Source organism: Penicillium samsonianum (genome assembly GCF_028829775.1).
Source record: "Penicillium samsonianum strain IBT 33392 chromosome Unknown utg000009l_segment0_segment0, whole genome shotgun sequence".
NCBI lineage: Eukaryota > Fungi > Ascomycota > Eurotiomycetes > Eurotiales > Aspergillaceae > Penicillium > Penicillium samsonianum.
In genome coordinates, this window is record NW_026643267.1 from 1,519,138 (window position 1) to 1,658,570 (window position 139,433).

The 139,433-nt window shown below is 46.9% G+C and overlaps 35 protein-coding genes across 35 annotated transcripts in view; 19 read left to right on the plus strand and 16 right to left on the minus strand.

Moving 5' to 3' along the window:
- Positions 1-5,386: 5,386 nt before the first annotated feature.
- N7471_013534 (uncharacterized protein) lies at positions 5,387-5,605 on the minus strand (the record flags this gene model as incomplete). The annotated part of the gene is made up of 1 exon (XM_057286253.1): positions 5,387-5,605. The coding sequence occupies one exon, from the start codon at positions 5,603-5,605 to the stop codon at positions 5,387-5,389; it is 219 nt and encodes a 72-aa protein (XP_057129578.1).
- A 6,580-nt stretch (positions 5,606-12,185) lies between these two features.
- N7471_013535 (cytochrome P450) lies at positions 12,186-14,028 on the minus strand (the record flags this gene model as incomplete). Its single annotated transcript, XM_057286254.1, has 5 exons — positions 12,186-12,374; positions 12,430-12,679; positions 12,732-12,899; positions 12,958-13,103; positions 13,162-14,028. 5 exons carry the CDS (start codon positions 14,026-14,028, stop codon positions 12,186-12,188), a joined length of 1,620 nt encoding a protein of 539 aa, XP_057129579.1.
- A 256-nt stretch (positions 14,029-14,284) lies between these two features.
- On the minus strand, positions 14,285-14,488 carry N7471_013536 (uncharacterized protein; the record flags this gene model as incomplete). Its single annotated transcript, XM_057286255.1, has 1 exon — positions 14,285-14,488. One exon carries the CDS (start codon positions 14,486-14,488, stop codon positions 14,285-14,287), a length of 204 nt encoding a protein of 67 aa, XP_057129580.1.
- A 2,358-nt stretch (positions 14,489-16,846) lies between these two features.
- Positions 16,847-19,019, plus strand: N7471_013537 (monooxygenase; the record flags this gene model as incomplete). Its single annotated transcript, XM_057286256.1, is given in 6 exon segments — positions 16,847-17,075; positions 17,136-17,553; positions 17,617-17,928; positions 17,986-18,128; positions 18,179-18,353; positions 18,368-19,019. 6 exon segments carry the CDS (start codon positions 16,847-16,849, stop codon positions 19,017-19,019), a joined length of 1,929 nt encoding a protein of 642 aa, XP_057129581.1.
- A 1,157-nt stretch (positions 19,020-20,176) lies between these two features.
- On the plus strand, positions 20,177-21,535 carry N7471_013538 (P450; the record flags this gene model as incomplete). The annotated part of the gene is made up of 3 exons (XM_057286257.1): positions 20,177-20,485; positions 20,550-21,071; positions 21,137-21,535. 3 exons carry the CDS (start codon positions 20,177-20,179, stop codon positions 21,533-21,535), a joined length of 1,230 nt encoding a protein of 409 aa, XP_057129582.1.
- Positions 21,536-21,589: 54 nt separating this feature from the next.
- On the plus strand, positions 21,590-22,204 carry N7471_013539 (uncharacterized protein; the record flags this gene model as incomplete). The annotated part of the gene is made up of 1 exon (XM_057286258.1): positions 21,590-22,204. One exon carries the CDS (start codon positions 21,590-21,592, stop codon positions 22,202-22,204), a length of 615 nt encoding a protein of 204 aa, XP_057129583.1.
- Positions 22,205-35,993: 13,789 nt separating this feature from the next.
- Positions 35,994-36,437, minus strand: N7471_013540 (uncharacterized protein; the record flags this gene model as incomplete). Its single annotated transcript, XM_057286259.1, has 2 exons — positions 35,994-36,274; positions 36,305-36,437. The coding sequence occupies 2 exons, from the start codon at positions 36,435-36,437 to the stop codon at positions 35,994-35,996; spliced, it is 414 nt and encodes a 137-aa protein (XP_057129584.1).
- A 36-nt stretch (positions 36,438-36,473) lies between these two features.
- N7471_013541 (uncharacterized protein) lies at positions 36,474-37,132 on the minus strand (the record flags this gene model as incomplete). Its single annotated transcript, XM_057286260.1, has 4 exons — positions 36,474-36,620; positions 36,746-36,805; positions 36,868-36,960; positions 37,025-37,132. 4 exons carry the CDS (start codon positions 37,130-37,132, stop codon positions 36,474-36,476), a joined length of 408 nt encoding a protein of 135 aa, XP_057129585.1.
- Positions 37,133-43,291: 6,159 nt separating this feature from the next.
- N7471_013542 (acetyl-CoA synthetase-like protein) lies at positions 43,292-43,634 on the minus strand (the record flags this gene model as incomplete). Its single annotated transcript, XM_057286261.1, has 2 exons — positions 43,292-43,393; positions 43,500-43,634. The coding sequence occupies 2 exons, from the start codon at positions 43,632-43,634 to the stop codon at positions 43,292-43,294; spliced, it is 237 nt and encodes a 78-aa protein (XP_057129586.1).
- A 262-nt stretch (positions 43,635-43,896) lies between these two features.
- N7471_013543 (acetyl-CoA synthetase-like protein) lies at positions 43,897-44,310 on the minus strand (the record flags this gene model as incomplete). Its single annotated transcript, XM_057286262.1, is given in 2 exon segments — positions 43,897-44,250; positions 44,269-44,310. The coding sequence occupies 2 exon segments, from the start codon at positions 44,308-44,310 to the stop codon at positions 43,897-43,899; spliced, it is 396 nt and encodes a 131-aa protein (XP_057129587.1).
- A 15-nt stretch (positions 44,311-44,325) lies between these two features.
- On the minus strand, positions 44,326-44,597 carry N7471_013544 (uncharacterized protein; the record flags this gene model as incomplete). The annotated part of the gene is made up of 2 exons (XM_057286263.1): positions 44,326-44,426; positions 44,498-44,597. The coding sequence occupies 2 exons, from the start codon at positions 44,595-44,597 to the stop codon at positions 44,326-44,328; spliced, it is 201 nt and encodes a 66-aa protein (XP_057129588.1).
- A 1,795-nt stretch (positions 44,598-46,392) lies between these two features.
- Positions 46,393-47,122, minus strand: N7471_013545 (uncharacterized protein; the record flags this gene model as incomplete). The annotated part of the gene is given in 5 exon segments (XM_057286264.1): positions 46,393-46,615; positions 46,633-46,671; positions 46,702-46,895; positions 47,001-47,029; positions 47,068-47,122. Coding segments are annotated over 5 exon segments (540 nt in total), but the record flags the coding sequence as incomplete, so codon positions are not given.
- Positions 47,123-52,092: 4,970 nt separating this feature from the next.
- Positions 52,093-53,568, minus strand: N7471_013546 (Zn(II)2Cys6 transcription factor domain-containing protein; the record flags this gene model as incomplete). The annotated part of the gene is made up of 3 exons (XM_057286265.1): positions 52,093-52,626; positions 52,682-53,162; positions 53,213-53,568. Coding segments are annotated over 3 exons (1,371 nt in total), but the record flags the coding sequence as incomplete, so codon positions are not given.
- A 3,164-nt stretch (positions 53,569-56,732) lies between these two features.
- N7471_013547 (uncharacterized protein) lies at positions 56,733-57,263 on the plus strand (the record flags this gene model as incomplete). Its single annotated transcript, XM_057286266.1, has 2 exons — positions 56,733-56,827; positions 56,915-57,263. 2 exons carry the CDS (start codon positions 56,733-56,735, stop codon positions 57,261-57,263), a joined length of 444 nt encoding a protein of 147 aa, XP_057129591.1.
- Positions 57,264-61,223: 3,960 nt separating this feature from the next.
- On the minus strand, positions 61,224-64,059 carry N7471_013548 (uncharacterized protein; the record flags this gene model as incomplete). The annotated part of the gene is made up of 6 exons (XM_057286267.1): positions 61,224-61,232; positions 61,288-61,870; positions 61,917-62,141; positions 62,188-62,726; positions 62,795-63,004; positions 63,061-64,059. The coding sequence occupies 6 exons, from the start codon at positions 64,057-64,059 to the stop codon at positions 61,224-61,226; spliced, it is 2,565 nt and encodes an 854-aa protein (XP_057129592.1).
- A 5,171-nt stretch (positions 64,060-69,230) lies between these two features.
- On the plus strand, positions 69,231-69,599 carry N7471_013549 (uncharacterized protein; the record flags this gene model as incomplete). The annotated part of the gene is made up of 2 exons (XM_057286268.1): positions 69,231-69,326; positions 69,381-69,599. 2 exons carry the CDS (start codon positions 69,231-69,233, stop codon positions 69,597-69,599), a joined length of 315 nt encoding a protein of 104 aa, XP_057129593.1.
- Positions 69,600-73,778: 4,179 nt separating this feature from the next.
- N7471_013550 (uncharacterized protein) lies at positions 73,779-74,848 on the plus strand (the record flags this gene model as incomplete). Its single annotated transcript, XM_057286269.1, has 7 exons — positions 73,779-73,808; positions 73,860-73,918; positions 73,976-74,014; positions 74,085-74,114; positions 74,164-74,205; positions 74,469-74,494; positions 74,547-74,848. 7 exons carry the CDS (start codon positions 73,779-73,781, stop codon positions 74,846-74,848), a joined length of 528 nt encoding a protein of 175 aa, XP_057129594.1.
- Positions 74,849-75,967: 1,119 nt separating this feature from the next.
- N7471_013551 (uncharacterized protein) lies at positions 75,968-76,526 on the plus strand (the record flags this gene model as incomplete). The annotated part of the gene is made up of 2 exons (XM_057286270.1): positions 75,968-76,445; positions 76,489-76,526. The coding sequence occupies 2 exons, from the start codon at positions 75,968-75,970 to the stop codon at positions 76,524-76,526; spliced, it is 516 nt and encodes a 171-aa protein (XP_057129595.1).
- Positions 76,527-80,012: 3,486 nt separating this feature from the next.
- On the minus strand, positions 80,013-80,879 carry N7471_013552 (uncharacterized protein; the record flags this gene model as incomplete). Its single annotated transcript, XM_057286271.1, has 1 exon — positions 80,013-80,879. One exon carries the CDS (start codon positions 80,877-80,879, stop codon positions 80,013-80,015), a length of 867 nt encoding a protein of 288 aa, XP_057129596.1.
- A 5,278-nt stretch (positions 80,880-86,157) lies between these two features.
- N7471_013553 (uncharacterized protein) lies at positions 86,158-86,517 on the plus strand (the record flags this gene model as incomplete). Its single annotated transcript, XM_057286272.1, has 1 exon — positions 86,158-86,517. The coding sequence occupies one exon, from the start codon at positions 86,158-86,160 to the stop codon at positions 86,515-86,517; it is 360 nt and encodes a 119-aa protein (XP_057129597.1).
- A 1,039-nt stretch (positions 86,518-87,556) lies between these two features.
- N7471_013554 (cytochrome P450) lies at positions 87,557-89,590 on the plus strand (the record flags this gene model as incomplete). Its single annotated transcript, XM_057286273.1, has 5 exons — positions 87,557-87,723; positions 87,776-88,076; positions 88,146-88,380; positions 88,480-89,089; positions 89,170-89,590. 5 exons carry the CDS (start codon positions 87,557-87,559, stop codon positions 89,588-89,590), a joined length of 1,734 nt encoding a protein of 577 aa, XP_057129598.1.
- Positions 89,591-90,601: 1,011 nt separating this feature from the next.
- N7471_013555 (cytochrome P450) lies at positions 90,602-92,543 on the plus strand (the record flags this gene model as incomplete). The annotated part of the gene is made up of 9 exons (XM_057286274.1): positions 90,602-90,686; positions 90,744-90,772; positions 90,837-91,089; positions 91,254-91,453; positions 91,570-91,860; positions 91,934-92,044; positions 92,098-92,258; positions 92,317-92,391; positions 92,456-92,543. The coding sequence occupies 9 exons, from the start codon at positions 90,602-90,604 to the stop codon at positions 92,541-92,543; spliced, it is 1,293 nt and encodes a 430-aa protein (XP_057129599.1).
- Positions 92,544-93,617: 1,074 nt separating this feature from the next.
- Positions 93,618-94,941, plus strand: N7471_013556 (O-methyltransferase-domain-containing protein; the record flags this gene model as incomplete). The annotated part of the gene is made up of 2 exons (XM_057286275.1): positions 93,618-94,373; positions 94,435-94,941. 2 exons carry the CDS (start codon positions 93,618-93,620, stop codon positions 94,939-94,941), a joined length of 1,263 nt encoding a protein of 420 aa, XP_057129600.1.
- A 1,589-nt stretch (positions 94,942-96,530) lies between these two features.
- On the plus strand, positions 96,531-97,928 carry fgaAT (fumigaclavine B O-acetyltransferase easN; the record flags this gene model as incomplete). Its single annotated transcript, XM_057286276.1, has 1 exon — positions 96,531-97,928. The coding sequence occupies one exon, from the start codon at positions 96,531-96,533 to the stop codon at positions 97,926-97,928; it is 1,398 nt and encodes a 465-aa protein (XP_057129601.1).
- Positions 97,929-102,833: 4,905 nt separating this feature from the next.
- N7471_013558 (terpene cyclase/mutase family protein) lies at positions 102,834-104,945 on the minus strand (the record flags this gene model as incomplete). Its single annotated transcript, XM_057286277.1, has 1 exon — positions 102,834-104,945. The coding sequence occupies one exon, from the start codon at positions 104,943-104,945 to the stop codon at positions 102,834-102,836; it is 2,112 nt and encodes a 703-aa protein (XP_057129602.1).
- A 1,531-nt stretch (positions 104,946-106,476) lies between these two features.
- N7471_013559 (uncharacterized protein) lies at positions 106,477-107,270 on the plus strand (the record flags this gene model as incomplete). Its single annotated transcript, XM_057286278.1, has 2 exons — positions 106,477-106,994; positions 107,057-107,270. 2 exons carry the CDS (start codon positions 106,477-106,479, stop codon positions 107,268-107,270), a joined length of 732 nt encoding a protein of 243 aa, XP_057129603.1.
- Positions 107,271-108,046: 776 nt separating this feature from the next.
- N7471_013560 (FAD-dependent oxidoreductase) lies at positions 108,047-109,662 on the plus strand (the record flags this gene model as incomplete). Its single annotated transcript, XM_057286279.1, has 4 exons — positions 108,047-108,339; positions 108,404-108,678; positions 108,779-109,149; positions 109,201-109,662. The coding sequence occupies 4 exons, from the start codon at positions 108,047-108,049 to the stop codon at positions 109,660-109,662; spliced, it is 1,401 nt and encodes a 466-aa protein (XP_057129604.1).
- A 4,320-nt stretch (positions 109,663-113,982) lies between these two features.
- Positions 113,983-115,856, plus strand: N7471_013561 (glycosyltransferase family 2 protein; the record flags this gene model as incomplete). Its single annotated transcript, XM_057286280.1, has 4 exons — positions 113,983-114,338; positions 114,421-115,321; positions 115,388-115,579; positions 115,641-115,856. Coding segments are annotated over 4 exons (1,665 nt in total), but the record flags the coding sequence as incomplete, so codon positions are not given.
- Positions 115,857-116,698: 842 nt separating this feature from the next.
- On the minus strand, positions 116,699-116,905 carry N7471_013562 (uncharacterized protein; the record flags this gene model as incomplete). Its single annotated transcript, XM_057286281.1, has 1 exon — positions 116,699-116,905. One exon carries the CDS (start codon positions 116,903-116,905, stop codon positions 116,699-116,701), a length of 207 nt encoding a protein of 68 aa, XP_057129606.1.
- A 1,715-nt stretch (positions 116,906-118,620) lies between these two features.
- Positions 118,621-119,280, plus strand: N7471_013563 (uncharacterized protein). The gene is made up of 3 exons (XM_057286282.1): positions 118,621-118,795; positions 118,871-119,065; positions 119,130-119,280. Exons 1-2 carry the CDS (start codon positions 118,678-118,680, stop codon positions 119,062-119,064), a joined length of 312 nt encoding a protein of 103 aa, XP_057129607.1. The 5' UTR covers positions 118,621-118,677; the 3' UTR covers position 119,065; positions 119,130-119,280.
- Positions 119,281-124,123: 4,843 nt separating this feature from the next.
- Positions 124,124-124,639, plus strand: N7471_013564 (uncharacterized protein; the record flags this gene model as incomplete). Its single annotated transcript, XM_057286283.1, has 1 exon — positions 124,124-124,639. The coding sequence occupies one exon, from the start codon at positions 124,124-124,126 to the stop codon at positions 124,637-124,639; it is 516 nt and encodes a 171-aa protein (XP_057129608.1).
- Positions 124,640-125,351: 712 nt separating this feature from the next.
- On the plus strand, positions 125,352-126,029 carry N7471_013565 (cyclin family protein; the record flags this gene model as incomplete). Its single annotated transcript, XM_057286284.1, has 1 exon — positions 125,352-126,029. The coding sequence occupies one exon, from the start codon at positions 125,352-125,354 to the stop codon at positions 126,027-126,029; it is 678 nt and encodes a 225-aa protein (XP_057129609.1).
- A 3,540-nt stretch (positions 126,030-129,569) lies between these two features.
- On the plus strand, positions 129,570-130,852 carry N7471_013566 (putative glycerol dehydrogenase (GCY1); the record flags this gene model as incomplete). Its single annotated transcript, XM_057286285.1, has 7 exons — positions 129,570-129,630; positions 129,689-129,773; positions 129,827-129,834; positions 129,890-130,047; positions 130,119-130,148; positions 130,209-130,506; positions 130,575-130,852. 7 exons carry the CDS (start codon positions 129,570-129,572, stop codon positions 130,850-130,852), a joined length of 918 nt encoding a protein of 305 aa, XP_057129610.1.
- Positions 130,853-135,323: 4,471 nt separating this feature from the next.
- On the minus strand, positions 135,324-137,355 carry N7471_013567 (flavin-containing monooxygenase; the record flags this gene model as incomplete). The annotated part of the gene is made up of 3 exons (XM_057286286.1): positions 135,324-136,545; positions 136,600-137,008; positions 137,070-137,355. 3 exons carry the CDS (start codon positions 137,353-137,355, stop codon positions 135,324-135,326), a joined length of 1,917 nt encoding a protein of 638 aa, XP_057129611.1.
- A 1,539-nt stretch (positions 137,356-138,894) lies between these two features.
- Positions 138,895-139,433, minus strand: part of N7471_013568 (putative NAD binding Rossmann fold oxidoreductase) — a gene marked incomplete at both ends in the record, with an annotated part of 1,248 nt that continues 709 nt past the window's right edge. The window contains one exon of the mRNA XM_057286287.1: positions 138,895-139,404. Coding sequence (XP_057129612.1) covers positions 138,895-139,404 — 510 coding nt within the window. The remainder of the gene's footprint in view (positions 139,405-139,433) is intronic.

Consider the following 139,433-nt stretch of genomic DNA (forward strand, 5'->3'; position numbering starts at 1 on the left):
GCCCTATTTCTCCACAACCACTGCACTTTGGTGGCGCCCGTGTACGTGGTTGTAAAGCCGGCGAAGGGCTTCTTCGTGGAGGGGAGGGAGGTGCTTTATCTGCTTCCACCGGCTCAGTAATCAATTGAGAAGCTTCTTGAACTGTGAGCCCTGCTTCAGCTGGTATCTGCTGTCGGGATCGAGTACGCTTTTGCTTCTGCTTCTCGTTGGCGGCGCGTAATTCCTTGTTTTCTTTCGCGAGTAAGATAGCACCTTGCATTGTAAGACGGAAGCCTTTTACAAGCTGGTTTAATGCACGATCTGACGGGGCTAGGTGGGCTTCGAGATCTTGTACGAAGTAAAGCTTTGATTGATGAAGCCTGCCGACGTAGTTCTTTCTCTGTAGCTGGCGTTTTTGGTGTAAAATTTCGACTTGATTCACTACCCCGGCTGGGAGGGGGGGGTAGGCGTTCGAAGCCGGATATTGAGCCTTGAAATCACTTGATCTGGTGCAAATGGCACTAAACCGGTAGCTCGGAAGCTGCTTTTAACTGTCTTTGCTTTAAAAGCTTCAATTCGTGCCTTTAGGTATGCTTCAAGAAAGTCAAGTTTCTCAATATGGTTGATCCCGTTCCGCATCTTCGTTTCAACCGCCCGACTATAAGACTGTTTTAAGACCGCAAAACAGCCGATATCGAGAGGTTGTAAAAGATGGGATAAATGAGCAGGCATACAAATTGGTATCACCTTATTTTGCTCGCAAATTTTATCAAATTTCGGCGTTAAATGACTTCTATATCCGTCAAGTATCAAAAGCCGATACCCCCCTTCGTACGTGAAGAAGTAGTAGGAATAAAGAGCTTTTAAGCTAGCGAAGTCCAATTTCATCCGAAGTCCAACCATTAGGACTCACTTTAAAACGCCAATCGTTAGGAAGGCCGGTAAACTAGGATTTAAGGAAGACCTTTCCTTTAAAAATCACACACGGAGGAAGCACCCAGCCAGAAGCATTCGTACATTCAATCACCGTCACCCACTCTCGATTTCTAGGTTGTTTAAGTGCTCTCCGCCCGGAGTATTCACTCCTCGTAATAACCCTCGTAGGTGTCGTTAATCCCAAAGCAAAACCAGTCTCGTCAAAGTTATAAACGTCATCGGGGTCGATTCCAAATTGAAGGATCGTTTTTTGAACCAAATCAAACCACTCCCTAATGATTTTCGGGTCTTCACATTTCGCGCGCTCGTAGTTATACCGTTTCGAGAATCGGGAGGAGAGAAGAGGGTGCCTTTTAACAAAATTCGTAACCCAATTTTCGCCGACCGAAGTAACCGGGGTGGTTCCACGTTGTTGAAGAAGAAGATTGGCCATCTCTCGAACCATAGAAGGCCGGGGCGCTGATCCACGAGAATCAATAGAGAGTATCCATTTTTGAAGTGATTCCTCTTCAGTTGCAGTCAATTTATGTGAATTGGCGCGAGAAATCGCGCGGTGTTGCATTCCATTAATTCGGTTGCGGAGAGTTGTACGCGGGACGTTAAAGGTACGCGCAGCAAGAGAAATAGAGCTGATATCTCCATTGTTAAAAGCCTGGATAGCTAACAAAAGCCTACCCTCTTGCTCTATTGAATTTCTAGAGGATTGAGAGCGAATTGGTGGCATGGTGGGTGGTTGAAGAAGCAGGGTTTAAATTAACTGACGCGTTTTGGTTGGGGTGGCCACTCGCTTGTGAAATACGTTACAAGCTATTTGCTAGAGATATCAATCTAGCGGTCGAATTGGGTAGATGGAGAGGATGTGTCGGGCTTAAAGAGAGTATACTTTCTACGGGAAGGTTTATGCAGGACAGAAGACATAGCTTCTAGAACGTTCTAAAGACCAGATAGAGAAAGCAGCAGCTTCCCAGTCGAATGAGGACCAATGAATCTCTTGCGAGGGCAACTAAACCGCGGATCGGATCTCGCTGCAAAAAGTCTGGGTGATATTCCAAATACCTCGTCTGCCACAACCGACCTCCCAAGCAACAAGGACCTGTTCCATCCGTACTCTGACGGCCCGTCAAGACTAGGATTGTGGATCGTGTCTGGACCCTTGCAAATCCTTCGAATCTCTTCTCCAGGCCACAAATAGAACCTCCTTGATCTACTGTCCCGTGGGTCGTCGCTGGGATCTGCATCGCAGAACCGTACCTGCGTCTGTCTAAATTCACGCGCGGTGTTTGATTGGTCCGTTGGGTGCTATTTGTATCTAGGGTCTCATCAGTGTGATAGTAGCGTTGCAATCTGGCGAGGGGGTGGCGATCACGAGTACCTAGCTCGTGAGCCATGGTAGGTGAAATGACTGACTTAGTTGTCCTGGAAACTGGGCTCGGGTTCCTATTCTGGGCTTTCCAACAAGGTCTAGACTTTTTGATTCTCCGTCAAAGAATACAACCAATACCCTGGATTTGGGAGTATGTTCATAGTGTCTGTACCGACAGGTAGGAGAAGTATTAGTAGAGGCAAGATCAGTTGGTTGCGAGCAACACAGAAAAGTAACGTTAGCGCGAGGCTAGGCAAAGAGGATTGTAGAGGCATCATTGGGAGGCACGTCTTATGGCCAACCACGGGTACAATCGAATGTGACTTGTCTGCCACAAAATCTCCAACCCATTATTGCGGCATCTGTTGAAGCACTTCAACCCTCATGAAAGAGACGGTGGCCGTGGCTAGTGACCATGGTCAAAACGGGCAGAGTAGTCTGCCACCGCGTTGAGCGATTTAATTGCAAATTCAATGATATGTAGGAAACATATTTTTGCGGCGTTACTTTCTTCTCAACAGGTGATGAAGTGGTTCACCATACTCAACGCACGATTTTGAGAGAATTAAGCCCACAACGAGACTTGAGTGTGTAGGCCATAAAGTCTCCAAACACGAATTCAACGTATTTTAAATCGCTTCAACGCCTACCAACGAGACAGTGATTCTCGCTACCGACTGCGCAAGTGGTTCCTTGGTCGAGACGTAGCCGAAAAAATATAAAAGGAGCCGGATTCCCAACCCAAAAAAATCAGGACTTCGGTCCTCACACTCCGATGTGTCATGGTGTCCCTCTTTTGCCTGCTTAGAGCCGCAGCAGACATGCCCCTTATCCCCTCCGAAAGCAATCATATGAATGCTGATTAGGGGTAGAAATTTTAGCATATGTTGTCATAATCAAAGAATTCGCATAGCAGGATGGCTCTGAGTAAAGTTGTGCAGACATCCAACCCACCTTCACAAAGGATCTGCTTGAACAGTGATGCCAAATGTCGTCAAAGCGCAGTGTCTGACAAATAATTGATGCTCAAGAACAGTCGACGTAGGGGACGCGGAAAATTCGGCCATTTCTTTGAGAAAACCGCTTGCACGCGATATGTCAGAAGACGATTTCAGTGAGAGATACATGCGCTCGGCTTGACTAACCTGCAGATGCAGTGACATCCAGGGTAAATGGTCTTTGCACACGTTGCTCTGGCTTGGATAGAAAAAAGCGTGCTTAGGCATCAGATCCAGCCAGCGTATATCCAAAGACACCACAACATTTCAGACAGTGCCCTTGATGCAGCGTCGTACATGTCCGGTTGATTCATTTTCGCTCGTTCGTTTCCGTTTGTTAGTTCCACCCGCTGGAATACGTCGACCGGCTCAGCAACGCGGAGTCGGATCAGGTGAGACTATCGGACGGTATTTCTTTGCTCGTGGCTCTATAGTTGACTGGGCTATGACTCGGGACCCTACCGTCTCCTTTTATCGGTTCATACCTGATATAGCCAATGTTAATCTATAGGCTCGAAATAATGGGGCCCCCGCCTCACCTTCTCCTTGCACGCAGACTTAGACTCACAGCCTGCTCGTCTGCGAAAGTAAGACTCGTCCGCCATGAGCCAGACTGAAACATGAGCTCATCCCGGTGTCTGTCGAGCTGCCAGGCTTGAAACGACGCGAGATACGAACCGAGGACAACGAAGACCACCCATTGGACACCAGGAATTTGATCCATATGGAGGCTATTCCTTCACGGTGTTTCAATGCCGAGACACATAGCACACGACCTGGTGCACAAAGTCGACTGAGAGAGAAGGGCCGAGGTAGACGATCCGAACCTTACATTGACTCATCATCGATGACACCAGCAGTCAAATGGGACGGATAGACAGCATGCAATCGCATCGGTATAGGGAAGCTCGAGCAGACATGGCTTTTGCTCGCTTCGCATTCGACTCGAACGACGGAAATATGAGTGGACCTTCTGTTGTATGATCCGAGTCAGCAAGGCTTGAACCAGTTGGAGGAGGTGTTATAGCTTACTCGTTCATAGAGTTTGCAGAGGGCACGCTGTGTACGCTTGAGACGAGACGATCAGTGAACTTTGTGGTCATATGAACTTGCCAAATAGATCACTTACAATCCTCTTCGGCAAGGCAATGCAGCACCATTCATGCCATGTTGTATTTTGGTTCGTCGCACTCTCCGGCAGTTGCTCCAAAAAGGCCGGGCTGTGGCGCAACGCGCATTCTCTCGGGCGGCATAGGCCGTGACAACCTCACCAGGCACAAGCAATCATATATTCGTAATGGATGAATGTTTCGCAATGCGGACGGCCAGAGACTCCGCCATTCATGGAGTGAAGGCGGTGAGGGCGAAGACGCGATGGAGCACGCGTCGTACTGCTGCCCCTGGTCTTATCTCCGATCCGGCGATAGGACTCCCAACGGGGTTGTTTCACGGTGGCGATGGGCTGCCCTCATGTACAGCGGCACGAAAATCAGCAATTGTGTTGATTGTGTTGATGTTCTGGAGCACAAGAAATTGCACAAATAACTGATGTAGCGCAGCGGAGGATGCGGTAAGTCACTCACATTATAAGGAAGAATGGACGTCTCAAGCTTCCATGCAGCGAAGCTCGCATTCGGATGTTCGCACCCGCTATTGGCCCGCTCCTCTGGTTTATATTCTTCATCTAGGGTATGTTGCGTGGTTTGCAGCGTCGGGGCCAAGAATAGTGTGTAGGCCATGGCTTTGTATTTGGCACTAACGGGGTGCTGTATCCGCGGGCCCTCTGGTGCGATGTCAATCGTTCACTGTCAATCATTAGCTTGCAGATCGGGGAGACAATCCATGACTCACATTTTCTGGTAGCCAAGTCTTGGGACAAAGAGACGGCAAAGAGCTGTTGTCCTTGCGCTCGTGCATTTGTTCGAATGTACTCGGTTCTATTGAAATCGCATCATCTTCAGGATCAGTGAGACAGGCCAGGCTAAGATTCACATACCTGCGACGCTTTGCGGTTGAGGTTTTGCGGGGCCACATGGGCCATGATTTCGTTCTGAGAGAGGTCATTGGGCCCGTCTCCTGCACCGGACTTTTGCATGGCAAAGCCCTCTTGTCAGGAACTTTCGGCCGGGTTGGCTGGTGAAGGGGGAGCGACGGTGTGATCGGCAGCTGCCCAAGGTGACTTGAATTGAAAGGTGTCCTGAGGTCCAGGGGTGGCGGGAACTAGGGCATCTTTTGTGTCGAACGGGTTGAAAGGACCGCGAGAAGGAAGAGGCAAAATCTGGGGAAGAGGAGGCAGTCGGCGCTCTTCGCCCACATCGGAGGCTCCCATGCTGGTGGTTGATTTGAAAGAACTTGAACTATGTTAGGACCATTTGATATTCAAAGCATCATAGCAAGGTGACTCACGGAAGAGAGCAGCGGCGAGAGTTCTCGTTATTCAAGCTGGCCATCTCTTCATACATTGCTGTTGACATACCTGCGACGCGGATATTCGCCTATCTCTTGGGAGCACACACAGTGGCTGTACAGTAGATCAGCTAGTCGACTGCTGTGGCGGAGGCATCTGCGCATAGACACCTTGACCAGCTAATCCAAAGCTCGTATCTTTAACCGGCTGATGTGAATGGCAGTGCATCTGGTGGGAATCACACCTATATCTCTCACAGGCACTGTCTGGCTTGTAATCCCCGATGTATCCTATCAATGTCAGTACAGTGGAAATTCGGTTCTGGGTCAAAGGGGAGAACTTATCAGGTGACTCAGACACAAGCCTGCTCGACTTTGCAGAGTCAGGTGAATGAATTGTAGAACGAATTGCCGGGGGTAGAGGACGTATTTATAGACTTTTCGGCTCCTTCTGTTGCGTAAGTGCTCTGCTTGGTAGAACGCGTTGAGGACACCTCTCTTGTTTGAGACCTGTTGAAACCCGTGGCTTCTCTTTACAGCGACTATTTGCACCGACAGTTTGATGCCCCCAGATGCTCAGCGAGAGAGACGACCAATAGTGGTCTTGAGAAAAAGGGATGCTGAGTCGGTCAAGAAACGTTGGCTGACTGTTGAACCCTTCGCGGCTCTCTAAAATTGAGGCACTGGATGCTATTCAATCCGCAATGACAGGCTCATGTTTCTTGTTCATGTTCTAATCACCTCGTCTGCGAGCGACTCAACGTTGAATCACCGGAAAGCGCCTACAATTTCATCCCTAGAAATCATGGACTTTTTTTCCTAGCCTCACTTTAGTGTTGTGTTGGTTGTGTTGAGCTGTGGGTCTGTCCGTCTAGACTGCGGAAAGCGAGGTCACAGTAGGATGTGCGGGGGCTCGACCCGTCAACCCGTTGAAGCTTGGCCCAACGTTGTCAACACTCAATTTTCGAACTTGTGACCATGAAGTAAGTTTTTTTTCGCTTTCTTTTTTGACCTTCTTTTTTAGGTTACTGTAAGTTTTATAATGTTCCGTTTGTCGACTTTCTAAGTCTTTCAACGAAAGTGGAAAGAGGTGTCCGATTGAAGTATATATCTCCTCGATGAGCGCTCATATCTGACCCTCAACATCGTGAGGCTTGATCAGATTTCCCTGACCGACTCGTTGATCACTATCCTTTAATCGAGTTGACTGTCAACAGCCCGCTGAAAAGTAAAACAACTCCAGTCAGAATTTGACTGCTTCGGTTGACCGTTGTGGTGATTGTAAAACCCAGCCCATAAACACCGGCGTCTGCATATTCTATAAGAGACACCAAGGATCGATGGAAATGGTATTGTCCAGAGCCGTGACTTTCTCCTGCGGATAGGATGGATGCACAAATCAGCTCGAAAGACCAGGAAATTGGAGGAGATCAGCCGCCCAGTGAATTGCCAACCCTTAGCGAGAAAGACAAATCACAGGAAAGTTCCGACCATGTCCCATTGGTATGTATGACGATTCGGCTTCAAATGCTTTTGCTGACCATTGCAGCCCTCCCCTTCGCAGCAGGAAGCAGAAACAAGACACACCCTGGCGACCGAGCCATTTCAACCGATCTTGCAGGTTCTATCAGACCTCGAGCGCGACGATCCCAAGTTCGCTTTTCCAGCAGCTCGACTTGTTGGACTCTATCGACGCCTATGGGAGTCGTGCGTGTCCAAGCACATCGATGGCCAGAAGCTGGAGCAGGACAACCTTACTTTGAAGGAGGCTGGTACGCACCTGAGAAAAGAGAGAGATGGTCTTCAGGTTCGCCATAACAAACAGCTATCCCGGCTGCGCTTTTTCGAATAGGGACTAGAATCATCTCGGGAACGACTGACCAGCGTACTCGATGACTAGAACCACCCTTCGAGACTCAATCTGACAGGGTTACCGGACAGCGCAAAAGGAGGGTGAGGGATTGTTTATTCGGGGTATCCTTCCTATTGTGTAGAAGCAGAAATATTACAATGACGTTGTAATTGAAGGAGAACTATAGCATGAACAGCAGCTTATATTCCATCTGTCTGCGAACAACCCCCCATGTTCTAGACCGGTCTCACTTGTAACCACCCAATATATTATGCACAAAAACTGCGGATTCAGGGACAGTGTCCTCGGTAGCGTACCTAGCGGAGAAAGTGTCGATTGACTCGAGTATTGTAGACGTTCCATACGAGGCCACAGGGGCAGTCGGAAGCTAGTGCCTATTGAACCAAAACCATGCCGGGAGATGGTGTCTAGCAACTAGCCACGTATCCGACAGAGATTCCCTAGGGCCGTTTCAAACCGGGGAAAGAAGAACAGATGCTCTCCTATACTCTCGCCAAATTTCCGGTCAAATTAGACTAGTCGAAACTCTATCCATTACATTTCTTTAGGGGAAGCGAATGCTGGCATGTAGAGGAACATGTCGCTGGCCTAAGTATACATGGACAGAGGATCTAGACCCGTCCACTTGAAGGCCGACAGCTTGTCAAAAGTGGGGTGGAAAAGGCATTTGATTAAGACCTTGAAGACTCATATCCTGCAGGCTCACCCTCATTCGAGAGAATCTGCCGAGGATAATAGGAGTCGGTGGCGAGACAGGGAGGTGGTGTCGGTATGCCAGAGCACTCTTGCCAGATGGCGTGAAGGTCAAGATCCAAATCACAGTCTACCAATTTTAGCACAAAACAACCATTGAAACAACGGGTACAGACCATTCTTGTTCGATTCGTGCATTTTTGTTCAAGACTCGCCGTCGGAGGCTGGTGGTAAAATATAGAAGTGTAAAAAATAGCAATTTGACGAGGGTTGGGAGGGAGAGAATGCCGCAGGCTGAGCAGGAATTTTATTTATCTTGATAACGCAAGTTCGTGGCAAATTAGGAGGACTTGATGACCAGATGCTAACTTCTCGAAAATCAAGCGTCGAATGTATCAACAGCCGTGAAATGTTTACACCCCGTCACCAAACCCAACGGAACTTCACCGGCTGTTGTATGCGCCTCTAAAAAGAGGGGTGATATCTAGGACAGAAGGCAAATAGATAGCATAACTATCCAAATGTCGTTCTTGCCCACAAGCGCTCGACAACGCCGAGACCTCATCACGGCCCATCAGCATGATAGGCTTGAGGATCGCTCGCTTGCAAGGCTGAAACGACGCCGTTACAAAGTGCTTGAACTGCTCGCTTTTGATCCCGCAACATCAATGCTTGCCCATCGCAAATCTGCAAAAGGATATTGCTGTCACTTGCTAGCCACTCATTTGACTCTTGAAGCTGTCGCTGCTCTTCCTTGAGTCGTATCTTCTCGGCAGATTTGACGATGTAGCATTCCCACAGGCAAAAGTACCAGTCGAGCAATTCGAGGGCCAGTTTAGCGAGCGTGTCATTGTAGTGTAGAAGCTTCATGAACTCCGCTGTAAGGGAACCGGGTGTGCGCACTGGAATCTATGCAGTATTAGTGATCTCCTTCGTTTGCTATTGAAGAGGGCCTGACCAACCTCAGCTTCGATGGCTGCACTATCTGAAGATTGCTGTGGGTGGCTTTGCAACTTGTTCTCATCTTCTGGGCCGTGGGAAACCCGGCACTGTCTCTTAGCTGGCCGGTCACATGGGCAAGGCGAAGTGGGATGGTCCATCGTGGCCTTCGGGGAATGAAATGCAAGAGACATGGTACAGAAGAGTCTTTTATAGCCCGGCAGTCACACTGAGGCTGCTGTCATTGCCACCCATGACCGTCCCGACCTGAGTTCGACCACCTTCAAAAGAGTCAGTGAACGGGTACCTCAACTATTGACGCTCGATCTCACCTGCTGCTCACCCCAAGTTACTCAATTTAATGTGAGAATGGGCAACAGACGAAGCCTTGAGATAAGACTTGTAGAAAATACCTTTTAATGGTAGTTTGCAAGTGTATCTTTGATGCATTGAATGCTATACAATAAGTAGAAATCGTTGGGGTTTTACTGTAAAATTTCGGAGCGTGGAGATGCAGATAATCGATTCCGAGTGTTGATATCAGCTGACACTGAAAATAGCCATTCTCGCATTGCATCATAAGAGGTGTAGATGACGCTAGCTTTACAAACTACCAAACTTCCTCGGAGACCGCTTCAACAACGTTTGAGGAGTGTTGTCGTCTTCCATTCTGCTTCGAATGGCCCTCTTGATGCAACCGTCCCTTGCTATATCCAGGGATCTCTTTAAATTGAAGTATTTGAGTCCGGGATTTGCCACAAGTGCATCAACAATCGAGAAATGTCCACCCTTGACCGCCAACATCAATGGATCCTCAAACCATCGATTTCTAATGTTGACGTCAATTCGATCATGGCGTAGTAGTGCCTGGACCATCTCCAAGTCACCGCCACGGGCAGCAATGCAGAGAGCAGTGTCGTGGGCCGCGATCGTGCTCTCATTGATGTGCAGACGTGCGCCATGCTGCACTAATAGTCTTACTACATCGAGATGGCCATATGCAACCGCTCGACAAATCGGCGGATCTACTAAAACCCTTCCATTAATCTCCACGCCCTCCATGCCCAACAGACAAGCAACCGTGTTCATGCGTCCGTGATATGCGGCAACGGAAATTGGAGAGTGGCCTGCAACGCAGAGATTCGGGTCGATCCTTGGCACTGCAAGCAGCTGTCGTAGTATCACGGTATCCAGTCTGGTCGCGGCGTGGTGTAGAGATGTGGACGGCGTCTCAAATCTCCCACGGCCTCCAACAAAATTAACGTTAATGTCTTTCTCGGCCAACAGCCTTTCGGTTATCTCGTCGCATGACGAGTAAGTAGACATCCAAAGTGGCGTATTTCCATCTTTGTCTGTGCAGTTCACGTTGACACGGGAGTGACTTAGGAGCAAATTGACCATTTCCAGTCGTTTGCTTTGAATGGCGAGATGGAGCGGCGTATAGCCTTTCCGGTTCTGAATGTCTAAATCCAGACCCCTTTGTCCGAGAAGCCGTTTGACAGCATCTACCGACCCATGCTGAAGCCCTCACGCATGAAAACGTATCGGCTGCAGGATATCACTGTGGGGTGCGATTGTATACACAGGCACAATCCAGCCACGCTCACGCAGCTGGTGTGTCACGGCAAATCCATCATACACACGTTCGGTTTTCGGGAGAAGACGGAAGGCAACCAGCGGCGGACCACGGCCATTGGTCCGACTCTGGATGATCATGCCCATCTTCTGGAGATCTGATGCCATTAGTCACTGACGTGGGTGAGGTTGTTCATAATCTAGCGGTAGTCGTGCTTACTCGGGCGGATCAGCACTGACAGTTATGGCCAATAAAATGAGTAGCACCCTTGGAAAATCTCTCAAAAGGTGATGCGTTGTGTATCTTGATCTGGATTTTGTTCTAGATTGTTATATCCGTAACATGCGTATGAGAATATGCGTCGATCGAGTCGATGGATTCCGCTTGTCTCTATGGCTTTTTCTTGGGTTACTACTCTCAGCTACGGACTGGTGGATCCGTGCTTTTCCATAGGAGAAATTCAGAGTAACGCTGGCCTGCTCAGCCTTTAGGTAGTTGATGTTGAACACCAATTTATAGGGCAGATACTCCGGAGCGCGCCAGATGGCCTATCTAACACCAGGGTAGACATGACTGTACTTCGGAGACATATATTAAAATCACCCTTGTCCAAACAGAAATCCCACCCCAGGTCGTGCTAGATGAATGGGGCGACAAAGCTACCACGGGCCGCTTCGACGTGGATAGGGCAGCCAAGTGTACGTTCGACCAGCTGGTCGTTGATCGCCTTGACAGCGCTGGTCGGCAATCAAAGTACACATCAAACATTCGAAGAAGCACGAGGTTGGGCCGACCCCACCAGGTCAGAAATACAAGGAGCGACGCCGAGCACCACCGAAGGTACCCCTCGCGTGCAAGGAAGCATTGCAGTGATTCAACTGCATTGATGCCGGATTCTATTGATCGCCGACTCCGTAACCTCGGTAATGCCTAAATCCGCCCCACTGTATTATTTCCTAGTGGCAAGACGGACATGATCCTTGGGTGGCAATTTTTCTGCTGCGACTGCGAATGGCGGTCAGTACTACAATGTTGTTAGGGCGGGAGGTTGTATATCTCTGCGAAGGTCTTTATGTAGATACCGAACCTATATTCAGCGAGCTGAGGATCGGTGGCGTCGATTACATGATATGCTCTTTTGGTGAAATAGAAGCCCGTGCAAAGACCTGCTAGAGCTTACGTAGAAATTTGGGATTTCTCTTCAATGAGTATACTAGTTTCGGTCACTATTGAACTAAAAGTATCCCTGGCTTCATTTAAGCCATCGTAACTGATGGCTAATATCCTACCAAACTGACCACATCATCTTTGTTCACAAAGAAAAACATAGCATCGAGGAATTTTTCCGAGGCTCGCTCAGGTAGCCCCATTGAAAGCCGGGCCGCTTTTTCCCGGTGCATAGTATACATTTTATCGACCACTTCACTTCGCCCGCGACCGAAGACGGCACTTCAAGCCATGCTGCTTGGCAAACCAGAATGTCTCTACGCGCCACCCGGGGGTATCAGAAGCCCATTCAAGCTCAAAGTGTCGGATGATCTGCGGAACCAATTTGCCCATCTCCATAATCGAGATATTCTTTCCAATGCATGTTCGAGACCCATACCCGAACTATAGTTATTGTTAGTCTATGGGAAAACCGGAGGCACACGAAACAAAAACTCACTGTCATTAAATGACGATCCATCAGTTTAGTATGCTCATCGTCAGATTCTGTCCATCGCTCCGGTCGGAAAGCACCCGCGTCCCCTCCAAATATGTTGGTGTCGTGGTGCATCACTGTCGCGTTCATTCCGACGATGGTCCCTGCATCGAGATGTACACCACAAAGGGTGGTTCCGCCCTTTGGAACTACTCTCTCCAAAGGGAATTGCACTCCGGGGTGACAGCGCATCGCTTCTTTTACCACGGCTTGTCTGGAAATCGTCAGAATGGGAGTGGGAAATCGGAAACAAAATCACAGCTTACAAATAAGGGAGCTCAAGGCATTCGGCATAAGTAATGTAATCAGACAGCTTGCCTGCCTGATCCGCATCGTCAATTTCTCTCTGGAGCTTTCGATATACTGGTACGTTTTTGATTAGGAAGTAGATAATCGCTCGAAGCGACACCCCAGTCGTGTCACTCCCTGCAAGTCTGACAAGGCAGTATTGTAAGCAATACTGCATGACACGAAAGAGATAAAGAGTCTTACAGATTGTTGCTCAGGTGATTGATCATATCTCGATTTGGCATAGGCTTGCCTTTCGCTTCTTCTCCTCGCAGCCAAGCAAGAAAGTCCGGACGATCACCGTGATCCACCGGCTTGCGATCATAGTCATCGATACATTGCTGGGTAAACTGCGAGATTGTCAGAACAACCAATTCAACAAAGGTTTAGAAGTAACAATAAACTCACCCGCACAATCAACCGTAGAGGATCACGAACTTCTACAAACGGCTGCGCAGACAGGAACTTCGCAACCCATCGGTTCCCCATGAGCCAGTGATGCAGAGCAGGTACCTGGCTGACAATGCCAGCATACTTAAGCCCGTTGTCTAGAGCCCCAATCATACCTTCAATATCTTTTCGCTTTTCCATAAAACCAAACCGGCGCTGGAACGTGATTGCCCCGATGACATCAAAGGCATACCACTGCAGCCATACACCCAGATCCACACATTGACCTTCCAAGTCTCGCATCGCATCGATAAATATCCTCGTGCACTCATCCGCAAATGGCTCAAAGGATTTGATTGATGACATGGAAAACTTCTGCGCAACCGGTCGGCGCAATGCCTGGTGCTCAACCGGGTCACGAACAGAGAACATGCTAGGCATTGTCTCACCTTTGTAAGACGGGCTGAATGTATCGTAGAATGGGGACTGGAAAGAAAAGTTAGATCGGACGTTGATTGGTTGAGTGGTCTTTACCTTTAGGAATTTGCTGCTAATGCCGTATATAATAGGTAGAGCCCTTGGATCCGCGAGATTCACAGTCCTTGGACCCGTCCGAACGATTTGGCCATATTTTCTGTGAAGTCTCAAATAAAAATCCGGCGCATCCCCTTTGGCGATCTTCCATGGGCGATAGAAAGGCGAGAACCGTGCGATGATGGGACCGGGGATGGACCTCAGGCCTGGTCTAAGAGAGGTGACGACGGATGAAATAACTGTGTATAATAGAAGAAATACAACAACAAGCAATGTCCAGCTTTGGAAACGGCTGGAGAACGGTAAAGAATCTCCCATAATGTCTGAAGCTTGACTATGAAGAGAGGCCATGTTGTTTGCGCGTGTTGCACCGTTTCACGCAATTGGCATGGTCATGTACAAGCTTCTTTTATCCCAAGCGCGATATCTCTCTACTGTGGACTCCAAAAGTCTAACCCCGCACTCCAAGGTGGCGTCTTAGGAAGGTCCCGCTGGCTTACACAAGGAGCTGTCATATTTGCGGGACCTATGTTGAGTGGGGATCATACCTAAACACCAGAAACGTAGGAAGAACGACTGTTTACTAAAGACCCGCACCGAGGTTGCATCAATTTACACCTCTCCCACCGCTCAGCTCTGCAGGTGCGGAGACAGGGCTGCCGGTGAGATCTCCACCTTCATGGTCGCACTTTGGAGGCTCCCCCGACTCATCCGCCTCCAGTCGCTTCACCACCAATCCAAACAAAAAATCAAATGATTGGGCGTCCTCATTCCCATGTTTGATCCCATGCTCTTTGAATAGGTAGTCCATCATGGGTCCCATTCGCCGATTGACCTCATAAAGAAGCTCGGTCAGCCGGACTATTTCCTCCAACTCGTTCCTAGATTTGCTGAGCGATTCGCGTATGGCGACTAGCTCCTGTTCGGCTCTCGCTTGGCGCCGTTCTGCTTGGAGGGTGTGTATTGAGTGCGCCAATTATCCGAAGATCTTCCTGAATATTAGTCAGCGGCATCCCGGTGAAGTGTGTGGACGGAATGGGTCTCGGCATCCGACGGCGGGATTCGTAAAGGGCGAATGAAGGCGTCTAGGGCTCCTTCGTTTCGACTGTGGTCATCAGTATCTTAGTCGTCGCAGAAATAAGGTCATCCACACTTACCACACACAGCATGATGTGCTAAAACCTGTATCTCGCCTTTCCAACCACTCTTCTGCGCAGGATAGATGACAGAGCGATGTGCACTGACGGCAGCGCAAGATCACGCGCTCATTCGCATGCTCTTCATCGTCGGTCAGGCAGAACACACAGTGGATGCTGTCGACCTCTTCGCTCGGGGTGAAAATCTCGAGCGTCAAGTCTTGGACACCCGCCCAGATATTAGCGACCGATGTCAGGATAGCTGGTCGAGCCGGAGAAACGTGCCCTGGGACACTGTTGGTCCGCAGCATTGCCGCAGTGACAAAGGAATTGATTGATTGCACTGGCTCGGAGCTGATTGACAGGGGCACCGGCGGGTCTTGTCTGATTCCGCAGGGCGTCGCCTGGAGGCTGATGATGTCTGACGCTGGCCCGGATGCACAATGGATGGAGAGGCAATTCTAGAGTCATATGGTACTCGCGCCTGGTTGCGGACGGCTGTTTCATACCACTGCTGGCCAACTTGGTCGGCCTGTCGTTATCGATGCCATCTCTCGCAGAGGAATTTTGGAGCAAGCTTAGCAAGAAATGAAATCCTGATCGTTCAAAAGTACAACGCGGCCGTTTCATCCTTGCAAGTGCTGGACACCATTAGACCTTAGCCAAAAACTACTGGCTGGTTCGCTGGATTTCGAAAATGAATTAGCGCTAAACATGCTGGTTAAGATTCTTCTGACCGTTGCGACAATCTGCTTGATGATTTCAAGGTTGCCATCCAGACTTTAGAGTCCATGGACTAGGCCATGATGACCAGTATAAGTGGAATGTTTTTTGAAGTTCCAGTTGCTTTATCCCGTTGCTGACAACTTCGCGGAACATGTAGAGTCACAGCGAGCACCTTCGCCACCATTCGCTTGCTCACTCGCATTACGGGAACGAGAACGACTCGCTGCAAGGTAAGACTGGCAAGTCACATATCTTGTGTGGATTGCCCCGCGTTTGTCAACACGCCCAGTGCTTATTGACAGAAAAATGTAACCAGTATTGTAATGGTTCCAGAATGGTAATATCAAACTCTCTAACTAAAAACCTAAAGAATTGACAAATTTGTAGGGCACGCTGACAAAGAGTGATATGCACTTTTATGTTCCGCAAGTTCCACGTTACGTGGTCGGATATAGAAAGGCAATATCACCGATTCAATCCCATTGGCGATGAGGGGACGCCAATCGATCTCGTTTCACTCAGTAACCCACAATTGCCCTATGGCGACATTGAGCGACTGGTGGACTTTATCGAAAGATACAAGGAGAACGACTCAACCCCGTTGATAGTGAAATGTAGTCGTGAGATCTACTCTCCAACCTACAAGTCCGTATTCACCACTCCTCTGGAAGTCTTTGAGCGACAGAATCCAATGCTTTTTTGGTGTATGATCCAATATCCCATCATCTCTCCGCGCGCGCGAACAATCATGACTAACTTGGCTAAGTGTACTCACTACGGGAGGGGGCTGACTAGCCGGCAAATACGGGTTGGGGAGCTGCGGCAATGTGTGGAGGCTGCTTTCTTGGGAGATGTAAGGAATGGCCCCCCCACATAGCTCAAAAGGCGAGATAGTTGTTCACAGATAACATTGGTTCTAGAACTTACAATCAAAGCTTCGTAAGTCTATGACTGGCATATCCGAATGACGGATATATGGAATGCCGTACATCCGTATTCTAGTTATTGCCACTAGAGCTGTCGAACATTGATGAACGGGTATTCCGTATTATACGACTAGTCTGATCCTAAGATAACACCGGAAGGCAAACAATGCATCCACGGCGTGAGAGAGGGGCCTAACTGTACCTACTGAACACATTGTTCCCACATCTTGGCTTCCCCGCCGAATAAGAGAAACCTAGAACATCTTTTGCAGCTAGCTATTTTTAGGGACCAAACTTTTACCTTGGTAATCCATTTCTCTATTTTTCTATTTCAATACGCAGTTCCTCCAGTATTACTACTGAGTACAGAGATTTGGCAAAATGAATTGTCAAGATGAGTGGGAGACCATAGACGTTTTAATTTGTGGTTGCGGCCCCACGGGAGCCATGCTGTCGGCGTATCTGGGGAGACTGGGTGTTCCTAACATCGCGCTTGAGAAAGAATCGACTATCACCACTGATCCTCGTGGGGTCGTTGTCGACGACGATGGAATTCGACTGATGCAAGGTCTTGGACTGTATGAACACCTCTTCACGGAGATTGGATCCAGTGAGTAAAAAGAGAGGCATCCTCCACGGCCCAAACATGGATCTAATATTTATTATCCAGATATGTCCAAGATTCAATTTGTCAGCGGCACGCACCACAACCTCCAAGCCAAGCCATTCCTTCAATTCGACACAGCTTCCGTGAGTGCAACTCTATCCCTATATCAACTAGAAACCACTGACATCTCTCAGAGCGAAGGAAATACTGGCCATGTCGGCGTGCTTGCTCACAAGCAGCCAGTTCTGGAGAAGTATCTTCGAGTAGCCGTGGAGCAAACCAAGATCTCTCAGCTGAGGGGTAGCTGCACGTTGACTTCCATCACCGAGGATGTGGACTGGGTATACGCAACATACACTGATGAATCAGGCGCATATAAAAAGATCCGATCAAAATTCCTGGCTGCGGCAGATGGCAAGACGGGTTTTACTCGCAAGATGTACCTGGAGCCCAAGGGGGTTAAGTTAGAATGGGCCGAGCAGTAAGGAATTTATGCAATAGAACTTTACGGTAACGTGATCTAATGGCTGTGATCCAGATACAGATATGAAGAGACCTGGGTAGCACTCAACTGGCATATGCACCTCCCGACAAAAGAAACACACCCTTCTTTTCCACTGTGGGATCTTGGATATACACCCGAAGAGGTATACGACCTGTTCTTCCCGGCTGATTTCCGCTTCCTCTGTAATCCCAGCCGTTCGGCGGTATGTGGCCGATTTGGGCGCCCGGAAGACCGGCTCTGGCGCTTTGAGTTTGTCATTGCTCCTGGCGAGAATGGTATAGAAATGGCTGGGTGGGAAAAGGTCCGAGAATGTGTTTATCCTTACCTGACACATTGTGGTAGCCGGTATGGGTAAGTCCTGAGACAAGGTAAAATCTGTACATGAGGTGATTGTACTGACATGACTAGACTTTCCCAGGACGTTGAGTATCCAGAGGATTGTATTGAGGTTTTGCGATCAAGACCCTTCAAGTTTTCCGCCAGAAGCTGTAACAAATGGGCTCTCGGACGGGTTATTATCTGTGGCGATGCAGCCCACGTATTTCCGCCATGTAAGTGTGATTCATTCTTGATATTTCATGGGACTAAACATATTTTTCAGTCGGAGGACAAGGCATCACATCTGGATTTCGAGACGCCATTTCTCTCGTCTGGCGCCTTGCTATAGCATGCTCATCCTCCGAGGTTGACCATGAGCAGTTGCTTTCCGGCGGGATCTGGAACGCAAACAACAACTTGATAAATCGCTCGCCTCTACTGTCCGAAATGGAGATATGGTCAACGGAAAGAGTCTCGTGCACATCTTGATTCGCAACTGGGGCCTGTGGTTCCTGCAACTCATTCCCAGCTGGAAGCATTGGCTTGAGAAAGGCCCGCGAGGTAGTGGTCCTACTCGGTACATTCACTCGGAGGGGATGCCATTCATGCCAGAGCTCGACGGTGGACTGTGTTTTCCGCAGACATACTGCATCTCATTACGACCACATGGAAACGTACGGTTTACGGACGATGTGATTTTTTCGAGCCGGAAAATGTTCCAACTTGTCGTCTTACTGGATCGTCTTCATGAGATGGACGCCGCCCTGGAAGACATTGAAGAGATCAATGACACGGGCCTGCTGTCTACGGATGATGCTACTTTCTTCGTGCCTCGTACAACATACATCACTTTGCCCGTCGACAAGTCATCGGATACATTGCGGTACCGGGTATATCGCACCGCCACGGGCGAGGAGTTCGCTCAGTCCGCACTATGTGCTGGTCGTCCGATACCCCGGGGTTATGATGAGACGCTCATGTGGAAGAGTGTGGATGGGAAGCGATATGTCATTGTGAGAATGGACCGGTTCGTATTTGCAGCGTGCGATTCTAAACTCGACTTGGCCAAGGCTACTAAGAGACTGGCTGGACTATTTGGGAACAATCAGTCCACTCTGTCTTAAGTTCGAGGCATAACCATGACTTATTTTACACATTATCGAACACATATTTAGTACAAATCCACTCAAATTATCCCAGTAGAACATAACTCAGCTCAACTGGAAAATAAGTATAAGTAGATCCCACTCCCCTAACCACGCGGGGCTTATCTCCCCATTGGGTTGCAGCTGGGCCTCTTGGCAGTCCGCTTATACCGCGTCATGGTTCGGGCCTTGGTAAGATTCAGTCCGATAAAGAGGGTCTCCCTTTCAGTAGCTTTGAAATTCCTGATAATCACATGCATATCTATGATCACAACACAAGTTGAGGCAGTACCCTGACCGGGAATCTGTCAAAAAGTGCCAATTCCGACGGGGTCTGTAGAATTCCAATAGATGGAGATTCGACGTGAGTAACCTTGACTTAAAAATATAGGTAGCTATTTGAGTCTAAACCAGTGCTTACATGATACGTACCTCAATTCAATAGGAATACTTCCAGCTTATTTCTGAACATATTCATCAATTGGAACCGTAAAATATTCTTAGCTTGGAGTCCCACATAGTCCCGTTAAAGTTCTTACGCGCAGGCTGTCAGAGGGACTACAACTTCTAAAGTCCCCGCAGGCCCAACAGATAGTAGCCGCGGGACTAATCATGCTCGGTCCCATGAGAAACGTCAATGCCTACAGCCATAATTTCGGAGTTTTTTGACCGAAGTCGTTGACTAGTCTGGTTTTTAAAGTTGTGGGCGCAGCAGATCGGCCGGAAGATAAGCCAAGGGCCCGCTTTCTTCCGCTTAGTCAGATTGTCGGCCCAATCCAATGGATGGTTCAGGCTTGTTACGCTGTTCAGACAATAGAGACCAACGCGCTAGTACCGTGAGAAATCAGTCGATCTGCGTTGCATAAGTCGTAAACGGTTATTTACTCGGCTGAGGTGCATTTGGGGCGGGACAAATGGATCTCCGTCTAAAGTCCTTTCCCACCAAGATGCAAGGCCGAGGAAAAAATGTGTAAGAAAATAGACATATAAGAGTCTATCCCAATGGTGGTAGGGAAATGAAGATATCAAGGGCACATCAGGTTGAAGTATTCATCCCTCTTTGAAACTTGGTCGAACAACCTCTCCGTGGCCCCCATCTCCTCTGCTTCCCCGGCGTGCACTCAATTTTGCTCACCATGTCTCGCCCTAGCAGCAATGTCAATTTTGACCCTTCCAAGCTAGAAGATATACCCTGGCCTGATCAGCGTTTCTTCGGGCTTTTCGGGCATATACCAGAAATGGATGCAAGCTTTCCTTCCCAGTCGATTTGGAAAATGGCCGATCTGTACGGACCAATTTTCAAACTGAAGCTGGCGGAGGACATTGTGGTAGTTTCTTCGCAGCAATACGTGAATGAGATTTGCGACCAAGATCGATTCGAGAAACTACCGAGCGGGCCCCTTACCGAGCTTCGACCCTTGGTTGGTGATGGACTGTTCACTGCTGTAAGCTCATGAATTCTCGCTTTTGAATAGCTTGGTCGTACTAATATACTATGATACTGACTAGTACCCTTCCGAGACAAATTGGGGGAAAGCCCATCGCCTGTTAGTTCCAGCTTTCGGACCACTCGGTACCCGCAAGATGTTCGACGATATGCTTGATATTTCCTCACAAATGGTCCAGAAGTGGGATAGACTTGGTGCCCAGAATGAAATTGACATGGCCGACGATCTGACCAGGTTGGCATTTGACACAATCGGTCTGTGTGCTTTCAGTTTCAGATTCAACGAGTTCTATGGTGAGCAGCCGCATCCATTCGCAGAACAGATGGCCCGGGTTTTGCTGGCGTCTGGCAAGCGAGCTTTTAGACCCGGGTTTGTCAACCAAATGTTGGCTTGGAGCGAGCATCAGCGCCAGGAAGACATCTGCAAAATGCATGCTGTGGCGGACGACATCGTTAAAGATCGGAAAGCACACCCGCAGCCAAATAACAAGGATCTACTGAACACAATGTTGTTGACGGCCGACCGAGAAACTGGTGAAAGACTTTCGGATGAAAACATTCGTTTCAATCTAGTGACATTCCTTGTGAGTCAGACAATTCAACTGAAGATACCACTTTCAGTTTGAGCCGCAGTGGCTAACATGAGTAGGTTGCCGGTCACGAGACAACCAGTGCTAAACTATGCTTCCTCTATTATAACTTGCTCAAGTACCCCGAGACATTTATCAAGGCGCAGCAAGAGGTTGACAAAGTCGTTGGAGACTCGGTCCTGACCGTTGATCACCTACCAAGTTTGATCTACCTTGATGCATGCATCAAAGAAACGTTGCGTCTGTCCAGTCCTATCCCCACATTCATAGTCAAGCCAAAGCACGACACGTCCCTAGGCGGGCGATACAAAGTTTCATCCAACACGTGGATTCAGTGCAACATGCGCGGGTTGCATACAGACCCCACCATCTCTGCATCCGCGGCATGGTCAACCGAGACCCTCTGGATAAAGAATGCCCCAACTGGAAACTCCACGGTGGACGGAGACACTCCATAGGGCCGCAGGAGTTCACATTCCGGCTTCACCGTCAACTTGCCGGGAACCGAAACCATGGGTTTGAACAAGTCCACGTCTGTGGTCGGACGGGTTACCTCGTCAAAGCTACCCTTCTATCACATGGATACACTGCATGGATACACTGTGGTCATTAAAGCTACCACAGTGGAGAAGCAGCATCGCCTTCAAAGGGAGGCGAACAATTATCGTCACCTCAGGAGCTTGCAAGGAAATCAGATCCCCGTCTGTCTTGGATCCTTTCAGCCACGGGTCCCGTATTGGTACCATGGTGAATTAATGGTTCAGATGATGGTCTTGAGCTGGTCAGGAACGCGACTTCAGCATATGATTAATGACGAGAATTCCAGTTTCTTCAATCAGGAGCGCAAGAAAGCTCTGACCGTGCTCCGGTCGCACGGAATTGCGCACAACGACAGTGAGTGGCGCAATATGTTGTGGGATGACCTCGGTGGCCAGTTAATTGTCATTGACTTGGAGGATGTGAAATGGTTGAAGCGCCGTCGGGTTCTTGAATTAACTTCTGGCAATACCTGGCGTGGTCGTCACGTCGGCGGGGGGAAAGCAAGCAAAAGCTCTTGTCTAGCTCGACAGTTGCCTGCATATGACGACCGTCAGACCACAGACCACAGCGTTAGTCGGCTCGGTTGACGTCCGTACCGTCAGATCACGGGACAGGAGGATTCGGGCTGCAGACTGGCGGGCAAGAATAGGATGGGAAACCTTCATAATATTCAAGGTTTCGCAAAAAAGGCAGTCACAAGGTGGTTGTGACTTCCATGGGAGGCAATCGGACGCTCCATGAATGCATCCACCTCATCCAAAAGTAGCAACCACATCAACTTATTTCGCGATCTTGAATATGCGCTTGAGTCTTGCCCAGTACATTAGGGTCTCCGTGGTCAACATCAAGTTCATCCGCGGAGATCTAGCTTCTCTTAGCGCGAGCATTGGCCAGACAGAACTCCAAGCTATTGCCTACTGGCTAATACAGGTTGCAGGTTGATAAATGTGTTCAAATTAAGGAGTGAAAGTATGGGAACAACTGAAAGAGTGGGGGCCTAAGATCGATGGGCCAAGAAAAAGACTGGCAGGGTAGCAAAGTACCTAAAAGGGCAAAGAAATAACCAGAAAAATAGTGAAGCGCCTCAAACAACAAATCAACATCCAAATGGTGACACAGGTTTGGTCAGTTCTGTCCACAAACCAAATGTCGTCGCGGTGTTATTCCCCATTGCCTCTCCATTGCGCGGGTGTCCTCTCATCCTAGTTCTAAACGTCCTTCTTGTACCCAGGAGCCCTCTCTCTTCAGTTGGCTCCCGGCCTTTGTCTTCGCCACCCAGTTTTCAACACTAGTAACAGCGCCATAAGGCGAGCTCTTCTGCTCTAATAGGAACGACAAAACCTCAGCTGGACTGAAAACTTGGTCTGGCACCTTGGAACAGGGATTACTTCAAGGAAATTGTTCCTGGATACCCAGAGATGACTTTACTCGTTTGTGTGGCAGCAAGAATTTGGCAGAAAGCAAACTCAGGGAAGGCTGGAAGAGGCAGGAGGAACGCTACATCAACTGGAAACACAGAGATGAACCTCAAGCGCTCCATGCCAGACGATTGCCCGCCCCGTTTCCCTGGGACTTGACGTGAACCGCAGCTACCTCGGCCCCAGGTTGGTGACCAAAAGCAATACAGAGATTAAGCTTCACGAGTATTCAAACTGACAATTTTGCTATTGTTGGTCGCGGCCCGGCTTTCAATTGCCCGAGGATCTAAGCGCTAATTATTGGTGGGCTGGTTTCGTTGTGAGGAGCAATCAAATTAGCGAGTTTTACTAACGCTATGTTTATAGTATATATGGTGGTAAAGGCAAATGAACATGGTTATACACACTAAGAGAGCTACAAGTAAATCAGAGTCCTTGTCAACCTCCCTACGCCAACGTGCCTGAGACAGTTGCTTTGTCTCGCATGTCAGAACCGTAATGTAGGATCTGAGTGAGGGCTGCTATAGAGCTCGACTCCCTGCTTGGTTCGGTACAGTATTAGGCTACCGTTACTGTGCAACTGTGATGGTCCGTGATGGTCCGTGATGGGGATGGGTGTCGACCAATCGCATCCTAACGCCCCTCTGTCAGAACTCGCAACCAGGCTAGCAGCGCTAAATGTCATAACTGTGACTTGAAGGGCCGTCCATATGCGGTTTGCACAAGATCAATTGATCCGACATTTTCTCCTTTAAAGAGGGCGCAGCTTGTTGTCAATTAACGACAATCGATTTCTAACGTGTGCGCTATTCTCGCAGGCTAGATAAATTCTAGCAGATTATTACTGGACAAAAATGATGACGCACGCTACTGGGTCACTGTCGTTCCGCCTGAGAATCTTCTTCGGATGCTATTGATGAGCCACGTGACAGGCGGAAGCAGGAATGAGTCTTCGCCTTTATCCGCCAGATCCTGCTCCAGATCATCTGTCGGTGGGCTTTCCAAAATCACTGTGTCTGCCTGGCTGTTTTCGTTGTCCTCAGAGCGCTCGTCAACACTCATCTCGGCTGAACCCCACTCGTCATCGCTGATCGGTTCAGGCCTTTCTGCCTCTGCTTTGAACTCCTCCCATTCTTCGTCACTTGCCGTGTCACGTTCCACTTGGCTGATCAGTTGCTTCCCTGATTCGGATCCCTCCGAGTACGCATACATCACCAGGTCTCGCATGGTCGACTCATCCAGAGATCCCCCACGAGTATAATATATATTTTGTGCAACGGTGAAAAGTCGTTCCGCGCCAGCTCCTGTAGCCGGAATGGAGAGTAGATCTCGAGCCAGTCGAGTGAGAACAGGCCATTTGCGTTGATGGTCTTTCCAGTAAGCGCTTGGCGAGATATTGACAACCCCTGTTGTGTGTCAGTAGTCAACGTGCAAAACACTGAGCAGTTTTTCAGACCTTCGCGGAGATATTGATCAACTTCATCTTGCCCATTCCTTGAACTACCCGCCAGACCAGCTAGTGGGTGCAGAAGCCGGTCGAGTCCCAACAACTGCGGAGAGCAAGACAGTCCATTCACGCAAGACAAGCTCGTGGGCATTTCCGGTCGGTACTGTAGGTGAAAGATCCTCAGGTACTCGATATAGCATTGGGAACGGCCCAAGCCTTGCGATGATGTGACCTCGTCGAACGCGGACACCTTATATTGGGGAGCAACGAAAGTTCCAGGGCCATACATGACCCCAAAGTTTTGAAATGTCTTTTCGTAGACTTCTCCAAATTCCATCTTCATGATAAGCGACGCCTCAAGTAATTCGCGCTTCCACGGAGCTGATTTTCTTCTCAATATCTGGATTGACTCGTCGAGATGCTCCATTAGCATCTTGAACACGAAACAGACCTTGTGGACTGTCGCCTCTTTCGAGGCCAGGAGGGCCGTAGTGAACTGGATGAACGGCATTGTCAGCTGCCCAAGGTAGTCGACCTTGCGCCAATCCGTATTCGTTAATTTGTACGGACAATTCCCGCTCTCTTGGCAGTATTGGTCGATAAATCTTCGCAGTCTGCTGGCTCGCTTCAACATCAGAAAGACCGAGTTCCATCGGGTGTTCTCATCATCTAACGGCAAAAGACGAATCCGTGCAGGCTGAAGACACAAGAACTCATCGCGTTTCCGAGGGGTCTCGTTGACATATTTTGCAAATGATCGAATCTGCAAAATGCAAGGGTCAGATTTTTTTCTAGTCAAGAGGACGGATTGCAATTACCTTTTCCAAAACGCGCGTTATTTCGTTGCCATCTGATGGGTCGGCCCAAGCATTGACGTGTGGTATTGTGCGGACATTCTCCATCTGCTCCCCTCCTGGGGAGCTTGTGATGTTTTCGATATACCGCCGAAGACAGAGCTGGATGGCCTGCACTGTTCCAGGAACCCCAACAAAGCACTGCCAAGAGCTGATACCACCAGAAGAAGTGAGTTTCTCTTGTAATGACAGCACCAGTTTCTCGTCGACCCTATAGTCGATTGTCACGCTGAATATCCGCCTAAGCAGCCCTTTATTCATGATCAGTCTAAGTATTTGATCACCGGGATCAGTCCCTGTCTCGGGCCTGCAAAGTAGTTCGAATCCAAGCAGCACCTCTCGGTAGCTCCACTTTTTGTCAAAGTAATACGCAGTAATAGCCATGAAATCCTGCCCGAGTGGACTTTTCCAACAGCACAAAGCAAGCGATACTTTGGAATCGCCGGGCAGATCCTGCAGCTGTGACTCTTCGTAGGTGGTTACCATGTCGTGCATATGCTGGTGGAGTTGCTTTGATGAGGGAATATCCAAAACTTGAGGTCCGGCATAGACTTGATCCAACAATTCTCGGAATGTGGGTTCTTCCGTGAGCTCAAAAGAAAGGTTTGCAGACGTGATTGTCCGCAGAAGCTGATCTTCGAGCTGTGCCTTGGTAAATCGGCTCCTCATGGGCGAGAAGCTTGCACGAGCCGCCTGGATTGGGCCTGGCGTAACAGCAGAAATGGACACCGTCTCCTTGCTTCTGCGACAAGAGTTGGATTTCAGGTGCTTACCTATTGTGCTTGTTCCATGGGATTTGTGATGTGGGTGATGTGGGTGATTAAGCGGCGTGAGGCAAGACCGGCAAACTACCTTGGGTCGACCAGACCTGAGCTCTGCCACCTGGTCAAAGTGCTTCCACGCCTTTGAGGAACGCGATTCAACCGACCATCTGAATTTGTATTTTCCACTTTTGGTCAGCTGTTGTCCATAGTCGGTCTCCAGCCACCACGATAAAAATTCGTTCTCCTGGGCGGTGTCGAAGAGCACCCAATCTCGGCGGTCGGGTGCAAACCGCGTGAGTTTCGCCGTGGGGCTTCTGGGCCGGTCTTCCAGCATTACGACGCTTGAGGGGCCAGTGAATGGCTTTAAGTCGTAAATTAGGTTAGAATCAGTTGACTGGCTCAGGCGATGACATACCGAAGGCCGCGACATTGGGGCTGACGACGAAGGTGAGGCGGTCCCAATTGAACACATCGCGCTGGAGGGGTGCAATACTGGCGAGGGAAGCTACCAGGATAAATAGAATCGTAGGCAAGGCAAGCCAGACTGGTGCTAGTTTTATGGTAAAGCGACTGCTGCGTCCCAGGAATCAGTCATTGCGTCAAACGTTATTTACCGTGGTCTCCTGACTAATCCGTTCGCTCCTTTGCCCTGATTGTTGAGGTTGATGCATTCCGTGGCCAGATTGAGGAACCATCGATGGTGGATTTGAGATGGTAAATTTACAAGTCCTCAAGAATGTAGATAGCCCGCAAATTGAACCACCAGCGGCTTCTTCAGTCTCAACGTGGGCAAACGTTGCAAAATGTCTCACCGCATCCCCGTTGATGATTCTATCGGATTGTTGATATTTCACTACCTTCAAGATCGTCCGGTTATAAATGAAGCCTGCGCGATACGTAGGGATATCTTGAGCGGTGAAAATCGATGACGTCAACGATTTCCAACGCCTAATTGGGTCAACAGACGTGTTCACTAGGGATTAAGTTGAATCAACGTTCTAGTAAATTTGAGCCATAAGCACTGGCAAAAATTCTCTCGCATATCATCGAGGCTTTCACCGGCCCTTTGAACATGCCTCAGTCGTTCAAACATTAGTTAGACATGGTCAAGGCATAATCGAATAGACACTTGAGCTACATAAGTGGGCGTCGTACCAGGATTGAAGAGGAAAATTCAATTTTTTTACATCTGTTGTGAGAACGTCTGGCACCATACCCTACCTAAGATGGCTACGAAGGAGGAAAATGAGCTTTTCGAAATCATGTCCTCGTACAGTGAGCCCAATGACTCTGAAACGCAAGGTTCAACCTCTGAGCCCTCGGAGGATGATATCTCGGAAACAAGTGAAGACCGCGCATTCGTGGTGTCGGACGGAGATCAATCACCCTATTCGAACAGATCCTCTGGGTCTTCCAACTACAGCCAGCACTGCCACCACATGCATGACAATGACTCTTCTGATCTTGTGAGTTGCACGGGGAGATCGTTTTCAATGAATTAGCCGACATCCCCAGATTGGCCAGAAAATACCGATAAGCACAATTGCCAAACGCGTTATCCACCAGAATGGTAGTTCTATTGTACAGTATTTGGTCCTATGGCGGTCCTGGGAGCAGGAAAAGCCACATGTGAGTGGCATGGCCGGGGAGACTTGATTTGTATTTAGTACTGAGGCTGTGCATATCTCCAGGTTGCCAGCTAGTAAGCTGTCCCTATATTGACGCGTGCGAAGCAATGTCATCGCTTTTTACCAAAAGGCCTCGTGATCCTACTTTTTCTCCAAACCATATTTGGCCCTGTCGACATACGCTTGAGATAATACGTATCTCAATCGATAGGCTTTCTGTATCACGTCTAGGTAGCTTTCTTCTTGCTGATTGCATGTGTCTAATTTTGCCCCGTAGCGAAGGGTAGGCTAGTGCCCAGCATCTATATCTTGTGTCCGCTCAAATCAGCCACTTTTATCCGCAAGAAAGCTATTAATGTTGTAGTTCAGAGGTATTGATTGATTGTTCTCTCAGAGAGAGACACGAGGCTATATATATATACACAGTGAAGGCATCTACTTGCATTATGTATTTCTTCCACGCAGAAAGGACTGGAAGCTTCTTGATCTGCAACAGCCTCATATCACAACAATAAATACTCTGAGATCCAACCACAAGCTGAACTTGGAAACATCTCACTGAAGCAGTCCAGCTTTGTGCCTTTCTGGGCCAGCCATAGTCGGAAATTGACCCCTTTAAGGACCAGAGTAAAGATTCAAATAAGTTGACTGGGATTTCAACAAAAACTCTTATGGCAAATTGATCTTCTTCTCCTAATCTTCTTTAAGGTCAAATAGTTCCTATGTGTGTACGTCGGATGATCAATTACTTTGACTTTTTTGTCTCTAGCCAGATGAAAGAACTGTGTTCAATGGCTCATACTCAACGTTGAGTAAGAAACGTTGACCGATGATGACAACGTGATATCAGGCAGTCTATGAAAATTTGCGGCTTTTTACTGTCACCAGGATGTCACCTTTGACAATGGAAACCCTCTGGGTTCTAGTGACACATGTGATAAAAGAGTAATCGACCTCGCCTGTAGATGCATTTTCTTTTATCCCAGAGGGATAGAAACACATTTAAGCCTCCGATACAGCTTCATGCCCTGATCTCATCGCCGAAAGTCGACCACACTAGTGCTGATTCTGCACATTCACGTCGACAAAACCAGTATCCGCGGATTGCTACCAGAAGCTCTTCCAAAGGAGAAGGATTGTTTGATACTGCACTTGATGTTACAAGTACTCGAACGTCCGTTTTTCTCGCACTGGCGGCGTGCGAATGGGTACGTACTTTGACTTCCAATGACCATTTGCAAGGATGCTGAAGGCAGCAGGAAGCATATTGATCGCTCCTCGAAAATCGCGGTCACCAAAACCCCTTTCATATATTCAAAGACCGAGGAGCTCGTTTGGAAGTGGGAACAGTCAAAGCTCTGTGGACAGAGTATCAACATCACACTCTCTTCCACCATGATTCCACAAGGTCACCCACCAAACAAAGCTGATAGCCGAGGCGAATTCGTATCTATCGAGAATGGCATCGTTCATGTCTTCCCTCAAGCACAGCTCACGAACCTGGAACCGCACGACTATCAGATCGGAATTCTGGAGGCGGCACATTCAGCGAACCTGAAGATTATCCTTCTCGGTGCGAAAAAGGCGAACCAAACAAAAAGTCTCAGGGGAAGCCTCATTCGCCTCCAGCATTCCGTGTTGGAGAAAGTCCCTCCTATTTCGAATAGCTGGTCAACTGATTTCTGGGTATCGGACTCAGTTGTAATTGATTCAAAGTCGATCGAGGAGGCCCAATTGATACTCAAGGCTATGCGTCCAGAGAGCCTCGATGAGACAGCATATGTCTGTGTTGGCCTTCCAGTCACAATCTTCGGGCCATTATTCAACACGCTGATATCGTAATGGAACGCGAGTGCCGCTTCTTTCGAGTACTCCAACAGCTTTATCTGGATATATTCTACAGTGGACCCGACAAACTTCAAGATACACGCGGATGGATCTGATAGCTCCACCAATCATTCAGTCTCCTCCATGCTGAAACGAATGAGCGGAAAATCTTGGCTTGTTAGGGCAAAGCTCATGTTCAGTCTCGAAAGGTCGGGTAGAGAGAGAGCGGCTATTCTAGCTGAGCTCCTAGAAGTTTCTCATATACAGGTCACCTCTTCTCATAAGCCCATCACTCACTCCTAGAGTCGGCATGGGCGTTGGAAGGGTTTGGTGGCTCGCAGCAACGCTGTTGGCATCTATGGTTTGGTTTGATTGTTTCTTTTTCTTGTTTTGTTTTTCTTCTTGAATTCATTGCAAGTTGCCAGTATGGGATATTCAAAGGAGAACTTAAATTGTTTGACAAAGACCTATTCTTGCTGGTCGCCGCCGTCGGACCAGAGAGCGCATGGAATGAATGGTCTTCAGCCAACTCCCCTCTCCATCTGGATCCAGTTCGCACCTGGGGACACTCCAAAGTAGGGAGAGGAGTCCGAGAGAGTTGGTCACTGTACATGAACACAACACCTCCTGAGGCTTGCAGACCAGGGATCCCGATACAAAGATCTAGACTGAGCGACAAGAAGCCGGATTTAATTGGAGAATATCGCTGTACCACTACCATAGTAAATAGCTAGAACTAGTCATAGAACACGAATGGTGCGATGATGAGTCTAACGTTGTCTGTTTGAGACTAAGTTAGATTCCTATTGGAAATGCAGCTCAACGGCCTGTTTGCTGCAATACGGCCGCCTTGCGTAGAAATGACCCTCTTTGTGTCTTCAGGGCATCGGGCATGATTGCGTCGATAGTCAAGATGAGTTGTTCTATTGAAAGAATTCCGCTTAGCAAACCCCACTGGTGGAGGGTCACACGATAGGTTCCACATCGCCTTCTACGACAGTGGAGGGGTCGCGTTGCGCCCCGTCCGCTTTTTGCACTCAGATGGTTATCTGAGTTGCTCGACCGGAAAGAGACTAGGAAAATACAGAATCAATAGCCTGCTTGATGTTGTATATTTACTATTTTGCGCTTTCCTCGCCGTCGCTGGCCGCAGGCGCCTCCCTGGTATTCCTAACAAAGACAGTCGCTGCCTGATCAGACAAGCGACCCTGCATCTCAGCATATTGACCGACTTCAACTGTTGGAATAAGAACCACGGGGTAAGTAATAACCGCATTATATTGTAGGCACATGGGAGCCGCAGGATTGTGGTTCAACGTTGAACATGAATTGACGCACCTTTTGCAATCGACATATGGTGAATCACTACTGTTACGCTGTCGACGATGCAGATCTTTTTCAATCATGAACCTGTCGCCTCGTCCTAAGAAGCCATAACATGAGCCTTGTGACTGTGTCTCACCAGTGTCGATTATTGCCGCATCACCTCCCAGGCTGCTTTCGACTGTCCAAATAAAAGGTCTAGGTCAGCGTTGTTCAGACAACCATTTATAGAACAGTATATAAACCTGCTGATGTCCAGTATTGCCTCTCGTGAAAAGGATGCCCCGCTTCATCTCAAAGTTTGCCGAATGGCTTGCGAGAGCTTCCGTCCAAGATATATTCAGTCTCTGTGGGCTCCTCGCTCTCGTATGCTGGCTATCTTATAGCCTCGGACGCCGATACGGCCATTTGCCGTTGCGGTTGCAGCACGCGGTATCCTGGAGACGCTTCTTCCAAGCGCCAACACCAGGCCTGCTCCAGTGGCTGGATATCCCATCATATCTACAAGGGGGAGTACTCGCAGCCCTAGTGATTGCCAACATCATTGCAGTCAGCGTTCATGTTCGATCATGGGCGGAAGTGCAGAAGCGAGCTGGATGCTTGGCGGTCACACACCTTGTTCCCCTCTGCTCCGGTTTTAGCTTCAGTCTGCCGGCCCATGTCTACCGCGTTGAACGGGGCACGTTCCAGTGGGCCCATCGGTGGCTAGGCCGCATTTGCGTGTTGCATTGCCTGCTTCATGGGTCCATCTTAGGCACAGTCGCTCGGAATACAAGACTTGCAGCTCCCCTCGTCATTCCGCTCGTGGTGCGTGAAGCGGGCCAGAGAATGGCAGCCTCCCCGATTTCTCTGCGATATGCTTGCTTGAAAAGTGGCTAATGTTGAACAGGCTGGCTGTAGTCTCCTGTCGATCTTGCCTTGGACGCTCGCTGCGATTCTTCGACGTTGGCCGCAACTCGGCCTCAAGGTCCACCATGTGCTTGCTTCAGTCGTCACCGGCACCCTTACCTACCATTTGATCGACCGCGCATCGGCCTACCGATGGGTTCTACTGGGCGGTATTTGCACCGGATTGGGCTGGAGTGCCGGGACATGTCTGCATACCATGTGGTTCCACAGGTCATGGCGCATCGCCTCTCGACGGGCCCTCGCGCGGTCTTTCAACCGGCTCTTATGGCTTGATATTGCGGTTCCCATGGAGTGGGTGGCTCAACCGGGGCAGTATGTACAGCTCTGGATGCCACGCTTAGGGGTGAGGTCCTCCTTGCAGCTTCCAGCATTCTACGTGGCTTCGGTGGACACAGTGCAGAATGCGCCAGGAGCACCGACCACTCGCATGTTACGCATAGTGACCCGACCCCGACCGGGCGTGACTGGAAGGATCGCACAAGCTGCGGATCATGCGACGTTCTCGACGATTGATTTTCCGGTCTGCGTGCTGGGTCCGTATGGGCATCCACCTAACCTTGGCCAGTACGGGACCGTTGTCTTTGTACTTGAAGACATTGGACTCTTCCGCGCGTTGCCGTTCATACGACATCTCGTTCAAGAAAGCCGAGGCCGGAAGAACACGGTGCGACGGCTAAAAGTCCTGTGGCAAGTTAGGCTGAAGAATTTCAGTGAGTGCCCCCCTTCTTGGATGCTTTGCGGCGTCGTGTGCTTATCGGAATAGACCATTCCCACTGGGTGGGGGATCAAATCTCGCAAATCCTCGAACTCGACCGTATGTTTGACCGAAACGATTGTCCCGAACATAGACACCGGGATGACCGGGGATTTGATGTGAGTGGATTTTCCTTCTCTCTATAGCTCTTATAATAGGTCGGGCTTAACTCGGTGGCAGATCCTGCAATTCACCACGCATATCCTAGATACTCAGCCCGTGGACCAGATTCGTTACCGCAACCGTACGCGCTTGAAATATCATTTTCATGCCATCAATATCGACAAGGAGCTGGCACGCCTGATGGATGGTAGAGGCGGAACGACCGCGATTTCGGGTATGAGCGCTCCCTCATTTACTCACTTGGGTTTTGCCAAGCTAACTGGTATTAGTGTGCGCAAGCAAGTCGACACGCGCAGCAGTACGCCGCATCATTCATTCCAGAACGAGTGGTGATTGTCGATTGATTGACCTGGATCTAGAACCCTCCTGTGAGTGGTGGGCAGACGGTGACCCTTTCGTCCATGACACATCCGAAACGATTGCAGCGCCAATAGAACCCTCCAATACTGGCAGAGTGTTTGAGCCCGGTTGGACACCGACTGCCATGCCCGTTGCACATGCTGTTCCTGAGCAGGCCACCCGGCTGTCCGGAGAAACCTTGGTGGATAATAGACGATCTTGGCAGAGTGATGATTCGGCGGTTAGAGGGCAGAGTGCCAATCACAAAAAGTGGGTTCGGCAGAAAATCACCGAAGGCGGCGTCTAGGTTAGCCAGTCTTGACAAAGTTGGGGGCACCCGTTTCATAGACACGGTCAAACTGATATGAGGTGCAGGACGATTTAGTTGCTCCAACAGCCAGACATGTCCAAATTGTTTGGTATACTTCATGCATTGGATGCGGCCGATATAGCTTTATAAGCTCTGGATCTTCCGAAACAGGCTGGAATCTGCTCTAAAAACCTTTAATAAACGTTACATTGACTTAGAATAAGTAGGTAATCGCAAGCATAGACTTGAAAGAAATTTGGTTATGTATTGTTTGTTGATGTGAGATGTGAAATGTTGTGGGGATATGGTGAAGAGCCGGGCGGCGAAGGGGAACATCTCAAAGTGCGGAGATTTTCTTTCCAAGTCACCCCATGCTATATGATAAGATGTATTAGCATGCAGCTTTTTGTCAGTCACTCTACTTCATTCAGCGACTATCCTATGTTTGAGTTGTCAGCAGTTTAGCGAGCTAAAAAGTTCTCCAGGCTGGACTTAACGCCACAAGTTATCTCAAGAGATGTAGAGCCAGCCACTCAAAGTCCAATCCACAAGTCACAAGGCCACTGTTCTTCGAGTAGATTGCGATTTGGAACACGAGATATCGGACGCTGAGCGGGGAACTATATGCTCATTCAAGTGCAGTTAGGGAGACGGACAAACAATCGATACATGATCCCGGTGGAACGAATCGGGTGGAGAGGGGGTGAGTTTGAGTCTTGTAGAGCGATTTATGCACCATCGATACGACCGTGATTGGTTACGAAGAAGCTAAATGGGCATCTGTTGGAAAGCAGACATGAACGATAATGGTTACTCCGGATGTATTGTCATTTCACCCTTATTCACGTGGTAGAGGGAGACATGCTGAGTAGACTCGCCACAGCCCATGGGCCGCTAAGAAGAACTTCATTCTCATGAAATTTTCAAAATTTCACAATGTTTTAGCTATATAAATATCCTATAATACTACGTATTAATATTATTTGAGTAGAAAAATATACAATGAATAGACTCAGTTGAAGTCAAACTTATTAAAAATAGTAAATTGTCGAGTTGAATGGAATTGAAATTGTGATGCGACTATAGTGTGTAAATATATATTTGACAAAAAACATCCTGAACCTACAAATTCACTCGCAGGGTACTTTCTACAAGTCGTGTTAATAAAATTACTGCAAATACTACATACCTAATACATTAAATAATAAGATACACCTCTATTTTGATTAATTACCTATAATATTAGTAGTTATTGGAAGTAGTGACAGTGACAGACGTAAATGACCGAATAGATTTCCAAAAGTTGAACCCCCTATTTGGGAAACTTACATAATCTGATGGGCATGTGGGCGGCCCTGGGCCCCTTCCCCCGCCCATGTGGCGAGGTCTAATGCTGAGGTCAATTTCAATTGGTTGCCATAGTTACGGATCATTCACGGTCCGATGTCGATCAGATGGCACGTGACCGCTATGTGAAGGTGGTGAGGATGTGGTGCGAGACGCGATGCAGCACGCGTGAGGCGTGCGGCGTGCATGGTGCCCCGCAGATTTACGCATCCTCTGCTGCTTGACAAACGGCCCTTCAAAATGCTTTAACACGCTGTAGGCAATCACTATCATGACAATCATTCGCCTCAATGCGTGGAAGGAGTACTGCCCTTCCATTTCATGCACGCGGAACTTTGACTCTCGTGTGGTGTGAGAGTGAGAGTCCCAATCCTTTATCTTTGACTCGGTTGGCCCTTCCAGTCGCTTTCACCGCGCCCAACAAAATACTGGAACGAATCATACATATGGCTCTCGGCAGCCAATCTGACGTCCAAGTTCTTGAGACTTGGGTAAAAGAGGCCGTTCTCATCCTTCGAGAGTAGATATTCGGCTTCTTTGAGATCGGCAGGCCGAATAGGTTCTTCTACCCGCTTGGTGGCATGACTAGCACAGTGTTTTTCGCATCTGAATGAACACACAATCTTCTTTGTCCCAGTAATAAGACACCTGCTATACGGACCGGAACGCGTGAGTGGTGGCTTCAGCACAAAGGGCTCGTTCACCGGGTCTACTTGGAATCAGCCAATGTCCGACTGCTGCTAGACTCATAGGGTGCTTATTGTTTCGGCTGTGTACATTGTTGTTATGTTTCGTTTCAATCTATAACGGCAATATTGCGGCAGACGGTGGAACGAGTGGCCTAAGGCAATATCACTCGGCGATGTAGCTATGGTCACAGATGGTTGACCCACGTGCTATTGATGCGGCGGTGACATGTTTCACGAATATAGGCAAAGGTTAATAAGCCGCGTAAAACACCATCGATATACGCCATGATTCAAGCGATAGGTATCAGAAGGTGGCGTGTAGGCAGTAGCCTTGATCCGGAGCAATCACGACGGTGTTCGGTTCATCGAGGTTCCATTCTAGCGCAGTTTCATCATTTACTGCTAGTTATTAGCTACTAGAGCGGAGTGGCGTTACATATCTTACATGTTCGAGTGGTCAAGGAATGATCTCGGCCCAACAATCGACCTTCGCCAAGTACATGGACGTAGCTTCATTTATTAACACATTCACTTCAACGAATTCATAAGAGCAGTTAGTCGGTTGAAATGATTATTAGTACTTAACTACCGTAGAACAAGAGAGACTAAGGCTACAAGAACGCCTACGTCCAAATGAATTAGGACTATACATAAGCTCTCCAAGTCGACTCTAAAAAGTCCCGGACAGTCCTCGGTTTAAAGCCGGGGAATCTGTTTCCAATTCGCCCTTCGTCTAGTAACTGAAAGCCTCTTACAAGGTAAAGTTGATACCCAAATACACTATAGTCTAAAAGTTCATTTGGCTGAATGCCACTTCCGTCAGGAACCTTGAGTATAGGAATATTGCCTTTTTCGACGTCCTCGGCCTTCAGATAGGTGACTACAAACTTTTCACCTTTATATAGCATATGATAGTTAGAACAAACTACATATCGTTCCAGAAAAGAGTACTTACCGCAGATTTCCTCCGCTATCCTCAAAACCTCACTTAAAGTAGTGTCATCCCCATTACAAAAGCTGAATTCAGACCATTCATCGACTTCTAACAGCTTGGCAACCAAGGTTACAGCATCATAGCTATAAATCATAGTGATAGGGGTATTTCCATCCCCAAGAATACAAGCTTATCGATTGAGAACATCAACGACAATATTCATTAGGGCAATATTTGATCGAGCGTATGGCATTCCCAGGAAATCCATAAATGCGCCACAAACAGGGCGAGTATAGGTCAACTTACTATACTTAAGAAGATTTGAAGCCTCTAAGAACTAGTCAATCCCTAGATCAATATGCCGTCTCCTACCGGTGTGTATAAGCTTCAGGTACAAAAAGAGCATCCGGGGTATAACCGGAGGGAGGGCCAGGGAGGCGATACTCTTCACATATAAAATACCCAAACTCGCTCGTTATAAACCTTTATACCGTGCTTACCTCGTCGGTAGCTTTGATCAAACTGATTTAGGCTTATGAACAGTCATCTCCTAACATGCCAATCGTATAGATCACCGTCTATACTACATGGCGCTCTAGTTGTTGTATAAGTGTTAAGTGATCATCATAGTCTGTTTGTACATATTGTACGTTGCTAACTAGTGATTCGATATGTCCCTAGTTCAATTGTCAACGGGTATGCTATAAGGAATTAGGGGGGGTTTGCTTTACTGGAACATACCCTTCGTGTTAGAGCCACCACCGAAAATTTGTTCTCATTTAGGATCTGTTTAACGATTGTTCTTCCTACGGCACCAGTCGCGCCGGCTACTATAACTGTTAAGGCCATAGGGGGTTGCTATAGGGAAAAGGCAAACAAGATCGAAGATCGACGTTCGTCTTCTACGTGGCCGCCGGGGCGATCCAATAGCACGTGACTATTATCCGGCTTAGGCGGAGATCACCTTCCCGAAGCAGTGGCTAAGTGGGGCTACCAAGGTCCCAGGGTCCGGGAGCCCGGGTTCTCACGATCACATACAATTGCCAGGAAGCCCTAGGGTCTATGCTACTTGGAATTGCTAGTGGAGCTACCGTTGCCAGAACTGAACCAGTAGACATCAGATCACTATTCGCAGACCCTCTCCTGGTTGGCCGTAAAAGAGCCCTAAGTCCCGCCGATGAGATATTTGCCTGTGTTATAGTTTAGAGGTATGAATTGACTTATTATTTCAGAGGGATATATAAGCTTATATATATAACAATAAGCCAAGTTAATTTCTAATTAACTTGGTCGTCCGTATAAACACCTCGGAGTTAATTCCGACAGTACGGACTTCTTTGTTTGTAAAGCTATACCAAGACTTTGCTCAATCAATTGATCTTCAGAAGCCATGACCTAGCTGCCACAGATACAGTGAGCTTTCACTTGCGCCGTGATGTGGTATCTGTTATTCATAAACTGACCTTACTGCACGGGACTAGCAACCTTAAATAGTGATTGAATACGAGATAATATCTAAGACGAGTTTTGAATTTGGCAGTACATTATAATGCCACCCCGGCCAGCATTGTCGATTTCTAAGGCCACTTATATAGTTGCGGGCCCTTTAGAATCAATGGGATAAGGGTCGATCTGGCAGGCAGCAGAATTGGACGCTATATAGCCTCGCTATAGGATACCAGCCCGAGGCCAACATCTAGAAAACGTAGCGTATATACTTAAAGCACGACCGAGCTTACATTAGGTTGACCATGATATTCTTCACCATATTTACTCCTTCCATTGTCATTTAGCTACGGAGCGTCCATGTTCTAACTCCATTTTCGGACTCGCATAGACCACTAGAAAGTAGTCGGGACTTGAAATAAGAGTTTTCTCGATATCAACTAAGTCCCAAGTTTGGATTGCGTATCCCAAAGTCGGGTTGGAGGAGCAAGCCGCCCTGAGGAGAACTATTGGCTTAAACTATCAACATCCAGATCTAGAGAGCTATTACAAATTGTGTACGTAAGAAACTTCACCGAATGCCAGTCACTATGAGATATGGATTCTAGCGTCAATTGAAAAGTGCGAAACTTCAGCTATCCTAGGTAATATTATCTCTTTTTTATCCGGAAAATCCGCAGCTAGTTGCGAGCGAACGATAACCGACCCCCCAGCATACCTATAGAAATGAAGTAGGATAAAGCGATATATAGTTAAAATACTAATCAAAATAAGAATGCCCCCGAGGACACTACTAAGTACCAGCACCACGCCCTATTTCGAAAGCCCCATAGGTATATTACTACCGGAGATTGCCGTGTCTTGCCATTCACGGTTCGAGGTTTGTGTGGCTAATATGGGTCCTATCCTCTGCGAACTAGTTTAAGAACTGGTAGTTTCTGCTAACGTTTTTGACAAAGTTTGGAAATCATGAGTAATGACCTCAGATAAAGAATGTATCGTGGTCCCACTGATACGACCAGCAAAAACAGACCGCTCGGTACCAGAATGGCTTGTCGTCTCTTTCTATGAGAAGTTCCCCTTGCCAGTTTCTGTGCCCATGGCATCTTTGGTATGCTCCTAGCTCATAGAAGAATCTAGAGGCGCCACGTAGGATTCCGATGAGTATTTAGGATGCAATTTATCCGAACTCGCAAAGCTTTGCTGAGGGACACGATCGAACGCAACCGGTAAAAGCGTAATTTTGCTAATGACTTCCTGAAGCAAGGTTGTAGCGTCGCTCTTTGAATCTGCTTTCAGTAAGATGCTTTGGTCATCAAAGCCAGTGTTGATGTGTTGCCCCCTTGTGGTACCAGTTGATAGATCTACCTCGGTCGCTCTTCCATTGTGGTCGACTTTTGTCGCAGATACAACGGCAGGGGTGTTGACTGGAGAGCTGGAGTTCGATCGCAAATGACCACAGTATAATGGTCGGTGCAAGTTCGGCGAGGGAAACTGTTTTGAGACTGGTGTTTCGTGAAGTCTTGAACTGTCCTCAAAAAGCCATAAAAAATGGTAGATATCCCTCTGCTGCAGCTGCTGCACGATCTTTTGAGATACCTGTCTCAACTTTGAAGGCCCGGATCAAGGGGCGCGAATCTGCTACTGAAAAGAGGCCATCTGGTCATAATTTCTCTCAAATTGAAGAGCAATCGATAGAGAATTGGCTACTTGATATGGACTCAAGGGGTGCAGCTCTTACTTTGCCTATGTTGCGAGATATGGCCAATCTTCTACTTAGCGCGCGGAAAAAAACACCCTCTAGAGATCGTCTCCCAGCGACCACTCTCTTCCGGCAACGATAGTGAACCAAATACTCTCTAGAACCTCTCAAAGTTCACAAAATCGCAATTTCGGATCAGAAAAGGTTTAGAGTCTTCTTCTTTTCTTTCTTCGCCAACAAAAAAGGAGATTGAGAAACCTACAACATTGTTAGGACAGTCCCCTGGGGGCGTCCTGGTACGATATAGATACAAGTGAAGAATGTGAGATGTGCCTGATATGGGTATGATGATATTCAGACTAATCGCTGGTCCTCCTAAGAGGTTCCCCCTCCTCCTTTTTAGAGGGGTCCCCTCCGTGCGTATACAACCAGGTAAGCGAGGTGATATATCAACAGGCGGCTCTGGTGGTGCATAGGCACCTCCTCCGCATTCCCTTACTATACCTCCTTATATGGTTGGCGTAACATGGAACCTGAGTTGAGGAGTTTCTCAAACAGTGTTGATAAGTTCGCAAACGTGCGAATCAACGACCCAGATTCGTTGACGGATGTATAATATTAGTGCGGACCAGGAATATATCGAATAGAACTTGCTTGCCTTTGACAACTATCGTCCATAGCAGCAGCAGCTTCCCTATTAATCCATTCGAGGCTCCCCATAGCTTATCAAATATCAGTAAAAAGGAGCATTCGTTTTTACCCGAAGCTCTATCTTAGTTTTTCCAACCTCTCGCCTCATATAAGGTCTCACTAGTTAGTAGAGCGCATTAGGACAAGGTAACGGAATTTCAGGATATTCACAACTTAAATTTCTGATGTTAGCATTGCGATCAGAGTCATCTTTAAGAGATACCATGGCGTAATGATAGAGAATTCCAACAAGCGAGGCAAGCAGCATCTCGGAGTAATAAGTTCCCATAGCGGCACACTACGTTCAGCAAGGATTTGGTAGACGTTCTTACGTAATACTATCTCTCCACCAATCTCTTGCCACATCCAGCAGTGAGTCCGCATTCTCTCCATCGCTATCCTACAAAGAGATAAATGAGGGCCTAAGTTCCAATTCCACCATTTTTCTCGCGTCCTTCCCACATAAAAGGTAGGTTCTAGTTTTTTTCTATTTAGCTCTGAATTCGCCAAACAGACACAAAGTCTTACGAATAGGAGAGGCGGAATTATATATCACTTAAACTTACATTCTTGACTTTATCCTCGCCTAACTAGGATTCAGAAGGACTAGACTCTAGTTTTATTTCCGTTCTATAGCTTAGCGGGGCAGATTGTATACGGAGGATCAGACTAAGTGCCAGCGTGATAGGGCAAGTCTAGAGGAATCTTGATTCGGAACTCTGCGCCCCAACTATCTAAACAACCCTTTCCAGAATCTAAAGTTTATAACTTGCTGTCTATCTTCTTACCTATAGAGACCAAAGATCCAATTTTTGCGAGAGCTTATTCCGCTTCACGTTCGATACGGCTCAGAAGCTCGTCGCAACTTAGTATATTATGAATCAACCCCATCACTTGCCCAGCATACCAAACCTATCACTAACGTTAGCAAACTTTCCACATTTTAAGTGGCTTTCTTACCCCTCGATTTATATCCCCTTCAATTAGGACCTCCCGACCTCTCGCACCACTAACAAAAGGAGCCACTTCCTTAAAGTCCCCGATCGCACTTTCCCTCTCAATCCTAAGCGCCGCAGCCGTAACATCATTAGAGAAAAGTCTCGTAGTGTTCGTCCACCTCCTCAACAGCAGCGTCGAATCCTCTTCACCCGAGTCCACAATCGCCATCTTCACATTAATATACACCGGCGCCTCAATCGTGCAAACAAATCTCGTGCCCATATTGATGCCTGCCGCCCCAAGAGACAGCGCAGCAGCTAGGCCCTACCCATCCGCAAAGCCCCCCGAAGCAATAAACGGCACGTCCCCAAATTCTTACCGTGCTCGACTCAAAAGAATAAGGGAAGTGATATCCGTCTCTCCCACATAACCTGCACATTCAAATCCGTCGATAGATAAAATATCTACTCCATTTTGATGGCGGAGCGAGCATGCTTAATGGTTATGGCTTTGTGGATCACGATGATGCCTGCTTTTTTTAATGCCGAGATTACGGGTTTGGGGTTGTTTCCTACTATCTCCACGATTTTTACGCCTTCTTCGATGATAACTCTAGTGAAGGCGCCGTAGTCAGGGACTTTCAGTGCTAGTAAGAGGGTGATATTGACCCCAAACTAGCCGACAATAAGCTTGCGTTGAGATTTCACATAGGAGAAATCCTACCGGCTTCTTTATCAGATTTCTTGTTTTCTTGATCTCCGCTCGCAGGGACTCTAAAATCCAAGTCGGTTAACGTTGCGTGGTAGGGCATAGGTGATTAATCACATACCCGGATCAGGCTACGTCAGAGCATTGATCTAACATTTCAAGTCAGCAGATGGCAATTTAAATCGAAATGGTAACTCACGATTCCCAATCCACCAGCATTGCTCACTACGGCAGCGAGTTCGGCATACGCAACCCATTACAACCCTCCTTACACAACCGGAACTATCTCGAATATCAGCTAAAGAAATATAGAGGGGTATTAGTGAAGTTCACTCGAAATTCCTAACTTTCTTATCAAAGCAGTGTCTAAAGGCATGATTGTAGTAGTTCGGTTGCCTCTCAACTTTCATATTCATATAATGGACGGAAGTGATTTTAGGGTGAGACCCGGCTCAGCCACGGAGGATTAAAGAATATTAATACTGGGCTTACGGCCGCATATTACGCCCGTATTTTTGTACCATAGATCGGGAGCCGAACGCTCAATGATTAATAATCTACCTCGGTGGGATAGGTAGTAATCTCCAAGGGGCGGGAATAAAGTCGCCGAGGTTGGTTTGACGCACGGGCAACAGGTCGGCCACTTTTTTCCCCGGCATTGTAGAATGTAATCCCCAACTTAATTGCTAGGGAAACATTTGAATTTTAGATTACTGAAGGGCTTTAATATACATGTTTCGGCGATTAGTAGCTCTCAATGTTGAGTATCGATATTGACTCCTCTATGGCACTACGTTTACGAATGTTCTGTAGCCTCAGAATTTCGTTCAATAATAGTGTCAACATTTACGCTTTATGAGAAACATTCATTTCCTCACCATTTCTGCATATAAGCAGAGAAGGCCATGTTTTAACATCCACGGTAGTAGATAGAGCTATATTCCTAATCGAGCAATTGATGATATAAAGTCTTAAAATAAAACCGTATAATTGTTCGCTGAATTAAAAATGCTAAACTATAGCTTTGCCTTCCTGCCCCCCTCCTACTCCCTCTTCGCCTATTCTGCCAGCACTCGTCTCAAAACTTTCCCAGTAGCACTCTTAGGTATCTCATCAATAAACCTAATCCCACCACGCAACTTCTTATATAGAGCCACTTTCTCATACGACCATGCACTAATGACTATCTCCAAATCTTCACCAGGTGTGTGACCCTCTACAGGAACAATATACGCCCGCGGTAGCTCCGTCGCCCTTTCTTTACTATAAACTCCGACCACCGCGACATCATTAACAGTAGGGTGCCCTAACAACAAACCTTCGAGCTGTGCAGGCGCAACTTGAAATCCATTGTACTTTATCATTTCTTTGAAGCGATCGGTAAGGAAGATGTTCCCATCATTATTAATATAGCCAATATCACCACTACGAAACCAGCCATCGGCGATAACATCGGCTATTGCTTTTGGGTTCTTATAGTAGCCTTTGAAGACGTTAGGGCCTTTCATCCAGATCTCTCCTTCCTAGCCCGGTGGAACCTCGTGCTCGCCGTCCATGACTTTCATGCTCATAGAAGGCAGGAGCTTGCCTACTAAACCAGGTGGCTTGTTCCAGCTTTCCCTACTCTAAACGCTTATTAGTAGAGAGATAAAGGAACGTCGGAGTGGGATTTACTTAAGTAGTAATCGCAGGCGATATTTCTGACATTCCGTAACTCTACTTGATTAGCACCTTCAATCTTTTGTAAATCATATCGATCAAGTCGGTGCCGAGAGGTGCAGCGGCAGAATACATTTCCCAAAGTGAACTAACATCATACTTGTCCACTACCGGATATTTTGCAAGGGCAAGTACCACCGGTGGCATAATATATGTAACTATAATCTTGCTAGACTAGATGCTTTGGCATAGCTGTAGTAAGTCAAACCGTTGCATAATATGCATAGTGACTCCCTTATATATAGGGTGGAAAACCATGACCGCAACACCTAATTAATATTATATCAACATATTGTGTAATTCAGAATGTTTTAGCTCCTTAAATCATACCGTAAATATGAAACATAGGTAGAAAAGAGATGACTGAATCATTATCTCAGGTCACCAGATGTTTTTCCGGTGTATTGCTCTACAAAATGTTGACGACGATATTCTTATGCGAGAGTATAACTCCTTTCGGAAGACCCGTAGTCCCAGACGAATATACCAAGAATGCCAGGTCCTCTTTAGGATTTATCGACACCTTTTCTCCTCCACTTGATGAATCTCGTAGCGACGAAAAATGTTTCGTCATTTCCTTCGTGTTAGGCCCTCCGATGAGTATAATACGATTAAGAGGCAATCCCACGACGAGAGCAGCTTCTCGAGCTACTTCGAGGCAGCCCAAGTGCGTCGTCAAAGCTTTGGCTCTAGAAGATTTCAGCACCGAGACCAATTCTCCAATAGTGTAAAGATTATTTACGGGGCAAACGGTGCCGCCTGCCTATAGGATTCCTAACACAAGAGCTCCGATGTCCGCAGTGTTAGGAGAAAATAGGACCATAACGTCCCCCTTTTACTATCTCCATTGGTTTCGAAGACCTCGACCGATTTCGACCGATGCCTTACGAATGTCTCGGAAGGTATGCCTCTTCTGTGTTATGACATCTACAAAAAGTACTTTAAGGTGTGTTAGTTAATCTTATATAAAATCATGAAGAAGTAGGCGCTATAGTGAAAAACAAAATTACCGTGGTCGTCTGGATATTTCCGATCTGGTCTTTCAAATAAGAAAGTCCAAAAATCGACTAGCGGAATCGAAATTGGAGGGTGGTGAGACTCGATCGGCATGATTGCAAAAAATGCTTATCATCTGGCAGCTTTCAATCCCAAAATTGGACGAAAGGACAATAGATCTTGAAAAAGGCGGAAACATAGGAGGGAAGCAGGATATTTTAGCTCCCGCAGGAGGAAAGAAAGGTTACGTCCGTAGATTTGCTACTGATTCCGGAGAGTATCCCAATATCCATAAGGATCGTGGTTAGCGGCGGCCGGTGGCCCCTCCAGCGGGCATACATTCACCGCCCGACTTAATGTTTTCTCATCAAGTCAGTGTAATATCTAACACGAATTTCCGGTTCAGGAAATTTCCGAATATTTCACGTGGCTTACAGGGTATCGGCCAGATTAGTAAACAAACTCAAAAAAGCTTTAGGGGCATGTTCCTGCCAAAATGTCACACTAAAGGTCAAAAAGGGGTGCTAGCAAGGCATTTCCCCCACGAATTCGATGGTTATTATTCAGAAGCCAAAGCCGAACCTCGCCTCAGCTGAAGTTAGCAATTTAGCTCTTACGACATTTTTTTGATAATTTTCAATTTTATACTTATTTCAAAAGACGCTAGGAGCAATTAAGGAGATTAAGAAGGCATTAAATTACTACACCAAGTAGCTCGATTTATTTGACGATAGGTCGACCGAATAGTAGGAAGCTCACAATCTTCGTCGACTACGGTTCGTTCATATCCCCATCATCTATCTTTCTCACAATTAGCATCATCTCAAAGTATCTCCCTACTCCTGGTTTAGATTCACCAACACCAACCGCTACCGACCTCTTCTCGAAGCCCACAGTGTCTCCGTCGACATCGTCCCCTTCTCCCTAGGAGGCGCACGTAAGAGCGTAGTAAATCCCTACATACCCAGACCGAAATGGAAAGAGGCATTCTCAGCTCAAAATAGTGACATAATAGACCGCTTACTCGGACTCAAAGTCGTGCTACCGAAAGAATTTCCTATTTCTTCACTTTATATGAGATTCCTACCCATCCGCGAAGGTAAATTGAAGTAGAACTGACATATGAATAGCGTGTAAGGGTTGCAACATAGATTTTGCAACATAGATTAAAGACCATTACGAGGCAGAGAAGTTTGAAGCTTCATTTGAAGCTCTTATATCCGGGTATTAGAGCAAAGGGATTAACTATTGTAATTCAGAGGGATAATCTTAATTGATTATCTTCCAGAGGGAATACGTGAGGCTATATATACAGCATAAGCTCCAAGTTGATTTCCAATCGACTTGCTTCTTCGTATAGACACCTCGGGAATCAATTCCGATGGTACGGCTTAGTTCCTAACCTACACCAGCCTCCTATCACAACATTAACATCTCTAAGACGGAAGGCATCATCAAAGCCCTAGATAATGATAATGATGAATTCATTAGCCCGATATAGCTCGCACTAAATATATGCTGCTATGCGGGAGTGCTATCAGGCCTGCCAACAGCTTTAAGGTGGTCGCCTACCCACTAAACGACCGTTTCATAGGGCTCGCCGGGAGGAATCCCCTGATTAGTCGCCCACGAGTATAAAGTTACAAGCAAGACAAACACGGTTACGTAAACACAATAAATAAAGGAAATTCAAAACGAACGACACCCTTAGCCTCCTCCATAACCCAAGGTCTACTTCGCCGCACAGCTCCTTCCCCACACCCCTCTTTTACGCAGCTATCCTAGCTGTCGGCTGCCGCTCTTATATTCGCTTACATCAAGGGAGTGTAGTGGACCTATCACTACGCTCCTAATGGGCGCGCCATCCTTCTCCTTCCATCACACTGTCCTAAGGGGTCATTCTCTCTCTTCAGCCTCTTCTGCATCCAGGGTAATTAGGTCGACTACTTAGAATTGACCCAAAAGACCTGTTTTGACCATAAAATCGGCCACAATTATACGTGCCTCCGGCCGCATCTAGAGCTAGTCTCGACGGAGAGCGATCCCCTGGTCGGAAAGGGCGCTCCGCATCCAGTCGCGCCCGTCTTAGTGCAACCGGCACTCGAGCAAAATATAGTTCACCGTTTAAGTGCCTAGTTCGCAATCACACCGCGCCGAGTCGCGTCGGTTGATACGATTTAGGTACGCACTAAGGCAGATACGCCCGGTGCGTAGTTACATCAGTATCGACGTAGTCGCTTTACGCAGTCCTAACCAGTATTCCATATTATTCTTTGTCGGTGCTTCGATCAAGCGTCTCGTCGCTCTACTAGTCTTCTCGTTTATCCACGCTCTCTCCCACTCGATCTTCGCCTTACTACGATACCGGCGCTTAGCCGCGGCAGCGAGGCGGATATATCGGTTAAGGGAGTTCTATGGCCCGTTAGGTCCTTAGGCGGCTTCTTTAGCGTGTCGATCTACGATCTCGTTGCCTAACACCCCTTAGTGAGATAGGATCCACCTAAGCTCGGTTCGAACGCCCCGTTCCGCCAATTGGCGGATCAAGTCTAGTCATCTATCAGGTAGACCTATCCCAACGGCATACGCGGTCGGCGGAGCGCCTTCAGCGCTACTTGGCTATCTACAAAGATAACCCGATCATCTGATTATCTATATCATAGGAAAAACCACGGTTTCCGCGAGCTCCGACTCTCTTACAGTTCGCAAGAGCATACGACCATCCCTATCCTATGAAACGTCACGATCCTTTAGCAATTCTAAGGGTCTTCTTATGAACCAAGCCCCCGTCACACTATTAGTATCGTAAGAAACACTACGATTTTCGTCCACCTTGATAATCTCACGAATCAATAGATCATAGGACAATATCTATTCCAAGATTTACCACGATTTCCGCAACCTCAATCATTTACTAAATTAAAGAACAATTAATTTTGTGTCTCAGATACTACAGTACTTGGTTTGTTATTCTTAACCGTACTATTGCTGAGCAGGCCTATACGGGCTAGGCCCTTTTAAGATACCGAGGAACGATGCCAGGGGCTGCTTATGGAAGTAGACTACGTATAGAAGTAGACTACGTATAGAAGTAGACTACGTATGGAAGTAGACTACGTATGGAAGAAGGCTCCATGTTATTTGGGAGTCGACCAGATGCTTTCCACGATAACAAGAGAAAAACCACTAACCAGGCCTTGCAATTTTTTGGTAAAAAATACCAGACCCTCCACAGGAGGTCCGCCACCCACTTTATAGTTACACCCAAATTGTAGATTTTTTCCAGAATTCAACCTACCACATTCAACTATCAATTTCTCCATCACCATGCCTAAAGACAACGCCAAAATTGAGATTCAGATTGCTAAAGCAATAGATTCTTTATCCCAGCAATCTAAGCCCAATATCGCGAAAACTACGCGTGAATTCAACGTACCTAAGGGCCGGCTTCGGTATCGATAGAATGGTGGAAAATCCCTATTTCAACGCCAACCTAACGGTCGGAAGCTTAGTTCTACACAAGAATCTGCTTTATACCAATTCATTGATTACTTCGATCAAGCGGGCGCTACAATAAACCAGTCACAAATCACTATCGCCGCGAATTCAATCCTCGAAGAAGCGCATACCGACCCCACAATTCCACCCCTTAAGGTCGGCGACCATTGGACTCATCGGTTCTTGAAACGCAATCCTCAATATTACCGACGTCGCCGACGAGCCCTCGATATTAAACGAAGCCGAGCAATAGATAAAAGGGTAGTAGAAAAGTGGTTTGAAGAATACACTCGGATCGTCGAGGAAAATAGCATCTTACCCGGCGATATCTACAATTTCGATGAGACTAGCTTTCAAATTGGTGTCGGTAAAGATCAATGGATCATTACTCGACAACCGAAGCGTAAAATCTTTAATGGCTCTGTCACAAGTCGTGAATCTGTAACGGTGATAGAAGCAGTTTCGGCGGACGGTTTTGTCTGTCCACCACTTATTATTTTAAGTGGTAAACAGATGATGCTACGATGGTTTGAGGCTATTCAAACTAATGAATACCTTGCTGTATCCGATTCTGGATATATGACCGACGTCTTAGCATTTCAATGGATTCAAAGATTCCATGAATGGACAATTCATCGAACTCGTGGTGTTAAGCGACTAGTTTTATGCGACCGGTTTGGATCACATTTCACTCGGCAGTTCAGTGAATTTTGTGATAAGAATAACATTATTCTTTTTTTTTATTACCACATTCAAGCCACTTCTTACAGCCTCTCGATGTCGGTGTTTTTAGTGCTTATAAACATTGGCATAGTGAGGCTGTCGAGTCCGCAACAATGACCGGATGTCAGAAATTCACTAAGGAAGAATTCCTTTATACAATTACCTCGATCCGGGAAAAAACATTTCGTTTACGCACTATCAAACTCGGCTTTCGGTTAACAGGTCTTTGGCCTATCAATTCTAAGTTAATTACTAAGGATTTGGTTGATTATGACCCTTACCAACGACCATCGACACCATCAACAGGTAGCTCAGGCTATACAGACTTCAGCACCCCCAAAACCACTGAGAAAGTGCAAAAACTAAGCTTAGCGCTTAAAGAGAGTGAAGCTCATTCTTCCCGCTACAAAAATGCACTCGCAAAGATCGCAAAAAGTGCTGAAATGCATACTGCTTTAGTGCATACATTACAGTCCGAATTGGACATGACTTCAGCTATCGGGGCTGCTCGCCGCGCTAGATATAATGCTACCCGGGCAAGGGCTCATGCTACCGGTATTGTTAATGCTAGTGAATTAAGGAGCATGAAATATAAAGCATATAAATGGACCGAAGCTGAGGATATTTCCAAACGGAAGCGGAAATGGGCTAAGGTCAACACACAAATCAGAAGGCATGGACGCATGCAAAAGAAATGGGGGCGGGTTATGGCTATTGAATTCATGTAATTTAATAGATATTTTATTCATTTCTTATTTAAAATGCATTGAATTCATTCATATATATGGTTAAAATGGGGGTTGGAATTGAATCCTAAAAAAATCTACAATTTGGGTGCAACTACAAAGTGGGTGGCGGACCCTCCTGTGGAGGGTCTGGTATTTTTTACCAAAAAATTGTAAGGCCCGGTTATCCACTAGAAACAGAACATCTAGCTAGCCAATGATATTTCGCATTTGTCACCCCTATTTTGGCTTGGCAATCAGGTCTCCTCAGCAACCTTTACCATTGCCGCGCCTCTTCGAGCAATCAAGCAAATCAAGCAAAATCCCCGCATGGAAGAGGGCTCCGTGTGGAAGCTTTCATCATTAATACATCCTCGTTTATTTTTAAATCGCTCTGTATAAGTATGTATGCTTGTGGGGTAATCTTAGATTAAGAAACTCCGAGGTTGAATTCCTACAGTGATTGCTAGTAATAAAACATGTCAAAGGTATAGTATAGAAGCTGCAGTATAAATTGAAAGAAAATATTGTCTATCTGTCTCATTCCAACATAGAGTTAAGCAGGGCTTTTTATCAAAGATTCAATGCTTTCATTAGTGCTATATTTGTTACTATAGAGAAAGCTAGAATATTGCAAAGGCTATACACAAGTTTAGGATTTTGACCCAGCTATGTGAACACTAAGATTTCATCATTAGGCGGATAGGTTTATTAATCTTAAATATAATTGCTTCACGAGAACTAAAACAATTACACACTCTTCGGCCTAATAAATAATCTATAAATCTGAGTCACTTAGATCATTGGCTACGTAGGGTATAGATCACTAATCATCGGCTACTAACACGAATATTGCTCATTCCCTTCTCTAGATATGCAGGCGTGGAGAGGCTAACAAACATTGCAAACTAACTGCCTCTGGGTGCTATAAAGCACCTCCTCGTTCCAATACAGGCACAATAGTCTCTGGTTCATACCCATTTCATAAACTTTATACAATTTTGTTCACCTAGATTCACTTCCACTATGCCGGATTGGAGAATCTATCACCCGACAGGTACCTTCACAGATCCTAATCACAGAGAGCAACTCTCACAGGCAATTACCTCGATATATACACATGCTGTCCCCGCCTTTTACGTTGTTGTCTTATTCATTAAGATGCCTACAGCCACCATGTACCGAGCTGGGGTTCCATGTGTAAGTCCAAGAGGATTGCACTGATGCTCAAAACGCTGATCATTCTATTAAGCAGCTGACAGAAGGGAAGAAACCCTTTGTCAGGCTTACATTCAGCCATATCGCTAGGCACTTTCCTCCTGGCGAGAGCCCTCAGAGGACTCGCTTTATGAATACCGCCCATGACGCCTTGAAGCCATTTATTGCGGACAAAGGCTATGATTAGGAGGTCAACGGCGAGGAGCTCGAACGCGAGTTTGTGCACATTAATGGTTTCAGGATTCCTCCTGCTGACTCTGAGGATGAAAAGAGGTGGATCCGCGACAATGAACCGTCTCCTTGGGGTCCTTATCTCCCGAACTAGCCTGCAAACAATAAGGTGTATGCGTGACCTCCTGACAAACTACACAACTCTCGGATGTTGTACTATTTGTCGGGATTGAAGAGAGATGGGTTGACGAAGCGACAGCCTATTGACAAGCATAACTTATGATATCTTATGTAAACAGACTACGATACAAATTTGCCCGTACTTGGTTAGTTTTGCAACTCAGAATTCTTTACACCCAAATGGATGCTGTAGAGTACTCAAAATATGGTGTTCTTACTTCCGACAACTTTGGCTGCGTCGCTGTAGATGAAAGCTTCCACACGGAGTCCTCTCGTATGCGGGGGGGATTTTGCTTGATTGCTTCCAGAGGGGCGGCAATAGTAAAGGGTATTAGGTAATAGCGCTAGTCCAGTATGGCAACTGACAATTTTGCACCCTTCGACTGACAATGATAAAGAATACGCCACTGTCACGTCTCCTCCGTCTCTTCCCGTGTGACTCAACTCCAGGTTCCCCTTCGACGGAGGCAAACCGCACAACCCTATCTTTCCACCCGGCAAGTGCGCTTCTCTGCTAGTTCTACCTATTGTATTACCACAGCTGAGGTTTAATTATTTACTAAAAGAGATGCATCAAACAGAAATAATTAAAACTCAATCTAAAGTCAATACTAACGCCTTCCTACACCTTCCACACATTCAAGCTGCGGCCTGCGTAGCTTAATCGACCGGCGAGACATTTCTCACCAACTTAACCCATTGGCTAATATCTCTCACGAATTGCCGTGCGAAAGTCTTACTAAAATCAAACGTATATTGCGTGGCCAGTTCAGGGTATAACTGAAAAGCCCACTAAGGGTAGTCCAACTTTTTATAGACCAACCATATCTACCAAATACCCGTCAGTAAGTATTGTAAAGTCGATTGAGCCTTAGTGGTCCACCTCCCATGGGATAGATTCACATTAAGGACAATTTGGAGAATACAGAGAATATTTTGAGGGATTCTCGAGGTTATGGTCAAACTTATGAGTCCAAGAATCCTACCATATCAATAATTGATAACAGTATTGTATCCGTGTCGGCCTCCCACCTGGCATCCCACTGGTATCCGACCAGCGGTCGGTTCATTGGTAATCATCAAATATTGATGACTAGTTATAGACCAAGGAATTCTAATACATCTGCAAACTTGGAAATCCACTTCGCCTGAAAGTTGTCGCTCAAGGAAACCGTATTCTCCTCCTTCGAATTAGTTTCCCATTCGTCTCTTTCAACGGAATTCCACAAGAGATCATTGCTTGGCAGAGGGAACTGAAGTTCACCGGCAGGTAGTAAAGGCCTGTCTTCCGGACTTGCGTTGCTCAATTTCACACAAAGCTTATACAGTGCTATATTGAATCGCTTGATCTCTTCGACGCCCACCCAGACAAATGAGGGCAGGTCAGCTTCCTTATACCTGGCGAGCATGTTCGGATAGAAGAACATGCCCAGTCTTCGACAGCTTCCAACAAGTGATTTGAGTAATATTAGATCCGCAGCGGAAATAGACGCTTTCAGGTCGAGGTTGACAATACCTTCGCTTTTCATGAGAACAGATAAAATAACATGTAGTAGGATAGCCTGGTATGTCGCTATTGGCCAGAAACAGGTGCTGCATGCCCCCTCTACTTTTGTGGCATCCCATTTCTCCTATAGCTTACGCGTCAGCAAATCGGGTGCATTGCAGATTAGTGATCCGACGTACCCTTTGATCTCGAATAGCAAAATCAAGCTTACCATGAAGCTCCACTGCCGCAGACTGCGCAGACCGTTCTCCCGAGGTCCACATGCCTATAGCTACCACTGAGTGTAGCAGTAGTGGGGTTTCCTGGTGTACATCGAATGATCCTTTATGAATGAAAGGCCAAGAGGGGTGGAATACCTCAAAATAATGATTAACGCACTGCTTCCTCTTCTCCCAATAATGTATTTGTGACTGTTCATTGTTCGGAAATGATGAAAGTGGGGCCAAGAAACTAGGATATTGCTCTTCTGCAACACCAGCATGGTCTTGAAAAGAACATTGAATGTTGCGACGAAAACACTCCTCACATGGCACGCCCCCTTCACACCGACTCTTGCCTGCATGGCAACTCGCACAAGCTCGGCGCGCGCGATTTAGAGGCTCTGTTGTTTTGTGCTGTTTTTGAACATGGCGTCGAAGTGTATCACTAAATTGCAACGTTCTATAGTCAGGGTTGGTTTTGAACAAGGATAAGTGTAAGCACGCGGATACCTTCGTCTAAATTGGCGACTACAGGTGGAACAGACAAAGACCTGCTGCTGGGCGTGTTTTGATCCTTCATGGCGCTTTAGATGCTCCTTGCGCCGGTACCTAGCATTGCAGCCAGGAAATTGACACCGGAACGCGTCGTACGCGAAAGGGTCCGAGGGACTCTGAATGAACTCGATTTCGCTGCCGAACCCTTCCATCGGTAAAATTGGCTCTAGCAACCAGCGTTCCTTCAGAAATGGCCTGGAATGGGAGGAAGAGTGGGCCTTGCTGGGTGGGTGTTCGGGTTGCAAAATAACTCCTTGACCTCCCACCGGCATCCCACCGGCATCCCACCGCTTCCGAGCTTGGAGAGAAATCTGGGACACACTGAGAGGCGCTTCACATTAGAGACTTGCACTGTCGATATTCAGAGAATAGATTTAGTAGTATACCGAGGAATTTTGTCGCAGTTAGATTTAGCAAATGCTTAGGGAATATTGCAGGAATATTGCAAAGAGCACGCTCTTGCTCAGTGCGATGTCGACGGGCGGCGGGAGGCCTTTAGTAATTCTGCGAATCAAGACCCTCAAACTTTTACTTATGAGAACTCCTAATTATTGAGATTATGAAATAAATTACAAAGCAAAAGCCGGGTATAAAGTACAAGTATGCGGCCACCAATCAATCGAAGAACGTCATCTACTCAAACAAGCGGGCTCCCGAGGCAGCGTGGGGAGGGGAATGCTCGACTTCTACGACCAGCAAGGAGATCTTAGAGCTTGCTGCTCCAAAGCGTACACCTGCTGATACTTTGAAAGTTTTACTTGAGGGCTAAGGAAACCATATGTTGGAAAATATCTCCCCAGGGGGGTGAAGCAATTTACTTATATTGGGGAAATAGGAAATATATCTCAGCCATAAGCAAAGAAATCAATAACCGAAGATAATCAGTTCTAGAAATAATGACCGTTCAGTATGGGACTGCGAGTTTAGCGAACTGCAACTGGGCACTTAGAACCTCTTCGCGTAAGGCCGATTTCTCAACAACTCTTCTGCGTTTCGATATTGTACGCCCTTAATAGTTTCATGGACTAGTTGAGAACTAACCCTTCCTCTCGTAATCTAATGAACTAGTAAAAGCATACAGTAAATGCTTTGTTTAGGAGAAACTAGTAACTAGGGTGTTAAGCTTTGTCAGCTATCGCGGCGGCAACCGTCAGCCGTCATTTCCAAGGAGAGCACTTTCCTAGTTAACGACCAACCAGACCAGCACCAGCCGCTTTATTTCTACGATTTCCTAAAAGTACAGAACTGAGAAGGTCGCAGGAATGTGGCCAACACAACGCGGCCCACATGGGCCTGTCTCACGTCCTCGGCGGTGGTCAGAAAAGATGGGCACATTCGGAGATACTAATGAGGAACGGTAGCCGATGCACGATGCAGGATGCCTATAGTTAGGTGTGAATGATCCATGAGTCAGGTTCATATTCTGGGCTTTCCAACAAGGTCTAGACTTTCTATCTATTCTCCGCCAAAGACAATCATCATTCTGGATTTGGGAGTATGTTCATAGTGTCTGTGTCGCCAGGTAGCAGAAGTTCTAGCGGAGGCAACTTTAGCTGGCTGCGAACAAACACAGGAAGGAAGTACCATTCGAGCAGCGGGGCTAGGGGAAGGACATGATCGATTTTAGTGAAACCAAGTGGTGGTACTTGGCACAACAGGCCAACTGCAGGTACAGTCGAGCGTGTCTGTCGGCCACAAGGTCTCCAAAACAATATCTCAGCATCTGTTGAAGCATTTCAACCCTCATTAAAGAGACGGTGACCGTCGCTAGGTTGGGCTGATGTAGAGTGCAAGCGTGTTGAGCGATTTAATTGCAAATGCGATGATATGTAGGAATCATATATTTGCGGCATTACTCTCTTCTCAAAAATTGATGAAAGTCTTTCACCACACTCAGCGCAGGAGTTCGAGAGGAATGATCCCACGCGTACACTCGAGACTTGAACCTGTCGGCCGCAATGTCTCCAAAACGCCATTTCAACATCCGTTCAAGCACCTCAACGCCCACCAACGAGAAATTGATTCTCGCTACCATTTGTGCAACTAGTTCCTTTGAAGAGACGTAGCCGAATATACATAAAAGGAGCCGGATTGCGAGCCAAAGAAAATCAGGACTTCGGTCCTCACACTCTGATGTGTCATGGTGTCCCTCTCTTGCCTGCGGGCTTGAGAGTCTCCGTGGCCACGGCTGTCGCTGCCCTGAGCCCCGCGAGCGTAAAAAAGTGCTTCGCAGGATAGGATCTGCGTCAACACCATTCCTCGCAAGGGGAATGGTACAGGCTATTGTCTACGCGGAGCACTGACGGTAGTGCTGGATCCTGAGGGGCCACTCCGATGAGCTCTCAATGGTTCACTATCAATCATTAGCCTTTAGATCGGAGAAGTATTTCATGACTCACATGTTCCATTGGTCAAGGACAGAGACGCAAGAGACGGCAAAGAGCTCCGTGGTCCTCGTGCTCGTGCATGGTGATCGGAATGCACGGATCTGGTTCTTTCGCATCGTCTTTGATGTCAGTCCAGTTTCGGATAGGATCGGGCAGAGGTCTACTTACCCGCAGCACGAGCAGCCGCACTTTCGCTTTGGAGATACATCCAGCGGCAGGACAGTAGGTTAGCCTAGTTGGCTGCTATGGCGGAGAGATATGTTTGCAAAGAACATACGCTTTGACCAGCCCACATTTTGTCTCTTTGATCGGCTGACATGGGAGGCAGTGGCATAGGATAGGAGTTACATCTCCTCATAGGTCCTGTTTCAGGTCTACGATGTATCCGGTAGATGTCAGTACATCAGAGATTCTAGTGCTGGGTCAAAGGAAAAGAACCTATCAAGTATCTCAGACACAAGGCCTGCTCAACTTTGCATAGTCAAGTGAATCAATTGTAGAGCAAATTTCTGGAGGTAGAGGACGAACTTATAGACTTCTCGGCTTCTGTCACTTACAAGCTTGGTAGGAAGCGTTGAAGGACACCTATCCTAATTGAGGCCTGTTGAAACCCATGACTTCTTTTTACCGCAACTATTTGCAGCGACATTTTTGATGCCTTTAGATACTCAGCGAGAGAGACGAGCAAGAGTCGTGTTGAGAAAAAGTGATGCTGAGTCGGTCAAGAAACGTTGGCTTACTGTTAGATACTGTTAGATCTTCCACAGCCTTTTAAATCGAGGCATTGTAGTGCGTTGGAAATATTCAATCAGCAATGACACGCTCATGTTTTTGTTCTGATCACCTCATCTGTGAGCGGCCCAACGTTGAATTACCGATGAATGCCTACAATTTCATCTCTAGAAATCATGAACATTTTTTCCTAGCCTTGGCTTTAGTGTTGGCTGTGTTGAGCCATAGGACTGACTGTGTATTTTGACTCTGAAAAGCAGTTGACGTCACAAAAACTTGTATGATGGTTCCGCCCTCTCCGTCACCCAGGCGTCCGCTATAGGACCCGCCAGCGACCATAGTCGACTACACAAGAAATGTCTCATCCTGAAGAACGAAAAGATTGTAAAACCAAGTTCTACGAGATCAACTACCCGACCAATTATAGTATCAATATGGATTTCATCAGAACGTAAGTTGGGCAACTACGGGTAGACTCTTGAGTTACCTATGTCCAAAGCGTATAGTCGGAGATTGTCTAAACTAATACCTGATGCAGAATCGACGAGTTCCGTGAATTGGTCGATCGCAACAAGTACACCATAGTGTGCTTCATCAGTTCCAAAATTACATCCGGATCAGTTGTGGAACCGACCTACACGCGCATAACTACCGCGATACCAACCGAGATGCTAAGCATAGTCATCATTAACCTGAATGAAAGCCCCGCTATCTCCTCGCTTGCCGATGTTGAAGAAGAGATGCTGTTGGTTTTTATGAACGGGAAGGAGATAGCAAGACATCCTGGCATTGCGCCTGATCAACTGGAGTACGTGGTATCAAAAACCTTGTGCGGATTGGGAGAGATCAAAGAAGGCTTCACGCAGGGTATTTGTTCGAGAAATTGACATTAGTTAACTGCTCGTTTATCACGAAGGGGCGTAGTTGCTGCGTTCTACAGGCACACGGGTATAGTGTATTTATCCGACGGAAAGAGATCACTGGTCACAATAGCGTTCATAAGCGACGATAAGCTGTTCCTGTAGTCGAGAATGACAGTAGTGATGTTCGCGCTCCGGGGAACAACTTTTGGCACCAAATGTTTGAACCCCGCGCAGCAAAAGGCTTGACAGACCAACTTGAGCTTACCGTGAGAAATAGACATGGCAAGCTTCTGCACACCGAACTTCGCAATTGTATGTATACACCCCCTGCTATTAGCCCGCTGTCGTAAATCATATTTCACATGGGGCATACTGTAATGTTCAAAGAGAAGGAACTAGACCAAGTGTGTAGGCCATGCCTTTGCACGGAGCACGCGCGATGGTGCTAGATCTTCCGGGACAGTGTAGTACGCTTTCTGCGGTTCAATGCCAATCTTTGGCTGCTAGGGCGCCGAACTATTTCATAACGCATGTATAACGGTTGTCAAGACTCGGACCAGCGGTCGATTTCGGGAAAGAGACAGAAGGAGCTCTATAGTCCTTATACTTGTGATAGTGGTCATGTGCACTTATCTAGTAAGATCGCCTCGTACTCAATGTTACCATTAGAGCTACGCTCAATTTTATATACCTGCGGCATGAACAATCGCGCTTTTGCCTTGGTTCATTATGACCAAGGCGCTAGCTCCGGCAACTCCATTGTTCTCTGTGTAAGCCCACCACGGCAAGCGCTCGACATGGTGGCAAAGACCCCTGTCTTTTGGAAGCACGCAGCATCCTAATTGGAGCCTCTCACGGTCATCTTCGATGCAGCCACCGAGCAAACTCAAGGTGGGAGTGGCTTCTGCAACAACGTGCTGGTGGGTACGATCGAAAATCGATATCAAGGCTCGCTGGGTCCCTAGGCGGATGGCGCCCAGCTGGGCGAAGGAAGTCAAGGCCGAATCTCGCGACGGTTGTGGGATAAAAGTACTGTGGCTGGCGTGACCCAAAGGGGCGAAGTGCGATGCAGATTGCTCGTGGGGAATATAACTGCCGCCAGCCAAGGTCAGCAATATTCATGAGTTGCTACTGTGATGATGACAATAGACATTTGAGGAAACCAGTCTCACTTATGGTATTCCCGTTCCTGCGCCAGTCGGTAGTGCGACTGCGCATCAGGATTTCCTATCGCAGCCATGTTAGAAATGTTGTGGGAAATAACTGCACATACTGAGTGAAGATCAAGCAAAGAGAGCAGACACCAAAAAAAATTTTTTACCCCCCGTCCGGCGTGGCCGTTCGTCTGGACGGTGGGGTCCCTTCGTAATCTGATCGGGCCACAAGGATAACATTGAAATGTGGCTTAATCATTGGGGGAATGAAAGCCGCGCTGCTGTTTAATCGATTTCATTGGTGGATTGGACTTCCTCGGCAATCACTGCCTTGGCCGTCTTCCGGCAACAGTCTTTGCCACTGGACCTACCTAACTCTTCTCCAAATTTGGGGGTCCCTCTGAATAATACATATAGAGATATTCGAGAACTGATTTGAATAGGGCCAAGGACTCATCCACCCATCCATCTAGTGTATCAGTCGACTGAACAGGTGAAAAATGGTGCAGTGACTCCCATCCAGCATACCGCAGCATGTATTCAAGAGCCCAGCCCACCGAAAATATCGAACATGAGGGCTATATAATATTTCATCCCATTGCTTTTCTCAATTAAGGTGTCACTTTTCTTCCCGCAGCTACCCGCCCCTTGCCGCCTCTTACATGTGGCAATGACCCCAGATTTCCCTATCGCCTTGCTTTCAATCATATTCCTTGCACCAAAATGTAAAGAGAATAAATCGCCTCGCATGCGCCATTTCCTACGCATCATGCCTGAATTTCTCTGAATTACAACAGATTTCAATAGTCGTTTTATTTTATCTGTAGCTCACTGTTACCTCCATTTCCTCCTCTCACATCACGATCTCATCCAGGGTGTTCATGATCTTAGCAGTACACCTGCATACCGCTTGAATCCTTGTCCCAAGCACCCGTGGAGGTGTCTGCCCATCCCTGCGGTAACCACATGGTTGCGGATAATCAGTAAACCCGAAACCCTGGATCAACTAGCTAATCAAAAACGCGAAAAGCCTTAGCCTGGTGTGGTCCACCAATGACATTACAGGTTCTCTCTAAGTTTCTCACTCTGTTGGTTCAAGGATCGCTGGATCTAGGAATGAACGATCATATTCGGTGTGCCATTCGAAACAGGATGGAAGACAACACTCGTCAAACGTTTTTGGTGCGATCGCCAAGGAGAAGGATTGGTGGTATGTAAGAGCTAGCAACATCCACTTCAGGTAGCTCTCATGATACGATGCGAGATTAGCTGCTTTCAACGTCAGTTGATATCAATACTCGGAATCAAATTATATACACCTCCGTGCTTGGAATGATGAGCAGTCATAATAATAACACGGCGGGAGTTCAAGGAGCTCTATTTCAAGTATACCATCCAATAAATTAAAAGTACACTTGCAGACTACCATTAGGAGATAGTGCTTACAATATCTTGTTTCGAGGCTTAATCCGTGTTCACTTCCACATATAATTGAGTAATTTGAGGTGAACAGCAGGTGGGATCCAACTTCAACAGTTGAGGTAACTATTCACTGGCTCTTATGTGCGGTCTACTATTAGGCCGGATGGACAATGGTGGCTATGGCAGGAGGCTCGGTTTGGCTTTGCTCGGTCTATAAATGGCTCTCCAGCACAATGTCTCAACCAACATCCTATGACCAAATGGCCCATCCCACTTCGCCTTCCTGAAATGACCGGCCGACTAAGAGACAGTGCCGGGTCTCCCAAAATCTGGAAGACGGGCCGAAGTTGCAAAACCACCCACAGCAATCTTCAAATGGTACAACCATCGAACCCAAGGTCGGTCAGGCCCTCTTCGACAAGAAACGAAGAAAAACCACTAATACAGCATAGATCCCAGTGAGCACACCCGGCTCCCTTACGGCGGAGTTTATGAAAATTCTACGCTACAATGACTCCTTCACTACACCAGCGCCGCTCAAATTGCTCGACTTGTACTTTTGCCTGTGGGAATTCTATGTCATCAAATCTGCCCAGAAGATACAACTCGAGGAAGAGCAGCGACAGCTTCAAGAGTCAAATGAGTGGCTAGCAAGCGACAGCGACATGCTTTTGCAGCTCTGCGATGAACAGGCGTTGGTTTTGTGGGATCGAACACGACTGGTTCTGACCTTTGTAATGGCGTGGTTTCAGCCTTGCAATCGAGCGATCCTCAAGCCTATCATGTTGATGGGCCTTGGTGAGGTTTCCTACATTGCTGAGCCCTCGTGGGAAAGAACGACATTTGGATAGATGTGTTATCTATTTGGGTGCGATCCCAAAGATCGGCGCTGATTTAGATGAGGCACATGCATACGCTGGTGAAGTGTCGTTGGGTCTGGTCACGGGATGTCAACGTTTCACGGTTGTTAATCCAGCGCTTGATTTTCGACAACTTAGCATCTGCCATAATCCCTCCTAATTTTTCCTCAGCCTCCGTAATTGAAGATATAAAAAATCTAGGCTCAGCCTGCGGCATTCTGTCGCTCCCAATCCTCGTCAAATTGCTACTTTCTACACTTCTGTATTTCACCACCAGCCTTCGACGGCGAGTCTTGAACAAAAATGCACGAATCGAACAAGAATGGTCTGTAGCCTTTGTTTCAATGGTTGCTTTGTGCTAAAATTGGTAGACTGTGATTTGGACCTTGACCTTCACGCCCTTTTGCTAAACCGATAGATTAAACACCAGTAGATAAGTTACATGTTCGCCCATTTCTGACTACCGATCGCGACCAAACGATTGAACAACTCATCACGCTCCGGCATCACTGTCAATCTCCAAGTTTTCTCTTTCTCGTCCTCAATCTCTAGGCTTGCTAGCAACTTCTGGTCCGACGAAAACGCCGCCACTGCCTCAATTGCCGTGCTTACAAATGCTGTTGCCCTCTTCACTCGCTTCATATCACTCACGGCAATTTCAAACACTGATTCCAGCTTTTTAGAGCTCATCAGCCTTGGGTCATCGCGCGTGAATAACAGGCTTGGTCTGGCAGACTCTGTGATGACTGCCCAGCCATGTTTTCCCTCAAATCGACATTTATATTCGCTCGGCCCGGCATAGATGATGCTTTTTGTCTTAGGCAATACCCCTAAGTGACCTTTCGCCTTCTCCGAGCCAGTTGCGGCCCGGACGTGATCAACGGCCAGTTTCGTCTCGACGACAGATTTGGCATTTCCTTTGAAGAAACGAACAATCCTAGAAAGATGTTTGTGGTTTGGCTTTTCTTTATTATCGTCGCCGTGGGCTTTCTCAACGACTAAAGGCATGGTCGCATCAAGGACGTCAGAACTGGTGGCAGCGAGAGGTACATCTTCAGCGTCAATGATATTTTGATGATCCGGGTCATCGGGGTTGGAGGTAGGTACAGGAGGAAGAGGCGTTTTGTGTGCTTCGCCGATGCGTAGAAGAGTTATTGCGATCTGGGTGTTTGTAGGGACGCCGCGAAGGATGTTGCTAATTTTAGTCAGCACTGGAGCGGAAAAAAACTTAGTAGACTGACTTCTTAGGCTGTGCAAGCTCCTTGTAATCGGGCACGTTTCGTTTGAGCCACGCTGCTGCAGGTGTCAACATTGGATCGCCGAAAATGACGAATCCAATGACAAACCCAATCCCCTTGTATACCATGTAATAATTGATGAAAAGGGATACCAGAAATAGAGGGACAAGAACAGCGACTATTCTGAAAAATGCAAATCGAGAAAATGGCGGTGTTGGTGAAAGTGCGCTGAAGTGTCAGTAAAACGGTGTGACGCAAAATACAGGCGACTTACCTCACAAATCTTTCCCAGTTATCAACTAGCTCTCCGATCACATGTGGTGCAATGTCGAGAACTTTGGCAATACTTTCTGGATTAACTCCAGCCCATATAATCTCTTCCATCGGTTGTTGAGTTTGATCGGTACTCTCAGTAACATGTCCTGGTGCAGAACCTGCAGATTGGACGGCTTTAACCACTTTGCTGATAGGCTTGGGTACCTTCCCTTCCAGTGAATCACCATCTCCGTCCTGTTGTTGATTGTTGTGCATACCGACAGCTCTTTGAATATTGTGTCGGACGTTGTTGACGAAATTGGCTGCTTCCTCTTCAATAGCTTCACGCGGCTGCTTTTCCGGAGCACCAGTGAGTGTATCATTGGTACCTAGCAGACCTGCTTGGGGCTTCTGAATCCCGCCTGTCCTGATGTTGACCAGAGCACGCGGTGCTGATGGAAAGAGTATGTTGCGAGCTTGTACCGAAGACACCACCAAAATCAATATTCCAAGAGCAAGCGGCATCAACAGATCAAATATCCATGCAGCGAAGTATATCTTACTTTATGTCAGTACACATCTTGTTTCGAAATTATATCTCTGGGGTGGACTTGTGGCAAACTTACCGCACAGAATATTGATGTACGGCCGGTCTCCTTCCAGGATCGGAGCCGGGATATTTGTTTTCCAAGGCTTGCGAGGCCAAGAACCACGGCCAAATAGAGTCGTTGTAGATGCAGAGCCACTTTATCCCCGGCGTGATCTTGGGACCATGCATCATTGAGGTCTAGACCACTTGCAGTTTCAATAGAAACCGCTTTGACATCGAAGACATCCTAATCAGTCGAAATTAATACTGTAAACAGTTCGATTGGGACTAAGAAAGACCCACCTTGTTGAAGCGTCTGATGAATGAAAAAAGCTCTCCGTTCGTGTAACCACCAATCAACGGATCGGGTATCTCTACGTTAGCTTTGTGCCAACCAATGTCTCTCGCCAATTCGGCATTGTCGCCACTAGGATACTCTTTCTGGATAGCACCTCGCACATCCGCTACCTCGTGTGCTAGTTCATGGCTGTCCGCATTGAGGTCCTTCTTCATAGTCTCTACTGGGCCTTCAATCAGTGCATAGGCCTGATCTTGCAAGGTAGTCACCATAGTGGGGGTATTGTTGTCATGAGATTGGATGCCTGGCAGTGTCTTCGGGTAATCGAGGTTCCGGTGAACCTGTGATGTGGTCAGCCTATTTGATGCGCCAACCAAGCCGTATGCGTTATGCTGTAAAGTAGCCAGCATCGTCGGACAAGCATTGTTTTGATCGTCACCGCATGGTGGAATCCCGATATGGTCCCGCGTTTCATCGGCCTGGGACGCTGGCTGGCCACTAGAGCCACCAACAAGCGCACATGACTTGTCACGTAATGTCTGCATTGTAGTCGGAGCAGCATTGTCATGCTCCTGGTCCCCTGATATATTGTGAAATTGATCTTGCCCATCGATCACAAGTAGCTTCTTCTGGCCATTTGCAACACCATCCGGGGCATGGGAGCTCTCTTTTGGGGTTTGCACTATTGATGTAAGCATATTGTCATCAACGTGATCCCCTGACGTTACATGGTCGTGGTTGTGTCTTGCATTTTGAGTTGTGGATGTGTTGTCATGGGTAATGATACCGTCGATCTGACTTTGCGTCTCATCAAGATATGATCCCGTAAGCTCATTTCCGCTCGGGTCTGGCCGGTTCTGAAGATCTTTGCCTTGCTTTAACTTAATACGTGTCTGCTGGTCCACTTCCTGATTCTGTTGTTTTAGGCCTCGTTTGGCGTGCTTATCGCTCGCTTGGGAAGTGGTTTTCGAAACTTTGACGACATAGCTGGCATTGTTCAACATTATGAATGCAAAGTTGCGGTCTCCACGTTGTCGTTGAACGAGAATAATTCGACTAGGTGCTCAACATAAAAGATTGCACTAAACTTCGCCTTCCGGTCGAGCTGTCGTGAAAGATAGTAGACATAAGAAATACTTGGATGGCGGCAGTGATGGTTTGTCCCCTTTTTCTTCCTCGCCCATTAGGGTGATTAGACCTCTGCATAGCCCACAAAGCCCATAGCCCAACCCAACCCAACCCACAAATGGGCTGGGCTTTGGGCCCTGCCTTCGGGCCCATTGGTGGGCTATGGGCCCAAGGTGAAAGCCCACCAGGGTTATTTCGGCCCATAATGGGCCCCAAACAATGCAAACATTCCAATTTATCGCAGCTGCATAAGTAATGCATATTTCCCTGGTTATTTTAGGTATTCAAATTACCATTTAAGCTGTACATGAACCATCTTATAAGCTTATAAATTAAGTTATGGGACTGATTGATAAGATATCAAGTAAGATGCTAGGTGATTGAATAGTATATTTACATCCTGATCATGATATACATACTAATAACGCTCATACATATCATCCTCAACTCGCAACCTCTTCCTCCCTGATGTACGCTGCTGAGTATAAATACTCGGTAATTGCGGTGCAGCAGTAGCAGCAGCATCATCATCATCTCCGTCAAGACTGTCGCTATCAACATCTATCAAATCCCCAGATATATCATCCTGCTCTTCAGTATCACTAATCTCATCAATATCGACATCATCTGGCGTCTCATCCTTCTCTTCTACTAATACATCGGTCTCATTAGTAGTAAAAAATTTTCTAAATTCCTCCGATTCATGTACCTCAAGGTCAAACCTTGATGCACAGAGATAGAGCATCAGCTCTTCGATGGTATACGGCTTTAAGGAGCCGCGGCGATAATGACAGACGTCGCGTGTAGTATTAAACAGACGCTCTACTCTAGCACCTATTGCTGGGATTGCGAGAACATCCCTTGTAAGTGCAGCGACGGCCGGAAAACGGGATTCATTCTCTCTCCAGAATGCGAGTGGCTCGGAATCAGTTACATCTATATTAAAATTAGTATCTAGTAAATCATTTGATCAGAAGGATTAGGATTGAACATACTACCGTCAAGATACTACGTCATTTCATTAACAACTAGCTTTGACTTAGTGTTAGATTTCTGGCTTCGAACAAGATTGTGAAGAACTGATCTTATTGTCGATGTAGAAGACTCTTATAGACCCTGAGTACTAGCAAGACGTTGCTGGATCGGAACAAGTGCATCTTGGAATGCTGCTCGATACTAATCCTATAGTTCTTTTGAGTCGGACCAGTCATCAGAAAGAAAGAATTGAAATCTACTATCTAGCGATAGCATTGTGCAAACTGCATAGATATGCCCTCGCATTTGATCAGTCTCTTTATAGTAATCGCGTAGCTTTGACCAACTAGCATCGAGAGAGGTAAGCATCTGCTGTTTCCATGTAACACGCTTTCGTTCTAATTGTCTCTTTGATCGTTCAATATGCTCGAATAGCAGATTATAGATCTGAAAGACAAGATATGATGTTATATCTCGTGTCTTTGAGAGGGCAAGTGTATAATCAAAGAATGGCTTTGTAATACAAAGAAGATAGTCAATCTGGCGCTATTGATCATCATTAAGGGCGAAGTCTTTCTCGTTGAACTGATCACAAAACTGTATGATAAAGATACGGAGTCTCTTAGCTCGCCGGAGTATAAGGAATGTTGAATTCCACCGAGTCTTCACATCCTGGACAAGCATAAGCCCTTGCCCTTTAGGTTGAAGTGCAATGAATGAATCCCGGCGCTGAGGACTAGCGCGGATGTAAACAGTAAGTGCTCGTATTCTTTTCAAAGTATACGAGATATCCCTTTTTTTGTATTCGCTCTCACGAGGGTACCTTGTTGCTTAGTCCATTTGGTCTCCGTAGTCTCATTCTGAGGGACTGCTTTTAGACGGTCAAGTAGCTGGTTCAAGCTCAATTGGATCATATGTGTAAGATAGGGGATGCGGATAATGTTGGTGTTCTTGGTATTGATTGAAGATTGTTGTAGCAAAGATTGCTGTAGGGCATTAACCAGAGCCTTATTATTCGACGCATTATCGGTGGTTAATCCAAAGATCCGGTCCCGAATTTTATGCTTAGTGACCGTTTCTAGGAGGATAGCACTTAGGTTCACACCGGAATGTGTTCTATAGAGGGGTTTGAAACCAAGTAGCACCTCACGATAGACCTAGTCAGCATCGATAAAATAGCTAGTGATAGCCATAAATGCCTGCCTAAATGGAGAAGTCTAACAATCTAATGTAACTGAGATCCTCGCGTGCTTTGGTAGTAGCCCAAGTATATTCTGTTGCCGTTCTTTGACACTAAGAGACAGCCGACGTTGAACTGTAGTAGCGTAGGGTATGGTCAATAGGCCTGGGGCTAACTATGATTATGCAATTAAGCGACGGAAGGATGGGCTTTCGACAAGTCGGAACGGGAGTCGGTTTATAGTAATAAACTGCAGGAGTTGATCGTTCTAGGCCTCTTACGAGAAAGGTGCTTCGGCTGTATAACCCTAATTAACCCTTGTTAGTAAGTAATATTAAAGGATAGGCATTTATATACTGATTGAACAAATCCCCTTATTATACCCTTTTGCTTCTACATCATTGCAGCATTTCGGCACCCTTTAGTTTCTAGATGACGAGTGATAGTCGTTGTGCTATAACGGCTAACCTTTCTACTAGCACCATTGGTATTGGCACTAGTTTCTTGCTTAATGCCATATAGATGCTCAAGGATAAGACCGTAACGCTTACACATCACCTTTAGGCTCCCCGAAACCGAATACGCTACTTGTTCAAACTGTTTCCAGGTCTCCGAAGCGGAACCATACTAGGAGTCCTATAGAAGCGTCTTATTGTTGGATCTATAGTCGGTCTGTAACCACCAATCGACCCAATTACTATGATTCATCGCGTCGAAGAGAAAGAAATCCCGTCTTTTACTAGGACCGACTCGTTGAAAGCACTCAAAGTCTGCTTCTAGAGCGATTGACGAAGGAATAGATGGCTAAAGAAACGATGAACCACCGTAGTTACTAAATGCCTACTAGGAAGTAGTGAATGATATAGTATCGAGGTCGGGTTCGAATAGGTCGAACTAAGATGATCCAATCTCGGTTTGCTGGCTTTGCGATATGATCAGTTAACGATTTAATAATAAATTCAAGATTGTGTAGTATAAAATGTATAGTAGGAAGGGTATAGGGTTTCAGGGGGATAGGTTCAAGGTCATACATTACAAAAGGCCACCTTCTTGATAATAGGAAACAGCAAATTGATACAACAAACAGAGAATTCATCACAGTGCTGGTCTGAATTAAAACAGATGATTATAATACTCATATATTATTAGCTACATCATACATATTAAGTGGGTTCAGCCCATCCAAAGCCCATAGATAGCCCATTCCCAGCCCATTTCCCGGTCCATTTATCAATATTATCATTCAAAATATTTCACCCAATAGCTCATAATATATTTTGAAACCTCCATTACATCGAGATTAGATGTAATATCACTTATCTATAGAAGCAGAAATAAAGAAGGAGAGATGGGCTATCTGTTGGTATAAAATTCAATCATGTAAGCCTATAAAATATGAATTTGTTACTTGAATTTATACTTCAACAGAAAGATGCACCTGTTTCAGTCTATATAAAATATATATATCTTCATGTTGATACTCAGTAATCTTCCCAGGCGCTATAATAGTATAAATTCCTAGTCAAATTGAAGCTTTTTTGTGTAATTTGTATGAAATCTGGCATCATGATGTCGAATTTAGTATAATATCCACTCAATTCCTACTTGTTATAGTGATAATATAATAATACTAAATATACAGGCTGGAACAGGTGTAAAATACAGTCATTAATCAGCTACATTATACATGCCAAGACTGTATTTGTGCATAGATATGGGCTTTGATGGGGGCCCACAGCCCAACCATCGATGGGCTGTGGGTTGGGTTGGGCTCTGAAGATTGAGCCCATAGCCCACTGCGGGTTGGGCTATGGGCTGGGGGTCTAGGCCCATTTGTGGGCTATGCAGAGGTCTAAGTGGTGGGCAGGTAAAACCATCGGCCGAAACAGCCTCTAAAACCGTGACAGATTCACGGTTAGTGACAGATCCATTGAATAGCTTCTTTTTTGGATGCCTGGTAATAATAAATTGATCGCGTCCGACGCCAATTTGAAAGCCAGTTTCGTCAAAATTGTAGATATCTTGTTGGCATATACCATGCTCAGTCACCACACGTTGATAGTCTTGAAACCACCTTTCCACCACAGTTTTATCAAGTGCAGAAGCTCTCTCGACGTCAAGAGCTCGCTGGCGTCGTACATAGTACTCGGGATACCGTTTCAAGAAACGTTTTAGCCAGTGGTCGCCAATTTGTGGGGGTGGTATGGTTTCGTCATGGTGGGCTTCTTCAAGAATTGAATTGGCGGCAATAGCAATTTGGCGACGATTTATCGATGCTCCGACCGCGTCAAAGTAATCAATATATTCACATAAAGCCTTCTCTTGTACAGGATTGAGCTTCCTGCCATTAGGTTGTCGTTGAAAAAGCGATTTTCCACCTTTCCAGCGCCGACGAAGACGGCCCTCAGGAACCGCGAATTCTCGCGCAGTTTTCTTGATATTAGGCTTAGATTGCTCAGAGAGAGAATCCATAGCCTGGAGAATCAATTCCTCGATGTCCTTATTTGTTTTAGGCATTGTTGGTGGGGTGGTAGATGATCAATTTAAAAAGGTGGAATTAAAAAAAGGGGTGCTATTTGGGTGATCCGTACTATATGGTTGGCGGACCCTCGCTAGCGAGGGTCTGTAATTTTGGTAAAAAATGTAAGGGCCGGTTACACCGCAACTTTTGAAAAATCGACCTGATCACACATCGATAAAAAGGCTACACCGTTAACCCTCAGATTCTCGGCCGGAGGAGGGGAGACGGTTCATATATTTGAGGGAGTTTGTGATCCCTGTGTAGGCCGACCGGTCATTGGCATTACCAACGCGTTTGGCGACGTCGAAGGCCAAATATAAAATCGACCAGTCTTTTGATGGGTCCATTCAAACTCTGCTCCTTTGTTAACGATGCAATCTATGAACAGACTCGCACTGATGATCGCTATGGCCCTGGTCACCGCCGTAGCGGCGGCGCCGAGGCCAGCTCCCAACGCCCAATCTACTGTAAACGTAGCCGATTCAACAATAATTTCGAGTGCTTTAGCTGACGAGCTTTAGATCCTCTCTGCTCCGTTTCAACTCATTGCCTCGGGAAAGCCCAACTGTACCAGAGATTCAATGTCACAATTCGCCGACTCGGTTCTGGCACGGAATATCTCCAACGCGCTGATTTCCCACAGTCTCCAACTTAATCGTACATGGTTGGACCAGGAGCAGCTGGATCTATCTATGGATTACAACTGCTCGGACTTTGACCTGCGAAATTTCGTCCTGTAGTAAATTGTGGAGGACATATCTTGGAAGCACTACATGTCATAAACACACCTCCGTTTAGATGTCACCGGTTGTAGGAAAACTAGGGCTGCCCACAAATGAAAAGATAACCACGAAAGATAGTAGATATCATTCAGTAAACGCGATGGTTATCCATATTTTGTTCTACTGAGATTATTATCCCAAAATCGGCAACTCTGAATCGCCCCTTCGTCTTAATTCGACAAAGCCACAGAAGGATAAAAACAGACCCCACTATAATAACAGGCTATCCAAGAGCTGGAGCACTCATATTCCCCAGTTTCCTACAATATTCTGCACAAAGAATTGCGGATCAAATGATGGTACGGGCAGAGAAGGGTGGATGCAAGATAGAGGAATCGCGCTCCGCATGCCAGGATCTGCTGTAGTCTCCATCTGCGGCCGCATAGACAATTGAAATCGAGTTTCCCCAGCACTTCCCATGTAGCCACTCCGCGAGATGATATCACGTATCTGACCACGCGCTCTGCGTAAATTTCCTAACATCGATTCAGCCCGCGGAAGAAAGAACGGATACTCTTCCACAACCTCTTCGTTTCCCATGCTGAGCTTGCTGAGCCGGATTTCTATCCAGTGCACCCGTTCAAAAAGAAAGAATGCTGACACGTAGAGGAAAATATCATCGGCACAGGTGTCTGGGGACAACAGATCCGGCCCCGTCCAGCTAAAGGCGCACTCGCTATCATGGTTAGGGTAGAAAATGCACTCGATAGCACGAGGCCTCTCGGCCTTATTCTTTGCATATTGTGATATGCTAATAGGTTGAATTGAACTGAGAGTGCTGCGATTGGCTGCGAGACAAGGTGGTGGTGTCGGTATATTCGGCGATTCTCTCCAGATTGACTCAAGGTCTAGATCCAAATCGAAGTCTGAAGGGTTTTGTCAGCGCCAACACTAGTCATCGAAGATGTTTCAACCAACCAAGTTGATCAAGTTGCCCCATTCTTTCTGTGCAGCACGAGAGATTGCACGACAAAAGGCAGTTTGCGAAGAAAAGGTAGGCTTGGAGAGTGAGCAAATCTCTGTGGTTTCATTAGGGATTTATATGTATAGGCCAGAATGACTGGCAGGCAAGTCTTTAGCGCAGAGCTATAGTACGGAGGGGGTGGCAGGGCGTTTGTAAACACACAAAAAAAACCAAACAAAAACCAGATATTTGGCCATATTCAACAAAAGTCCTTGTGTGCCAGTGATTGGGTTGTTCTTGATTCACGCAGATGCAGACGGTGATTGATTTGTGTTTTTGCGTTGAAAGTACATTCATTGGTAGTAGGATGCCTATGGAACGCCCCACCCGTATTCCACCCCGTTGAACTATCCTTTCCGACCCGTTCATTGCCTGCCCTTCCTGTTCCGCAAGAACCACGAGACCTGTTTATCACTCTGCCTACCAGTACAATACCAGCCATAGCCAGGTCAAGCGTGCCGATCTCATTTCGCTTGAGCGAAAACTCACTGTATCTCATTTATATGACAATAGCGTCTATCACTATTCTGCAATGTTCCGAGAATACCCTGATGTATAGAGTCAAAGGCCTGACGGCGATCCCACAGCAGCAGCTCCTGGTTATTACAGCATTCTTGGAGCTTCTCATTCTCCCCCACCAGCCATTCGTTGGAGTCTTGTAGGAAACGACGTTCCTCTTCCAAGCGTATTTTGCCGGCGGACTTGATAATGTAACACTCCCACAGGCACAAATAGAGGTCCAGGAGGTCAACAGCGGAGGATGCTAAAGCGGGTTTCTTTTGCAGGATTTGGGTTAAATCACTGGTTAGGGAACAGGCCGCACCCATCGAGGTTGTCTGTTATTTGGTTAGAGCCGATCAAATACGGATCTAGTGAAATCTGACCTTTGTCTCGCCCGGTGTAATCTTTTCGAAGAGTTTGTCACTTGTTTGGTGCTGCCTGGCGTCCCAACTGGCTTCTCATATGAATCTGGTGATTCTCGCTTTCTTTTGTTGGCCCATCCCGAAGGAGGGTGGGAAGCAGGAGTGTCCATTGGGTTGGAGGGATTCAAAGCTCCTCTATATTCAGATAGAAGAGGACAGAGAGTTGAAGATAGTCAATCTAAGTCGAGGAAATAGGGTTTTTTTATATTATATGCCAATCTACCGCATCACGCTAAATTGGTTTTTTCTTAGGGAGAGCCATTGGCCACCGCAGAACAAACTGTCTTTAACCATGCAACTAACAATCACGATAAACAAACCCGCATTGAACTGTTCTAATATTGCACCCGACTCAATTAAAGGATGCCTTACTGAGGGCAAAGCTGTTTGAACTGTCGGTTACACCTAATCGTGCTCATCTAACTGAGGGCCGGCAAGAAACCGCGGGCGCGCGCAGGCACAGGTAAACATTTCGCTGGGCCGGCTCAATTGTACGGATTAGAGACAAAGCCGCGAATAATGTATAATATAAATGGGAAAAAGGTCGACTTCGTGGCTGCGAAATGACCAATCAAAAATCATCTCTGTTGGATTTGCTTGGAAAATTGTCTAGATGCACCTAATATGTTTGTGCGTGGTTTGGCGCTTACGGCAGGCTACACAATCACGCTCCGACTTCTGAGCCAAAGCTCTCAATGAAATGGTTGTTCCCGAGTCAAAGCTACTCTCACTCTCGCAATCGCTCTAATATGTAGGCATTTTATTGTAAGGTAGGTTTGAGCGACGCGCAATAGCTATCTGGAGAAACGGCTCTGACTACGCAAGGCAAAGAGCCTATCGCATCATCATGTTTTACCTACGATTCGTATGTTCGAGCGAGACCAAATCACATGGTTCTAAACCTCGTAGGCCTGACCTTGAGTGTATAATGTATTGCGTGATCATGGTTGAAGAATATTTGAATTCGATCATCTCTAATGAGTTGGAGACTGTACGCCAACGTCACCGAGTGACCATCAGGGGTGAAAAAGGACTTGCGGAATCGAAACAATGCAATTGATGCAAACCGGGCTGCCTCTGTGAGACGTCGACCACCACTTCCTTCACCGCCCGACCATTCACCACAAGTTGCACAACAGTGATGTTTCACTACACACATTTCATCACATCAACACCAAGGTCCAATTCTCTCCAACTCTCACTAAGACTCAGGGCTCGTCACGGCTCATCACAACAAACATTCCATCAAAACAAGCACCCTAGCACTCACAGTTCTGTTTACTCTACGCCTGAATCAAGGATACCAATTTCCATTACAGCGAAGGGACTATAGGTCCGCAAACTATCAATGCAGAACAATTGGGAATACGGCGCTCGATAACGAAGGTTGAGTCTTGAATTCACGATTCTGGTGATTGGTTTGCATCTATCTAGGGCTCATTCTATTTCTCCAATGATGATCCTTAGAAATACGAAACAGATGATGATGTTGCGCAGCCCACCTTTCCTCAACCGAGTGACCCCCACCCCCCGGAACCGACCGCTTTATGTGAGCGCAGGGCATACGCAGATGCAATATTGGTGGGGCGAAAATCCCTTTGCTGCCGAGGTACCGGCTCCACGGCTTGCTTGACCTGGTTGAACGAAGCTTGCTGGTGTTGAACTTATTAGAAATTTGAATGATGCAGAACGACTCGTACTTCAACAACGGGCATTTACAAGCCGAGGCAGATAATCTACTAGCTTTTCAACGTTAATGTCAGTTGCCAACTTCAGGCGCTGGTGGCGAGCACCCGGCATCTAATGTTGAGGCCTTCTCCTGCGCGCATGTAGGTCCCCTAGTACTGACCAGCGTGCATACTGACCACCTGTTATCGGCTCCACGTCCAGGTCGCCTGAATGGGAACGGATAGCAATTCAAGCGTACATGTTGCGTTCCTCTGTGCAAAATTATGATCCCTGAGAGATCTCGGAGATCTTTCATGAATAAATGGATCGGGTTACCCTTGTTAGCCCGTCTTCCCGCAATCCCGGACGCCTCACAGAGTGTTCGGCAAGGCTGCAGGGCGCGCTAATGCAGTCACGTGTATCGAACAATGGGAAATGTGGGTCTGGCCTATGGACTAGCGTCAACACTTGACCAATCACTGTTAGCCCGCTGCCACCCCACCCTTCCCCTTTTCCCTAGCCATGTCCTGGAATTCCTCCTCCGTCGACCTTTCCCGCATACGTTAGAGAAGTGTTGCGACCATGGCTGATGATATGGAACAAATCGCGGTGGTAAGTGGTGCTTTTATGTTCTAATGTAGTCCTTCTCACCCTCCTGCCTAGGACCCTGATTTCTACTCTATGGCCACTGGCTATGGCATGGATCCGCAAGACTTTCAGTCGTGAGTGTCACTGCGAATCATACCTATCGTCGCATTCTCACTTTGATACGGTTTCAGGGAGACCACCTCTATTGCGTCCACGATCGCGAGAGGACGGTTAGAAAACGGCCGAAGGCGAGTCCACTTCCAGTCTAAGATCGCTTTCTAAGCCTAACCCGAAATGTAGATACCAGGCCACTAAGGAAAATGACTACTGGTTTATAGCGATGCCCCGATTTGATTTTATATATAGTAACAATGTCTAGGGGTCCTTCTGACGAGCAGCAGTTTGAGGCGTTTGAGATTGGGTGAGCCGCATCCCATCCCCATACCTTCCATGTCTCACTAGCTAGAATGTCTGCGAATTTAACAAACGCAGCCACATGGTGTTTCTCGTGCTAGACTATAATCAGCGGAATCCTCTTTTCCGCGCCCCTATCGGCGATTCATGCTTGAACCTCCCGCTAATATCACAATATATAATATTTTGGACATCGGAACTGGTCAAGGGAATTGGGCTATGTAATTGAACGAGTTATTCTTTTCAAAAGAACATCTAACAGGTCCTTAGTGATGTTGCCGATCTCTATCCGTCTGGTATTGTATTTCTTGATTCGACTCCTTCTATTCTTGCACTGACACTGGTTAGCTATCGTCCGTGGCGTGGATATCTTCCCCCCGCCCGTGACATGGATGCCCCCGAACTGCGTCTTCGAAGTGGATGATGTGCTTCGCGAGTGGACATGGACAGAGTCGTTTGACTTTATCCATATGCGCCTAATGTACGGCGCCTTCCCTCCTGAGGGATGGGACCAGCGTGGACCGTTTACCACCATTATGACGAATAATCATGTCGTCGAGATCGTCAGAGGTCAAAATATCTCTTTGATCTCCCTCTCGGTAAAATTGACCGCTATTCAAAGGCTAAGAATAGGAATTTCTGGAAGCTAGGCAGAACACAAAAAGTACCTGTCTAGATCCGCATTGTCAATACGGATATTAAATTTCAAGTCATCCTGGATTTGAATCTGAAGGTATTGTTGGGACAGTGTAGACACCATATTATGAATATAAGCCGATTGAATTCCAGGAACTATTACGATATGAGTGCGGAAGTGAATAGTGTAGCACCGATCAAAGTTTTTACAGATCTGGAGTTCAGCGCTTTATACCAATAGAGGAGTGACGTATTTATGACGCCGACCATTTTTTCAACCACAGAAACACACACGTATTTCGGCACTTTTTTTTCCTTCGGGTGGTCTTTTTGGACTAACCTTGGGCCACTAGGGCCCTCCTGATGCTGGAGGTGATTGCTAGCATCTGGAATTCATCCCATAGAAAGACTGCCATCCCATCGAGCTACAGACCCGGCTTTTCCAGTAGATAGTCACAGAGCGCTATTAACATCGGCCGTGTTATGCTTTGTCTCCGACCGACACGGTTCTGGGGCATGGACATGTCCAAAAAGTCGCAGGTTCCTGCGAATGTTTTTGATCGTCTGTTCGCTCTATTCGGCCGCCTGGGCCATTTGAGAGCAGGTTAGCGACTGGTTTTGTATCATATCACTAATAAGATGTAGCTTGGACGGGGGTACATGTATTGTGAGTCACTGTTTGTACTATCCGGTATGTACCGAGTAGGCCCCTAGATCGTCACTTCGACATGGGAGTGGTAGGGGGAAGTGACACCTTGCAGATTCTCAGGCCTACCCCAACTCCTCTTATTTTACCGCTTTTCGACTTTTAATGACCTCAATCTACCGACCAAATCAAGGCTTATAGTTCGCATTTTGCGCCTGTCATCTGACTGTCATCTCAATCTACTTCCATTATTTAGAGTTTGTTGTGGTCGGCTCGTATTTCGGAGAGATTTCCTCCAATGATATTTCATACACCCACTGTTTGTTGAGACGAGTCGAGAACCGGGCATGCATTTATCTAGAGCCTTTACTGTCTTTATTTAAAAGTAATTCTCTCCGCAAGCAATTTGTATGTGACAACATATAACAAGTAACACAACCAGGTCCTCATTATTCCATGACACATACAGTATAAGCTTCGTCTGATCATGTCTTTGCAATCCGATTTCCCATTACCAATCACCCCGACCGAAGAAGCCTCCCTATCAGATGAAGGACCGGAAGGGGAGGCAGACTTTTGGGGATTCGACGGAGGAAACCCGAGCCTTCTGTCAATGGCACTATGGGACTCTTCACGGATAGCCAAAATGTCTGAGACTGAGGAGAAAATCAATGGCGATAAAGCGAGCTGTTCGCTACCGGTATCTGTAACCAAGCCTACCCGAATTCTATCATTGCAGAGGGGGTTGGTCGATGATAAGTTCGGCTATGAAACTGAGATCTTTGACCGCCGCTGTCGTGAAGCCAATATCCACAGGTCGTCGAATCTGGACTCAAGGCCTGAGATGAACAATTGCCCCGGAGGCCCACCTCAGCGTTTCCCCAAAAGCCGGTTTTCGCTTTACCACAAAGCGCATCATAAACGATCGAACTCGACTGCCACGCAGAAAAGAAGCTTCGCATATGGTAGGCGTGTACGTTTCCCGGTTAACCGTAAACACCATTCAAGATATCGCAAATATTCGCGAATATGGAACTAGTAAATAACGCCCGGGTTCAGACTCGTCTATGTCACGAACTGTGATTTGTGGGGGAAGACATGTCATCATGTGTAGTACTGTCTGGTGTCAAGGAAACGCATGGCTCATTATTTGGACACTACGGGGATATGACAGCTTGCCACGATCGGGAGGCTCAAGCTCTCGTGTTCGGTTAATTTGCATTCTTATTCGTTGTTCCGGCTTCCTCCGGATTGCCCTTCAAACTTCAAATTACTGGAACATGAGTCATAAATTCATTTTAGTATGGCAAACCCCGTATGATGTCGATACAGGAATAATGCTATTTCGGAGCTTTTCTTGATACAGACGAATGTATCTTCGTATTAAGGTTTGAAAAACAATCAAAGAGTGTGTAGGTGGTAAACATCAATTTCCGGAAATATTCTATAAAGTCCGTAATAGAAAATCAACAGGAAAGCAAAGAGCTCTTTGGCTGACTCTGTGTGGGGCTCAGTCATTTGGGGCTCTAACGTGGGGGCTAAAATAAGAAAGGCCTGGCCAATCTTTGGGCGCTGATGGTGATCGAAACGATCGGGATCTGCCGCAGCTCACGATACCTATTGATACGTGTCGACGATCGATGAATCGGTAAGTTCTCGTTCGTAGCAATGAATTATCACTAAACAGCTGTCTCTTCTAAGTCTATCCGTCTGTCGGTTCTTCATACATACTAGAACTCAGGGGCTTGCTTCTTAGTAAGCTCCTTTTCTGTGGATCCTCTCTGAAACAGGCACTAGTGGTAATCTACCACTGACAATACGCGCTACTTGGGTCTCAAATGGCTCTGAACGTATCTCGCGAACCTCCTGAACTGAAAGATCCCCTTCGTGATCCTATCTGCCTGGTAGATTGGGTCCGCTTTTGCTTCTTCTCGTTTTCAGCGCGTAATTCCTTATTTTCTCTCGCTAAAATTGTGGCGCCTTGTATCGCGAGTTGGAAGCCCTTAACAAGTTGGTTTAATGCACGATCCGATGGTCTTGGTGGACTTCGAGATCCTGTACGAAGTAAAGATTTGATTGATGAAGCCTGTCGACGTACTTCTTTCTCTGTAGAAGGGGTTTTGGGGGTAAAACTCCGGCTTGATTCGCTACCCCGGCTCGGAGGGGGGGTCGGTGTTCGAAGATGAATATTAGGCTTTGAAATCACTCAATAGGGTATATAAACTAGCATTTATATAGTAGTCGTAGAATATATAGTATCCCACCAGGAAACGCCAGAATATTGGCCACATTATGTAGCCGTCATCCCGGAATCATAAAAGCCCGTATTTTGAGCCGACGATCGCGAAAGGCTTCTATTATAGGTGGGTTTAAGACTGGTTTCCAACCGAGACGGTTTAGAGGATGGGCGCTTTCGAGCTGTCGCAAGCCCCTGCGGATATTGTTGATCATGCGTCGGCCATTTGCGATGTTCCCAGTGACTAGTACTCTATAATATCGAGAACAAAATGTATTTTTAGGGAAGAAGTATGAATGTTATGTTGTACCACAGCGTTGATACAGCCGTGTGCCACAGTAGCTCCTCATCCAATGCCGGAAAACACTGCCTGGCAAAGATGGAACACTAGCGACAAACCCCTGTGTGCACTTGGTTGGCCAGAGCCGTGACAATCCGTTGTCCGGACCTCGCAAGACGACAAGCCGCTGCAACTTGGCGGTACATGCCTCCAGCAATAATATAACGATGGAGTTTACCAACTACAAGAGGTGGTTATTCGTGCATGGCGTATGATCACTGAGGTGCCCTGATGGGTTTGACACGGAATGGCCACCCGAAGGCTCTTGCCGTTACTCTCCTTGCAGGCTTTGAAACTGAGGACGAGTTTAACTTGAGTCTGCTTTGTGAACCTTTGGGGTAATGGATTGCAAACATATCGAGGTGCTTTTTGTCTTCTTTTATGAGCTATTATCTTCGTTGGGCGGCATCTCTGGGGAATGGGCGGCTGATCGTCGTGTACGTTCCGATTCAGAAGCGGTGGCAGGTTTATCAGGGAGAGTTTTTGATCGACTGACACTGGGAAGACAATCTTTGGGTTTGTGTTGAAGCTTTCGCTTAAGCTTTTGAAATCGAGAAAAGAACTTATTTGCATATATTCCCATTGTGAACGCGCTCGTGGTGTGTTGAAGACTGGAGGATGGCAGTTCAAAGAGATCCTTACATTTAGTAAGGAATGATCGCATCTGGAGGGCATTTGGAGCAGGGTAGATTACCACAATTCTTGTCAATCGCTAACGGTGCCGTCGCCAAAGAAAAGGGCTGGTGGTATGCAAGAGCCAGGGATATTCATTTTAGGTAGCTCTCGTGATACAATGCGAGACTGGTTGCTTTCAACGTCAGTTGATATCAATACTTGGACTCGAACAACCTACATCACCATTCTCTAGATGATTTTCAGTCACGATAACGCCACGTTAAACTTCAAAGAACTCTACTTGATGTTTAGCATCCAATGCGTCAAATTACACTTGCAGGCTCCCATTAAGGGATGGTTTCTGCAATATTTGTTCCAAGGCCTCACCTGTCGCTCGGTTCCGCATATCACTGTTTTGGGTGAACATGTGAGATCGAGCATCAACAGTTGAGGTACGTATATAATGGTCTATTAAACACGGTCGAATATGAGAACCGGGAGGTCTTGGATGCAATCACAGCAGCCTCGGTATGGATTTTGCCGGTCTATAAAAGACTCTCGAGCACAACGTCTCATCCATTTCATTCCAAAGGCCACGATGGACCATCCCACTTCGCCTTACCCAATTGACCGGCCAGCCAAGAGACAGTGTTCGGTAGCCCAAAATGCAGAGGTGGAGCCCAATTTTGAAAACCACCCACAACAATCTTCAAACTGCGCAACCATCGATCCCAAGGTCGGTCATACTCTCTTCCGCAGGAAACGAACAAAATCACTAATCCTGCACAGATCCCAGCGAGCACATCCGGTGCCCTTACGGCGGAGTTTATGAAACTTCTACACGACAATGGCAATCTTGCTACACCAGCCCTCAAACTGCTTGACTTGTACTTTTCCCTCTGGGAATGCTACGTTGTCAAATCTGCCGAGAAAATACGACTTGAGGATGAGCAGCGACAGCTTCAAGAATTAGATGAGTGGTTAGCAAGCGACAGCGACATCCTTCTGCAGCTCTGCGATAAACAGGCCCTGGTATCGTGGGATCGAAAGCGAGCAGTTCAGGCCCTTTGTAACGGTGTGGTTTCAGCCTTGCAAGCGAGCGATACTCAAGCCTACCATGTTGATGGACCTTGCTGAGGTCTCAACATTATTGAGCGTTCATGGGTAAGAACGACATTTGGTCAGTTCCGCTATCGCGTTTTCTCCTAAACCAGCGCTGTTTTTAGATGAGGCCCATGAAACCGCCGGTGAAGTTTCGTTGGGTTTGGAGTGAGAAAATAGTCACAAAGACATGAGACAGACACATCGTACGGCCTATTTGTCGTCGTCTTCTCATTGTGACTAAACTCGCTTGCAAGCACCCTCGAAGCCGAAGGCAGCCTCCCGATCCTGTCGCATTCCCTCAAGAACACACACAATCCCACCACTGCGCAGCCGCTCCAGAACGACGTCCATGCCCTGCTTGCCCTTCAAGACAGCGTCCCGAGTTCGCTTGACACCGATCAATTCAACAGTCCGCTGGATGCCGACCGTGGACAAGGAAGACAAGATCCCTCTCTTCGGCTCTTCTTCCGCATCGGCACTATTCCTGCGGCTGAGAAATTCGCCTTGTCCGAGTCTAGAGCGGAAGGTCACATTGGTACAAACTATGGTCCGCTCGCTCTTTTGATCGATTGAGAGCCCACCTAGAGCAAGAGCATACTTGCTCGAGAGAAGACGCTGATAGTACTGTTTCTCAACGACGCTGAGAATACCAGTCCATTCCAAGTTGCGGGACTCGGTCTCCATCCAGCCCTCTACGGGGTCGACTACGGTGGTCTCCAGGATATAACTCTGAGCGGAGTTGTCGGGCCCACTCATTCCTCTCGGCAATAGCCTCAGAATCCCCGAGGGGATCTTGGACCTTTTCAGGTGGAGCCTAGTCGTGTGGAGGCGGTGTGTGTTCGGGTCGACGTATCGATCGATCACGTCGGTAGTCAAGACATGGCGGCAGTAGGGATTCGGATAACGAAGGAAATAGGCAAGAGTCACTGCAGGGAACGAATAATCGTAGGTGGATGTATTTTCGAAGATTTTCATCGTGTTGGTGTGGATGAATACATTATCAAGGGAAAGTGGGGGTGTGCCTATCGAATGCTGGGCGACTGTTTGCGACGAGAAGCTTCCTCGTCCCCATTGGAGACTGCTATGTGGCTCGGACAGCCACATGGTTTTCTGCCTATCACCTCGGCGAGATATCTAATGGTGACGTGATCGTATGTCTGCGGGGCTGATGACACATTGGCAGGTGCAATTACGATGAGAATTGATGGACATGAACAATGGCGATTCAAGTCATATTGCATAGGTGGTTTCTTGTTCATAATCAAAAAATTAGTTTCAAGCAAAAATTCGTCAGTTATGAGCTTAGGATGGCCAGTTGTCCCACAGTTGCGTACCCATCAGGCGATTGCAGCGAATCGCTCTCACCATTTTGCCGTCCATATACGAGCACAGCAGCGCACTACTAATTTTGATGCAAATATTTCGAACAATATCATAGTTTTCTTGTGTAATCAATTGAATCGTTTGAGTCGGCGAATCCTCTATTCTGAAAAGTATGTTAATATAGCTCGCCAAGATTGGCTCCTCTCCTTTGAGCCCGTTGGCAGAGAAGGCATGCGAAAGAGCCTTTCGAAAACGGCCATGATCAGCGCCATTAGCGCTAATGGATAGGTACTAGCGTCGCGCGGCCTGTGACAAAGGATCAGCTTGTAATACTGGAAGGATTAAAGCTATTTCGTACCTGATCTCGAGCTTTTTGTTTGAGTTGGTTGATTGCTGTCTGTTGAGATATGAGGCTGTTGCAGATCAAGAAGCTTCCAGTTCTTTCTGCGTGGAAGAAATACATGATGCAAGTAGATGCCTTCACTGTGTATATATATATAGCCTCATGTCTCCCTCTGAGAAAACAATCAATTAATACCTCTGAATTACAACACTGTCGTCGTGTGACGTTGCTTTCGCAGGATATGGTACTTTTTCCCTCTTAAAGACTCAACGCTTCGATCCACCCGATATTCTTCATAAAGTGCGTCGGAGCGGGCTTTCCACGGTAGCGCTCAATGGGCATCCAGCTAGGAGAGCAGATTTTCCTCCTCCCATTCTGGCCAGCCCGATGCGCTACGTGGGGACATGGTGATGCTCAGGCAAGTGGCAGAAGCGAAGGGACGGGTGGAATGGACAGCAGAAAGTAAACTCGCAGATATAGGTTTGTTGAGTTTATCCGCCTGGTCACTCTCGAACGTCCTTGGATGACAAACAACAACTTGAGCGGGCCTCTCGATGATTCCTTCAGGAAATTAGTGAACCTCAAAAGAGTTAAATGACCGCTTCAATGCTATCACCAATATCGATGCTCTGTCTAGTCTTCCACGACTAGGACAAATATTCTTTGGTCACTGGAGGCTGACAGTATCTGAGATCGGCCCGGGTGTACAACAACTGATGGAGAGGCAATCCTAGACTCATATGGTACTCGCGCCTGGTTGCGGACGGCTGCTTCATACCACTGCTGGCCTCTCGCGCAGAGGAATTCTTTGGCAATAGCACAGAGCTTATATTGCAAAGTTGACAAGTCGAACGGCTTTCTGGCGAGATTGTTCAGCTTCTGATAGCCTATCTTGGTGTCTTCAACTTTTATCGAATTTTTGCACGGTGCGCGCTTCCTCGTCATCCCGCAACAGGAGCCAGGGATTGGCTGACCTCTATTCGCAAACAACAAATTGGTTCCAAGGCAGCATAGTATATCTCGACTGACGGGTTGTTCTACTCCCGTGGGTCTATTCAAGCCCTGAATCAACGTTCACAGAAGTTCTATACTGTGTCGGGGCATGCCGTGATGGACCTATGCTCCCTGGTTGCATCCATATTTCACGCTTCGATTTTGGTTTCCTCTGTTTGTATCCGACAGACTTGAGCGCCTGATCGCACGAGGATACGACCCGGATGTTCCTCAGAGTTCACAGAAAGCGTTGTGGTTAAAACCGGTGATGCCGACTACTCGTTCGTGTTGAAATATGAGGCTGGTACAGCCAGGAACCAAGCCGCGTCATCGGAAGTAGCACCTTCATAGTCTACACAAGAACGAAGTAGATTAACAATCATTTTGAGTCCCAAATTGTATATCTGGTCCCTCGTAATCCCTCAGAAATAACAATTATTCATTGCTCTAGACTGCAATACGTAGGGCTGCTACGACGTCTGCGGGCGAGTCATGGGGACCTGGGCGTACTTAGCTCGATCTGGAGAGAGCTTCGGAAGAGTCCAACCAAATTCCAACTATATGATTGGCACAGCCAGGCTTCTTCAATTTCCTGGTCTGTCGAGCTGTTTTGTGCATCCATTTTTTCCACAGGAGAAAATCAAGATCAGGCAACAGCCCGCTGAAAAGTAAAACAACTCCAGTCAGAATTTGACTGCTTCAATTGACCGTAGTGGTGATTGTAAAACCCAGTCCATAGCCACCTTCGTGTGCAAAACATTATCAAAGGATAGTGATCAACAAGTCGGTCGGGTAAAATGATCAAGTCTCACAACGTTGAGGGCCAGATATGAACGCTCATTGAGATATATATTTCATTCGAACACCTCGTCCCCTTTCGTTGAAAGTCTCAGAAATTCGGCAAATGGAAAATTGTAGAACTTACAGTAGAAAAAAAAAATTTCAGAAGAGAAAACTAAAAAGATTTAAAAGTTCAGTGTATCTATGTTCATGATCACAAGTTCGAAAATTGAGTGTTGACAACTATGGCCAAGCTTCAACGGGTTGACCGACCGTGACCTCGCTTTCCGCAGTCGGGATGGACAGATCCACAGCTCAACACAACCAACACAGCACTAAAGCGAGGCTAGGAAAAAAGTTCATGATTTCTGGGGATGAAATTGAAGGCGCTTTTCGATGATTTGACCTTGAGTCGCTCACAGATGAGGTGATCAGAACACGAAATATGAGCTTGCCATTGCGGACGGAATATCTCCCACAAAGCCTCAATTTAAGAGGGCCGTGAAGGATTCGGCAGTGAGCCAACGTTTCTTGACCGACTCAGCACCCTGTTCTTCAACACGGCTCTTGCTCGTCTCCCTCGCTGAGCATCTGAAGGCATCGAAATGTCGCTGCAAATAGTCGCTGTAAAAATATGCCACGGGTTTCAACAGGCCTCAATTAGGATAGGTGTCCTTCAACGCTTGTTAACAAGCAGAGCACGTAACCTGACAGGATGAGACGATATGTCTATAAATATGTCCTCTACCCCCAGCAATTTGCTCTACAATTTATTCACTTGACTACGCAAAGTCGAGCAGGCTTGTGTCGGAGGCATTCGATAGGTTCTCCCCTTTGATCGAGTACTGAAATTTCCACTGTACTGACATTTAAAGAATACATCGTGGACCGGCAAGCCAGACAGTGCCGGTGAGAGATGTGTTCCCAGCAGATCCACTGTACCATTCACTCCAGCCGATCCAAGATACGAGTTTTGGGTTAGCTGGTCAAAGTGTGTATGCAAAGATGTCTCCGCTATAGCAGCCGACAGAGCGGATCTACTGTACAGCCTCTGTGTGTACATCCACGAGAAAGCGCGAATACCCGCGTCGCAGGTATGTGAATTTTAGCCTCACGTGTCTGATTTTCACTTATCCTGAAGACGATGTGATTCCAATAGAACCGAGGACATTCGACCACAATGCACGAGCGCAAGGGCCACAGCTCTTTGCCGTTTCTTCGGCCTTAGACTTGGCCACCAGAACATGTGAGTCAGGGATTATCTCGCCGATCTGCAAGCTAATAATTGACAGTGAACTACTGACATCGCACCAGAGTGGCCCGAGGATATAGCATCCCCATTAGTGCTCTACACAAAGCCATGGCTTACACACTATTCCTGGCCCTGTCGTTTCAAACCACGCAGCATACCCTAGGTGAAGATTATAAACCGGAGGAGCGGGCCAATAACAGGTGCGGATATCCGATTGTGAGCTTCGCTGCATAGAAGCCTGAGACATCCATTATTTTCACACCATGATGGTGGGGTGTTCGCCTTCCCCATCGCCAGGTCTTCTCCCATGACGACTGCACAATTTATTGTTACAGGTGGGTTCGTCGTGCGCCTCTGGCTTTCAGAACTTGCCCGGTGCACCCAACGCGGCTTCTTCGAAGCGGCAGCCGGAGGTTGCGACGAACTGGATACAAGATCATGTCAACACGCATGATTGGTGACTGCATAGCTGAAGAGAACTGTAAGTGATCTAGTTGGTATGCTGATATGATCAATATGCTAATTGATCGTTCCGTCTCAAGCGTACACTCTGCGGGCTCCATGAATGGGTAGGCGATAACAACTCTTCCAACTGGTTCAAGCCTTGCTGACTCCGATCGTACTACAGGACCCCCCTCATATTCCCATCACTCGAGTCGAATGCGAAGCGAGCAGATGTCTTGTTTGCTCGAGCTTCCCTATACCGATATCTTCGAATGCTCTGCCCCTTCCACTATAACTACTGGTGGCATCGACGATGAGTCACCGTACGGTTCTTATCGTCTACCTCGGCCCTTCTCTCTCAGTCGACTCTGTGTATCAGGTCACATGCTGATGTGTCTACCTGATACGAACCCCAAACTCCAACGGGCTCACACCACGGTGTGTCTCTCGGCATTCGAACACCGTGAAAGAATAGCCTCCTTGTGGATTAGATTCCTGGAGTCCAATGGATGATCCTCATTGTTCTCAATTGGCATCTGGCATCTTTTCAAGCCTGGCAATTAGCCAGACACCGGGATGGGCTGATGTTTCGTCTTGCTAGACGGCCGGTGAGCCGTACTTTCGCAGATGGCCAGGTTGTTAGTCCAAATCTGCGTGCAAGGAGAAGGTGGGGCAAAAGTCCCGTTATTTCAGGCCTACAGATTAACATTGGCTATATCAGCTACGAACCGAGAAAAGGAGACCGCCTAGTCCCGAGTCACAGCCGAGCCAACTAAAGAGCCAACGAGCAAAGAAATTCCGTCCGATACCGTTTCACCTGATCCTACTCAGCGTTGCTCAGCTGCTCGACGTATTCGAGCGGGTGGAAACGAACCAACCGGACATATGCGACGCTGCATCAAGGGCGCTGTCAGAAATGTTGTGGTATCTTTGGACAATGTTTGGTAGATTTGATGCCAGATTCAAACGCAAAACAAACTGGCCTTGGACCTAAAGGGTGGCCAGTTTGAATTCAAGGTGTATATCTATCCCGCACTCAAATTCTGGCCACCGGAAAGTCTGTCCAAGAGCTCATGTTCGACTCCGTCCATCGTCTTTGTCACCAGTACCCCACTCTTTTAACGCCTCTCCGTACACTAGAAGAGTATGTTCACGCTCGCGGAACTTCCAGTACTGCCTCCCCCCGACTCATATCTTGCGATCTTTGTGACCCACGTAAATCTCGGATCAAAATATACCTCTTATAGATGAACGTCTCGCTGGAAGCGATGGAGAACCTGTGGACAATGGGCGGCCGACGAAGTGGTGCGCCAACGCTCGCTGGATTGAAGATGATTCGTGAACTATGGGACCTGATCAACCTCCCCAAAGGTATGATCTCGTACCCGGAGTCCTATCTCAAGCTTGGCGAGGTTCCAAATGAGCAGCTTCCTCTGATTGCCAATTATACCCTTCACCACGATGACCCGATGCCGGAACCGCAGGTCTATTTTACGACTTTCGGCATGAACGATGGCCGGGTGGCGGATGGACTAGCCACATTTTTCAAGCGTCACGGCTATGACCATATGTTGCAGACATACAAGGATAGCCTGCGTGCATACTAGTGGGTTAAAAACAGTTGTTTTCAGTCAATCCATCTACCCAAATCCAGTCCTCATGTGGATCATGACAATGACAACTATCTCCACGCCTACATCTCTTTCTCTTTCCGGAAGGGAAGCCCGTACCTGAGTGTCTACCTCCAGTCCTTCGAGACTGGAGATTGGCCCATCTGTGTCAAGTTCCTACTCAAATTATCATGGCATTGTTCTCTAACACCTATTTCCTTCTCTTCTGATTCAGCGAGCTTCGGTGCCCCTGCCTTCAAGCCCGTCTCCAAGGACATGTGTCGTGGCCATCCTACCTCTTTCGAGGTACCTTTGACAAAGTATCAGGTAATGGCCAGTGAGTAAAAGAAACCGCTTTCCTGTCGGGCTTCAGGTACTGGACCGGAAGGGTAACCACAAAGTCCAATTTATCTATTTCCTCTGGAATTGCTCAGGATATGTTTCGAAATGCTCAGTCCAATTGATAATAAGCATAAATTTTGGGACTAAATGGTCTGATTGGTTCAATAGTTTGGTGGAATATACACTTGATCTCTTGATCTCCTGAAATTTGCTCATTCCCGGCTTGACGTGACAACTTGGCAACTGTGTCCTGTAATGCTAGCGGCAGGTCTGATACTTTTCCTAATTTCACCTCAAACCCGCCACAAGTTGAAGTTAACCGTTAAAGTGCTGTTATCCTGTCCAATCTCATGCTTCCATCTCACCATGCACGGGTCAACTGATAAGATATTTTCAATATGGGGATAGAAAACCTATTCTCCGCCAATAACTTCACTTGCAACTGCATAAGCACTCGTATTTCCTTTTGTCAGTTTTCAAAAATGGAAAATCATGCAAGGGATAAGTATCATATAGAAAAACCTATAAAAAAAAGGCATACCAGGGCAAACACCCCGTTCAGGGGAACAGAACGTGCCTTTCGCTTACCCGTTACTTCGGGCCCTAGCTTAGAGATGCTGTTACCGAGAGAAAATCATCAATTACAATATGTGTATGCGATAGAATTCGGTACTTTGCGTCTTTTTTTGCTCTTATGGTCAATTTGCGGTCGTACTTCTACCACACCGACACTTCTGGGATCCGGTTCACCGATCCAGCTACAATCGGACCTCGCGTTCTTGTGAAGGCATTTGGCGTCATGTTTCACAACAATCCACATCTGGAGGTGCATACCAAGCCATTTTTGAACCCACGGGGACGGTAAGGAACGGGACGTGACGACGATCACATGGAGCTGTAAGAAATAACCTAGGCATGCCTGGATGGGTCATAATGGTTTCGAGGATTGTAATTCCCTCTGCGACATCTTCTCAAGTCATGGCCCTCCGGCCTTACGCGTAACCGTTCATATTATTGAATGTCGTGGAATCATGGAGGATGGAAACGGTCTAGGATCCTGGGAAGATGGTGATATGACCAATCAGAAAATAGCCCAAACAATAGCTGGATTTATCAAGTGGTTACCGCTACAACTTCGTAAGCTATTGCAGAGGCAATACACCAACGAAATATACAAGGACAAACGTTTGAGTTTTATGGCGGTACTGGCCAAGGTAAGGATAAAGTGAACAAGTGATGCCCGGTGAAGGGTATAAATCTGCAAATGTCTGACAAGAGCTTAGGAAATGTTCCCGGAATACCCTGGCTTTGACCTCTTTAGAGAAGGGACGGATGGGAGTACGGTCATACAAGACGCCGTCAAGTTCGGATCAACCCGGTGTTTGAGTACGTACCGAATCGCCATTTTCAGAAGGGCAAGCTCATCCTTTTTCTTTTTCGACGCTACAGGTAATTCCACCAGACTCATGTCAGAGAATGTTGGTATTCTACTCGAAAAAGCCTGGGGCGATGAGCCGAGTAAGCGTCCCTGTGCTCCCTTTCTCCAGCCGGAAAAGTAGCCTCATGGGGCACGTGCCGAGTACTTAATGCTGGAACCAGCCCACTGACTACCCGCAGATTGGCACAATGTGGTCACAAAATCTTCCGTCCACGAAATCATCGGCCACATATCGGCCTTGCTATTCTACGGGCCGGAATTATCCAAGAATCAAGAATGGCTGGAAGTCACAGAAGAGTATACTTCGATTGGATTTGAAGCAGCCCGCGAGCTACGCCTTTGGCCCCATATTTTTAGACCCTTTATTCACTGGTTTCTGCCCTCTTGTCGTCGACTGCGGTATCTTGCCAGGAGAACACGGAGCTTGATCGAGCCGGGTATCGCCGCTCGAGAGCGAGAGAACTCCAGACGTGAGGCAGAGGGCCAGGAGCCACTCACATACGATGACGCGATCGAATGGACCAAAAAAGCTGCCAAGGGGCGTCAGTACGATGCGGCGATGAGCCCATTGCTTTTCTCGATCAATGCCCTCCACACAACCACCGACCTATTGACGCAGACCCTTCTGGACCTCAGCACTCGGCCCGAATTGATCCAGGCCCTGCGTGAGGAGGTTATCTCAGTTCAACCCCAGGAAAAAGGTTGGAAGAACTCAATCCTAGGGCAACTACGGCTGATGGATAGTGCCGTGAAAGAAAGCCAACGACTGAAACCCACTGAGTCGAGTATGTATGCTCCTACTTTTATCTTCGTGCTGCTTTCCCAAGTTGTACTTTGGCTATATGCTGATTTATTCAACGTTAAATTAGTCCTTATGAGAAGGTCCGCGATGCAAGACATTACCTTCGCGGATGGCACCCAAATTCCCAGAGGACAGTGCTCGGCATCCCCATCTTCAACATGCGAAACTCAGAAATATACCCCAACCCTGATACATACGATGGCCATCGATTCATGAAAATGCGGAAGGAGACTGGCTCTGATGGAGTAAGCCAGCTTGTTGCGACAAGTCCAATTCATTTGGGTTTTGGTCATGGAATCCATGCATGCCCAGGGCGGTTTCTTGCAGCAACCCAGGTTAAAATCATACTCTCCCATATGGTGATGAAATATGATTTCAAGCTGGGTGATGGCTCAGAGACGAAGTTTGATTCTTTTGGTATAGAGTTAATCTCAAATTCGGAAGCGACACTGGCAGTCAGGAGAAGGGAAGACGAGGTAAAATTCTAGAAAATCGTGATCAGCCTCGCTTAGTGCACGAGCACTTAGTTAAACATTGTTTTACTGTTAAGCTCTCTTTACCCGTTCGGAGTTCAGAACAGACGATTAGTTGACGCATGTCACTAGTCCTAACTGGGGTATTTAGTGTAATGAAATGCAGCCACGGTGGAGCTTTACTCTCAGTGAACCTGAGGTTGCGAACATTGGGCATTCCGAAGCAAATCTGAGTCACAAATTGACTGACCGCAGATTACCTTCAGTCCAAACCATACATGTTTACCAGGCACAAACAACACAAATATTAAACTATGATCTATTCTTTGAGGTGGAAATCTATCTCACGTTTATTGATCTTCTGTAAACGCAGGGAAGGTGCTGGGGGCCGACAGCACATCCCACGGAATGTTTCAGCCCTCATGGTTCCAACGGAACGGTAGCCCTTGACTTGGGTAGTAAGCGATGCAAGGTATGCGAGTCCTCTGAAAATGTGCTTGTTTGCAAAGCTGTGCCTTCAAGTGCCATAGCTCCCCCAGACGCCGAGCCCTAATATTGTATTCCATGTCACCTAAAGCTCGCATTCAAAGAGCACAGCAATGCAAGGATGGTATGACACTGCATGTCCTATGCATTTGTGTTACATGGCGATCTTTTAATTCCAGTAAAGCAGGAGAAAAATCAAAAAAGTTGAAATAAATAAATTTTCAAGCCTGCCAATCAAATGTGGGACGTGAATCTTCGAGGCCATAACTTCTCGGAAATATAACTGTTCTTATCATTACGAATTGTGCCCTCCCCGACTGATTACTTCTGTTGCCCTTTCGGATCCTGCGATTGAAGCCCAACAACAAGCGAGCAATCATGTTAACCTTTGAATTAGGGGCTGGGCGTCTAGGAGATAGTTGGAGAGGGAACATAGGGATTGTCTTGGTGGTGATTCTTGCGACAGCCATCATCAATAAGGCCGTCAAAAATTATTATCAAAAAGGCCTCTCGCGGTTTCCCGGGCCGCGACTAGCGGCAATGACAAGTCTGTATCAGACTTACATCGAGGCGATCCAGGATGAGTGCTTCATCCACAAACTCGAGCAGTTGCATATGGTACATGGTAAGGCTATTATTTCTTGCCTCACTGGAGTCATGAATAACATGTACCTTCATTTAGGAAACGTGGTTCGCACAGGCCCCAATGAGGTATGATTGGTTTCCCATAGGTAGAAAGCGTGGAAAAAGCTCAGGTTTCCTGATGATATCCTAGATACACTTCAGCGACCCCTCTACGTACCTGGAGATCTACAACATGAGCAGCCGCTGGGACAAGGATCCGAGACTCTACCACAACACTGGTGAGGTAGACTCATCGTTCGGTAGACTCGGTTATGAGGCTGCCAAGGAGAGGAGAGATGTCCTACAGAGGTTCTTCTCCAAGCAGGCTGTCATCAAATCACAGGGTCTAATTGATTCCAAGGCATGCATCAAAGCATCAACCACAATGAGCAAGCTGATTTCTGGTCACTCGAGATAGGTTGTGGAGCTGTGCGAATCATTCACGAGGTACCAAGGGGTTCCCGTAAACCTCCTTGGAGCCTTCAAATGTCTGTCGTTCGATGTCATTACTGGTCAGTAACTTTTCGGAACTTGCGCGGCAAATGTCTTCTTACGATGGTATGTGCAGGTCTATTCTTTGGGAAGTCGATTGGGGCGATAAGCTCCGATAACTTTGAGGAACCATTGCTACAAGCATTGGACGGAAGCCAGCGCGTTTTCTTGCTGATGAAGCACTTCCCCGTTTTAACTGTCATCCTCGAGAAGTGTCCGGGGTGGCTAAGCAGGCTCCTTGCTCCAGCAACCAACGTGCTACTTGATTTCCAGGAGGTACTTATTCCGTCCATTCTCCCACAAATACATCGGTTGCAAACGGTAGAGCGAAGAGGCTGACTAGAAACACATCTCAGGCCGTGATGACCCGAATCCAACAACTAACTACTCAGACAGAATCTCAGCCTCAATTACCACCCCACACCACAACCATACTGCAACACTTGCTAAGCCCTCAATCGTACCCTGACGGAGTTGTTCCCACGAGCGCTCAGATCTATGAAGAAACTCAAACGCAGATATTCGCTGGCACAGATACAACTGGAATCACCTTGATGTATGGGACCTTTTGCCTGTTACGCTCCCCAAAGTCCTATTACAAACTGAAGCAAGAGTTGCGCACATCATGGCCTGATCCAAGCGAAACCCCGACTTTTGTTGTTCTTGAGAAGATGCCATATCTGGTAGGTCTGTCTCTGGATACCCTAACTCGCACCGTTGGAATCAATATTTAACTAACTCTGATCGTTTGTGAAGAACGCAGTAATCAAGGAATCGCTCAGAATTGCTTCCGTGGCGACCGGCACCCTTCCACGAGTCGTGCCCCCTTCCGGTGCAAAAATCGCCGGACACTTTATCCCGGGAGGCGTACGTCACTCTTTGTTCTCAATGGCCCGATATCTCACTGACCAGGTGTCCAGACTGTGGTTGGCATGAGCAGTCATTTTGTCCACCATAATGAGGCCGCCTTTGAACAAGCAGACGAATTCATTCCAGAACGATGGCTGCAAGAAGGGAGCACAGATCTTCAGAAATTTTTGGTCCCTTTTTCGCGCGGCCCTCGGAGCTGCCCTGCTCAAAGGTATGGAACTGCAATACCCGTATGCAGTGATTATAATACACTAACTGTGGATTCGTAGTCTTGCATGGGCAGTGCTGCGAACAAGCTTCGCGCATGTCTACCGCAAGTTTGATCTTGAGCTAGATAAATCCAGGTATCCTTTTCTATCTCCACGATTTGCACTAGCTGAAGCTAACCGAATGCGCACTATTTTCTAGTCCCGAGAAACTCCAATGGAAGGACAGATTTGTGGCGGTATATCACGTACCGCCCGCGCGAGCTCATTTCCTTCCTGTGGCCGATTAAATCTAGGTACCATCCCCTGTTCGTTTGGACCGTAGCCAAAACTTTCAGCCAAGATAACATCAAAAATACTTGTTGGTTGACTGGTTGCAGTATCAGCTTATAAGCAGAAGTGTCCTCGTCTTCAGCGTTTTTCTGCAGCACTCAGCTACTACGCCTCAGACTGACTGGAAATGGAAGCCTCTTTGGCATAAACCCTGCTAATACTCGCTATCTATAAGATGGTTATGGATGATTACGTTGCCATACATCATAGAGGTCATCAGATCCCATATGAGCGATTTGTATGGCTAGGATACAAAAGCAAAACGGGGATAATTATCTGGCGTTCTGGTCGTAACTTGAGGGGATGTTTTGATTATTCTTGGGAAGTGACAAAGCTTATACCCTATAGAGCTTCTAATTAACTTGTTCCTTGTATATATAGCTTTGGATTATGTCCATCCAACCGGCTTCGTTCCCAAACTAGATGAGCCTCATATGACAACAGTCTCAGCTCCACGGGTAATTTCGAAAGCAAAGTGTGGTAAAAGCAAGTCACAGAAGCCTGGATGGAAGGAATGCTAGCACATGGCATTTAGTGCGCTATTCAATATGTATGGGTAGACGTTTTAACTTAGAGGTGAGTGATAACAGCAGAGTGACCGGAAATGTGGGCTTGAAGGCAATGATACCTTGCATTGTTTTGAGTGGGCGACCAATTGCGCCCCAAAATGTAACTTACTTCCCTTAAGTCGTGCCGGTAAGGCCCTGGGTCACTGGATCGTCAAAGTTGAGATGCAAGAGGAGACATGTTGCATCGCATGGTGGCTGGGCTTACGTACCCGCGCAGCAGTGAGAATTACTACCTTGGTTGTCTTGATCATATGTACGGAGTGCAGAAGTGGGGGTTCGTGCAGTATGGTTGCTCATCAGCCTGGTGTAAGCGACAGTGTGCTCCAGGGCTACGTAGCAATAGTTCGATCTACCACCCTACTTGCTAGCAACCTTCCAGGCAGTGAACGTAAAATCCAGTTCCATATAGCTTGATAGCCTGTACAGCTAGCGTACATTGTTCTGAACACCAACCCCTCTACAATGGATGAATTCCGCTCTCTAGCCAGCTCCCTGGCTCAAAACACGAACATCCTAGCCGACGAGCTAGAGAAGACGGACCATGACACCTCCTTCAACAGCACCAGTGGTCCGATTGACCTGCCCCTGCTCAGTAGCCAAGGGTCTGCCGCCCGATCGGAGATCATCTCAGCCGCCGAGAAAATCCTCCGGGTAGCCTACGGCCCACTGAGCTACCTTTACCGATTCGGGGATGTCGCCATCGAGATTGGAGTGCTGCGGACCGTTATCAAACTCGGACTACCGGCCATGATCCCTCTCCAAGGTTCCGTGTCATACGCCGAGCTCGCAGCACAGACGAAGGTCTCAACGTCGGTGCTCCAACGATTGGTACGATTCGCGATTACGTCGGGAATTTTCACCGAGACAGACAACGGTGAGAATGTAAAGCACAATGCGATGTCATCGATCTTCCTTAAAGACCCACCCAGTGCAGATGGGATGGCCTGGGTTCTGGATATGTGCTTCCGGTCCTCGACCAAGATCTATGAAGCCACGCGACTCGATGGGACGGGCCAGGACCCGAAAAAGGTCGCCACGAGTATCGAGTACCGCGATGGTGAAGACGAGCTGTCATCCCTGTGGGACGTGCATGCGATGAACCCCGACTTGGACCGAGGTTTCAACAACGTGATGCTCTCCCAATCGGTGTCGCCGAGCTACTCCGTACAACACGTCATCAGTGGCTTTGACTGGACCCAAGTGAAGAGTGTAGTTGACGTACGTGATTGAAAACTCCACTCGTCGTAATGGTACAATTGCTAACCTGAAGCTGGCAAAGGTTGGTGGTGGCGTGGGCCATATCGCTGAGGAAATCGTGAAGAATTTCCCCCACATTCATTGCACCGTGCAGGACATCGAGAAGACCATTCAACAAGCTCATCCCACGGAAAAGAATGTCAAGTTCATGGTGCACGACTTCTTCCAGCCCCAGACGGTTCAGGCTGATCTGTATCTGTACCGGTTCATCCTTCACGATTGGTCCGATGCGGAAGCGAAGCAAATCCTGCAAGCTTCGCTCTCGGGTCTGAAAGATGGAGCTCGGCTGGCGATTATGGACATCGCCGTCCCCGAGCCCGGGGTAGAGTCATTGTTTGTCGAGAAGTCCGTTCGAGCGCTCGACATCACCCTTTATACGATGCTGGCTGGGAAGGAGCGCACCCTAACGGAAATGAAGGACTTGATGGCTGCCGTATCTCCTCATCTGGAGTTTAAACACCGCTGTCAGCCTAGTGGAAGTTTGTTGAGCTTCATGACCTGGGTGTATAGGGCGCCTCTGCCGAATTAGGCGTTTTAGACATTCCCTCGAATTCGGGTGCGGCGATTATGGTTATTTCGAGACAGCCACGTCCCCGGCAACCCGAAGCTGAATTATAAATGTATAAAGCTAAGACTATGTACCGGTTCAGCCAAAGGGCGATTTTGTTTTCTTACTCTTGTGTACTACGCTGAATCAGAGGGTCCTTACAAGCAATTCTTAGAGAAGTTTTATTGGTGACCCCACGCCCCCCAGAGGAGTAATATGCGCGTAGCGTAGCCGTAACGGGTCACATTTTGCTGCGGTCTTATACAGAAACGCATTGGACGTGAGCCTGTCTGAAACTGGTGATTGAGCTTGTATAGGACTGGCCTGTTCCTCGTGAAATACACCCTAACTGCGTTTGAGTCCGTATTCCGAGCAGCTGAATTTGGTCGTCGATAATTTCCTATATCGTGCGCATGTTGAGCTGTACCCTTCCGAAAAGTGTGGTCCGAGTATCCGCCTGTAAACTAAGTGTTCTAGGCAAGGCCTAGGATGTCGTGTCGGGCGATCTTCAGCGCCCGGTTGCCTGTTCAAGTATGCCAATCCGGTTACGGCAGACACCAACCGCATGAAATATTACGGTGCGGTGAGGCGGTGGGCCATCGAAAAGGAGGTCCAAAATTCCAGGTCACTGTGAATGGTCGTGACTCGAAGAGTAGAACTACCACACCATCTTGCCGTAGCATAGGACCTAACTGCGGTGGTTTAAGAAAATGACGGCAAACATCCCAGCCTAATGAACCCTTTTGGAATGTGATTAACACACAGCGTTTCATGCATTCCCATTCTGTCCGCATACGCTTCTGCATTTCAACTACTGGCAGCAAATTTTGTAGTTTCCCTTCTGAAACACATGTGTTTACTTGGTTAATTTTCTCTGGTTCTGTAGGTTCCTGTGCGTGCTCCTTTCATGGAGCAGACGTATAGATGCTTCATGACAGACCTCTTAGAATCATGATCTTTATTTGAGAATTTATTCTTCTTCTCTGAGTCTTTACTACAGCGTAGTTTGTTAGAATGTGCGAATGGAAATGCAAAGTCTCGAGTAGCGAGGCATTATCCAGTATGTAAGGAGAGTGTAGAGACCTTTTTCAACTATTTTAAACGCAGACCTAGCTGAGATTGCAGCTTTCGTGAAGTAGATGATATGTATCCTCGGCCGAGCGAAATAGAAATCTACTGGTTGTAAGAGTATGACCCGAATTGTACCCAGTAGAGGTATGTGTTTCTACTACGGAGGGTATAAACTCGTATTCCCATGCCGGTCGTTCGACTATAGCACGAATGACCGCGTACTTCCTGTGGAATGAATGCATCTTCTCTACATTTCGATGGATTCACAAGTACATTGGCGGTGAGCACAATTGAGTTTGAGATACCCTTTGCAAATATTTCGGCATATTTTAGACTCTGTAAGGGATTCGTAGCTTTATTCGCTTTTAATATTCGCCTTTAATATTCGCTTTTAATATGTGGAAGACACTCTCCTTGCAAAACGGCTTGTTATTACAAACACCGCAGCAGCTTCTGGAGCCCCATTAAAAAAAAGATAATTTACCTATTCTCACTTGGAGATGAAGCAACAACCAGTTTTCAAATCCTTCCGTTTGAGTCCCGTGGACCATACCCTGCCCAAAGTCTACATTTTCAAGACCTTGTATTTCCGCCCAGTGGATAACATAAACAGTCTTGCGCGCCTCCGAGATGGTATAGACCGTCTGGTATCATGTCTGGCTTTTCTCTCTGGAGAAGTTGCACCATGTGCGGATCTCCCCGATAAAATTGGGGTCCTTCAAGTGCAGATGCCTGGTCTCTCTCTCCAAGACATTCCCATGCTCTTGGTCAAGTCCTTTCCCAACAATTCATGGACAGGGGGATCGAACAATTATCCTTCACTTGAGCAATCATATCATCCGCTCCCGGGTTTCATTCCACCATCGAAGCCCAGACCTGTGCTACGCTTCCAGGCCAATCTCCTGGCTGAGGGACTCGTGCTATGCATGGGTTACAACCATTCTGTTTTTGATGGCACAGGCGCCGGTTATATCCTTGAAATGCTAGCCGATTGCTGCCGTGCCGAGCCTGCTTGCATGGTTTCTCTTCCCACCACTAGTGAGGTCGAGTCAAAACTACGCGTGATGCTGTCCGATGCTGCAGTAGCACTTGCGGATCATTCTCAGGCAGAAATTCCCAGTCACTGCGTGCACACGGATATAGAACCCGAACCCTTCCAGGCTATGCTCTGCAATCAGTCGTTCCTACTGTCTTCCGAGAGAATCGATTGTATGAGAGACGCATGCAACGGCCTTTTACCACATCTTGTACAAACATACAGATGCCTTCATGAGTTAGTTGTCCATCCGGACGCGAACTGGCCAAAATTCCTCTCTAGCAATGATGTCCTGACCGCGTTGCTCGCGGTAAGTGTCGAGAAAGCCAGGACAGCAGCAGGAGCCCAGGGGCAAAGGAGCAATAGCCTTGCAATGGCGGTGGATTTTCGAGGACGATTGAAGGGCATGCCGGCGCATTACCTTGGACACCTGGTGACCACTGTATGGGCATCTCATAATCGACCAAGTGAAAATAACCCGGATACGATGGCTCCAACAGCTCCAACATTTAATCTACCAGACATCGACCAGGATGATCTCCTTTGGATCGCCCATGTTGCTTTCCGTGTCCGGCTTGGGCTGAATGCTATCAGTGACGAGTATATACGTGGATTGGTCCACTACCAGTACAGTCAGGGTGATTGGGGCCAAATTGGTATTCACTTTACCGACCCTATTTTCATCAGCAGCTGGCGGCATCTGAAAGTTTATGAGCTGGACTTTGGTCTAAATATTGGGCAGATCGAGAACTTTGAAATGGACGTCGGCAGCTCGGATGGCGTATGTATTGTTATGCCAGCTCATCATAAAAGAGCTAGCGGAAAGACCAAAAAGGCTCCATGGGACATTCGTTTTATTTGAATCCGGAGGTCATGGAAGCCTTGATCAATGACTCACTCCTTGTTTGGGCTGTGGTGAAGGGTGTTTCCAGTCGTTGATTATTAGTGGAATGTGTGTAGGAGGCTGAACTCCATGAAAGGACGGACGAGTTGCACCTCGACTCCTCTTTCTTCATTCTTTCGTTCTGACTGGCGTGGCAAGATAACTATGACCAGTGGCATAAGTGTATAATTCCACTACAGTATCTTCGCCTTCTGCAGATTATACCTTTCTCAAATAAAGGGGAAATGGTTACTATGTCAGCTCGCAGTATTATCGCGCCTACTCTGTATCCTAGAGAATTGCCATTTTGGATATTCCAAGTTCGGCTATACACAGGAGCAGCACATCCCATGTACATTTAAATAGTTACTGTATGATTCCCTCAAGGATGATAGGCCTTTCCCACCCTTTTGTCCACAGACGGCAGGTTAGGTGTTGTTTTTAGTTCTCATTACATCAAAGAATCCCTACGTTGTCCCACACTCAAATCTTCCAGTTAGTGGTAGTTTGTACGATCGGAATATCTCGGAAGTAGATTGCTTAGTATCGTGTAGAATTCATGCAAACATCATCAATTCAGTCAGTGGGCAAGACTTATAGTACATCTTTGCTCCGACGCACGCCCTCTTCAAGCGCCAGATTCCAACACCACTCACTCGCCTTGTTGGTCCTCTCTTGTCCTATAATTCCAACACATTGATCGACAAACTTAGCCGTCAACTGCTCGTCTGTCATGGGCCTCTCCAAGCTGCCCACCGCATGATCAACATGTCTTTCGACATAGTCTCTCCCGGGCACCTTCACAACGATATGACACTCATCAGCCCGCAAGCTCTCATCAGCGACAGCCGTAATCCGATCTCTCAACCGCACAACCCTCTCGTCAACAACAACAAGATATAAAAGGAGCCGGATTCCCAGCCCAAAAAAATCAGGACTTCGGTCCTCACACTTTGATGCATCATAGTGTCCCTCTCCTGCCTGCGGGCTTGAGAGCTTCCGTGGCCAGGCTATCGCTGCCACGAGCCCCGCGAGTGTAAAAGTGTGCTTCGCAGGATAGGTCTGCGTGAACAACAATCCTCACAGGGGGGTGCTGCGACAACAAGGCCCTTAACGACGTGCAGGCACCTCTTCGTGGTGTTAGGGACCAGTATTCGAGTATTCCAAGAGTATTCGATGAAGCAAAGACCTGCGCAACATCTTCATCATCTGTTTCGTATACCGAAGAAGCATCATTGGATAGATAGAATCAATATAGATCATCCCAAATTCAATCACCAAATCGTAAGATGCAAACTGGGCTTTCGTCGTTAGCAACCCGTATTCCTACTCCTTCTGCCTTTTTCGCGGTCCGATGATCCCTTCGCTGCAATGAAAAATGGCATCTTTCATTCAGGTGCAGAGTAAACACAGATGTTGTGCGGGGATGCTTGTTTTGATAGAAAGTTTGTTGTGATGAGCCGTGTGTGTTGATGTGTGTTGATGTGTGTTGGTGTTGATGTGGTGAAATGTGTAGGGTGAATGGTCGGGCGGTGAAGGGAGCCATGGTCAACGTGTCGCGATGGCAGCGCGGTTTCTTGCCATGTCTCTCCCATGATAGATGCATCGATTGCATTGGTTCGATTCCGCAAATCGTTTTTGACCCCTTACAGTCATTTGGTGACATTGGCGTACAGCCTCCAACTCGATTGAGATGATCGAATTCAAACTATGATCACGTAATATACTGTACGCTCAAGATCAGAACTACGAGGTGTAGAGCCATGTGATGAGGTCTCGCACGAAAACGCGAATCGTGGGTAAAACATCATGATGCGATAGACTCTGTTCCTTGTGTAGTCAGAACCATTTCTCCAGATGGCTATTGCGATCACTCGAACCTACTCTACAATAGAATACCTACATTTTAGAGCGATTGCGAGAATGAAAGTAGCTTTGCCTCGAGAACAACCATGTCATTGAGAGCTTTGGCTTGAGAACATCTGATCAGCCCCTTCTACATATGGGAGCCGTCGCAATATTGTGAGTAATCCCCCCGTCAGTAACTACGACTCATATTCCACCCAATCTTTCGTAGAAGTCCACTACAGCGATTAAAGCGACGGTCATTACTTTCTGTGGGGCGTATTCCCGAGTTCATGCGATACATCATGATCTGCTGCTGATAAAACACGGTTGAAGCCCGACCGGGGTCCAACATAAGCCATCTGAAACCAGACCTGGTAAAAATATCTCTCCATGATCGCCGCCCAGGATTGGGTGATATCCGCACTGGGGAGCTCTAATCCACGTGTGGTCGTAGCAGGCATGCGCTTAAGCCATCCTCCCCAAAGCAAACATGACATGAGCACCGATTAGGGGTAGAAAATTTGGACGTGATAATCCAAGAGGTCCCACAACCCGATGGCTCTTGCGGTGTTGTTACAGGCATCAAACCACCTTCTGTGAATTGCTCGACTAGCGATGTGCCAGAAAGAAACCGAAGCGCGACGAAAAATACATCATTGATGCTCAAAGAATAGTGGGCTCGGAGGACGTAGAAACTTTGGTGATTTGCTGGCAAGACCTGCTTGCGCCGCCAATTGCGATATGCTAGACAACGGTCCCAATGGACAAAGGATACACGATAGTTTGACTCACCTGGAGCTGCAGTGACCTTCAACGTATATGCTTTGGACATAGTGCTTGGGCTTGTACAGAAAAAAGCAGGCTTAGGAATCAAATCCACCAGCCTTCGGTCCAACAGGGAGAAGAACAACACTTCTGGTAGCATGCACCTCCGTGTATGTCCGAATAATTCGTTCCCGCTCGCTCGTACATGTCAATAAGCTGAGCAACGCGGAGAGGGAGAGGATCAGGTGGGACTGTATCAGACGGTGGTTCTTGGGTCATGGGCCCTCTCTTTCGCTTGGTCGTCCTCGGTCTTGTCCATCGATTCGAAGCTGAGATGGGTATTGTTAGTTTATTCGGCTAGAAATGACGGGACTTTCGCCTCACCTTCTCCTTGCAAGCAGACTTGGACTAACAACCTTCCCGTCTGCGAAGGTATGGCTCGTCCGCTATGAAGCAGACAGAAATACCACAAATTCTCGGCGTCTTTTAAAGTTCCAAGCTCGAAAGGCAGTAGACGCCATCCAAGGACAATGGTGTTCAGCCGTTAAGATACCCGGAATCCAAGCCATGAGAAGGCTATCCTATGAGGATGTTCGAATGCCGAGAGGCGGACAGTGGTATGCGTTCATTGAAGTTTGGGTCTTGCGTCAGGTAGGCATACCAACGCATGATCTGATGCACCAATTCGACTGGGAGAAAAGGTCGAGGTAGCGACTCATCGATGCCATCAGTAGTCATGTGGAAGCTATAGACAGCATGCGGTCGCAGTGGTATAGGGCAGCTCGAGCAGACAAGAAATTTTCTGGCTTCCCGTACGACTCGAGTGATGGGAATATGAGGGAACCTCCTGTTGTGGGATCCGAGTCAGCAAGGATTAATCCAGTTGGATGAGGTATTGTACTTTACGTTGTTCATGAAGAATTCCCCGAGTGTACGCTTGAGACAGATGACCAATTAGGATCATGATCATACCAGCTTACCGACTAGATCACTTCCAATTCTCTTCGGCAATGCAGTCACTATTCATGCCATGTTGTATTTAGACCTTGCCACAGCCCACCCATGGGCAGGCCCCGGTTAGTGCCGACCCGCCCATGGGCGGCACCAATGGGCCCAGGGCCGCCCACAGATAGCCCATCAGATTATGTAAGCTTCCTAAATAGGGGGTTCAACTTCTGGAAACTTATTCGGTTATTTACGTCTGTCACTGTCACCTACCTCCAATAACCGCTAATAGTATAGGTAGTTTATTAGGATAAAGGTGTATCCTATTATTTATCATATTGAATATGTAGTATTCATAGTAGATTTATTAATTCGACCGGTAGAGAGTATATTGCGAGTGAATTTGTAGGTTTAGGATGTTTTGTAGTCAAATATATATTTAACTCACTGCGGTCGCATCACTATTTCTAAGTATCTTGGATCATAATTTCAATTCCATCCAAACTCAACAGTTTACTATTTATATTAAGTTTTATTCTAACTGAATCCATTTATTATATATCCCTCTGCTCAAATAATATAAATACGTAGTATTATAGGATATTTACGTAGCTAACACATTGTGAAATTATGAAAATTTCATGAGAATGAAGTTCTTATTAGTAAGCGGCCCATGCATGGGCCGACAGTCAAACGGCCCGCCCGCCCATGGGAAAGCCCATGGGCCGTGGCGAGGTCTACTCATCACGTTCAACCAAAAGGGAAAGAACTGTTAATATTCTTTCATTACAACAATTTTTGGACGGCCACTGTGAGCCCATGGCTTCAATAAATTGACTTTCCATCACGTTTGAGGATATATTGGTTTTCAAGGTGTTCAGAAAATGCTGTTACAATTGGACAGGTCAATTACATCCTTTTTCATAGCTGTCATTTTGATTTTACCTATGGGAAATATTAGTTGTATGGAGAATGGAAGCTATCTCAGAGCCATCGTTACAGTGCGTTGGTTGAAAACCAGCTGGGAGCGTCTCCAGAGTACCAAGCACCGGATAGCATGATGGACACATCGTATGGGTCAATTCTCAAGCTGGTGCGTTAACAATTTTGTTCCTTGGGGGTATTGCGAGCTGGGCGCCTAGCTGCCAAGGTTCATGGCAGTTTACAGAAAAATGGGGCAGATTTATACAAAGACCGACCCGACCGACTTACCAAACGGTCCAACGTTTTTGAAGGAGAAATGATATTTCGAATAATCTTGAGAATGGATGAGGCTAAACATGAGGTTGCTTCCTCAGCGGCGACACGGGACCGGGTTGTCCGGCCCTAAGATTGGGTGTGTGTGGGAGATACAAATTCACTCAGAGGATGTTGTCCCATCGCCCTTGCGTACCGACCAAGCGCCATCAACGGAAAGTAGTGAGGGTAAAGTGAGTATCTGATATAGAAATGGTTCGGGAACCCAGTCCCGGTAAAATATTCCTCATGCCATGTCGCCCCTTGAAGGCCGGCCTTCGTCTGTGTTCGCAACAGATACTCTACCCCCTTGCTGACCACTCTTGTCGACGGTGGTAAGTAGGGGATCAGGCCCATAAGGGCCCAAGCTGTTTGTGATGCCGTTGATGGACCGGAGCCAGCTCGCAGAGGATCCTTATAGGAGTGCAGTGTCTCTCCCCAGCCGCCGTCCTGGTTTTGTGTCGTCTCCAACCATTGTATTGCATTATAAACACCATCATGGATGCTATCATCCTTCTCCGTCCATATGTTGTCCACCCTGGTGCCAACAAAATACGCCAGTGCGCAGAGGGCAGCACTAGTTCCGTATATATAGTTGCAACCCCAGCGCCCGTACCAAGCACCTGAGGGTTCTTGCATGCCAGACAGGTAATCAATCGCTTTTTGCGAAGCGGACGTAAGACGATCGACAAGCTCATTCTCAACAATCCACGTTTTGTGCTGCCTGCTGACTGAGAGGAACAGGCCGAAGGTCTCAAGGACATGACCACTGACGTCTGCAGTGGACGGGTCACACAAGGTGTCCATATCACTGAAAGGGATCTTATTGAGAAACAGATTATTGTTGTCTCGATCGAAAGCGCCCCAGCCGCCGTCTTTATTTTGCATACCCAGAAGCCATTTCAGCGCATCCAAAACACAGGACGAATGCACCGAATCAGAGTCTTGTCTGATCATCGACACAACAGCTGCCGCCGTGTCATCCATGTCGGGATACCATGTGTTGAAGTACCCAAAACTAAAGCCACCCGGTTCCAGTTTGGGGTTGTATACCATCCAGTCACCGTGTTTAGTGCGGATCTGTCGGCCTCGGACCCACGCCATAGATTTTGTCAGCAACGGGTTTTTTGCTGTCATTCCTGCATCACTGAGGCCAACAATCATCAAGCTGGTGTCCCAAAAAGCGGAAACTGTAGTTTGAATTCTCTTCCCGCGCTTGTCACACCACGCAAAGCGTTCAATGGCTTTCAGTCCTCGTTGGATAGGATCCGAATCAAGTCGGTACCCTTCCAAGGTCAGAGCAAACATAGCTCCATGCAGTGGCGGCATGATATCGCCGAAATCGCCCGCCTCCTCTTGGTGTCCAAGGATCCACTCGACGCACCTCCGGATGGCATACCGACGGACGGGATTGAACGATCTCAGGCCATTCAAGCGATGTAAAATTGAATCAATGAAGGTGAACGCAAAGGCGACGTTTTCCAACCCCCATGATTCCAACAGACCATCAGCGTAGGGAGCCATCTTATCCGTGGGGTTGCACCAGAGTTCATCCAGGTACGTGTTGGGCTCAGACTTTCCATTTGGAAGGGGGTAGATTGGACGATGGTGAGAGATAACCAGGAGCGGAACAACAGTAGCCCGCGCCCATGCCGACCATTGGTAGATACAAATAGGGAACATGGATGGCACGAGGATTAGCTCGGGGGGCAACTCTGGGACGGCGGTCCAGGGAAAGAGGCCGAACATGGCGAGGTATATCCGAGTGAAAATGCGGATCTTGGCCATACCACCAGACGCAATGACGAAGTTGCGAGCTTTCTGCAATGCGGCGCTCACCTCGGAGACACCCAGGACTTTCAAAGCAAGGTAAGCCTCTACTGTTACTGAAATATCCCCTGGGTAATATGTGGCAATGCTCCAAGAACCGTCTGACCTTTGCTCGGAAAGTAGCCAGGAGATGATTGCTTCTCGATCTCGCTTAAGGTCTAGACCTAGAGCCTGGTATAGGAAGACGTACTCCGCGGTTGTCGTTGCGTTTGTTTTAACTTCACCACACCAGTGCCCATCCGACTTCATCTGCTCCCTGCTGTGCTGGGCAGAAAGTAAGAGTGACTGCTTAACTCTGGACAACAATGCATCATCTTCGGAACACCCAACAAGCGTTGTACTTTGCGTCGTGATCTCATTGGTCTCCGACATTGTGTCAACAAAGAACGATTGATGGACGATAAAAAGTAGCAAAAGTTTTGATACCACGATCTATTGAACAAATAAACTATCATTTTATCAATTTAATAGCGACACTCCCTTGAAATATAACTACGCTTTTGAAGTCAGTGATGACGCTGGAAATTTCTTGGCTTTGCTCAACCATTGATTTTACTGTTGCCGTTCCAGCAAATCTTCCATAGCAAATTATATGCTGAACCTGGGCTATTTTCAAAGCTGATGAGCTACCTATGAGCTGAAAAAAGCATGTTACCTAGGCCTAGGTTGCAGCTGATACGTGCAGGTGAATGTAACGTCGCGGAATGGCATCTAAGCCCTTGATTAAATGTTATAGTGTATCAGAACCAGGGTACAGAGACCCCAGCATAGGTGAGTAGATGAAGTAAATGCTGGAACTATTTCTATGATGCGCTTGCACACCTCTATTCGTTAATTTTGAATTTAAAGTGATGATCCGTTCAACTTTTATGTTCCCATGGTTTCGTAACGACGCGGTGTCCTAAGTGACCATGATTTGTACGCTTTGTTTTGAATATTGGGCCGGGAACTGCGGCAGGGATGTAACCAGCTCCCCAAATTAGGCGAAATATCGCCGTTTCTGGATTTCACGGAGCAAGGTGCTGGGTCTCTTGATGTCCTACCCGAAAATTCATGGCGCAATAACTTAAAGGCACCCTTCACCCGTGGGTTCGTATAAACAAGCTCTGGAATTGGGCCTCGGTCACTGGCCCCTGTGTCCTGTGTCTCATTTCCGTTAATGTTAATGAACATCAAGTTAGCTTACGTTACACTGTCTTCTATGAAAGAATCCGCCCGGCCGGAGAATGCGGGTCGACGAATTTTTTTTTAATAATAAACGGTTCATTGTGAAATTTGCATCGACTCTTAAAACAATCTTCCAAACCCGGTGAATCCTCAAAAGAAAGAGTCTTCTAGCCTTTGAGAGGCCAAACCTGTTATAGTTTGATTATAGTTTTGCCATCAGTCGAGCTTTTGAAGTTCAATAAATGACTAGATCCATTGATCAATATGGAAATTGAAAGAATCCTAACCTAGTAATTGTCGGCTTTTCTCAAATACAGTGTTTCCCCCCGCCACGGTGGGCAGGCGGTGGATACTGTCTGTATTTGTGTAAACGTGGCAGCTCCGTGAATGAGTTCTGTTAGTTTCGGCGCAACGATCGAGTTGGCACCATTGGGTGAAGGGGCTACAGAGATACTCTTCATTGAAGTAACCCTCATTAGTGGTTCTTCCTCCAGCCCCTTCATGAGTTTGTGGCTCTGGCGCAGCCACCCGTATCGGCGATCCACTGCATCGCCTTATCTGGGAGTATGTACGATAAACTGACAAGTTACAGTGCTTTGTCTGTACCGTCCAAAGTGTAAGGATCATCCTCATGCAATTACCACTTTGACGTAGATTGGCATCTTCCCAGAAGTATTGATATATATAATACATACAATGCAGCAGCACAGTCTTTTCCCTACACCCAAGCATCAAGATGTCCCAGCCGAAGGCTCCTCAAGCGACTGTCATGGACCTTGAGCATCCTTGGCCCCTCACCATTCTCAGCATCGGAATGTGTGTAGGCTGGTTGGCCAACTACATTGCAATGATCCATAAATCCTTTCAAGACCGTACCTATGGAATGGCGTTGATGCCGCTCTGCTGCAATATCGCTTGTGAGTTTGTTTATGGCGTTATTTATCCGCCTGACATACCGATTTGGCCATACATTTTTGCGAGCTGGTTGACTCTCAATTTCATTGTTGTATACGCCGCCATGAAATTTGCCCCGAACGAATGGGCACATGCGCCATTGGTAAGGCGGAACCTCCCTTGGATATTCGCGGTCAGTATTGCCGGTTGGATGTCTGCGCATTTGGCCTTGGCCGCCCACGTTGGACAGAGCTCCGCCGCGGCTTGGAGTTCCTGGTTTTGCCAACTGCTGCTTAGTGCCGGTGGGCTATGCCAACTTGTTGTTAGGGGAAGTACTCGAGGCACGTCCTTCTTCATATGGTAAGTGACCTCAGTCGCGCAACTAGTATTATATGAGCTGACTGGTTTCTTCGTGGCTGTAGGATTAGTCGTTTCGTGGGGACTGTTCTTGCGCTACCTTATGAGATATTGCGGTACCAATACGGATATTCAAATGTTGTATGGCACAGTCCCCTGGGCTGGTGGGGTGGTGTGACCTTTCTTTTTTTAGATGGCTCATACGGAGCCTGCCTATGGTACATCCGCCGGTCCGAGCGGAAAGCCGCCTATGATCGCCAACAAAGGAAGCAGAAATAAAGCTAGAGCCGGGAGTCGTACGTTCAAATAGTGAGCGAACTTTGGTTGTGGCTTTGCAGCAAATATTGATGAGTCGACGCCATAATCCAGATAGCTCTGCAGTACGGCATACAGAAATTCAATCAGGAGGATGCTTTGGGCCTCAAGAACAAGATGAGCACTCGAATATTGTCTATTTACTCCATGGCCTATATGAGCTGATCTTTGAGGTGTCTACAAACTCGGAGGTTTTGGAAACTGCACTAGTGTGCCATAGACAAAATTCGTTAGCGATTCATTTTGTTGAAACGACTTGCAGGGTTATAGCTTCCACTCCTTGGTTGTTCCTGTCTGTAGATATTAGCGGGGGCCTCTAATACCTTATTCCGCTCCAGCAAAGAGATGACGGCCACACTGAATATACGGTAGCCGCATGTAGCTGCCTGGCACGATCTACAATTTCGGATGAGTTTACCGTGGCTCAAGACTCGCGCGCCGAAAACGGCACCGAATCGAGCATATAGACCTGATTTCACATGCGAAACCAGTTCCAACTTTGTCACCCATGGATCTGAATGTGACTTATTGCGCAGGGTAGGATCTGCGGTGGGTGTAGTGGGGGGCAATATTGTCGGCACCGTGTTGCAGCCAACTCAACTGAAGCCACAATTAAAGCCGTAGCTTGCTAAGCAATGGCTTTCACAAAATATGTTTTATTTCATTTATTTATTCAACAACCTTGCAAATAACCTTGTTGTTGGTTTCTGTTACTTTTCACCCTCCCTTCCGGCTAAGACATGGACGATTCTCAATTTAAGGTCATTATTGTCGGGGGTTCCATTGCGGGCCTTTCACTAGCACACTGCCTATACAAAGCAGGCATTACCTGCATCATCCTCGAGAAACGATCGGAAATTGCGGCCTACGAAGGAGCATCCGTTGCGATTATGCCCAATGGAGGGCGGATTTTGGAGCAGCTGGGACTTTATGAAGCTGTGGAGAGGCTTATCGAGCCGATGCATGTGGCCCACGTCCGCTTTCCGGATGGATTCCATTTCAGCAGCCCCTACCCCAAGGTTATGCATGAAGCGTATCTTGTCATTTCTTCGATCTCGTATCACTTGGACTAGGTTAAATGAGATGGCCTTCATCAGCTTCGGGTTCCCAATGGCATTCATTAGTCGACAGAAGTTACTCCAGATTCTGTATCACTCGTTTCCCGAAAAATCGAGAATATACGTGGACAAAACCGTCAACCGCATTGAATATCAGAATCAGAACAGTGTACTGGTTCATACGCAGGATGGGCGGTCCTATCGGGGTGACCTAGTTGTTGGGGCTGACGGGGTTCATAGTTGTGTGCGGACACAAATGTGGCACATTGCCGACACGTTGCGGCCTGGCATGATCCCCAATGACGAAAAGAAGGGTTAGTGTGCCTAGAACAAAACATAACTAATCTGAGAATTACAGTAACCCCGCAACAATTGAATAGAAAGGAGGCTAACAAATCGCTGTAACTGATTCAGGAATGACCGTAAGTTATGCCTGTATCTTCGGCATCTCCTCGGAGGTTCCCGAATTGAAGATTGGCCATCTACACTTGAGTGTCCACAACGGGAAATCTTTCATCATTGCTCCTGGGATTAATGGACGGCAGTCCTGGTTCGTCGTCCTAAAACTGGATAAAACATATCCATATCGCAGTGCGCCACGCTTCTCTCCCAAAGATGCCGCCTCATTATGCGAACAGTTGACTGAAAAATACGTATGGGGGAATATTCAGTTTGCGCAATTATGGCAGAGGCAAGAGATCTACTCCATGGCCCCCTTGGAAGAGAATATATTCCGAACGTGGCACTTCGGACGCATTGTCTGTATCGGCGATAGTATGCACAAGGTATGGCTCACTAACCAGTGACTACAACGTTTCTGACAGCCGGATATTTAGATGACTCCAAACCTTGCGCAAGGCGCCAATTGCTCCATTGAAGATGCCGCTTCCTTGGCCAACACAATATATGATGCCTTGAATACGAAGGATCACCAGCACAAGCTCTCCGATCAGGAGGTTAACCATCACCTGTGTCTATTCAACAAACTGCAGATTGATCGCATGACCAAAATCTATAAGGGTTCCCGGATGGTGGTGAGGCTGCAGACACGTGATAACCTATTCTGGAGGCTTATTTTGCGGTATCATGTGCCATATGCTGGAAACGAACCAACAGAGAAAGCCTTGAAGATCCTCGAGGGCGCAATAGCGCTGAGCTTCATTCCGCTACCACAGCGATCAGGCCCCCGCTGGGTGTTGCCCAGAAAGACAGAAAAGAGACTTTTCGCATGGGCTGGGGCTACGTTGGTATTCCTGCTGGTAGGATTGATATGGTGGCCCCTTGAATCTATTTCGTAGTTTTTTGTCCCATTTTCTTCGTCTGTCTTCAGTAAACTTGGGGAAGGTCAGCTTTCTTCATTCTACGGTTTGTTTTTCGCAACCCCGGGCGCGTGGCAACTTACTCCTTGCACACTTTCACATGTCTCCGATGAGATATCATGATTCTGTCTATCCTTTTGTTCCCTCCGGAATTGAGACCTCCTGTTTGTAAGCTATAACAAAATTTTATTCTTTCCCATTCTTCACGGCTCTTTTCCTTTGCGGCCTCGACTCTCGTGTTGCCGAGCAGAAAACTCTGACTTGCCCATGACCACACGATGTTTCATGTTTCATGTAAGCGCTAGAACAGCGAAAGTAAGGGCAATTATATTGTGTCAGGGAGCCAAGTGGGATATGTGCGAAGGAATGGAGTTCACGGATGAAATATAGGAGCACTGGAGCACTGTGCGTTTGAGTACACCAGACCTTCTTGGCAAATTCAGGTGTTGTTGTCATGCTGTTAGTGAAAAAAACGAATGAAAAAAAAAGAAGAAGCAGTTTACCCCGCGGCGAGTGCTAACCAAAGTAAAGTGGAGACTTTCGTTCCTCACTTCAAAGTATTAGCAACAGAGTTGGACTGTCATCACTAGTGGCCGCCTCTTCCGGCCCGACCCTTGCCATCGTCACCGCCCCTCAATTACAGCGAAGTTAATCTCTTTATATTGCATATATGCTCTCCGTTTTTTTTCTATAAGAGAGCACTCATACCCTCATCATGTCAAACCTGGAATCATCATATTTTTCTTTAATCTGCGGCCAAGGATCATCTGGGCTCGCTTTCTGCTCCGAAAAATGTCGATCCTTAGCAATCAGCAGGACGCAAACTGTTTCGAAGCCTTGTTCCCTAGCATTTCCCGACTTCTGTCACTTGCTTTCTTTACCAGAAGCAATCGATTTCGACTCCTTGAAATCAAAAACTGGGCAACGAATCTAGAGTTAATTTGCTCATACCTATGCCAATATAAGAGTATGTTTCTTGCCACTTGCCTAATCTTTGAATGCACCAAACGTAGGCCCCTGATTTGGGAGCGCGATTATGGGAGCAAGCATGGTTGTCAATCGCAAACGCTCCCTACGAGGAAAAAAAGGTAGCAATACAGATACACCGTGTCCCAAGTTACCAGTAATTGATCCTACGGTAACTATCAGGTCTTTTGCTTCTTTCTAATACACTTCAAAACTTTGCAGGTTCTTTTCGTTCGGTTCGCGTACCTAGAGCTCAGCCTCATGATCGTTTTCATACTCCGGCTCAATGTCTTCAACATAGTAACCGCGTTCTGCATGCAACTACAAATATCTTCCCCAAGTATAATGGCCAGTATTCGTATAGTATCCCCAATTCATCAGAGTTTCATTTATTTGATTCTTGTCAAAGCGCAGACAAATGGTACAAAATCACATTAATTCTCTCTCTTTTGCCCGTCTATCAAGTTCCCAATGAAATTCACAGTCTGCACCCCGTCGATTCTGATGCATCCCAGCCAAGTGGATTTGTCCAATAGGGCATCGAGCAATTTCAGCCACGGCGAAAGCTTGGAACTCTACGGTACCCAAATTTTTAATGCCCTAATAAACTTGACGTTGGTTGGACCAAATTTTGCCATGAACGAGATATCTGCTCCGGCGAGCTGATTTCAAATTCGTTACTTGAGTACAGTATTAAAATCATTTCGTCGTGGGTTCTGTTGCACATTTGTCGTAGTGCAGGTTTCATTGTCCTGTGTTTGTATTCAGGGAAACAATTGGTTACACAAGGACTCCCTACAACATGTTCTCGGGTCAGGCCTTCTTCCATTTCTCTTCTCTTCTTCTTTTCTTGGCTTTGTGCCTTCGTCGAATGGACTCTTTTTTCAGATCAGATTTGCCTCGTCACATTATCTTAAGATTCAACAGCAAAATTATTCTCGTTTGGAGGTTAGGTACAAACGGAATAGCAGAGTATGGTCAGATCAAGACCCCAGAAGTATCCGTGCATTGAAGAAGTGCGTCCCCTGGCTCATTGAGTGCATCCTTGGTGTATTTCGCAAGTGGGGAGCTTTTGATATAAGAGCAGATTTCGCCCGAAGAGTAACCTTTCAAGTGGCAGACTCCTTAAGCAATGAAACAGTTCAACTTTGTCCCTTAAATTTTAGTTGGATTAAACATACGATGGTACTGCTCTAGAGTTCAGCCGCAATAGGTGGGGCTATACTTGCAAGGTTCTTCCAGTGACATATTTCCCGGGACCAAGCAGATGGAAGCAATAAGAACTACGGCCAGCTCCATGGATTGGTAGGATAGTAAAGTAGAAAGTCTGGTATATCAGAGAAGAGAAGCAGACATGAGATGAGGTAACAGAGCGAATGTGGTATCCATATATGTCCCTATGGCCCTTTTACTTGCTATTTTAGAGGCTTCAGAAATGCTACATATTGTAGGGGACAAATTTAATGCATTGGAATGAAAGTATAGTATGATTACACAAGATATTCTAAAATTATAACAATGCAACAAAGTCTGTATATATTGAGTTCCAGGAGGCCTAGACCGTATCATGTCTAGACTATTACCCTATACAGGTCTATCAGAAAGCAGCCGCCTTTGAATAGTCAACTATGGGATTTTAAATAACATCCCCAGGACCCAGAGATTCTCACTCCTTCTCTAATTAATAGAGAAAAAAAATCATATGTTGGTATTCATCACCCCTTGCGAACGGCAGGTACGATGCTTTATAAAATACTCGCATTCCGGATTAGTGAAATATCTCGAAAATCCACATGTGGCTACCTATTTGCACAGCAGACCAGAAAAACACAAGCCTGGTTTGTGCTCTTATCTCTTGAATAGCTAAAAAAATCTTTCACAGCACTGGCGTCAGTCAACTATATTGCGTTTATGATCAAGCCAAACGCTCCTAAGTGCGGACCATTTGACCATACTTACCACACATGATGTTATTCAGCGCGCTGCGTAAGGAAGGCGACCTGCTAAGGGACTCCTTTTCAAGAGCAACACTTTCGTTCACGATGACTATTGTTAGTATCTATCCATGTAGGTCCAATAGCCTAGAATTACATGAGCAGATACCACAGTCTCCATATCTCAGGTCCATTAGGTCGGTTATACAAGGCCTATTTGATCTTGAGCAGGGTCATCACCCCACCATACGGGCACCGGACCTGCTATGAAATTTGGCTTCAGTAACAACGTACTATAATGAGACCTAATTCTATACTTCTCGTAAGCCTAAAATAATGGAATAAAACCAGCAAAGAACTAAGATCTATATATATATTGCTACAAAAGGCCATTGTTTAGCAATTACCACATACCACATTAAATCATTTTACCAAGCTTAGCAGTAAATACTGTACTAAAGATCTTCGGTTCGTTGGTGCTACATAACGGACTATCTAGAATAAAAGAACAATCAAGGGACTGAATAGATAAGAGATAAACCTGTTACTAAAAAGGTCTGACTAGTATAATATCTTGCTTCACATTTTAGAAGGCGCATAAGTAGTAATCGAAATAGTTGTGGTTGTTATAAGACCAAGAATGCAGGTCTTTCTCAATTCCGATCCACTTTGAAAGCATATGAAGTACATACTGCCGACATGAGTAAGGGGCGGGCTAAAACGAAAAAGAATGATTGACTGCACATACCCAGCTCAGGTTCGTTGTCCGCCAATGACAATCACTTCCTAACGAATCCATAATATTCCTATGCATCGGAAAATTTGATAATCAACGTTAGAAGTTTAAATTGCACGTGGATCCAAGTCAACAACTAAACTCTTGTTTTATTTGATACCGCTCAACGCGAAAAAGTTCTAACAGGCTCTGAATCATCTCCAGTGTCACAGTATATTCGATAATCTTGGTGGCGTCAAGCATAGGATTGCTGTAATACAACATCGAGATTCACATCCCACCCGCGATATGCCTCTCATTAACGCCGGGCCGATTATTGAAGAAATCTTTGTTCCTGAATGTATTCTAGCCTCTGCATCAATAAAGATGACCTCGACTCAAGGGGCTCGAAACAGCTCGTCTTCTTACAACCAACTCGACAACCCAGACGGTGAAATCAAAGTTCAGAAAAAAAGGCAGCCCATAGTGAGCTGGGCGCCTGATGAGGTTGACATATGGGAAGCTCCAGGACGCGAAACAAGCCGTTCATTTGCTCTGGAAGAGATGAGAGGAAAGTCGGTCCCGACCGCCGAGGAAGATGGTGGACCAAGTGATCCTCACCCTCCGAGAAGCAGGCATATATCTTTCCGCCTACACTGGAGTAAGTCAATCCAATATTCACAGCCTGGAGGAAACTTTGAAGGCCTCTCAGGCAGCAACACGCACGGATTATCCAGAGAAAGAACGTACAGTGCCCCTTTGCCCCTTCGCCAGTCAAGCGGTACAGCCAGGAAAACCCGGAACAGCAGCCTTAGGAGCCTGTACAACATGGCTGATCTGGTCAATATCAAACGCCAGCGTCAATATTGGAAGCAGCTACTTATTGAGTATGGAACATACACAGCTCTCGCTGCTTTTGTGTACTTTGTTCTTGTGGGTGTGCCCCTGTGGAAAGGGGCTGTGTGTTGGCTCTATTGGGTGATGCAACATAAGCTTGTCTTCTCATGCGGCTGGGCCATTGCTATCGCTCTAATTATATTGTATGTTGCTGCCTATCCGTCTCCTTGCTAAAGGTCAGAAAGTGGTATACTCCGGAATTACTTACATATGAAACTTCGACAGCTTTTCCTTCATACCTCTTCTTCACACTTTTGAAAAGGAAGCGCCAGGACCTGAATATTACCAACAGCGTCATATTACCCCAGCCACCACAGATACTGCTCTTTTAATCCCATGCTATAAGTCGGGTCATATCATTGGCCGGACTCTCGAAGCTGCATTGAAGATCTTCCCTGCCTCTCATGTCTATGTGATCGCCAATGGCAACTCCTCAAGCCCCCTGGACAATACCGAAGAAATATGCGGAACCTATGGTGTTAACCATATCTGGTGTCCTGTCGGATCTAAAATTGTCGCGTTATTTATCGGCTGCTATGCGGTCAAACACTTCCGCTACGTTCTTCTCATTGACGATGACTGCATCCTTCCTCCGAATTTTCCAGTTGTCATTTCCCGCTTAACCAACCATGTGCGCTGTATTGGATACACAATCAAATCCGTTAGCTCGGATTCTTCGAAAGGGTCTTATTGTCAACAAGCACAGGATTTGGAGTATAAGTTAGCGGGTTTACAGCGCAGCTTCGCAGGAAGACTTGGCAGTGCCACATTCCCTCATGGGGCTATATCTCTCTGGGAGAGAACATTTTTGAAGGATACCCTTCGAGACCACCCTGGTTTCTCTATCAGTGAAGACTGGTTCATGGGAAATAGCTGCCGAAGCCTCGGAGGAAGAATACAGATGTGCAGTGCTGTGTTCGTGGAAACCACCACGCCGTCTGCTTTCATTTGCGCTGATCGCAATCGGAGCAGAGGTGGTTTCGGGGAGACAACAGTTTTGCAGCAGCGCTTTTTGCGGTGGAATTTCTTTGTAGCCAATGCAATGTGTCACAATTTGGTTTACATCTTTGGGTCCTGGAAGTTGGGTTGGTGGGAGATCGGGGCGAAATTATTTGTCATCCAGGAGGTACGTACCTACCTTACCTTAACTTGATGCGTTTGCTAATACTAATTCACTTGCGGGACCGTACAGATTTATGAGACCATGTTGTACCTACTCACACCATTTCTACTACCCATCTCACTTCTAATCCGACCTTTATTCTGTATTTCCCTTTTGCTAACAACATTTGGGTTATATCTGCTGAATGCCATCATCTTCAACGAAATTCATCTGCGGTTGAAGAATGAGCGTGTGAAACTGAAGGTTCTGCTCTGGTACTATGTAAGCAATATCTTCATTGCCACTGAGTTTATATGACTATCCTAACACTTTGAACGAGCAGATGCCCTACAAGGTCCTTATCAGTCTTATGAATGTCGCCAGTTGCTATTGGTCCTTGTACAAATATGCCCGCTATTTTGCAAAGCGACACCCTAAGCTTAACGAAGATCACAAGGCTGTCGGGATGGTTCTAAAATTGGAGGAGATGACACAAAAAAACCGAGGACATCGAGGGCGAGGAAGGACTATGACGGTCAGGACCGTTGGCGTACGTTAGAGAGACAACGGCATCACTAATCTCCAAGAATTCTCTTTTCAAGGACATTGTTGTTAATCGGAATTTTTGATGCAGACGAAATTAGCATTTGGCGGAACCTACCGCCCGCACCATAGAAGGCAAAACGGGATGGGCTGTAAACGATTCCTGTGGGCTTTCCTTGATCAATTTACGGATCTTGTTTTATCTCACAAGCAGAAGGAATGCTGTTGAGGGATATCAATAACTACCTAGTAATCAACATGTATGAAATAGGGATTACGGAAGAAATACTAAAATTTTGTCTGTCACCGGCCAGACTCTTACCCTCAACACACATTTCCCCTCGGGCGATCATTCGCGGCAGCTTGATATAAAAGGCCCTAATGCGGAATTTGTGACACTCCAGAGTTTAAATTTTCTTAAGTAACTTCATATCACCGTGGATCCCCTGAGTCACCAGGACCAATCCGTAGATACCAAGCATGGTGTGATTGTCAGTTCCCAATAACAAAATGGCCGTGGGCTGATTGACAGTACTATCACCCATGACCCTAACCATACACCCCTGTTTAATCCGGGATGACTGACGCAAATGAGCGTCCGTGAGCTGTCGTTCGTAGTCGAGCTTCGCCTTCGGGAGGCCAGAACTAGCAGTCGTCCCAACCATCAAGGTCAGGCATTGCGGTGCAGAGGATTGTAGAGAGATTTCTGATAAGCGTGAGAATTACGATAAGCGTCAAAGGAACTCATGAGCGAAGTGCTCTAGGTCATGCGGCATTCTGCGAACTCTCTGGATTCTCAACAACTGATGCAGGTTCCTTGCTCGTGTATTGGGTCTGGGCGTCCCTGGCCTTCTGTTGTTACTTTCCTGCTGACGGCTTCCAGCGGCCTAATAATCGCTGTCCTTTGTGGCTGAGGCTCAGATGATGGCCGAACGCGAGGACGCGTGGACCCATGGAGCCACCTGGCGTCAAAGCGGCGTGTCTAGATTTGCCGAGTAGATTGTACTTGGATATTGACTCGAATGGCATGCCCATATCCACACGAATAATCCCTGAACGCCACATGTTTGATGGTGGACCTGGCCGGGATCCACGGATAATACCAACCTTGACTCCGTGATGGGTCAATTAGAAAGAGTAGTATTCAAGGCGTAAGAATGTCAATCTAACCTGTCTGTCGCTGGCCTTTCTAGAGGCATCGAACCAGGTCGGGGAATGCAGGCCAGGGAATGCGGGCGGGAATGCGGGCCGGGAATACGGGCCGGGATATGATCTAAAGGCTTATATTGGAATGTACATTGACTAGGAAAAGTCTCCCAGGGCTGGCAATTCGTCCGGAGGCAGAGTGTTCCGGACCCCATGTGGCCGAGTGAATATTCATAACCAGTTGCCCAACGCTTTAGAACAATGTAGTCGAAATTGATACACAACATCATCATTTACGTGTTACCCATATAGCTTAATGCCGTCAAGAGTTACGGTTCCAGTACATGAATTGCTTCATCGATGTAATGGCGAGAAAAACACTATTGTGATATTTGCCGATCCTACTCAAATGCTGTTCTTCATCTTCACCTCCAAAAAGCTACGGAATGAGAAGTCAGCTCCCTTGCCGCCGATATTTTACGTTATTTCCGGCTAGCACCGCACTGATACGTAGTGGCAGGGAGAGTGAAGTGGTAGATTCGACGAAACGAAGAATCTGGTTACCGCGGGTTGAAGTAAACAGTTGTTTTACTTCCATCTCGTGTCTCGTGTTGAACATAGACCTTGAAAAGTGCCATGGGACTGCTAAGAGGAGGGATCAACTTCTTGATCTTGTCCTGCGGGACCTTGACGGCACTTCCGCGCGACTACTCAAGAAACTCGTGACCTACATATGTTATGCGAATTTGCACATTTGCCTTTAAATATTTAGCTTACAAAAAGAGTGAGCAATTAATGATTTGTTTATAGTTTCGATCTATAATCAGAATCTATCGCTTTGGTGCTACTGATTTTTTGCTTGTTTCCGCTACCTGCTATAGTCATAATTATGCTCATCCCTACGAATGTTCCGATCTCTTTGGTCGCCTGCCTGGCCACTAATAGCGGGAAGCGGATGTTCAGCTAAATACTCATCTTGCGGGTCTTTCTGAATAGTTTCATCATTTTTATTAGCAGCTTCGTCTTCACCATCGGTAATTGACTCCTGGGTATACCCAAGAAGATGCGCCTCCACTATCTCATCTGCTTCTTTCCCTTCATGTTGACTTAGACTCCCAGGTAAGTCATCGTCCTCGCTATCTGCAGCAGCCCGGGGAGCCACATCAAAGCCACTCCGCCCGATGCATGACTGCAGGCGATATTAAGCAACATAATTGACTACGCTGATGTCATAAAAAACAGATATGCTAACTATAAAAAAAGAAAAAGAAGAGGAACTAGGCTTTATTTCCTTGGTTTACTGCACAGGCCTGTAGTCAGGTTCGGATTGCTGAGAAGTACATATCATTCAACCTGCAGTGCTTGTACTAGAGCCAAGGCTTGATATAGATTGTCCAGGCCTCCTAAGTCCCCTTACATACAGGCTGTGTACCATCCACATAATTTTGGGATATATTATGTAAACGTACTACCTTTTGGTCGGAGTGTGATCTTTCATTCCAATGCATCGAATTCATCCCCTGCGAAATGCGACACAACCGAAGCCTTCGAGCTAAGGAGCCATGGGGATGAGAAGGCTTTGGGAGATAAATAGACACCTACATTCACTCCATCACCTTGAGATTGCTTCATCCCTCTGCTACAAGATAACTTCCAACTTTACTTACCTACCTAATCAAACACCGCACCCAATGAAGCTGGCCGTGGCTCTTGTTGTCTACATCTCCTTGATCCCGGGAACCCTGTCTCTGGTGGAACCTTGCAAAGAGAATCTGGTTTACTGCGGCTCAACCCTGGAGCAGTACCATGGTATGTTCTATTTAACTTAAGATTAAAAGATGTTTTTACGCAGTTCTATTACTAAAATGAAATGCGGCTTGAAAGGTTACACTCCGGACGAGATCCGCTCTTATATCAGCAGGTCTTCACTTGGCCAATACATCGAGGATGCACTCGATGAGCCGGAAAACGCACTATTTCGATGCACAGATACTGCTGGGGACCTGGATCTGACAGCATTCTGCTATTCAGGCTGCACTCAGCCTCCAACCGGTGATACTTGTGCTGCTGAACCTTAGGGTAAATACACTCTCCTTCCTCTATTCAGCTTCTTATTCTACACCTCATTAAAACTATAACACAGAGACTTTGAGACCGTTGGGCCTTCATGGCTGATACCCGGGGGTGAAATTGGAGGGTGTTTGGTTTTCTTGGCGTTTTAAACTAGGTTTTATTCTGGCTCAGTGGGTATTTCCTATATTCTATGCAAATGCGAAGGTCCTTTTCTTTTTAAATCTGTCTATGTTTAGTAGTTCATATCTCGCGGTAGATGATCTCCTGCTAGTCTGGCTGAGCAACGGGGGCCACTCTGCTCGACTGATACCCCTTGGGATTCCACTGACCGCTGACGCGGCTGGCTATAACAAAGATCGTTTGGTGACAGGTTCTCTGTCGGGCGATGATTCGCTTGCCGTGTAAACATAACATGTCTCGACATCCGACGTTTAGACTCGGAGAGGGCGAATCGATGCGTCTAGAGTTCCTTCGTTTCGACTGTATATATCAGCATCCCAACACTGCAGAATTGAAATCATCCATAGTCATCATACACAGTATGACGTGCCGAAATCTTTATGTCGCTTTTCCAAGGATCTGCTTGAACGGTGATATGCCAAATGTCGTCCAGGGCGCGGTGACTTTGACAAATATATACTTGATGCTCAAGGACAGTCGACGTAGGGGACGTAGGGAACTCGGCCATTTCCTGGAAAAAGCTGCTTGCGTGCGATATGTTAGAAGACGATTTCAGTGAGAGAATGATACACGCGCTCGGCTTGACTGACCTACAGCTGCAGCGACATCCAGAGTAAATGGTCTTTACACATGTTGCTCGGGATTGGATAGAAAAAAGCGTGCTTAGGCATCAAATCTGCCCAACATGTCCAAAGACAACACAGCATTTCTGACAGCGCCCTTGATGCATCGTCGTGTATATCCGGTTGGTTCGTTTCCATCCGCTCGAATACGTTGAACAGCTGAGCAACGCCGAGTAGGATCAGGTGAAACGGTATCGGACGGCATTTCTTTGCTCGTTGGCTCTTTAGTTGGCTCGGCTGTGACTCGAAAGTTGGCGGTCTCTTTTTCTCGGTTCGTAGCTGATATAGCCAATGTTAATCTGTAGGCTTGAAATAACGGGACTTTTGCCCCACCTTCTCCTTGCACGGAGATTTGGTCCAACAACCTGGCCGTCTGCGAAAGTACGGGTCACCGGCCATCTAGCAAGACGAAACATCAGCCCATCCCGGTGTCTGGCAAATTGCCAGGCTTGAAAAGATGCCAGATGCCAATTGAGAACAATGAGGATCACCCATTGGACGCCAGGAATCCAATCCACAAGGAGGCTATTCTTTCACGGTGTTCGAATGCCGAGAGACACACGGTGGTGTGAGCCCGTTGGAGTTTGGGGTTCGTATCAGGTAGACACATCAGCATGTGACCTGACGCACAGAGTCGACAGAGAGAGAAGGGCCGAGGTAGACGATCTGAACCTTACATTGACTCATCATCGATGCCACCAGTAGTCATGTGGAAGTGATAGACAGCATGCGATCGCATCGGTATAGGGGACCCGAGCAGCCAAGACATTTGCTCGCTTCGCATTCGACTCGAGTGACGGGAATATGAGGGGCGTCTTGTTGTACGATCCAAGCCAACAAGGCTTGAACCACTTGGACGAGTTGTTATGACTTACCTGTTCATAAAGTTCGCAGAATGTTCGCTTGGGACGAGATGATCAATTAGCTTCGTGGTCATATCTTACCGACGAGATCACTTACGATTGTCTTCATCAATGCAGTCACCATTCATGCCATGTTGGCATGATGTTGTATCCAGTTCGTCGCACTCTCCGGCTGTCACTTCGAAGAAGCCGCGCTGGGTGCACCGGGCAACTTCTGAGCCGCAAAGTCACGTGACGAACCCACCTGTGACAAGAAATTGTACAGTCGTAATGGGATAAGACCTCGCGATGGGGACGGCGAACACCCCATCATGGTGTGAAGGCGGTGAGGTCGAGGGCGGAAGACGCTCGACGGAGCACGCGTCGTAGTGCCCAACCTGGTCTTATCTCCGATCCGGCGATAGAAGGACTCCCCACAAGGATGTTTCACGGGTGGTGATGGGCTGCTCCTACGTTGAAAATTAGTAACCGTGTTCGTGTTTTGGAGCACAAATAATTGCACAAATAACTGGATATAGCGCAGCAGAAGACGCGATAAATCACTCACAATACCAGGAAGAATGGACGTCTCAAGCTTCTATACAGCGAAGCTCGCAATCGGATATCCGCACCTTTTATTGGCCAGCTCATTTGTTTTATATACTCTACCTAAGGTTTGTTGCGTGGTTGAAGCGGCGGGGACAAGAATAGTGTGTAGGCCCTGGCTTTGTAATGGGCACTAACGGGATGCTGTATCCTCGGGCCCTCTGGTGCGATGTCAATGGTTCACTGTCATTCATTAGCTTGTAGATCGGCGGGATAATCCATGACTCACTTGTTCTGGTAGCCAAAACTAGGGACGAAGAGACGGCAAAGAGCTGTGGTCCTTGCGCTCGTGCATTTCAGTCGAATGTCCTCGGTTCTATTGGAATCGCATCCTCTTCACGATCAGTAGAATTCAGACTGGCCAGGCTAAAATTCACATACCTGCGACGTGGATATTCGCACTTTCTCTTGGGAATACACACAGAGGCTGTACAGTAGATCAGCTCAGTCGGCTGCTGTGGCGGAGGCATGTTCGCATGGACACCTTGACCAGCTAACCCAAAACTCGTATCTTTGATCGGTTGGCGTGAATGACAGTGCATCTGGTGGGAATCATATCTCTCACAGGCACTGTCTGACTTGCTGGTCCGCGATGTATTCTATAAATGTCAGTACAGTGGAAATTCAGTACTGGGTCAATGGGGGAGGACTTATCAAGTGACTCAGACACAAGCCTGCTCGACTTTGCAGAGTCAGGTGAATAAATTGTAGAGCAAATTGCCGGGGGTAGAGGACGTATTTATAGGTTTCTCGGCTCCTTCTGTTGCGCAAGTGCTCTGCTTGGTAGACCGCGTTGAGGGACAACTCTCTTAATTGAGGCCTGTTGAAACCCATTTCTTCTTTTACCGCAATTATTTGCAGCGACATTTTTGGTGCCTTTAGATGCTCAGCGAGGGAGACGAGCAAGAGCCGTGTTGAAGAACAGGATGGTACGTCCCAGGAGATAGAAAGAAAAACAACCAGAATAGTACTTTTCCAGAGATGGAAATACTTAGCTTGTCATTGTGATACGTGAGAGTGTATTGACCAGTTTGAGAGTTGCTTTTTTATAGCCAATCCTCACTTGCGACAGATTCCTCTCTGCCTAGTCCCTCTCGTTCAAGTAACTCTATATTTGTTTCAAGTTTTAGCCACAATGACAACCCTCTCAATGACGATTGATGTTCTGGAGTGCTTTGAAGGGAATGCGAAAACTCCCACCCCCTCTACTTCTACCGATTTATCCCGTCCCTCAACGAATACCAGAACATGGCGCGATCAAATGTTATGTGGTTAGGTTAAGGAACCAATAATTCATCAGACCAGCAAACTGGGAACAAGAAAGCATTTCAAGACCCAACCAGCATCATACAAAATTCCTGCAATGAACAAACGCATACCGATATGATGAGATGAAAAACTGAAGCATCACAGGCCAGCTGAAACCCCACATGAAATTAGCCAACACAAGCCGTAAAATCAAAAGGACTTGTCAATAAAGAAAACATCATTATCACAATCCCCTCATCTTACTTACTTTTTTCCCCTAATCCTAGACTATCGAACAACTTGTCAAGTCCCAATCCACCAAGAAGGCCATTCAACAAACCACCCAGCCCGAGACCACCGAGCAGTTTTCCGACCAAACCCAGAACACCACTCAGCAGCAAGCCCACGTTGACATTGGAGTAAATGAGCGTTCAGGAGTTTCATCGGATTATGTTGGCAATATTATATAGTGCTGTTGGCCATGATTGTAATTGGAATTTTAGTGATTTTTCGAGTGTTAATCTATGTAACTGGATTGCCGTTCACTGGCCCCATGCTATACTTGAAGCCCGGAGGAAAAAAAAGCTCAACGCATACAAAATGACAGCATCTCTTTTCCGCACATCAAATAGATGTTCATCGACGGACTTGAAATAAATGTCGATTATAAGTGGGGCTTAGTTGCACTACTGTTGAGAGGTTTGAACATCAGAGCCTTTTGTACTAGGTAGCTCACCGTCTCAACGGCGCACGTAAGGCAACACCGAATCCGGGTTCAAAAGAGCGGGCACATTTGCATGAAAACAAATGCCGAACTTCATTTTCAAAGAAGGTCTAATCTGTAGGGCACCATGTAGAGCTAGTTCATCTTTGGTCGTGATAACCATCGCTAGTTAGTTGAGGAGGATGAAATGCCGGCGAGCTTGCAGTAAAATGAGTGTCGACTACATATCCTCTTTGCACCACGTGGTCTTTCTATCGGCGCTGGATCATCGGCAAAGAAGTGTATGTGACCAAGTCAAAGCAAAAGTACATTAAGGTCCCTCCTTTCTGCTTCTGCGTTGTTTGGTCTTGCTCGAGTTTTCTTGTTCGGTATTCTGCTACAGTATGAGTTTCACTACTTTTACATAGGCTCGCTTCGAACCCTATTGAAAAATATGCTAGCCTAGGCTGGGGTTAGCTCCAGATATGGCATCCATGGAGAGAGGGGTTGTGTTGATATTAGGATGCGGTCACGTGACACATAGTACCGTAACTCATCCGAATTATAAACGCGATCCAAGTCGATGCCCCTAACCGGCCCCAAGCCGAGTTTTCTATCACAAGCAATTTACTGCTGATGACCACATTGCAGCCGCACGACATGTGACATCCTCGTTCGCCTAGCGACAAAGTGATTCAAACCAAATAATTGTGGAGTTCCCGGTAAAGACGACCTTTGTCTCCTTCCGGCGACTACAGAAGCTAACCCCGGCTTCGTTGCTCTGCCACAGCTTTCGAGATTTTCACTCCTTCAAACAACATATCCTCAAGTCAAAACAACCATACCGTATATCGCGAGCAAAATGAGCTTGGTGACGTCCTTTTCCGACTACATAGTTTTCACCTTCGTGTTTGGAATATGGCCTCCCACCGACTTCCGATCTGCCGATACTATTGCCTACGATGTTGTGTCCAAAATTCTCCTTGCAGATACACCGAGGGAGCTCCGCAAACAATTGCAGGAGGAACTAAGGGCTGTTGATTACAGCAAGGCTATGGCACAAGCTACCATGCACTACCTGCAAGATGCCATCAAGGCCCGTACACAGATGTCCCGCGCGGCCGCCAATGCGCTGACAAAAGCGAAAGATGCCGCTGCCAACATTTTAGGAGAACATCCTGTATATGTCACACTGCTTACATTGGGTGTGCTGGCAGTATTGGCTCCATGTGTACTGGAAGCCCTCGGGTTTGGCGGGTTGGGCCCGATGAAAGGATCGTTTGCGGCTGTCTGGCATCGAACTTATGCTGCACATGTACCCAAGGGAACATTGTCAGTTTACTTGCATAGGATGAGAATGGCGGGTAAGATGACCTGACCCCTCATCTCTTGAAACTTCATTGTAGATAAAGTATTTAGTGCGACATCGCTGCGACTAGCCTTCAAGTGAATATTTCCACAAAAGAAAGACTATGGCCCATAAAGAGACTACATCAATCGGCAGGTCCGGTGGAATTTAAAAATCAAACTAACTCGACCACGAATTGTTGCCCGAGTGACCGAGTCCTATCTTGAAACATCCTAATCCATTTGCGGCGAATGTATCCATTTTCGGTAGATTTAGTAAACGATGCAAACACACGTGTGGAGCCAGCTGCGAGAGCTTCCACCATCATAATCGAAGATCATTCTTCTTCTTCGCGGCCGCGAGCATCTGCTATCTGTGACAACTTTGTATTTTGATATTTGTCAACGCAGCGAATGCCTGAACATTCCATGTTGCTTATATTGTCTCCCCCGCAATCTCCTCGTACCCATTGGTCCCCACCTCCCCGTCGCTATCTTGCCTTCGCCATCCTCTTCGATAGCTTGGTCTTTTTTTAAGCACCATTAGAGATCTTCACGACAAGTTGATTTGCCAACATTCATCTATTAAGACGCTAGGAGGCTATGCAGAGTATCGGTGTGAATTTTCCGCGAATGGTTGTTTACCACTTCTCCCATTTCGCAACGGCCTCGGTCCCTAGAAAGCTTTGACGCGCTTGACAATACACCGAAATAGTTACTGAGCACTCCATGAGTCTGGATCGATGTCTGCCTGCAACCCAGGATCTAGCAAAAGAAACAACCCATGCGATAACACACCAACAAATGAGATTTCGGTCTCCTTGGCGGACTTACAATTGAACCGACTGTTGCAGCCGATGCAATCGCACTCCGAAAATCTCGGATTCAAGCTACTGCCCGCATCTTATGAGTTGATTGAGACAGCTGACTTGGTGGTATTGATTACAAGCATGGTCATGGAATTGATCAGTGTCAATGACAAGATACCAATCCTCCCAAACCAGCTGACTCGGTTTCACTCGCGATCTTCGCCACAGATCACTGTGCATGATTACCTCCGTCGATTGACCGCACACGCTCATCTATCGCCTCCAATCCTCCTCAGCATGGTCTTTTATATTGACCTACTATGTGCTGCATACCCTGCATTTATCATTTCCAGCTTGACAATTCACCGTTTCCTGATTGTCAGTGCAACAGTTGCCAGTAAAGGCATCAGTGATTCTTTTTGGACCAACAAGACATACGCTCGGATTGGGGGTATCAGCTCCGCAGAACTCGCCGTGCTAGAACTTGAATTCTTATTTCGAGTGAAATGGCGAATTATCCCCAAACCAGAGGTGCTAGGCGACTACTATCGGTTCCTGGTTGAGCGCTGTGACGGCTTTGGGGTTGAAATTCCCTGCTGCGACAGCGGCTAACCTTCCCATAAGTTTAATTTCCCCCTTGGATCGAATGCAGTCTCGCTTTTTGGTCTTCGGGAATACGATTCATTCCATCGTGAATAAGCCAAGAACCGCATCTGAATAATATAGTAACCGGGTCGTCGAACTGCGGCCACCTGGCGGTGTCCGGGTTCCCGGGCCTAATTACAAATTTTTCATTTCCACATTCTTCAACAATTCACTACACCTCCAATTCTTTACATTATGGATTCAGATTCAGAAGATCGCATCACCAATGCCTTATTAGCATACCATGCTAGTAGCAAAAAAAACGTTTCAGCCCTCGCTAAGCAATTCAACATTTCGCACGGCGTCTTAAGAGGCCGCATCAACGGTCGCCAGCCTCGAAACAAGCGCACCGCGCCCAATAAAGCACTACACACAGAGCAAGAAAAGGCCCTAATTTTATAGATCGATACCTTAGATCAGGCCTATTCTCCACCATCTGCAGCCCAGATTCAGTGTGCTGCACTACAAATTGTTAGACGTCACGACCCCGCCCGCACGCTCGGAAAAAACTGGGCTTACGATTTTATTGCTCGTCTACCACCACGCTTTGAGCATCTTACCCAAAAACCAATGGAGAAAGCACGGTTTCAGGCCGCAGATCCTGGCTATATTGTCACTTGGTACGATCGTCTACAAATTACGCTCAAAAACTACAACATTAGCCCCAGAAACCTATACAATTTCGACGAAACCGGGTTTCGAATTGGCGAAGGGAAGGCTCAAAAGGTTGTTTCAGCCCGGGGCAATTCATATAATAGTACCGGTGGTCAAGCCGAATCGCTTACCGGTGTTGAATGTGTCTCAGCTACGGGTTGGGTTATGCCGCCATGGTTTTTAGTGAAGGGACAATTCCATATGGAAGGTTGGTTCGTCGACACCAATTTACCAGACAACTACACGATTTGTCCAACCCCAAATGGCTGGACTGATGAAATCATTAGTTTTGCATGGCTCCAGGTGTTCGATGAATTTACATCATTACGCATTAAAAAGGGGGAATATCGTCTTCTTTTAATGGATAATCATGGTTCACATTTAACCTATGATTTTATTGAATTTTGTTGGACAAAACGCATTATTCCTTACTGCTTTATTCCAATACAACACATGGTTGCCAACCTCTCGATGATACACCTTTCTCGGTCTTAAAGCATTACTATAAACAATACAATAACGAGACTGCTTTTTGGGGTGGTGATGCGAAACACAAAGCCAATTTCTTCGCGGGTATTCATGATATACGCACACGATCATTAACCGAGCGGACAATTCGACACGGGTTCCGAGAAACTGGAATTTGGCCTGTTAATTCAGATAAAGGCCTTGAAAAATTGAAGTTAGTAGACAATGATCTCCCCGAAATGCCCGGGTTTATAGTTCATGATATTATGTCTGGAACGACACCACCCCCACCATCAAGTTCACTACCAAATTCACCACCTACGACCGTTCAAAAACTCCGAAAAGCGAGCAGTAAGGTCGTGAAGCATATACAAAACAATGCTACAATTTCTCCGAAGGTGCGGGATAGCCTTGCTCGGATTTTAGCAGGTGGACTCGCTCTTGCCGAGGTTGGTGCTCAATTTGCGGAGGACAATGTTCGCATTTTACGACGGAAAAAAAAGTCCAATGCTGCTAAAACAAAGCGCAGGCTTCCTGAACTAGGCCCTCGCTTAGTTAAGGACTGTAAAAAACACATATCTGACCGCGCCGACCGAGAAAGGCTGCAGATGTTCAACCGATCTAAGAAATCATGGCGGGATGCAGCTATTTTAAAAGCAATTGAGGACGGCGACATTGAAAATTCAGGAGAAATTGAGGATGATAATAGTGCAGAAAAGGCCCGGGATTGGATAGATGATCTTTATTGTGTTGATACAGAAGGCGATGCTATTTAAATTCAATGAATTCATGGTTGGAAATGAAAAATTTGTAATTAGGCCCGGGAACCCGGACACCGCCAGGTGGCCGCAGTTCGACGACCCGGTTATGTGTCAACAAGTCACGTTTAGCCACCATATCTTATCAGATCCGTTAAGTGGAGTCTCACCGGGACTAGAGCTCTTACACTCGATTACTCTTCAGATCAAGGATCATTTTCAACCGGCATCGACCATGCAGTCAAAGCTCACCCTTCAGCCAGAATAGTTCCTTGGGTAAAATGTTTTAGGTGACGTTTTGAAGCACCTTATGATCAAGATTTGAAGGAGCAACGGGACCCACTGCCATTCCGGGGTGACCAAGTACAAGACCCACTTGATGTCTATCCTTCGCTTGCCTGGACACTTATATGGGGAGGAACTTACAGCGATATAACTGGACCATGGCTTACTAGATTTATGAGTGTAAATGGGCTCCAATATTGGGAATATCTCATATGAGATGAACAACGACTGAAGAGTGTAGGTGCAATTGAGAATTTGACTAGGCAAATGAAGGAAGCGTGGGGGGAAGAGGGTCCACGAGATCATGTTTACTAGGGGTATTTCAAGGCAAACCAACAAGTAAATACGAGCTCTCTTTCTGCTCAAAGCCTCAAACTGAGTATTGCTCATATTAAGCCATCGATCTAAACCACAATTACTAATTTACCCCCACAAGTTCTTTCACCCTAATTCTATATCGAAAGATCGGACTTTTAATCGACATCAAGTATCCTGTCTTCAACAACCCTTGGAATCTTTTATCCCTCATCGTCGCACAACATCTCATTCACAATTCCGTAAGCCAATCTTATAGCACTAGGCTTAGTAAGACCAGGTTTATAGGTCGAAAGAACACTTACCCTGAATTTACTTTTAAGTTAGAGATTTAAGCGAGAAGTCCTCGTAGCTACCTTTATGCTTTTAACTTCCCGTAATATTTCCGTAGTACTAAACTAAGAATAATTTTACGACTTCCTCGAGCCTTCGTCTGCGGCTCCGCAATGACATAATTCGGGATCCTAGATCTGTCAGCAAATCTGAACAGAAGAATTCACTGTTCCGACCAGGAAAGACTATACTCTTTGCCTTACGGTCGTGGGGGAAATATTACCGTATTCGGAAAGTTGCGGCGCATTGTGGGCCTTCCCCCACGTTTCAACGTTCCGCCCCTTATGGGGACAATATTACCGTATTAGGAAGGTTGCGGCGTATTTTGCTGCGAACGGGTGTGGACTGAAAGTTTGGATCCGCAAATAAAATCGCCCACTTGTTACTTAGGTAAAAGAGTTATCAGGTGGATGTTCAGGACAAGTTGGCCAACATGTCTCGGGTCACAACCGGGCAAAATTTCCCAGAAGGACGGACCTGAACTTCGCCTGATCTCACGCGGGGGCACTTACTCTAGGCTATGCGATATGTTTCTGTTGACATCAGTCCAGGCGAAGACCCTCCCAACTATAGAAAGGGTCCCAATTATAAAGTCTTTCTCGCGTCCTGCGTGATTCACTCCGAAAGTGTAGCATAAAGCCACAGGTCCCTACACTTCGGTCTCCCACCACCATCATCTTCCATCACAACCAATATGGCACCTTCGACTCATTTCAAGCTTAATACTGGCGCCCAGATCCCCACCGTGGGACTTGGTACGATACAAGCGCTGGTTTCTGCGGGCCTTAGCGATTTTGCTGACAAGAAATACAGGCACTTGGAGATCTGAATCTGGTCAGGTACGCCAAGCAGTCTCGTTCGCCCTCAAGAACGGATATAGTCACATTGATGCAGCATTGTAAGATTCCCATGTCTCTTTTGTAGCGCATGCTCTTGGCTAACAAATGATAGGATATACGGTGGGTTGTAACAAAGAAAACAAGCAAGCTTTTTGGGGTCTAACGGGATAACTAGGAAACGAGCATGAAGTCGGCCAGGGTATCAAGGATAGTGGTGTCCCCCGCGAAAACATTTTCATCACCAGCAAGCTGTGGAACACCCACCAGCCTAATGTTGGGGAAGGTCTCCAAAAGACACTTGACGCTCTAGGCACGGATTACCTCGATCTCTACGTAAATTAACCCTTTTCTCTTTTGGGCAGACGCGGCACGCCTGTCGACAGCTTGGCTAACACAAAAATCAGCTCATCCACTGGCCAGTCCGACTTGTTCCTGTAAGTCACTCCGCTATATCCCTCCATCATGACATATGCATGGCTAACTTGAACGCACAGAACGAGTCGAGCGCACTTCTCCCAGTCAATCCCGATGGCACGCGATCCATCGACCGATCCTGGGACCAGAGTGAGACCTGGCGCCAAATGGAGGAGGTATACAAGGCCAGCAAAGTCAAGGCGATCGGCGTGGCTAACTGGTCGATTCCTTATCTAGAGGAGCTCAAAAAGAAGTGGACCGTGGTCCCTGCTGTCAACCAAGTCGAGTTACACCCTTTCCTTCCTCAGCACGCAATGAGGAATTGGTGCGACAAGCATGGAATCCTCCTTGAGGCGTATTCACCACTTGGTTCCGAAGGTAAGTGCTCGTTCGCACGCTATGTGGAGTTGCCATGAGGTAACGCTAGCTAACTTGGTTGTTTCCAGGTGCCCCGCTCATGTCTGATCCCGCAATTCAGGAGATCGCTAAGAAGAATGATGTTTCACCCGCTACTGTACTCATCAGCTACCACGTCAACAAAGGCGTTGTTGTACTGCCCAAGTCTATTAACGAAAACCGAATCGTGAGCAACAGTCAAGTTATCCCTCTCTCACGCGAGGATATGGATGTGCTGAATGGCCTGGCTGCACAAGGAAAGGCGAAGCGTATCAATACGCCTCTGTTTGGATGGGATCTCGGGTTCGATGACTGGTACAAGCAGTGAATTCCCCAGAGTTGGATCTGGAATCGTATAATCCTCTATGGGAAATACCACTGTTATAGACTGAAAAGGAGATTTAGATGTAAATAATGAAACTTGCTGATCGCTAAAACCTGTCCTGCCTGAAATAGAAGAAATAGAATGTAATCCGATCGGGTTTCTGTGTTTCTCACAGCGAGTGATGGCAGAGTACATTAGACCTCTGCATAGCCCACAAAGCCCATAGCCCAACCCAACCCAACCCACAAATGGGCTGGGCTTTGGGCCCTGCCTTCGGGCCCATTGGTGGGCTATGGGCCCAAGGTGAAAGCCCACCAGGGTTATTTCGGCCCATAATGGGCCCCAAACAATGCAAACATTCCAATTTATCGCAGCTGCATAAGTAATGCATATTTCCCTGGTTATTTTAGGTATTCAAATTACCATTTAAGCTGTACATGAACCATCTTATAAGCTTATAAATTAAGTTATGGGACTGATTGATAAGATATCAAGTAAGATGCTAGGTGATTGAATAGTATATTTACATCCTGATCATGATATACATACTAATAACGCTCATACATATCATCCTCAACTCGCAACCTCTTCCTCCCTGATGTACGCTGCTGAGTATGAATACTCGGTAATTGCGGTGCAGCAGTAGCAGCAGCATCATCATCATCTCCGTCAAGACTGTCGCTATCAACATCTATCAAATCCCTAGATATATCATCCTGCTCTTCAGTATCACTAATCTCATCAATATCGACATCATCTGGCGTCTCATCCTTCTCTTCTACTAATACATCGGTCTTATTAGTAGTAAAAAATTTTCTAAATTCCTCCGATTCATGTACCTCAAGGTCAAACCTTGATGCACAGAGATAGAGCATCAGCTCTTCGATGGTATGCGGCTTTAAGGAGCCGCGGCGATAATGACAGACGTCGCGTGTAGTATTAAACAGACGCTCTACTCCAGCACCTGTTGCTAGGATTGCGAGAACATCCCTTGCAAGTGTAGCGACGGCCGGAAAACGGGATTCATTCTCTCTCCAGAATGCGAGTGGCTCGGAATCAGTTACATCTATATTAAAATTAGTATCTAGTAAATCATTTGATCAGAAGGATTGGGATTAAACATACTACCGTCAAGATACTACGTTATTTCATCAACAACTGGCTTTGACTTGGTGTTGGATTTCTAGCTTCGAACAAGATTATAAAGAACTGATCTTATTGTCGATGTAGAAGACTCTTATAGACCCTAAGTACTAGCAAGACGTTGCTAGATCGGAACAAGTGCATCTTAGAATGCTACTCGATACTAATCCCGTAGTTCTTTTGAGTCGGACCAGTCATCAGAAAGAAAGAATTGAAATCTACTATCTGGCGATAGCATTATGCAAACTGCATAGATATGCCCTCGCATTTAATCAGTCTCTTTGTAGTAATCGCGTAGCTTTGACCAACTAGTATCGAGAGAGGTAAGCATCTGCTGTTTCTATACAACACGCTTTCGTTCCAATTGTCTCTTTGATCGTTCAATATGCTCGAATAGCAGATTATAGATCTAAAAGACAAGATATGATGTTACATCTCGTGTCTTTAAGAGGGCAAGTGTATAATCAAAGAATGGCTTTATAATACAAAGAAGATAGTCAATCTAGCGCCATTAATTATCATTAAGGGCGAAGTCTTTCTCGTTAAACTAATCACAAAACTGTATGATAAAGATACGGAGTCTCTTAGCTCGCCGGAGTATAAGGAATGTTGAATTCCACCGAGTCTTCACATCCTAGACAAGCATAAGCCCTTGCCCTTCAGGTTGAAGTGCAATGAATGAATCCCGGCGCTAAGGACTAGCGCGGATGTAAACAGCAAGTGCTCGTATTCTTTTCAAAGTATGCGAGATATCCCTTTCTTTTGTATTCGCTCTCACGAGGGTACCTTGTTGCTCAGTCCATTTGGTCTCCGTAGTCTCATTCTAAGGGACTGCTTTTAGACGGTCAAGTAGCTAGTTCAAGCTCAATTAGATCACATATGTAAGACAGGGGATGCGGATAATGTTGGTGTTCTTGGTATTAATTGAAGATTGTTGTAGCAAAGATTGCTATAGGGCATCAACCAGAGCCTTATTATTCGACGCATTATCGGTGGTCAATCCAAAGATCCGGTCCCGAATTTCATGCTCAGTGACCGTTTCTAGGAGGATAGCACTTAGGTTCACACCGGAATGTGTTCTATAGAGGGGTTTGAAACCAAGTAGCACCTCACAATAGACCTAGTCAGCATCGATAAAATAGCCAGTGATAGCCATAAATGCCTGCCCAAATGGAGAAGTCCAACAATCTAATACAACTAAGATCCTCGCGTGCTTTAGTAGTAGCCCAAGTATATTCTGTTGCCGTTCTTTAACACTAAGAGACAGCCGACGTTGAACTATAGTAGCGCAGGGTATGGTCAATGGGCCTAGGGCTAACTGTGATTGTGCAATTAAGCGACGGAAGGATAGGCTTTCGACAAGTCGGAACGGGAGTCGGTTTATAGTAATAAACTGCAGGAGTTGATCGTTCCAGGCCTCTTACGAGAAAGGTGCTTCGGCTGTATAACCCTAATTAACCCTTGTTAGTAAGTAATATTAAAGGATAGGCATTTACATACTAATTGAACAAATCCCCTTATTATACCCTTTTGCTTCTACATCATTATAGCATTTCGGCACCCTTTAGTTTCTAGATGACGAGTGATAGTCGTTGTGCCATAACGGCTAACCTTTCTACTAGCACCATTGGTATTGGCACTAGTTTCTTGCTTAATGCCATATAGATGCTCAAGGATAAGACCGCAACGCTTATATATCACCTTTAGGCTCCCCGAAACCGAATGCGCTACTTGTTCAAACTATTTCTAGGTCTCCGAAGCGGAACCATGCTAGGAGTCCCATAGAAGCGTCTTGTTGTTGGATCTATAGTCGGTCTGTAACCACCAATCGACCCAATTACTATAATTCATCGCGTCGAAGAGAAAGAAATCCCGTCTTTTACCAGGACCGACTCGTTGAAAGCACTCAAAGTCTGCTTCTAGAGCGATTGACGAAGGAACAGATAGCTAAAGAAACGATGAACCACCGTAGTTACTAAATGCCTACTAGGAAGCAGTGAATGATATAGTATCGAGGTCAGGTTCGAATGGGTCGAACTGAGATGATCCAATCTCGGTTTGCTAGCTTTGCGATATGATCAGTTGACGATTTAATAATAAATTCAAGATTGTGTAGTATGAAATGTATAGTAGGAAGGGTATAGGGTTTCAGGGGGATAGGTTCAAGGTCATACATTACAAAAGGCCACCTTCTTAATAATAGGAAACAGCAAATTGATGCAACAAACAGAGAATTCATCACAGTGCTGGTCTGAATTAAAACAGATGATTATAATACTCGTATATTATTAGCTACATCATACATATTAAGTGGGTTCAGCCCATCCAAAGCCCATAGATAGCCCATTCCCAGCCCATTTCCCGGTCTATTTATCAATATTATCATTCAAAATATTTCACCCAATAGCTCATAATATATTTTGAAACCTCCATTACATCGAGATTAGATGTAATATCACTTATCTATAGAAGCAGAAATAAAGAAGGAGAGATGGGCTATCTGTTGGTATAAAATTCAATCATGTAAGCCTATAAAATATGAATTTGTTACTTGAATTTATACTTCAACAGAAAGATGCACCTGTTTCAGTCTATATAAAATATATATATCTTCATGTTGATACTCAGTAATCTTCCCAGGCGCTATAATAGTATAAATTCCTAGTCAAATTGAAGCTTTTTTGTGTAATTTGTATGAAATCTGGCATCATGATGTCGAATTTAGTATAATATCCACTCAATTCCTACTTGTTATAGTGATAATATAATAATACTAAATATACAGGCTGGAACAGGTGTAAAATACAGTCATTAATCAGCTACATTATACATGCCAAGACTGTATTTGTGCATAGATATGGGCTTTGATGGGGGCCCACAGCCCAACCATCGATGGGCTGTGGGTTGGGTTGGGCTCTGAAGATTGAGCCCATAGCCCACTGCGGGTTGGGCTATGGGCTGGGGGTCTAGGCCCATTTGTGGGCTATGCAGAGGTCTAGAGTACATGCAGCGATCGAAGAAGTGAAAATAAAAAAGCGTGAAACTGACTTTGATCTAAATATATCACTCGTGCTGAAATGGTAAGCAACCTTTGCCTAGTTTCCCTCTCTGCTCCTTTACAATTGTCGTAGTTTCTTGGGAAGCAGATCAAGTCGCTAAGATTCTTTAACACAAATGATGAAACTGCGGTCACTGCGATCCTTCGATTCCCCCAGAAACATCTCAGCGTGTGTCACCTGCACTTTCATATTTGTTTCTTATTTACGAAATCTAGCAAGTTGATGAACAAAACTAGGTCTTTTTAAGGAACAATATATTTCATCTATGGAACCTAGACTTTGTAAGGAGGTGGGGAAATGCCCTCCTTCAGCGCTTTCAGCCGCAAAGCCAATAACTTGGAGCCATACCGGGTCATTGGAAGGAAACCAACCATGATCCACATGTTCGGCACTCCCGTCTCCCGGTAGGCCGTCTTGTACTCGCCTTCCTCATCAATACCCCAAATAGGTCCGCATTGGCTGGCAATCTTCTCCCCCAAAGTGGCTCGAATGGAGTCGATGGTGTTCGAAAATCCGGTGGCAAAGACGACTAGGTCAAACTCCTCCTCACGACCGCCGTTCAAGATTATCTTATCTTCGGTGAACTTCTCAATGAAGCCTGGCTCTACCTTGATGTTGCCATTGACAATTTCCTCGCAAGCACCGGCATCGAAGTAGAAACCACCGTTCCGGGTCTGACCTAGTGTGGAGTTGCCAGTATCACGCTGGCCGCGCCATGTTCGCAGGCCTCGAGCGTTAAGAGCTTCGAGCAGGGGCCTGTCGAGATCCTCAAGAACCTTAGCGGTGCGCCTGGCAATTTCCTCGCCAGGTCCAACTGGGGTTGAGAACATGAGACGATCCTGCACTTCGATATCGGGGAGATTGCCATTCTCGTCGGGCGCGTAACCTCCAAGCATGCGTGGAACAGAATGGGTCAAAGACATGACGTAAGTCGGTGACCGTTGGAGGAGGGTCACATCAATTCCCAGGCGGGCGCACTCGTAAGCTGTGTCAAAGCCCGAGGACGAGGTACCGACGACGCAGACCTTCTTTCCGACAAAGTCACGAGCACTCTTGTGGGCGCTGGAGTGACGGATCACGCCCTGGAAGTCAGCCATGCCAGGCACGGCCGGGGTGGAAGGGACGCCACATAGCGACGTGGCTATGATGAGTTGCTTAGGGTGCAGCGTGCGAGTCTCCTTGCCCTCCTTGTTGATTACAACGGTCCACTTACCCTCGGCGTCCTGCTCGGCCTTCACAACCTCCGATTTGGTCCAGACATTGAGCTCCAGAGCTGAAGCATACCACTTCATGTATAGACTCTGCTTCTGAGCCGGGGTATATGTGGGCCAATGCTGAGGATATTTGAAGTATGGCAAGGCATCGGGCCAGTGTGGGAAGTGCAGTGAAAGATATTCGTAACGCTTCTTCCAGATATCTCCAATTTCGTCGCTGTGTTCGATGATCAGGTGTTCCATACCAAGGACCTTCAAGCGCGCTGCCATAGCGAGACCACTAGTAGAAATAATTTAGCACTATATCATAGAGCTCACTTGCATGGGTTCTTACTTTTGACCACCACCGATGATCAGCACCTCGGGGTCAACAGTGTTGATGGCCTCGGATCTCTGACTCTCCCAGCTAGTGATACCGGTCATGTGTCCATCTGGTGCGGCCTGCTCGGGGAACTGCTTGAGGCTCTCGGCAACAGTATGCATGGTGTAAATCCTCCAGCCATCTTGAGTGAGTACTGCATTGATGACGGCCGAAGCAAGGACAATCTCAGTCTCGAAGGATACAACAAATTGCAGCTGAGAGAAGTCAGGGTAGGGGCGAGACACCGAAGGTGCAGGCTCCAGAAAGTTGAAATTTCTAGCCTTGGTTTGAGGCAAAAGGTCGGTAGCGGCTTTTAAGATGGCCTCTCTGAAGTTAAACGTGCGGAAGTCCCAGGAAAATGAGAGTTTGTCACGCCACACGCCTGTATATCCGCGGTCAGCTAAAAAGTTGAGGTTGGGGATCTTGTTTACGGTGGAGCTCACCATAATCGAGGAACAGCCCCGCGAAAGCTTGCGCATCTCCCTCCGACGTGGCTGTAGAGAGACGGACTACAATGTCCTCGGCCTCCTTTTGAGCATCGCAATTGGTGGGGATCTTAACGCCTAAGATGTCGGTAGTGGGGAGACTATGGCTGTACTTGAAGTCGTACATGAAGTCGTCCGCGACAGGCTTTGGGACCTGGTAGTGGTTGAGCACCGCGCCCTCAGACTGGAGGCTAGCCTTAGAGACGGGTTTTGCGCTAGCGGTCTCTTGAATGTATGGTGCCATTTTCTCTTATTATGACGGGAGAGATGCTGAAAAGGTGCCTCGTAACCAATGTTCACAGTCTGATTTCGCGAAGATTCGAATGATTCAGAACTGCTGATATACGCTGTTCAACGACCGAACCATTGAATGATCTATATATCTACTGCATATCTACTATACGTCCACAAAATGAGAAGTTGATCAACTCAAATCTCCGAATCGGGAAAGTGCCGCCGCATTTCAACCGTATTTAGTCTTATATCACATGACTGAACAACCCCCGCACCCCGCGCGATTGACTCTGGTCACTCCTTATTCCTAAACTTGCTGTTTCTGGATATGCCCGGCGATGATATACCCTCGCGGCGAGGTTCGCCCGATATTGCTCGCGGGTTCTGAATGACTCGGATGAAGGCACTTATTCGCATCGAACGCCGGAACTCGGACGAAGCCGATCCTTATGTAAGACTGGCGAAAAAGCAGTGGCAACAGAGAGAGTCTTAGACCTGTCATGGCAACCCCTCACAGAAGTCTAAGTACACATAGGCAAAGTACGGTTACGGATTGCATCTACAGGGAATGTCGTCGTCTAAAAATGGAATGCGACCGACGTGGTGCATGGCAGCTCCCTTCTCACCCACTAACAGTTATGCTATTCATATTTCCAGCTAAAACAGTCTTTCCTTTGTAGTTCCGTGCTTACTCTCAGTGCGTCCCTACTCTCCAGTGTGTCCCTACTTCTACGGGAGCTCAGCCATATACACGATTTGTTGTCACATCAAGCCAGCCTCCCTTGCAAGTTCCGAAAAGGCATGGAATCCCGACCCTGGTTGCTCCTGGGATGCCGATTGGTATTCCTAAATCCCTCATGCCCCACCCCTGGGAATTATTTGTTAATTCAGGGGAGTCCTCGTGCCCCCGGGTTCGTGCAGGGACACAGAAAACGTGTGGCATACTATCGGTTGAACTATTATCCGGTGAGTAACCCCCCCCCCCCCCCCCCCCACAAATCCACCGGCACTGAGCTCGGGAACCCACTCCTCGTTTCCCGTAGCTATATCATCTCTGCAAGTGAGAAGACTAGGCAGTCTAGGAAGGCCGAGTAGTTTGGGGAGACTAGATAGTTTGAATGGGCAAAAATATGGTGTAAACGATAAAACGCGATGGTTACTCGGGAGTCTAGTTCAAATTTTACCGTTGATGTGGTAAGTCCGCGCTCCTGGTTCTAGCCGCGAATAACCAAGACTGACATGGTCCTCAAGCTATACAACGGTTGGGCTCCATTCCCCCTAGATGATTTGTTAAAATACCCCCTAACTATGACACAACGCGCCGATTCTCGACATTTACGTTAAAACTAATTTATCACAGACCTTTCGAGGTCAACAGTCTGTAGAGTACTCCGTAGCGGCTACAAGGCCGATTTTGATCTGAGTTGCAATACTGTAAACTTGAAACATAGTACACTTCTCCCAGAAGTGCCATGAAATTAGAGATGAAGACTTCTGATCTTATGTCTATTTTCTTTCAATCTTGTAATATATGCAATCACTACATACATTATTCCATGATGGGTAGACCATTGTCGTCGAAATATACGGGAACACCCTTCCGGAATGAGTACTGCAGAGCAGCGCAGATCTTGCCCGCCTCGAAGGCATCCTCTGGTTGACAAGTCAGGGGCTTGTTATCAAGCACTGCATCGGCAAACTCAGCAAGGTCAGTCAGGAATGTCGTATCGAAGAGAGTGAACGCATCAGGCACAGATTGTGTGCGAATACCGAGATGGTCGCGAATCTCAACATTCGAGTTAGCGCTGATGATCGAATGTCCTTTGGTGCCACACAATCGAGTTGTGTCCTCGAAACCGCTGGTGAGGGTGCGACCAAGGTAAGTCTTGAGAATCTTGCCATTGGCAAATTCCACCAGGCCCCATGCGTTGTCGGCGTCGCCATACTTAGCTAAGTCACTGTAGACAGCCACCTGGCCGAAGGCGATGACTCTATTGACTTGCTTGTTAGGGCTGGAGAGGCCTGACTTGACATCCAACAGGTATCGTCCGGCGTCGACCTAGTGCCGTGTTAGTGAATAGGACAGTG

Excerpts from the sequence above, each read along its gene's own strand:
- N7471_013563 (XM_057286282.1), top strand. The coding sequence starts at position 118,678 with ATGAAGCTGGCCGTGGCTCTTGTTGTCTACATCTCCTTGATCCCGGGA. Across the intron at positions 118,796-118,870 it reads AACCCTGGAGCAGTACCATG|GTTACACTCCGGACGAGATC; the intron begins GTATGTTCTATT and ends GCGGCTTGAAAG.